Source organism: Poromitra crassiceps (genome assembly GCF_964638095.1).
Source record: "Poromitra crassiceps genome assembly, chromosome: 12".
In the NCBI taxonomy this organism is placed as follows: domain Eukaryota; kingdom Metazoa; phylum Chordata; class Actinopteri; order Beryciformes; family Melamphaidae; genus Poromitra; species Poromitra crassiceps.
This window is the reverse complement of record NC_139632.1, coordinates 24,278,460-24,422,254: the sequence shown is the minus strand read 5'-3', so window position 1 is coordinate 24,422,254 and position 143,795 is coordinate 24,278,460. Positions and strand designations below refer to the sequence as shown.

The 143,795-nt window shown below is 42.6% G+C and overlaps 6 protein-coding genes across 8 annotated transcripts; 5 read left to right on the top strand and 1 right to left on the bottom strand.

Moving 5' to 3' along the window:
* Positions 1-2,234: 2,234 nt before the first annotated feature.
* On the top strand, positions 2,235-21,378 carry sap130a (Sin3A-associated protein a). 2 transcript variants are annotated; one of them, XM_083647891.1, is made up of 21 exons: positions 2,235-2,301; positions 3,297-3,424; positions 3,519-3,817; positions 5,599-5,766; positions 5,855-5,981; positions 6,129-6,244; positions 6,339-6,463; positions 8,437-8,584; positions 8,689-8,779; positions 10,343-10,447; positions 10,569-10,710; positions 11,437-11,555; positions 13,067-13,360; positions 13,475-13,646; positions 13,857-13,955; positions 14,046-14,404; positions 14,518-14,760; positions 15,746-15,871; positions 15,983-16,086; positions 17,932-18,045; positions 19,263-21,378. In XM_083647891.1, the coding sequence occupies exons 2-21, from the start codon at positions 3,313-3,315 to the stop codon at positions 19,419-19,421; spliced, it is 3,222 nt and encodes a 1,073-aa protein (XP_083504017.1). In that variant the 5' UTR covers positions 2,235-2,301; positions 3,297-3,312; the 3' UTR covers positions 19,422-21,378. The 2 variants fall into 2 exon arrangements, with proteins under 2 accessions (XP_083504017.1, XP_083504018.1); XM_083647892.1 differs by lacking the exon at positions 13,067-13,360.
* Positions 21,379-23,709: 2,331 nt separating this feature from the next.
* On the top strand, positions 23,710-48,198 carry myo7ba (myosin VIIBa; the record flags this gene model as incomplete). Its single annotated transcript, XM_083647887.1, has 47 exons — positions 23,710-23,727; positions 23,849-23,950; positions 24,041-24,193; positions 25,290-25,474; positions 25,685-25,806; positions 25,946-26,088; positions 26,166-26,279; positions 26,404-26,557; positions 27,680-27,756; positions 27,836-27,955; positions 28,513-28,655; positions 28,919-29,129; positions 29,212-29,347; positions 29,499-29,668; positions 29,788-29,928; positions 30,044-30,202; positions 30,296-30,388; positions 30,500-30,594; positions 30,711-30,795; positions 30,879-31,097; positions 33,043-33,274; positions 33,430-33,620; positions 33,706-33,870; positions 34,118-34,420; positions 34,544-34,704; positions 35,249-35,375; positions 35,471-35,590; positions 35,703-35,876; positions 36,174-36,401; positions 36,577-36,744; positions 36,894-37,011; positions 41,399-41,525; positions 41,664-41,830; positions 42,006-42,187; positions 42,274-42,395; positions 42,485-42,659; positions 42,755-42,897; positions 43,621-43,776; positions 45,083-45,188; positions 45,425-45,538; positions 45,646-45,733; positions 45,972-46,078; positions 46,662-46,847; positions 47,313-47,429; positions 47,637-47,726; positions 47,849-47,968; positions 48,103-48,198. The coding sequence occupies 47 exons, from the start codon at positions 23,710-23,712 to the stop codon at positions 48,196-48,198; spliced, it is 6,723 nt and encodes a 2,240-aa protein (XP_083504013.1).
* A 3,726-nt stretch (positions 48,199-51,924) lies between these two features.
* On the top strand, positions 51,925-52,944 carry gpr17 (G protein-coupled receptor 17; the record flags this gene model as incomplete). The annotated part of the gene is made up of 1 exon (XM_083647907.1): positions 51,925-52,944. The coding sequence occupies one exon, from the start codon at positions 51,925-51,927 to the stop codon at positions 52,942-52,944; it is 1,020 nt and encodes a 339-aa protein (XP_083504033.1).
* A 2,432-nt stretch (positions 52,945-55,376) lies between these two features.
* On the top strand, positions 55,377-75,678 carry inpp5d (inositol polyphosphate-5-phosphatase D). Its single transcript, XM_083647890.1, has 27 exons — positions 55,377-55,671; positions 56,153-56,216; positions 60,658-60,793; positions 60,922-61,066; positions 62,055-62,195; positions 63,657-63,747; positions 64,001-64,078; positions 64,276-64,353; positions 64,460-64,583; positions 64,674-64,780; positions 65,535-65,637; positions 65,764-65,969; positions 66,058-66,175; positions 66,331-66,427; positions 67,173-67,311; positions 67,793-67,901; positions 68,068-68,156; positions 69,173-69,254; positions 69,341-69,430; positions 69,534-69,644; positions 69,758-69,837; positions 70,344-70,431; positions 71,635-71,781; positions 71,957-72,023; positions 72,111-72,320; positions 72,443-72,859; positions 74,899-75,678. The coding sequence occupies exons 1-27, from the start codon at positions 55,532-55,534 to the stop codon at positions 74,906-74,908; spliced, it is 3,267 nt and encodes a 1,088-aa protein (XP_083504016.1). The 5' UTR covers positions 55,377-55,531; the 3' UTR covers positions 74,909-75,678.
* Positions 75,679-76,414: 736 nt separating this feature from the next.
* Positions 76,415-78,982, top strand: smx5. The gene is made up of 5 exons (XM_083647913.1): positions 76,415-76,484; positions 76,766-76,833; positions 77,051-77,081; positions 77,446-77,505; positions 78,282-78,982. Exons 1-5 carry the CDS (start codon positions 76,482-76,484, stop codon positions 78,405-78,407), a joined length of 288 nt encoding a protein of 95 aa, XP_083504039.1. The 5' UTR covers positions 76,415-76,481; the 3' UTR covers positions 78,408-78,982.
* Positions 78,983-79,821: 839 nt separating this feature from the next.
* Positions 79,822-99,864, bottom strand: bcl6aa (BCL6A transcription repressor a; the record flags this gene model as incomplete). 2 transcript variants are annotated; one of them, XM_083647893.1, is made up of 10 exons in its annotated part: positions 79,822-81,127; positions 81,250-81,387; positions 81,778-81,908; positions 82,002-82,169; positions 82,514-82,695; positions 83,069-84,013; positions 84,099-84,320; positions 84,425-84,596; positions 88,848-88,940; positions 99,837-99,864. In XM_083647893.1, the coding sequence occupies 10 exons, from the start codon at positions 99,862-99,864 to the stop codon at positions 80,984-80,986; spliced, it is 2,223 nt and encodes a 740-aa protein (XP_083504019.1). In that variant the 3' UTR covers positions 79,822-80,983. The 2 variants fall into 2 exon arrangements, with proteins under 2 accessions (XP_083504019.1, XP_083504020.1); XM_083647894.1 differs by lacking the exons at positions 88,848-88,940; positions 99,837-99,864 and adding an exon at positions 86,898-86,928.
* Positions 99,865-143,795: the final 43,931 nt, after the last annotated feature.

Below are 143,795 nucleotides of genomic sequence, written 5' to 3'. Positions count from 1 at the left end.
TCCATTTTTGTATTCTCACAAATGTATGTACAATGTAACTCACCTAATCTAGATTAACTCCGCCCACCCTGTGAACAGCAGCAGCAGATTCACAGCTCCACAAATGTTTGTCTGAAATAGAAGATTTTTATTGGATTTTTAATGGACTTATAGCATTTCATCCTCCTTTTTGACATGGATTTGTACTACCAGTTGTAAAGGTATCAAAGCATCTACTTTTGCTCTACAAACGGTGGACTATTTGTCCTGTTTCTGAAACAACTCCTTGTGACTTTGTGCTCTATCTACTGCTTGCCTGCCCACCAATACCATCCTCTGCTGCAGTGTGGCTCGTCTCATAGCCTAGATCTGCAGCAGGATCCTATTTTGCTCTGTGGACTGAGAGGGTCACTCTACCTTGGCCTCCTTCATCAGCTACCCCCTGGGCTTAGCCTACCTGCTACTGCCTGCTCCACCTGGGCCTACAGCCTGCTCCACCTGGGCCTACAGCCTGCTCTACCTGGGCCTGCAGCCTGCTCCACCTGGGCCTACAGTCTTCTCCACCTGGGCCTACTGCCTGCTCCACCTGGGCCTGCAGCCTGCTCCACCTGGGCCTACAGTCTTCTCCACCTGGGCCTGCAGCCTGCTCCACCTGGGCCTACAGTCTTCTCCACCTGGGCCTGCAGCCTGCTCCACCTGGGCCTACAGTCTTCTCCACCTGGGCCTGCAGCCTGCTCCACCTGGGCCTACAGTCTTCTCCACCTGGGCCTACTGCCTGCTTCACCTGGGTCTACAGTCTTCTCCACCTGGGCCTATAGCCTGCCTCACTTGGGCCTGCATCATGCTTAAAGGGGCCCTATTATGCATTTCTTAATTTTGTATCATATATATGTTGTTACAATCTTGGATGGTCATATTAAACATGCACTAAGCTTCAAATAAATATGTGAAAGTGTTTTAATGTTACCCCCATGAACCCCCCCTTGCGCCTATGAACTCTCGTAGACGAGAGGCAGACGGAGACGCATTTCCCATTTTACACTGTGCCATTTTCACGTCTAGGTCTAAAAGCCGGCTCCTACCAGAGTCTTCACGTGAAGTGAAGAGGTTATCCGATGCAAACGTCGATGCAAATGTAACCTCGCGTCACCAGGCTCTTCTCGGCGAGAAAGAGCCTGGCTCCCGCCCACAATTGATTTTGTCACCCTACTGGTTCCCGCCTAGAGCCCGCCCTAGACCGGATGGCAGCGTTTCTAGCTCGTCAACTTTCACGTTAACTTGACAATTTGACCCAAGTATCAGAATCCTCTTTCACCGTTTTGACCGGTGTGTCAGGCGGTGGTGGCGGAGATGCCATATTGCATAAACGTTTTGTTTTATGTAACGCTAGCTTTGTTTTGATCAGACTCTAGTTTAGGTAACATCACCGCGTCAAGCTAACGGCAACAAAGACGTTGTTAGGCGCATTGCCATCCGGTGTTAATTCTGGGTCCGGGGTTTACGCCCCCATGACAAAAAGCGGGGTGGAAGGTGCCCAGACTAATGCAAATGAGTCAAACGTTGAGGTTGAGCCACTCCCCGATCTGCGTACTGCAGTCAGGGCTACTTGTTGCAAAACAGAGGCGTATCTGGAAGTGGGCGTACCTAGTAGCTTCAAGGTAAGCCCCCTTGAAGTTGTCCAAATTACACGTCGCTGCTGCTTGCTATGTGTGTATGTGGATGGACACTGGAGTAGTCTTGCAGGGTGCAGAAAGATAATCAATTTGTAAGCAGCAGGGTTGATGCTAGAATCGAATGGATCGGCGCATCGACTGGGGAGGGAAGGGACCTAACCGAGCTTATTGACTCTTAACCAATCATCACTCCCCAATGTCCCTCCGGCCGATCCAATCTAGGATGGACCCATGGACTTCAAGCAGCAGGCGGTTCTTCCCTATTTACTTATTTGCGTCGCGTATGCGGATGCGACAACGAAAAGCACGAGAGCTGAATGGCGCGAAGTTATTTTCGTAAATCGAACAAATGGACTACATCTGCGTGCCGTCGACAGGGGGATAAAAAATCGAATGTATCTAGTAATCTGTGTGGCAGAATGTTTTATGTATCCGCCCCGCGTTGGACTCTCGCTCTCTCCTGTCCTCGGTCCCGGTTGGTCAAAACATTTAATGTGGTGCGATTGGTCAGGAATCTGTGAGCCTCTTCTCTGATTAGTTGAATGAAACAGGGAGGTCCGTTCCTTCCTGAGCGTTGTTCCGGCTTCATGTTGTTGGGAAAAAGAAAAGGCGAATGGAAAAATTCTAATAACAAAACGACCATTGCTTAGTAAGTCTGCGATACCGTAACACCTGCACACTTACACACATATATTCGTTTATTTAGTCTTGTTAAGTGTCCGCAACCGAAGTCGTTAGAAAGTTCAGAATGTGTGGATGAAAAAGCACCAGCGTTAGCGATTGCTATGTTAGCTTGCTAAGAGATAGCTTGCTAACGAGCTAGCTCATTTCACTTATCGAGCCAAATATCATTGTCTACCGTGCACTTTATCTGAACAAGCCAATATCCTAGTCGATCGAGTTGGAGTAACGTTAAGGCAGCCGGGAATACTTTGCGATACTTATACATTAACTTCACATTTGATAAACTACGGTACACTTAACGTTAGGTTACTATCGAGCAGTTGTCTTGATATGTTAATTGCTGTTCACAAAATATTGCGCCCGTGTGCATATCTCTTTTTTCCTGTTAGTTAGGCGAATTGCATTTCATTTTAGTTAAATCCAGTTTATTAACACCGGCTAGCTAACGTCACGTAACGTTACCCATCCCTTGCTCCGACCTTAGCTAGCGTTAGCTGGCAACTGTAATACTCCGCAACACCCCCTATGCCAAATATAGTTTAAACTAACATTATGTCGTTCTGGCTCGTTAATATCCCGTTTACACCAGGGTTATTCCCAGGTTGATTGATTTTAGATATGAAAGGGTTAACCCGGGTTGGCTACCCAGGGTTAGACCAGGTTTATTTAAGTGTAAATTACACTGAATTGTTATGACCACTTGACCAGGGATTAACCCGTGATGACTGTTTTGGTGTGCAATGTATTCACAAAAGAGGGTTGAACATGGGTGAAGCCCTGGACCAACCTTGGTCCGGTGTTGTGAAAGTGGTATAAGAGTGATCAACTTCCAAGGTTTTAGTGTCATGGCCTTTTCTGTGTTATCAATAGTTGATCTACTGCCATAACATTTTGATCAAGTAATGTCAGCTTCAATAAATCTGGTGTTAGCGTTATCTTACTACTTTGCATTCATTTTAGGTCCTAAATTGTTATAATGAGCTCCCAGCAATTCCCAAGGCATGTGCTGCCTGTTTCCAGTGGGGGAGCACCCCAGATCCCTGCTGGAGGAAACTTGGTTCCTGTGAATCAGCCATCAAATCAACCAGGTATTTCCATTGACATGTTGAATCATAGCACATTTCACATTTGGTGAGAAATATAACTTTACATTTTAATGTTTTGTTCCCCCCCAAAACGCAGAACACAGACTTATCAGGTCATTTTTTCCATTAGCTGGTGGAGATATGGACAGCAGTCGTGATGCTGACCACGGGCCGCAGGATCATCCACCTAGTGGAGGTGGAGGAACCTTGGCATTCAGAGATGACAAGCAAGAGACTGTGGTGGTCAGACCGTACCCACAAGTCCAGACACATGGTCAGCCACAAGCCTCTCCCCAGACGGTGCCCATCCAGCCTGGCACCTCTGTGACTGTTCCTGCTCCTTCTGTCCACCTCCCTCAAGGCCAGCCTGCAGCCCTCACAGAGGGCCAGATGAAGGTGAGGAATACTTCTGTTGCATCTCTCACTGTTGAAACTTCTAGAGCCATTTCATATAAATGATAGAAAAAGAGACACATAGAGAAAATGGAGCTTGTGAACCACCTCTAATGCAAAAAGAAGTAAATCATCACGTGAGGTAGAATGTATCCACTCAAAAATAATTGCCTTAGTGTGTGTTTGTGGGGGCCGACAGTCGGCGCTGATTGTCCTGTAATGTGAAAGGGCTTGAGACTTGACTTTGGCCCGCCTGATGACCCCAGGCACGTCAGAGCTGGATGCAGCCATCATGAGTTTAGCTTAAGGGGGAAGAAAAATAGAAGGCGCTAGAGAGAGATCACCTTTTAACAACAACTTGCACTCATGAGTCATATAGACATTTAAATCAGTAGAAATCCACTGCTTATAATGCAGTTTTATTTGAAGGAATAAACCTCATAAATTAAAAGATTATATCAATTATATGATATAATCTGAGGGAAGACAGTGTGTGGTTATACTTCAAAATTTTATATTTCAGAATTGGTGGGATCCATTTTTACTGCTGGGGATACACTACCTGTAAAATTAGCAAATAATCATAAACAAGTTGGCCACTGTTGTGCAAACAAAACTTTTATGCTTTATCTTGAACAACTTAGACGTCAGACAAAGAAGTTACTTTATTTCTCCATAACAGGATCACAAATACAATTTTATTAGTAATGCAACTAATTTATATATTATCCCTTACCACTTGTTTTATGTTTGTTTATATTCCTATAAATAAAATGTCATTCGCAAAAAAGTAATGCGGCTAATTGAGGATTTATAAGCAACTTAAAAACATAAAATTATTTTTAACAAAATAAAATAAATCAGACACTTTGATCACACAGGCTGTTGAAAAGATGATCCCTACGCTATTAAAAATAGGCCAGCTCAAAGACTGCACACAGGGTAATGACAGTATCACAATATGGTGTACAGGTGTAGTAGATATGTTTTATTTAAAAAAAAGAAGAACCACCTGATCAGACAAATAATGAACAGGAAATATATCCCTGCTGACAGGATGAAAACACAACACGCTGGATCAATCCACATTCCGCAATTACAAATAAAGTGAAGTTTCATATAGAATTCTTCATCGATGTTAGCGTCATCATCACTTCAACATACATTTCTAATATAAATGTAGCCTGTAGCTTCTGCATTATTTAGTCTCAGCTGTCCTTGTTGAGCACAATTTAACTAAGTGGGCTGCCAAATCATTTGCAAAACATTACGATCTTCGTGAAAATTTTAATTATTATTATGATGTATGAGAATGTATTTCTCCATTTTTGAATGATACCGTGATTTAATTTGTAATCAATTTGTCAATTAGCCTATTGCAGACAGCCCCTCACTTTTAGTTTCTTATTTATGTGTGGTGCTGATGGACAGCTCTTTTTATTGTTAATATAAAAAGCTCTGAGAACACATTATTTGGCCTCCGTAATGTTTACCGTCGGATGTGGGCCGCCAACATTTTTTTAGATTTTCAAATGGGCCATGAGTGGGAAAAGGTTGGGAAGCGCTGGCTTAAAGTGACTGTGTGCATGTATTGTATCATCATCTTTACTGTTTCCATTGCCAATGACGCACTTTCATTTCGGCACCTAGTTTGAATAAATAGTGCTCCTTTCTACTATTTAGTACTGTAGTATTTGGGACCTTGTTGCTGTTCTCCACACCCTTCATTGGGAGCGTTATAAACAGACAGTTTATTTGTTGTTTTGTGCTCTTTTTTTTTTAAGGCTGTCTTGAAGTCACCAATGCCAAGTCGTCTTATTGCTCCAGCACCAGCTTCCAACCAGGGCCATATCCCCATACCCTCAAAGGTGCCCGGTCACATTACTGTCACCTTAGAGAGCAGTATCGCTCCAACCCCGTCCATTCCTGTGGCAACCATCAGTGGTCAGCAGGTAAATGCACTCTGCATTGACTGTTAGTGCATGTTAATATCTCTTTTTTTGCTGACTACTGACGTTCTGGGCTGTCATTGTGTTTCAGGGTCACTCCAGTAACATACACCACCTAATGCCAGCTAACATCCAGATCATTAGGAGTAGTGCCCCTGCACTGCAGATCGGGAGCCCAGCCGTGCCTCCTCAGACATTCACTTCCCATTTACCCCGAGGTACGTATGGTTAAGATAAGTATGGTGTAAGAAGTACGGCAACAATTACTATTAATAAGAAGGATTGTCCTTCAAACTGTAATCCATTAGCCTTTTTAAACATTTTACAGTGTATGTTGCCTGATTAATGTGTTATTTGTCCTGTAGGTGCTGCTGCTGCAGCTGTGATGTCAAGCTCCAAGACTGTCCTGAGGCCGGCCTCTGGAGTGGGTGCAGGCCCGGGCCAGCCCACAGTGCAGCATATCATCCACCAGACTATCCAGGTGCCCCAATGTCTTTTCATTTGACGCAACCTAATTATTGTGAAGGACATTTAGAGACATCCTTTGTAACAGTGTTCTCACCTTCTATCTGCAGTCTCGCCCTGCTGTTACCACGTCTACAGCCGTGCTCCCGACCGTGGTTGCCCCTATTTCAGCAACTAGAACCCAGTCCCCAGTTATCAGTCCAACAGTCACACACTCGGCAGAGATGATGCATGGGTAAGTGCTAGGACTGATAATAAGTCAGTCGCTATCGAATTCTGTCATAAAGACCTAAAGAAATAAAACTACCGTAAATTCCGGACTATAAGCCGCGGCTTTTTTCCCGTTTTTTGGCCTTTTTTGCCCCCTGCGGCTTATATAACGGTGCGTCTTATCTATGGATTTTTTCCAAAAAAAAAAAAAAATCTCTCTTTTTTAGCACTCTTTCTAACTATAAATCCACTTCTGTTTTAATTTCCTCTCTTGCCCTCTTTTAACAACATAACATAACATAACATAACACAACACAGGTAAGCAGAAAGAAAAAGACGAAGCAATCACGCCATGAATGAGGAAATGACTCACCTGCTGGAGGCTGGAGATACACGCTTGGGCTAAACTTTTACTCCGTGAAACACTATCGATTAAGTCCGACATCGCTCAGAGGTTTTGAGCAGCTTGAAAACAAGTTTGAAAACGTGCAGAAGTCCATCCACTCACTCACTAAAGAAACTAAGGCAACCGTGAACAGAGTTTATAATGCGGAAAAGCGCATCCGCGCACTGGAGGACAAAAACAACACAGTGAGTCCGAAAATGGATAAAATGCAAAATCGAAACCCTGCACACGCAGGTTGATGACTTAATCAGCAGGAGTAAAAGAAATAACATTCGCCTGATCAATGTAAAAGAGGAGCTGAGATTGGTGACATGGACGCTTTTGTGGCAAAATCCTGTGTTACATCCTGGACCTGAAGGAAGGCGAGAAACCACCAGAGGTGGACAGGGCACACCGGGCGCCTCGGCCACGTCCAGACCCCGGCCTGCCACCGAGGGCCATCTTCATCTGCCTACTCCGCTGGCCCGACCGTCAACTCATCCTCCAGGCTGCGGGGAAGAAGCCCCTCACCTGGGAGGGTACGCGCTTTTTCGTCCGGCAGGACCTCTCCGCGTTGGTGCAACAGAAACGCGCAACATACAACAGCATCATCGAGTCAATGGATATCGCTTTGGCGTACTGTACCCAGCGAGACTCGTCATAACCAGACCGGACTATCTTTAGCACTCTTTCTAACTATAAATCCACTTCTGTTTTAATTTCCTCTCTTGCCCTCTTTTCACCACACCGCGGACACTGTGTGCCCAGCGGCGGAACAAGAGCTCAAAGTGAAACTGCCGAATATCTTTTGAGTTGGACTGGTCAATAGTACTGTGAGTAACTAAAATAAAAAAATAAAAAACGGAATTCTCTCTTCTTTAGCACTCTTTCTAACTATAAATCCACTTCTGTTTTAATTTCCTCTCTTGCCCTCTTTTCACCACACCGCGGACACTGTGTGCACTGTAAAAAAAACAAAAAATACCACAATGTGTGATTTTGTCTGGGGATTAGTGACCTGACTTTTGTTTTGTTGAAATGTTAATAAATGGGAGCTTCCCCAAACAGCCATCTCTTTCCCGACAATCCCCTCTGTGCACGAAGCCTTACATATGGTAATTAAACATCAAAACACCCGCGGCTTATAGACCGGTGCGGCTTATAGAAGAAAAAAATAGTCACCTTTGAAGGTGCGGCTTATAGACCGGTGCGTCTTATAGTCCGGAATTTACGGTACTAAAAAGCTGCCTTTGTGTCCCTTTCTCTTAACTCCATAAATGGAAAGCCAACCCCATAGTTGCATTATAGCACTGTTAAATCACTTTTTTATACTATGAAGCTATAAAACCTATAAAAGCTATAAACCAGAGAACCACAAATTACTCTTAAAGCATAGGTATGAGATGGAATGGAATTTCTATTGTTCTTTATCTCTATTGAATATTACCATTTTGCTGCTTCAATTCTTGATAACTCCATGTTTGTTGTCTTATCTAGATCACATCCCTAAAAATGTATCTGGTGTTTTTCTTTCCCATTTCCTCCAGTCTTGAACCAGCTGTGACTGTGCTTACTGAAGGGAGTGATAATTGTCATGTTTTTGACTCTTCCAGGCGTCCGGGGCTGACCATTCACCCCCCTGCAGCAACCATCAGTATTCAGAGGCCTCAGACGAGCCGTGACACCGCCACACGTATTACACTGCCCTCCCACCCTGCAATTGGAGCTCCAAAGCCCCAGCCTCCACACACCATGACACAGGTTGGAGCTCGTAGACACACTGCCTCATCTCTGGAGGTCTATGAAATAGGTCTTTTATATCAGTGCTGAAATACTTTGAAAGCAATTGTTCTCCCCCCGCACAGAAATCCATCTTCAGCACGGTGACACCAGTAGCTGCAGCAACTGTGGCACCGATTGTTGCCACCAACACTGTGCCATCAACCACCACAATAGGTATGGCCTTTCCATGTATGAATATCCAAATACACAGTCAGTGACAGAAGTCCTGTGATAGCAGTGTGAAAGAGTTTTTTTTTTACAGTACACAAGTCCTGTGATAGCAGTGTGAAAGAGTTGTTTTTACAGTACAGAAGTCCTGTGATAGCAGTGTGAAAGAGGTCTTTTACAGTACACAAGTCCTGTGATAGCAGTGTGAAAGACATTTTTTACAGTACACAAGTCCTGTGATAGCAGTGTGAAAGACATTTTTTACAGTACACAAGTCCTGTGATAGTAGTGTGAAAGAGGTGTTTTACAGTACACAAGTCCTGTGATAGCAGTGTGAAAGTTTTTTTTACAGTACACAAGTCCTGTGATAGCAGTGTGAAAGTTTTTTTTTACAGTACACAAGTCCTGTGATAGCAGTGTGAACATTTTTTTACAATACAGAAGTCCTGTGATAGTAGTGTGAAAGAGGTGTTTTACAGTACACAAGTCCTGTGATAGCAGTTTGAAAGAGTTTTTTTTACAGTACACAAGTCCTGTGATAGCAGTGTGAAAGAGGTGTTTTACAGTACACAAGTCCTGTGATAGTAGCGTGAAATAGGTGTTTTACAGTACACAAGTCCTGTGATAGCAGTTTGAAATAGTTTTTTTACAGTACACAAGTCCTGTGATAGCAGTGTGAAAGAATTTTTTTTACAGTACACAAGTCCTGTGATAGTAGTGTGAAAGAGGTGTTTTACAGTACACAAGTCCTGTGATAGCAGTTTGAAAGAGTTTTTTTTACAGTACACAAGTCCTGTGATAGCAGTGTGAAAGACATTTTTTACAGTACACAAGTCCTGTGATAGTAGTGTGAAAGAGTTTTTTTACAGTACACAAGTCCTGTGATAGCAGTGTGAAAGAGTTTTTTTTACAGTACACAAGTCCTGTGATAGCAGTGTGAAAGATATTTTTTACAGTACACAAGTCCTGTGATAGCAGTGTGAAAAAGGTGTTTTACAGTACACAAGTCCTGTGATAGCGGTGTGAAAGACATTTTTTACAGTACACAAGTCCTGTGATAGTAGTGTGAAAGAGGTGTTTTACAGTGCAGAAGTCATGTGATAGCAGTGTGAAAGAGGTGTTTTACAGTGCAGAAGTCCTGTGATAGCAGTGTGAAAGAGGTGTTTTACAGTACACAAGTCATAGTTTTTATTTTTATTTTTTTCATTTATACACCGATGGTGGCAAGCTACCATGCAGGGGGCTAGCACAGCCATCAGGAGCATTTTGTATATCTTGCCCAAGCACACTTCAACATGCAGACTGGAGGAGGCAGGCATCGAACCACTGACCTCTTTTATCCAAGTGATTAGTGGACGAGCCGCTCTACCTCCTGAGCTAGAGCTACAGCCGCCCCTAGCCGGAAAAAAATGAATTATGAAGCATCTAGCACATATCATGTTTCTATTGGTTGTTAGTACTCTCAGGTAAAGGAACAAAAGATAATATATACAGTACATTTGAAAGGCGATCGTTGTTGCTGATAAAACGTGCTAGCTATTCATCTTTTTCTTTCTCATTCATGTTTAGGCACTGTGCCACATACCCAAATGACCAGTAACACTATTGTCACCATGACAATGGCCTCACACTCCTCTCATGCTACAGCAGTGACCACCTCTGCCATCCCTGTTGGTAAGTTCACCCTTTACACACAGGCCCATTATTCTCACTTGAACACTGTTGGTTCATGGCACAGTATTTTCTATCAGGTGTCAATGTTCTCACAGCTCTGCACCTGTGGTGTTGTTCACAGCTAAAGTGGTTCCTCAGCCCATTGCACACACCTCTCCCCGTGTCCAGCCTGACTACCCAGGAGAGAGGGCCAACCTCATCCCCATCTCAGGCCACCGCTCGTCTCCTAACCCCGTCACCATGGAAGCAAGGAGTGACAACAGGTGAGCACAGATGCCTGGTGCTGATTCTGAGTTGTAGGGCGCAAATTCACAACAAGCGTGTTTGGAATGGTGCTGCCACTGTATTATCAAACCAAGTGCTACAATTGAGATTCCTCTGCTACTGTATACAGTAAACACACTGTGACTCACTAGCCACAGCTGTCAAGAGCGCAGCATACAGCGTGTTTTTCTCTATTTACATCTGTCATTTCACACAAGTCAAGCATGCACAGGAAAAGCTGTGATAGCTGAGTTGCACATGTTGCCGGCAGGTGAAACGATCACTTGAATTTGAAGTAGTGAATAGCTGAAGCGGAGTGGATAGCTGCCATTTCATTTTTCATTTGTCTACTGTTAGAGAGGTCAACTGTCCTCTAAGTAGAAACACAACATAGATTTAGTAGCCAAACAGATTGTCAGTTATTTCAAAGCATTTTGGTGACAAACTAGGCAAAGTCAAACAAACACAGATGCTGTGTGCAAACTTAACACTAGAGCCGCTGTTAATATCACCAGTCTATTCAATCACCCGGAGAATAAATCATTACAAAATCCATTGTGATGAGTGCAAGGTTACTGCAGCGACCATCATTTTAGACATTGTTTGTGCAGCTATAGGCATCATTGTTACTGAGGTAGTCAAAATTACTTAGAAAATAAGTACAGCTACTTTGTTTAAATGGTAATAATGATTCTTGGTTTATTCCCGCATGTTTTCTTTTCAAGGCCACCTGTCCCAGTGCAGTTCCAATATTTCCTGCCCACCTACTCCTCGTCTCCATACCCTTTGACACACACCTACACCCCCATCACCAGCTCCGTATCCACCATCCGCCAGTATCCTGGTAAGCCCGTTTGTTTGTTTTGTTTTGACGTTGCCGAAATTATGTATATTTTAAGTTTATCTACTTTATGGGGAGCAACAGCTAACTATTGTAGTGAGTAGTATAGTATATAGGGAGTTATTCAAGTATGTGGACATTGACTTATTTGGCATTTTTGGTTAACTACATATTACACTGAATGCAAATAACACAGAGTAGGGATGTCACGATACCAGAAATTCAGTAGTCGATAAAAAATACCAGTGAAATTCCACGATTCTCGATAACCATTTCGATATCACGGTAAAAACAAAATTAAAACAATGAATCCCATGTAATTCAACATACACTCCTTTTATTATAAACATTTGAAAAAGTGGTGTGTAGCATATTTTCTGTGCATCTGAAAAGCTTCTGTTATGGTTGGCTGTGTGTTTGCTGCTGCTGACTTTGCTCCTGCCTCTCCTGGTCGAAATCCTCCTTTGGCTGATACTATGAGAGGGAAATTGAGATTTGAGTTATTAGGTATAGTTTATTACTGTATGAAAACGGCAACGGCTGCACACACAATGTACACACACAGAGTTAAATCTGACGTTATATTTTGATGACAAGATGACACACTGAATGGTCAGGATGGTATAGCCTACTACAACTACTAGGAGAGCTTAAAAGGAGAGACGAGCTATGGTTACATGGCAGCCTATAGCGTTTAGCAGGTACAGTCATAACATTGGCCACAGCAATGTCAGCCTACTCAAAAAAAAATAACGTTTTGTAACATTAACGTTATAGGTCATTCAGTGAATGAGCTGCCCAGCAAAGTAACGTTAGCTGGGCAGACGTCTGCGTTTAATTGGTGTAACATTAACGTCACAGTCGCACAAGACTGCGGGCTCATAGTAAAGTTATCGATAACAAGGATAGCACGTGTTAACAAGTTGTCAATTTACGTTAACGTTATGATTTGAAACTCACTCACCTAGAATTCTTTGTATACGCCAGGATGTCTCTTTGAGGTTCTTTGAAGTTGGAAATGTCTCCTCCTTTCGTCTGGAAGCTGCGTCACACGGCATCTTTTATTAATCCCTGCTGATTCGCCTCGAACGCAAAGTACCCCCATACCCGACTTTTACTATTTTTGTTTTGAGTTGAGGCGGACCTGTTGCTGCGGCTGCTCCACTTGTTGACAGAGTTTTGTCGCCATTCCCCATGATGCTGTTCTCCCGTGTTGGTAGCAGGGTTCCCAGATAACAGCATTTTCCAGCCCAAAAGATGCGACCCTGTTTGCATCCTTGGTATCTACGGTACCTTGGGTATTGTAGAAAAGTCAGTACCATCAGATTTTTTTTATATTGGCATCGAGCCATCGACTTGGTACCAAAGTATCGGTTCTCGTGACATCCCTAACAAAGAGTAGGAGATTAAAGTGCAGACTGCGTTAATTCTGGGACATTCTCAGCCTACATTTCATATGGTATTTCGACATTACACTACATTCGCCACTGACTGTATCTTCATTTTTTGATAAGTTACTCCTCAAGCTCCAAGTTCAGCGTTGCCCACCCAAACTGGAGTAGGAGTGGCCACCACTGTCCACCTAAACCCCATGCAGCTGATGGCTGTGGACCGGATTGGTCTGCAGTCTGCACAAATCAGCACCCAAGGGATCCAGCCAGCACCAATTGCTGCACAGGGCATTCAGCCTGCACCGATAGGAGTGCAGGGTCTGCACACTTCTGCATCAATCACCACACAAGGAATACAGCAGGCACCAATAGTCACTCAGCAGCAACAGCAGCAGCCACACTCGGAAACAAAACCTGGTAAATGCAAACTAGATACCAGCTCAGTGAGGACAGCGTTAATGAGAATGCTCTAGTGTTGATCACTTTTTATCCTCGGTTGTGACTTATTCATGTGAGTTTTGTTCCATGCAGGCGTTGTTTTGGCTGACGGCTTTGTAGCTAGTCCCATCAGCAGCACATACGGCACCACCCAGCCGGTAGCCACCATGGTGCAGGCACATGCCCAGGGAGGAATGGGAGGAGCTCCCACCCTGGTCTCCTCCCCCAGACCTAGCATCCTCCGCAAGAAACCCACTAATGAGGGGTGAGTATCCCACTTGAGCCTTTTATTGTAGCTTGATTGATGATAGCTGGCTGGCACTATCAAGTACACTTATTTATTTATTTATATATATATATATATATATATATATATATATATATATATATATATATATATATATATATATAAATAAATAAATTGGATGGGCGTTTCCTTAGAGCAAAATAACCTGCCTGCCTTTGTGTGTTTTAGTTGTGTCCGTAAGAATCTGATCCCTGCACAGCCCAATGAACCCAACAGTGGCAGACTGGAGAGTGGTGTTCGAGGAGCGGGATCTCCCAGACCTGCAGGGTGAGCTGTCACATCAATTGCATCCATTGGATATCATAAGATAATAGTTTTGATATGAGTCTGTGACAGGACCTTGTTGATCTCTCTCAGTGTGAAACCCAAAGCCGAGGTGCACATGGCTATGGCCCCTCCTGTCATGGCTACAGTAGAGGCATTGCCCTCTCAGGGAGGGGAGCAGCAGGCCGTGTCCTCCAACGCCCACCTCGCCCAGGCCATCCCCACCATGTTAGGCCCCCCTGGGCCTGTCCCCCCCTCCCAGCCCTCCACTGTGCTGTCTGCCTTGCCGGCAGCCATGGCTGTCACTCCCCCTGTTCCTGCCTCAATGGCCAACACTGTGGCCTCTCCCACCCAGCCTGCAGCCAGCAGCACTGCAGCATGTGCTGCCAGCTCTGCCTGTCCAGATGTGAAGATCAAGCAGGAGGTGGAGCCCATGGATACGTCCCAGCCAGGTAAGCAGCAAGTCTTCCTTCCACATGTAATCAGTGATGCAACCTGGGGAGGATTTCATTATGCAAACTGAAATAGACATGTTGTGTTTGACGTGTGTATCCCTCACCCTCAGATCCCAATGTGAGCTTGTCGTCAGCCCCAGCCCTCACCACTCATACCTCCGCCCTGAACACCCCCTCAGGAGATCTGATCCCTGGAGCCTCTCCCAGGAAGAAGCCCCGCAAGCAGCAGCATGTTATTTCTACAGAGGAGAGCGAGATGGTGGAGACCAACAGCACAGATGAGGAGAGGGCCATCGGCAGGCCCATCACTGGCAGGGCTGAGAGGAGGGAGTCTCCTCCAAGGGAATATGTTGGTGTGTAATTCCACCCCTTGCCATTCACAATGAGGATCTTACTTGAAGTCTCTGGCAAGCAAAATGCACCAAAACCTTCGAACTATGTAATTTAAGGTCTTATGTACCTAATTGTAAGCATCAAAAAGTTGTAGACAGATCCTAAATATTGCCATTTTGCTGTTTTTATGGTTTGCTGAGGTTGGAGTTGAAGTGGGCGGTACTTAGGGCTCATAATGTTCAAATTTGATCACGTCATAAAAATTCATCAATCATAAAGAAGCTCTCAGTTCTCTGTCAAAGCTGAGTTTAAAAAATGCCGCCCCCAGGCTGAGACGATACTAGCGCATGCGCTGTGGCATTCAGCATTTGCTATTGGGCTCCAGCGAACTTCCAGGGACTTTAAGGTGTATTTCATCAGCCATTCACAATGATGATGCAGTGTTTCCCCTAGAAAATCTTTCAGTCCTGGAGGGATTTCGAAACGTACCCCGACCGCAACGGTGGGGGCCCTCACTGGCAACGCTAAACTTTTAGCAAACCTGTTCGCATCTATGTTCACAATGGCATCCCAAGTATCATCATGCTATTATGGGATGCGATGCGAACAGTTGTATTATGGGATGTGCGTTTCCCAGGCAACGACACACGTTGACACGCTTTGGAACAGCGCCGCACGCTGGCAATATGCTCCTAAAAGCAAAATGCTTATTGTTTTTAATGATTTGCCATCTTCTATTACTGTCAACACCAGTATTGTTGTATTGTAATAATATGCCATAAAGGTTTATTGAAATTTTGGGGAGAGCAGGGGGGATTTTTTTTTTTTCATATTTTCTTTGCATTTCCTCTTCTGGCCTGGCGGGGGCGTCGTTGGCCTGGTGGGCCTGCCAGGCCTGTAGAATGGTAGGGGAAACACTGTGATGACAGTGACTGTGACTTACTTAACAGGTATTTGATGAGCCAGTTATCTCTTGTTCACCGTGTGGTTTGTTTTGAATTTCAGATGAGGAAGGAGTGCGTTATGTGCCAGTCAGGCCACGGCCACCTGTTACCCTTTTGCGTCACTACCGTAACCCATGGAAGGCTGCCTACCATCACTTCCAGAGGTACAGCGACATCCGTGTCAAAGGTCAGTATCTCTCTGTGCAGACACAAATGCCTGTCTGTATGAACCTGTGCACACAATGACTTTTTAAAGCCAAGTTTTTCCTTCCTGATAACAATTTGTTGCTTCTCTCAGAGGAGAAGAAGGGCTCCTTACAGGATATGGCCAATCAGAGAGGAGTGGCATGTAGAGCACAAGGCTGGAAAATCCACCTGTGTGCCGCACAGCTCAGGCAGCTGGTGAGTTCTGGCCATGGCCTGCAGACACACACATACATATCATATCTGGCCCATTCTAGGCCCATATGACTTCTGCAATTGGAATATTGCAGAATTTTCCACAATTTATCTGAAATATGTTCATTAATGTTCCTTGCTCACATGTCAACATAAATAGCATCATTTGCTAGGGAAAACAAGTTTTGTCTTTTTGTATTTTTTGTTAGGAATAATGTCTATTTTTCAGTTACCGGACACTTCAGTCCCCTCATTAGCCTACGGTATTTCACATCCCACCCAAATCATCCATTGTGTCTAAAAGGCAGGAAGTAAAACACAGGTGCAAAGAAGGTCCCGTTTGCTGTTCGTCCGCTGCAGGGACAGCTGAGCAGAGCCCTGTACTACGAAACTAGTTTAACAGATCCGCGATAAGTCCCTTTGATCTGGTTTGACTGAACAGGATCAAAGCTATCTAGTTAACTGATACTACGACGCTGGTTTTTTACTAGGTAAGTGGACCTGGGATCTGCCTGTGCACGCGCACGTTTTTCGCTCGTGCACAGGCGCGCGTCCACGCGAAAGCGGTGCGCTGGCCAATCACATTATGAACAGCTGAGTTGATCCACGCCCACACCCATTTCCACACCCATTTCCTCGTTCCATGAAAGCGCAGTGCATGATCAGAGTTTTAGCGGATATTTAATGTATCCGCGATTTAATGTCAGAATGAAAATCCGCGTTGGATAGTCTGCTGAAGGGCTGTCTAAAGCAGCAGCTTGTATTCACATCAGTCATTTGATTTAGGCTACTTTGATCAGCGATTTCTGTCTGATACAGCTGCATACATTGATACAGCAGTCTCAGTCTATACATTTCCACAATCTGTAAGCCTATTTAGACCATAGATTTAGAAACGCATGCTCAATGAATAATGATCTCTATCACTCATGTGTGTGGTTGCACTGATCGAATAATTCATATATAAAATAGCCTAGTATAAAGCCTAATAGCCTACTATAAAAGAGAAAACTGCTGAACTGAATTGAGACGATGCGGGCATATTATCATTGATAAAAACTAGCCTATTTTTGCTCATATATTGGCATACAGCCTACAGGACACAGTTCCAGCTGAAAGATGCAAGAATAGCCTGCATATTTAGTATTGGGGCTATCCATATTTATCCCATATCTATATTATATGTATAGGCTTTTCTGGCATGTAGGAGAATATCACCCTCACTCCATTTGAGGGTCCATTCATGATATGCGCCGCGGTGATTAATAGTGATCATATTTCTCCACGCATCGTTGAGCTGTTAAGACATAAAGTGGTAAGTAGGCTTAATTTAATTATGTAGCCTACAGAGCCACAAATGTTTTTCTTGTTATATTCTCAGTTGACTGCAATCTATTTTTCATATGGCGATCTTATATGAACGGTGAGTGACTCCAGAGAGCCGATTATATGGGTCTGTCATGGATTTTGATCTTATCCTCTGAAGCTAACCTGGTCGCGACCAGGTTAGCTTTGCAGCGTCAGTTGCCATGGTGATTGAAAGTTAACTTGCTTTGTAGTACGGCTAAACCAGGTTTAAACTCAAACTTACTCGGATAAGGCATTAAACTAGCTTCGTAGTACAGGCTACTGGTCCAGTCCCGGGTCTTGTGTCAATGTCTTGCTTGCACCTGCTTTTCCTCCTGCCTTTTCGACACAAAATGGCTGATTGGTGTGGGTTGTGAAATAGGCTTATTCATAAGTATTCACTGCACCTGGAGGACCTGGGGTGAAGCCATACTTGAACACCAGCCATTTTTCAATGATGGGACAAACGTGAACACGGTGTGTCTGTGGCTTTCTTCATAGTCGAGTTTGGAGCATGATGTGTACAGCCGCCTCTCCACCCTTCAAGAGGGCCTGATTCCAAAGAAGAGAGCAGGGGGTGATGATGACCTCCACCGAATCAACGAGCTTATCCAGGTCAGTTTACTACCTGGCTGCAGGTTCATCACCATAAAGAGAAATCCTCTGCTTTGTCCTTTGAAGGTGATATGTGAAAATGAACAAAGGATTATCTGAAATCATCACTGCATGTAGTGATGTTCTTCTGAGTCTATATAAATTAAATGGCTACAGTACTTTCGAATGTGTAGCAGTCAGAATATCCGGGTACGGTGGCACAGTCGGTAGCGCTGTCGCCTCACAGTTAAAAGGTCCTGAGTTCGATTCTCGCCTGGGACGCTGTGGGCGCTGGAGTTGTGACCCCCCCATATCTTCAGTGCCTACTGCCCAGGTAGGCTATCTCGTCGAAAGGGCCTTTCTGTGTGGAGTTTGCATGTTCTCCCCGTACCCCCCAGGGGGTACATCCGTACATAACCCCCGACTAAAAACATGCAGAAGATCGTCATCCGACCAGTGACGACAACATCTGAAATTGGTCCAATGATGGTCCCCGGGCGCTGGAAAGAAATAGCGACCACTGCTCCTGGCCTGCCCCCCGGAGGAAAGGACAAGCCTGGATGGGTCAAATGCAGAGGACATATTTCACCGGTCACCGTCAGCATGAGTGTGTGTTGTGGCCGCATGCATGTGTTGTAGTGTGTTCGTGTGACAATAAAGACGGGCTTCCGTCTGAAATCGTGTTTTTAATCGTGTTTTAATCCGGGTAAATGGGTGCTAACAAACCTTCCGCTACTCATATACACTGTCCATTCTACTGCTATGCAACCAAATATGGGAGGAGCATTGTCTCAGCTTTATTTTAAGCTTGGCTAATTTTAAATTCTTATCTTTCAAACATTTTTTCTTGATGCATTTTTTCTTTTGGTGTTCATTCTATTGTAGAAATTACAAATGCAGTCATAATTTCTTTCCAAAACACATTGTAGGGCATGTTTTTTGTTGTTTTTCTATTTGGCCTATCAAGTCTAATATTACATGCATTTGTTATCATTCTCAACTGTCACTCATTGAGTCTCTGGTCAAAACATTAGGTGTGAACTGCTTATAGCCTAATAGACCATAGACTTATTTTGAGGTTTAGTTTAGGCCAGAGGCTCAGTGTTGCTCAGACATCTCAAGAGCTCACCATTCCCCAATTGTTGTCTATACCGACATGTTTATTTTTCTTTCTTTTTCCCACTTCAATCAATCAAATTTGCACAGCTTAAGTGGTTTTGATTACCATTTGTCCTCAGGGTAACCTGCAGCGCTGTAAGCTGGTGATGGACCACGTGACCGAGGCCAGAGAGACCATGATGAAAGTGCTCGACCACAAGGAGAAGGTCCTGAAGCTGCTCAACAAGAACGGTGCCGTCAAGAAGTCCTCCAAACTGAAGCGTAAAGAACGGGCATAGGTGGGACCGTCTCTTCTGTCGACGCCACCGCTGTCCCCTCCGAAGGGGTGAAGGAGCTGCTCAGAATTTGGTGCTATGATTTGCTGCGCACAATCGCACGCACCCTCCCTATCTGCCTGAGAGTGGACAGAGAGAAGTGGACAGGAGGGGTTCGAAACCTCACATGCAGAAAATCCCATCAGGACTAGGTTCTCATTCAAGACACAGCGCTTGTACTGAGCGTGGAGAATCATAGGTTGTATTAGATTGGCCAACTGCCTGGCCCCTTCACTTTTCTTCCCCCCCTCGTTTTTTGTTATAAAGACCCGAGAGACCATTTTTAGTAACTTTTCCCCCCACATTTTTTCCAAGAGAATGTGTTTGAAATGGCATATTATGTTGAGTCCTGTGATATGTGGCACTCCAGGTTGCCGTGTCAGCGATAAAGTATTTAAATTAAGGATCAGAGCATTACTGTATGGGGTAAATCAAAATGATCAAAAAGGAATCCTTTAGCAAACTGTGTGTGTATGCAGACTAATCTCTATCTCGCCCTTGTGCTCTTTTCATCAATCTGTGCCTTCATTTTCTTGGTGTACCTGAGATAGACAGGGATGTGTGACAGCTGTCCAAATGCTGTCCAAATACGCATCTTAAAATAGAATTTATCATACAAAGAAAAGGGTCAGAGGTCCAATTTCTCTGCTTCCCCTTTTTCTCAGAACACCCTACATTGTTTTTATGTTAAAGGGATATGCCAATTTTGGGGGGGAATTTCGCCCATTTGCCTTATCGCCCCCATACATAACCAAGATACACAATGCCTTTACAGTCACTCCGTGCAGTATACAATGAGCTACAGTCGTCCAGTTAGTATGGAGGAAATGGTACAACCGTTCAAAGTTACCAAAAACACATTTCTAACAGCGCCAAAAAGCTCTATGTACATGTTGTGACTCGGGTCCTCACCACGAGATGAAATATTAATCCAAAATGCTGAGAAACGCATTTTTTTTTTTAAGGTAGATAGCCGGAACTTACTTTCTAAACATGGCTGCCCAGGCGTACAGCGCATGCGCTGTGTACAGGCAAACAAGGAAGTAACTTGATCTTTGTTTAGTTCTTGGTGTGTGGATTACTACAAAAATGATGTTTCACGTAACTATGGATTATTATTTCATCACGTGGTGAGTACCCGAGTCACAACATGTACATAGAGCTTTTTGGCGCTGTTAGAAAAGTGTGTTTTTGGTGACTTTGAACGGTTGTACCATTTCCTCCAATTCATTGGCGATACTAACTGGACGACTGTAGCTCACTGTATACTGTACGGAGAGTGCCGGTAAAGGCATTGTGTATCTTGGTTATGTATGGGCGATATGGCAAACTCCCAAAAAGTTGGCGTATCCCTTTAAGTTCAGGTTTGATCGTCTAGTATGGCAAAATGTATTGGCCACAACTTTAGGTTTGAATATGTTATCCTCAGTCTAAAAGATTATAAAAGACCTTAGTGGGTTTAAGAAAAATTACTACTTTTAGAAAACTTATAAAAGTGACGTGGAAATGACTGAATATACAAAAAAGATGCTCTTAAAGGATAAGTTGTGTCCTTAGATGTTTATTTGATAATGAGAACATATTGAATATCATAATGCCAGGTTACCTTTACATGTAAAACTGCTATGAATCCTCCATCAAAGTTGATGGGTTTCATGCAGTGAATTACAATGTACATTTATTTGGTTTCAAAAGGTAAATAGAATGGTGGAATGCATTGATGTAAATCACTGTAAATGTGCTTTTGGTTTTCCATTGACCTGCTTCTTTTCACGTTTTGTACTTGATGAAACATTTCGTGCTGTGTGATGTGGCGCTTCATTTGCAGAGTGCAACGATATCGTTATGAGATGAAGTGAGCCTGAACCATCCAGCTATTGTACATTGTTTTTGTCTGTGTAATTATAGTAAAGTTACTTCAACAATACAAGCTACACATCGTTTTTATACCAGTTTTGGTTAATAGTTTTTTTTTAATCCCATCACTTTAAACTCAAGAGCTGTGTTGCCTATTGTTAAAAAGTAGATACAGGTGCTCAGAGATGGTTATTGTTATTTTTTATTTTAGTGACAAGGAAATCCCTCCCAGTTTGTCAAACAGACCACACCCAAGTCTAGATAATGAGAGTGCAGAATGATCTGCTTTTATCTGCTATGGCTGAGTCAGTGGGTGAGAAGAGATGTGTGATTCTTGTAAGATTATGAGAAGTCTACAGTATAACCGAGGACGAGGCCTACTGTACCTTCCCCTTTTTTCTGTAGAGCTAAATTGATTTGACGGTGTGTTACACAATTCTATCAACTTGTGTTGGTGCCCTTTAAAAGTCTTTACGTCTGTTCTCAGTATTTGTGGCTCAGTCTGCGTATGAGGTAATGCATTTTCATACCAATATGGAAAGTACAGACTTCTGCATTACTGCTAATCCAAAAGTTTCACATCTCTAGAGTGAACCTACGAAACACAGCATTCCAGTCCTCTTCACTATCTGCTATTTACAACATAATTGCCTCTAAGCAGAGTAGAAAGTCTTGATGTTACTCAGCCTATGATGTCAATGTCTAAGGATCAGTATACGTGGGTTACAGTGCCTTTTTTTCATTGGCAGAACCATTTCACTTTTTAGCAAACATTTGACTTGACAGGTTCTAGGTACATTAGGTATCTGTTGCCACCACCTGTCTTCAGTGTTAATTTTGTTTTTCTTGAAAATGCGTACCAAGCCAGCTGATAAGGGTTTTTGATTAGTATGGCAAAATGGAAACAAACCTGAATTTTTTCAGATTTTAGTGTGACTCATGGAAGATGAGAAATGAAGGTTGAAATCCTGAAATTCAAATTAGGAAATCTTTCACTTAGTGCTTGAAAATTCGAAGTTTCATTAGTTAACTACTACCCTCAGATTGAAAAATGTTGTAGGCCAAAGGTTTTCAAAGTGGTAGGCAGGCCTCCCCAGGGGGGCTCCAGCAGTTTCAGGGGAGGCTCAGTGAATGGAAGTAAAAAAAAATATATACATAAAAGGAGATCTCATAGAATAGCCTAAATGTGGTTCAGTTTTGGGAAATTTGACAGTCTCTTTCCCAGAGTCAGAAACAAATAAATGCCTTGAGACAGACCTGGTTATCTATTTAGTGTAGTCTGAACTCTGAAGTATGTCAAACAGCAATATCAGGCGAGTGAGGGGGGCTCCTTTTTCCAAGCTTTGTCTGGGGGGAGGCCCACAGTCACAGACTTTAAAAACTCCTGGTGTAGGCAATCTGACAATGTGTAAATTACTTTCTTTGAAAAAATTTATATAGGCTATATATATATCCTCTTGCTCTTTACCCCTCCTCCAGTTTGTTGTTGACTGCCCTTAACCCTGCAGATTAACAGGTGTTAAATGCAAAATTATTGTTAGAAAGATATTTGTTGCAACTGAATAAGAACCTGATCCTTTGGACATGTACTGTATCTTGAGCTGTGTGATGATATAGTATATTGGGGCAGTTCTCTTCCTCTCCCAGCCCCACGTCTTCTGGTCAGAATTGCAGTGGGTGGCTCTGCCATTGCAGGAGCAAAGTCAAAGGGCCATAAAGGGGCTATGCTGGTAAAGCCCTTCGCTTCCTGGTTCATAGGAAGGTAATCCAGCTGGCACTTACACCAGCACAAGGACTGGGGCGACCACCAAAGGATATTCCTAGGTAAGAATTGACATCATACACACAAAACAGTGTCTTCAAATGATTAGTAATTACTTTGTATCTATAGTATGTGTTGTTTTCAAGGAGGTAAATTGATTAGGTTGTGTGCTGAGTTTTGCACCAAATGCATCCCCACCTCAAAGGGAGCACTGGAATTTGGGACAAAATGATATCTGACAAGACAACTATTCTTAGTTTTGGGCTCGAGAAACAAATTATTATCAAATGGTGGTCCGTGGCGCTAATGTGGACTCAATTATGGATCGGAAAAAGGAAAAATCTAGTTTTGAATCTGATGTTTGGGTTTAATTGCATCAAAGGCAAAACCCCAATGTAGGCTAATTGTCTTATTTAGGGATAGTGAACATCAATTGCTATCAATATCAAGTATTTTTCAGAGTCCACACTACTACACCCTTAAATCCTTCTGAAGTCTATTGAATGGACCTACCAGGCTACCAGGCTTGTCATGTGTGGTTACTGGAAGGAGATTGAAATGGCAGCCATTGTATTGACATAACATTAAGCCGACAATTTTGGCATTCTTACAGGCTGGATACAGATTTCCGCTATGCTGCATTTGAGCAAGGTAAGAATCATACATTATGAAACATACAAAAAAGATGGTATGCCATGTTGCTCATGCCACTCGGTGAAGTTCTAACAGTATCAGTTGTGGTTATTTTCATCACTTGTGTTTTCACACTCAGGGTGATTTTGTATGGGTGGACTCTGGTATCGGAGTGCCGATCGGGGCCGAGGTGAAGCTGACTGACACTGGACAGCTTCAGCTGATTGACGATGAAGGAAAGGTACATAACCCATGAGAGATTACTTTGATCTCCAGGAGAAACCCATTGTTTAGGCCTACATGGTGTTAATTATTTCATAACACAATACAGGAACACAAGATCAACAACAAGAAGAAGGATGCCATCCGACCCATGCACCCCACCTCTGTGAATGGTGTGGATGACATGATAAGGCTGGGTGACCTGAACGAGGCTGGGCTCCTCAGGAACCTCCTGGTGCGACACAAAGAAGGCGTCATCTATGTAGGTTTCTGTTCACTGGATTTTCATTGACTCTGATTTACCAATTGCAGAACCACCTAGTTTTATGATGCCCATAACCTGCTGTGAAAAACGCTGTGTCGGCCGTGTCTTTCGTTTTGCAAATTGTCTCTCCGTCTTAGACTTTGCCCTGTAGTTTATCAGTGTCGTTTGTCTCCATAGAGACACATGAGCCTCTGTTGCGAGAGAATGTCCCAGTGTTTCCCTGCCACGCCATCAAAGCACACCAGTGTGTCTTCAATTATGAATCAGGCCATTTTTTAAACATCAAAATACTACTGCTGGATGCTGGGGGCAAAATTTACTGGGGCTGATGTTCTCTTTATTGCTGCTGTCGGGCATTTGCCAATCATATTATCAACTTTGGCATTTAACAGAGCTTTTCGTGATTGTAACCCATGTGTGAAATCGTTACCCCGGGTAGTGGGGAAAATGAATGAGCGAAGATTCAAGATATATTCAGACATGTCTGGAGAAAAAACCTTAAGCACCCACATTCAAGTGAGCTGAGCTGCTGCATTATTCTCTGACAAACGGTAGAAATGTCTGTTTCTTTATACACTCCAGTATGTATAGATGCTTTGTTCATCCTTTTCTAAGAAATCAATATATGGCTAATGTAATTATGCACGTTTCAAACTAGTCAAAACCAGTTCGACAATACACGCCAATATAAGTCTATTCTTACATGATTGACTAACAATGAACACTAGTGTGAGGGCTAAACCTCTACGTCACACATATGCACTTATGACAGCTGCATGCTGTCTTCATGTGATCGGGACATGATCACATGATGAGCCTTTACTGAATACTCCACTATGATATTCAGGGCAAAAGGACACAGTGCTCTATTTTATCTCCTACACACGTGCTTATTATAATTCACCAATGAATCAGAATGCGTCTCCAGTCTGCTACTGCCTTGGCTAAACAGGGGGTCACCGGGGCTCGCTGGCTTGATGATGTGCTAACCGCAACGTCTTGTTCATGGACTCCTCTGTTTATATGCACAAGCACGCACTTGTGGACAGTGCCGCTGTGTGACAGTCAGATAACATCCCCTCTCTGTGTCCAGACATACACAGGGTCCATTCTGGTGGCAGTCAACCCTTACCAGCTGCTGCCCATCTACACCACTGAGCAGGTGCACCTGTACACCGACCGGCGGCTGGGCGAACTGCCCCCGCATGTCTTTGCCATCGCAGACAGCTGCTTTTTCAACATGCGCCGCCACCGAAAGAGCCAGTGCTGCATCATCAGGTCCTGCTCTTGTCTAGTAACAAATACAAGCATGTTTAGATGCTGGAAAAGAACATAGGCTACAACAAATACAAACTGTTTCTTTAGGCTAAGAAATAATTCTGCATAGTTTCTTAGACTGTGTTAGATATATAATAAAATGTACTTTTTTGTGGCATATATAGGATGTTGGATGCTTTACACATGCTTGCTTCATTGTTTCCCTATCAGCGGAGAGTCAGGAGCAGGGAAAACAGAGAGTACCAAGCTGATGCTGCAGTTTCTGGCTGCTGTGAGCGGACAGCACTCCTGGCTAGAGCAGCAGATTCTTGAAGCCAACCCTATCTTGGAGGGTACGGCCGTACGGCCACCTCACCAACACTACTGAGCAGTTTGAACACAGTCTTCATAATCACCTGAATTCCTTCCCCCTTTATAAAGAAGTGCTTTTCACTAGAATGTCCCTGATGTAAACGTTTGCTCTTCTCTCAGCCTTTGGTAATGCCAAAACCATTCGCAATGACAACTCCAGTCGCTTTGGGAAGTACATCGACATCAACTTCACCAAGGGCGGGGCCATTGAAGGGGCCCGCATTGAGCAGTACCTGCTGGAGAAGTCCCGCGTTTGTCGGCAGGTGGGGAAATGGATGAGCTGAATGATTCTAGGAACACGGTACAAGTCACGTGATAAGTAACGTGTTTTCTCACGCAGGCACCTGAGGAAAGAAACTACCACATCTTTTACTACATGCTGATGGGCATGCAAGCTGAGCAGAAGAAGATCCTGTCCCTAGGGAATGCTGCTCAGTACAACTACCTGACCATGGTAGTCAAACACCTTCTACAATCTTTGGAACTGAATAACAAGCTGCCCAGATCGGTGGATTCTGCAGATACCAAGATGAGAGAAGTATTAATATTTAGTTTTAACCAAGTGATGTCATTGTCAGGGAAACTGCACCAGCTGTGAAGGACGCGATGACATCAAGGAATACGCCCACTTCCGCTCAGCGCTGAAGATCCTGATGTTCACAGAGAACGACTCCTGGGAAATCTCCAAACAACTCGCCGCCATCCTTCACCTGGGCAATGTGGAATTTGAAGGTCAGGAGAATCTCTATAAAAGGGAGCATGTGGGCAATGTTTCCCTGTTTGTTTAAATGTTTGTCCCACTAATGATGTCATAGGAGGCAACTGATGATGTCATAGTGACATCACTGATGATGTAATCAGTGATGACATCAATGATGTGGGCAATGTCATAGGAGGCAACCGATGATGTCATAGTGACATCACTGATGATGTCATCAGGGCTGAAACTTTCAGGGGGTGTAAAAAGCACCCGTGCGGGTGACCTGACTGAGCTGGATTTTTTAATTAGGTCATTACCCTGATTACCTAATGATGTGGTGTCATCAGTGATGATGTCATCACTGGCTAAGGCATAAGTTCAGTGAGGATGTCATCAGTGATGATGTCATCGTGATGATGTCATCAGTGATGTCTTAGAGCAGGCGAGGCCACAGATTCTGAGCCCAGCCAAGCCTGGAGAGGCGGGATCTGAAAGTTTAGTTGTGGAGAAGAGGGACAGAATGTAGAGAAACAGTTGATCCAGAAGGAGGCGGTAATGCAACATAAAGGATGCCAATTGCCATAAAACACGACAAAAGAAGAAGAAGAAGGAGGCGAGGCCGCATAGCGGGCGAGCTGCGTATGCGACACGCAGGGGGCGAGCTGCAGGGGGGGGCGGGCTGCGAGCCCGCACAGCGGGCGAGCCTAGGAATCAAGCGCGTGTAGCCTGCAAGATTGCTAGTGCTATACAATGGAATACATTATATTACAAACTATGTAATACATTTATGTTTATATTCATGCAAATATGAAATAGGAACTGCTGAATTCTTAAAGGGACACTTTGCTGATTTTCAACCAGCTTTGTATCATTACAAAATCGGTAGTACGGTATGCAAATGAACATCTTGCCTAGACCAAGAGGTCCCTGTTCATTCACAAAATGATGTCATAATGATGTCATTTGGAGCAGTTTTGCCATGGCGTCACTGTACTGTGCAGTACTGTGAATGAACAGGGAGCTCTTGGTCCAGGCAAGAAGGAGGGAAGTTAAACATTGTTCATTTGCATATACTACTGATTTTGTAATGATACAAAGCTGGTTGAAAATCGGCAAGTCGCCCTTTAACTATACATTTTCTTGCATAATTTCAGCCTCCATAGTAAATAACCTGGAGGCTTGTGACATCCTCAAATCACCCCACTTCAGCACAGCCAGCAAACTTTTGGAGGTATGTCTTTTTCATAACAGCGATTATTAAAGGAGAGTTGAGATAAGAGGTCCTGACTGTGTTTGTCCCTTTGCCCCAGGTGGATCCCAAAATGCTGGAGAAGAGTCTGACTCAGCGCTCCTTCCTGACGGCCAGAGAGAGTGTGACCAAACCTCTCACCTCGGCCCAGGCCATGGACGGCAGGGACGCCTTTGTCAAAGTAACATAAATCACATCTGATCTTCCAAAGTAATTAGATACTCCAGGCCTCTTGCCTTGGGTCATTTTTATTAATTATAGGATAATAACTAACTGTCACCGATCTCAGTAATAAATGCACATAAGTTATATAACATATAATTAAGTAAAAATAATATAAAAAAAAACAGACAAAACAATCATATATTGCAAGCTGCCCGTGAGGACACCGAGAGAATCTGAACACCTAATCTAATCTAATTAATCTCAGATCTCAAATGAATTTCTCATGTGGCCTTAATCCTCTTCTGTGCATATGTTCATCAACATATAGTACACTAATAACCTCTAAGCTTTGCCAATATTTGAAGAATTTGCATCCAGGGAACAAATTATAAATATAAATTGCAGATTTTTGTGTGTTTATTTTTGAGTGTGTGTGTGATTTATTATGAGTCCTCTCACTTGCCCTATCTCTCTATTTTCATATTGTGTCATTTATTTCGATTGCTTTCATGGTTTTGTTTAATTAAATGAGTAGTATAAGAGTATAATGTTCCCTGTGTGATCTTTGTCCAGGCCATTTATGGAAGGCTTTTCCTCTGGGTGGTGGACAAAATCAACACTGCGGTTTTCAAGCCCCTGCCTGAGGATTCCAAAGAGGTTCGCCAATCCATAGGCCTGCTCGACATCTTTGGCTTTGAGAACTTCAACAAAAACAGGTTGGATTCAACGTTCACAGTTCAGTAGTTCACACAACATTACAGCTCTATTGCTGCTGTTGGACACATTTGTAATTTTACTGAAATCCATTTATCTTTCTTTCCTCTGTGTGTGTGTGTGTGTGTGTGTGTGTGTGTGTGTGTGTGTGTGTGTGTGTGTGTGTGTGTGTGTGTGTGTGTGTGTGTGTGTGTGCGTGTGTGCGTGTGTGCGTGTGTGTGCGTGTGTGCGTGCGTGCGTGCGTGCGTGTTTTGCACTGTTGCAGCTTTGAGCAGCTGTGCATCAACTTTGCCAATGAGCAGTTGCAGCAGTTCTTTGTTAGGCATGTTTTCAAGCTGGAGCAGGAGGAGTACGCCCGCGAAAACATTGACTGGACACACATTGACTACAACGACAACCAGCGGACACTGGATGTGTTGGCCAGCAAGCCCCTCAACATGCTGGCCCTGATTGATGAGGAGAGCCTTTTCCCCAAGGTCACTATCCTCCCTGCACCATTCTAAAACCGTATTGTTAAAGCAAACAAGGTTTTAATTCTCTTGTATTGTTCATCTGCAGGGCACAGACACCACCATGATGCAGAAGATGAATCAGGTGCATGGGAAAGGAAACATCTATATTCCCCCCAAAAACAACTATGAGACACAGTTTGGAATCCGACATTTTGCTGGAGTGGTCTACTATGATTCAAAAGGTAAAAAAAAAAACATTGACAAAGAACATTCATTGCTCTCTACAGCCTATTACGCATAGGCTGTAGAGAGCAATGAATGTTCTTTGTCAATGTTTTTTTTTTTTGCAATGTCCATTGTTTTTCTACACCTTCATCTCTCTCTTGTTTTGAGGTTTCCTCGAGAAAAACCGTGATGCTCTCAGCTCAGATTTGATCCAGCTGGTGGAGACCTCCACCAACAAGCTCCTCAAGCTGACGTTCCACAATGAGCTCTCCTCCCCTACGATCAAGAACAACGCCAATGCCAGGATGACCATCACCACCCCCAAGAACTCCCTCCGGGTCAGTGCAGCCTTGTGACACATGGAGCTGTGACTGCGTATTCACTTGCCATCTTTTGAATAAAACAAATACAGTCAGTTACTCGATCATAACTTAGTGAATTTGACATTGTCTAATAGCAAGCGGCTGATGGCAAGAAGCGTGTGCCAACTCTGACTGGCCAGTTCCGTCAGTCCCTGGACGCCCTGATGAAGACACTGAGCGCGTGCCAGCCTTACTTCATACGCTGCATCAAACCCAATGACTTCAAGAAGCCCATGGTGAGGAAAGAGATAGTATCGACCAAAATCAAACTGTTTGAAATCGATACAAAAACTGGATGTACAGTATTTTGGTGTACGTAAAACAGACAGAATATGTGTTTATGTGTCTCAGCTTTTTGACAGAGAGCTGTGCATGCGTCAGCTCCGCTACTCTGGCATGATGGAGACGATCAAGATCCGGAGGGCTGGATATCCTATACGCTACACCTTTGATGAGTTTCTACAACGTTACCGTGTCTTGCTGAAAACCTCCCTCTGTGATCCCAAAAGGGTGAGTTGGAGGTTATCAAATTACGTTTGAGTTTAGGATCCTCACTGTCTTTTCTTGGCTGTGTTTGTCATGAATATTTTCCGCCCCTCACAGGAATCCAAAGAGAAATGCTGTGAAAGCATCTGTGAGAAGCTGCTTGCTGGAGAAGGTGACTGGAAGACTGGCAAGACAAAAATATTTCTCAAGGTGCTGCCTTCCATTTATATGTACACAGTGATTTGTTGCTAATCATATTTGTCCATCCAAATTTGGAGAAAAAAAACATGTTTTGTATTTTATATTTCTGTTTACTCTTAGGACTTCCATGACACCATGCTCGAACTGGAGCGCATGAAAGAGCTGAATAAGAAAGCGCTTTTGGTCCAGAAGGTCCTGAGAGGCTACAAACACAGGTATGGGACAAGAAACTGCATTCATAATAAGCTGTTGTTTTTCTTCGTGTGACCTGAAGTCTGTATATGTCATGTGACATGTGACCTGAAGTCTGTACGTGTCATGTCTCCTATAGGAGAGAATTCCTGAGGAAAAAGGCAGCTGCACTCGTTATTCAGAAACACTGGAGAGGACACAAAGGCAGAAAGCTGTACAGAGTGGTGGGTCACCATTGTCCATTTGACTGCATACCAGTGTGAGAATATACGCACCACAAATGGAAAATTCTGAATTCTGATTCTAGGTCAAGCTGGGCTTTGCTCGGCTGCAGGCGAGGGTCCGCTCTCGCCAGCTGCACCACCAGTATCAGAAGGAGCGGAAGGCGGTGATCGTGCTGCAGGCCCAGACCAGGGGATTCCTCGCCAGGAAAGAATGGAAGCGTCAAAGAGACGCTGTGATCCTCCTGCAAGCGTACACCAGGGGCGTGCTGGCAAGAAAGACTCTTAAAAAGATGAAGAGAGATGTAAGTGCAACTAACAGATCAGTGTAGAAATAACCTATAATAATGGTGGGTAAGTGAGCTGGTGACTGGAGCATCATTGGTTTGAGTCTCTCTGGTTAGAGTGAGTGAGAAGCAGTCACCCCTCACAAACGACTACTGTCAAAGTGTCCATGAAGAAGACACAAACTAGCCCAGTGCTGCTACTCAGTGGTAGGGGTGTCACGATACACTCAGTTCACGATACGATACGTATCACGATACTGGGTTCACGATAACGATACGATACGATACGATTTTAACAATATTTTTTTAAACTTGAATAATGACAATATATGACTGGAAAAGTAGTATTTTATTTGAAATGCACAAATACAAAACATGCTGTTGTGGGAAATTGTTATTACAATAACAACTAGAAAAAACATGAGATTGGAGATAAGGCTTATCTTGAAATAGAATGAGTTACACCGTCACTTAGATTTACTTTGAACTAAAAGGTTTCTCAGCAGTATAAATTCTCATTATGCATCTTCAGTTTTTCTTCAAACTCAAACAACAAGACTTTTCTTAGTCTATTTTTTATGCATCTTCAGTTTTTCCTGTCAAGTAAACAGTTTTGCCAGAAACTCAATTGAATGGTTTCTCTCCTGTTTAACTTCTCATGTGTCTCTTCAGAGACTTGTTCAACTGAACTACTTTCCACACATTGAACTTCAACAAACAAAGACGTTTCTTTGTCTATTTTTGGAAAAAAAAAAAAAAAAAAAAAAAAAAAAAAAAAAAAAAAAAAATTTCACGATATGAGATTTCATCTCAACGATACATATCGTGACGTTTTACTATCGCGAAATTTCGTGGGACGATATATTGTGACACCCCTACTCAGTGGCCAACAGCACACAACTGTGGTTACCGTAAAATACCAATTAGAAGCCGACTTCCAAATTGCCGCGGGTCCCATATATAAGCGGGGTCTGGATACATATTTTGTACATAAAAGCAGGTCCCAATTTGACGCCCGGTTAGTTTTTTCAATGTTTTCTTTTTACCTTTGTGACATCCTGTTGAATGCATCTCCCAAACACAACGAAGAAGGAAAATCGGATGAAGAAGACGAACAACGAGGAAACGGGAACAACGAGGAAAAAAAACACATGCACGAAAAACTTGCTGATCAAAATTCGTTTTCCGTCAACATCTGATGATTCTGAAAATTGTGTAGGCATTTCCTGAAGATTTTTATACACTAAAACCGACATCTCTGGTGTAATAATTATTTTGAGAAATGTGCCTTTGAGGTATGTTTCCCTGCCAGCGGGCATAGAAGTCGGCTTCTAATTGGTATTTCACCGCACACTGCAGCGGAGGGGGCAGCGCATGCAGCCAGCGGAGGAGGCAGCGCATGCAACAAATAATCTGCTCACATGATGATCATGTTCTCTCACCTTCAGCGGAGAAAGTTTAGTGGTAAATACCGGTAGGTCACAGTTCAGCTCAAATTTTATTTGATTTCATGTACAGGCCAGAACTGGCATGCAATGTGCTCTGCTGCGCTGAGAGGGAGGCGCGGCTCTCCCCATAGACAAGCAATCGTGTGGAGGGCTGTAGCCAACTCATTAAAATAAATGGTTTAAATGAACAATTTCATACTATTTACAATCTTTTCTGAGCAATATTTTTGTACAAAAATAATTAAAGCAGGTCCCAAACTGCCGCAGGTCCCATATTGACGCGGGGTCTGGCTACATATTTTGTCAATTAACGCCCGGGCTAATAATTGGTATTTTACGGTAAGTGTATATGCATTTAGCTCTCATTCCCCCGAGCCATTGCAGTGAATAATTAACCATTTGACAGTCAGGTCGCATGGTTAATTAAATAAGGGCAAAACAAATGTGGCATTTTACAAGGTTAACACAGGTGCATTGCTGTGTTCCTGATCTTGGTGTTGTGTTGTTTCCTCCAGCTGTACCTCTCTGCCAAAGAGAAACGAGAAGAAGAGTTGGCCATTTTGGAGAAACAGAGACGCTTGCAGGAAATGCTGAGGCAGAAAAGAGAGATGGAGGCCAATGCCGAAGCAGAAACCATCACAGACCAGCAAATGGTGGACAATATCTTTGACTTCCTCCCCCCCGTGGCCGGAGGGCAGGAAGGCCAAGCACCCGTGGGATTCGAGGTTAGGGAACTGAAAGACCGATGTGCATGTTGTAACCTATACTGGAGAATGAGTAATATTGCATGAAGCTTGGAGGACTAACAAATCTAACTCCCTGGTGGCTGTTAGATTTTGTATATTCCACACCAAGATCACAGCATAACATCTGTATTTATTTTCAGCATTTCAGGGGGACAGTTCCTGAGGAGGTGGACCTAGATGAAATCCCCATGGAGGAGGACCTTCCCCAGGAGGATTACGATGATCTGGATGAGTACACCTTCTCCAAATTCGCCTCCATGTACTTCCAGGGTGCTGCCAGCCCCACCTACATCCGCCAGAGGCTTAGACAGCCTCTCCTCTACCATGAGGATGAAGGAGATGTCCAGGTACATCTCCTCATACACCACCTTCATTCATTACTCCCTCCGATATTTGGATATATCGTGAAATTTACCATTGTGTTTTCACTAGGCTTCACTGACAGTGTGGTGGATCATTCTGAGGTTCATGGGAGATCTGCCGGAGCCTAAGAAGCAGGTCCAGGCCCAGGGAAGCTCCAAGCAAGACCGCTTCCTTCCACAGGACCTGGTTTCCAGAAAGGACAGACGTCTCAGCCACATGGTCGGCCTGGATCAGGTGAATATTCTCATAAAACTCAATGAATGGCTCATACAGTATTGCATTGTATTGTAGAATGAATTAGTTTACATATTTTAGTATATATTAAACACACACACACACACACACACACACACACACACACACACACACACACACACACACACACTGTATATGGACTTTCACAGTCATTGTACTGAAGAAACACATAATTTTATCGTGAACTTAAAGAGTAATCTGATCCATTGCTACATGTCTTTTGTAGAGGGTGCTGAGGAACAAGAAAGACAGAAAAGAGTCCACAGCCCCTGAGGAGGCACCGCCAAACAGAAAGACGTCCATTTTCACAGACTTACTGACAAGAAACAGGAAGGCTTCTGCTGTGCCCAGTGAGATGGGTCCAAACCGTAAGGGCTACACCGCACCAGAGGCCAACCCTCGAACCCGGAAGCCATCCATCTTTACTGACTTAATGACCAGGAATAGAAAGGCATCCACGATTCCGGAAAATGAAATCTCAGAATCCCCCTCTCGGATCATCAGGAAGCCCTCTGTCATTCCGGAGGAGGTGCCAACAACATTTCTCAAACTTTCTGAATCCACCTTACTTTTATAGTATGCTCAGCTGTCAGACTTCCAGTCCAAACCTCATATCAATGTATTGATGGCAGTTTGCTGGTATTTCTTACAGTCAGAGGATCAGACTGAGGCACCCAAGCCTTTCACCATGCAGACTGTGAGTGAGGAGAATGAGGTCATGATTGGAGAGGGACCCACACTGGAGCGGCCAATGACGTCTCTTGAAAAACTCCACATCATTGTGGGATACGCCATTGTCAGACGTGACCTCAGGTGACAGAGGCGTGCTTCTGCATGTCATACATCTTCATTTCTGTTTTTGACCCCCCTAATCCCCCCCCCCCCCCCCCCCACACACACACACACACACACAGCACTGGCAGCAGGGCAGGCTGGGGGGGCAGAAGACACAGAGTCATGCAGGACACTCACAATCACTCACTCATGGACGTTTAGTGGAGGAGGCGGGGCTAAGGAAGAGAGGCCGTAGCTATAGATAGGTAGGTCGTATAGAGTTGGGGTTCGAGGCCTCGGTAGGGGGTGTGGGTAGGGGGATGTGGGTGGCGAGAGGGGTGGGGGGTTCAAGGAAGGGGGTGGGGCTAGACTGAGATTAGGGGCTGTAACTAGGGATAGGAAGGTTAGGGGTAGGACCATTTCCCATGTTGAATTTTTTTTGCTGTGTTGTTGAGGTAACCCCAAAACATAGTCTAAGGTGCCATAAGGCTGAATGGCCACACCACACTGCGCCATGGGCTTCAAGGTATTTGTGCTTGTCCCACAAATACGTGATATTCTAATGGGTCTGTTCTCTCCCCAGAGATGAGATTTACTGCCAGATCTGCAAGCAGCTTCAGGATAACAATAACCGAAGCAGCTTCTTCCGGGGCTGGATCCTCCTCTCCCTCTGTCTGGGCATTTTCCCTCCGACTGAGCGCTTCATAAAGGTCAGCGCAGCAGCTGCATTCACTCATTCATAAACAGTATGCCGCATTCTTTCAGGATTTTTCTCTCATCACTTGTTTATCTTTTGTCTTGGCAGTACCTCCAAAGTTTCATCCGTTCTGCCCCTGGGGGTTACGCCCCCTACTGTGCTGAAAGGCTGCGGCGCACTGTAACAAACGGAGTGCGCGGGGAGCCTCCCAGCTGGTTGGAGCTACAGGTGCTGAGATGGACACACGCTGCACCAGAATATGTGACATTAATGCTTATCACCATAGAGTGGCTCCTGTCACCATTTAACCACATGGCAATTTCTTTGTGTGTTTTGACAGGCAACCAAGACAAAGAAGCCCATGACTGTGTCTGTGACGGTGATGGATGGCCGAACTATCAGCCTGTCTGTTGACTCAGCATCTACCTCCAAAGAAATCTGTCATGTCCTCTCCAACAAAGTCAAAGTCAAGGACACCTTTGGCTTTTCTCTGTATGTGGCCTTGTATGAAAAGGTACGCAACTGCACCATCAGCCAGACATGATGATGACTAGATCACATTTCTCACACTGACTCTCTGTAGCTTTCTCCTGACGCCTTGGACCCCATTCTCTGCACTTGGGGCATTTTTTTTCTTTTTGTTTTTGCACTTGGGGCAGGGTAGACACCTTTTTAACCCTTATACACTGGGCCGTAGTTCTGGCCTATAAGGGCTAGCAAGGTACAGTAGGAACTAGGAACATCACTTTAGACAGACAATGAAAAAGTTAAATGTTTTTTTGTTTTTGTTTTGACTTTGCCTCTCCTGAAGGTGTGGGCTCTGGGCAGCGGCCGGGAGCACGTGATGGATGCCATCTCCCAGTGTGAGCAGGAGGTGAAGCGGAAAGGTGGACAGGAGCAGCACGCTCCCTGGCGCCTCTGCTTCCGCAAGGAGATCTTCACTCCCTGGCACGACAGCAAGGAGGACAGCGTCAGCACAGACCTCATCTACAAACAGATTGTCCACGGTCTGAAGTTTGGAGAGTACCAAAGCCAAAAGGTAGGGTTATGTTCAGAGTTCATTTGGCTGACACTATTACTATTACACTATTTTACACTATTTTACACTTATTTTACACTATTTTACACTATTTTTAAAACAATATTATATTATATAATGCTGTGAAAGCATGCCATCCACTGTGGTGTATTTTTCCCCTTTTCCCTTCACACAGGAGGATGATCTTGTTCAGCTTGTTGCCAAACATTTGTACATCCAGCATGGCTCAGACAGCAGTCCAGAAGATGTGAAGGAAGCTGTTCAAGACTGCATCAACAGCTCTCTGCTGGAGGCCAAGTCAGAGGCCAAATGGCTGCAGATGGTCGACACTGCACATGCTCAGGTCAGTCACATCCCGTATCAGCAGCTGCAGCATAGAGAACAATTAAATAAATATCTCTTAATATCTCTTGGGGATATAAAAATGCTCTAACAAGGCCTAGGGCGGGTTGAATCGTTTTTTGTGTGTGTTTTTCCTTTATCCCATACAAGGGCCCGTATATCAGTTCAAGGCAGAAGGCGAGTGACGTGAAGGCAGAGGTCGTGGACTACGCCCGTCAGAAGTGGCCCATGTTCTTCTCCAGGTTCTTTGAGGTTGTCAAGCTGTCAGGTAAGCATCTAGTCACAGTACATGTTTCCAGCTTCTATGTTTAGGTCATTTTTGTTTGAGATAAATTCAATAATTGCATTAATTTCAATTCATAAATCAAATATAATAACTATATAACTATTACAAAATGCCTATAACACCAGTGGTCGTGAAGAAATGTGTTTTTGGGTCAGTATTCAGGTCAGGAGAGCTGGCCGGGCAAGCAGTCTGATCACATTTAAAGGCCGGGTTTTCCGTGGGGAATATGAATATATATTAAATCTCACGCCCCTAAGGTTTTAGAATCCGTTGAAATTTTTGAAATTGGTTGTTTACAGCCTGAGATATCACCAGAAATCCACTCTGTGTGTGGGGGGGGGGGGGGGGGGTGGTGGGGGGGGGGGTGCGGGGACTCGAAATACTACATTTCCCACAATGCACTGGGCTCGCGTGGCCTTCGTTTCCATGCCCACCCCTCAGGCGTTTGGCTGATATCAAACTCCAGTAGGTGGCGGTAATGCACATATATGTTTGCCAACCGCCATAAAACTCAAAGAAGAAGAAGACATGGAGAGAAGACATGGAGAGAAGAAGAAATAAATCGAAAATAAATCGAAAATCAATTGCCTCCAAATTGCACCAAATGTAAACGGTAGTATATATGTCGGGAGATGTCTTCATAAAAAAATTTTCATGCATTTTAAGGCATTTTCGTAGGAGTTACGCGCATCTGATGTTGTAACTATTTTCTGTAAAAATGTGTAAAAACGGGTACATTGCTCAGCGTTGATTTCGTTACTTCAACCCACCTACTACTAGATGTAAAATTTGACGAGCTTTCCAATGCCGCCAGTCCCGTGTCGATTAGTGCTTCCGTTCCCGAGATAATGGTCTCTTTGCAAGGAACTATGGGAAGCTAATATTAGCTACAGCAGGCTAGGCGGTTGACAAGATGGCTGCGTTTTTGTTTTGGTCAAGGCCTCTGAAGGGGCGTGGAGGACCTCTAGAGGCGGGACCATGGCCAACAACAGTTGTAGTTCATAGGTGCACGACTTCCGCAAGGCGGACTTAGGCCAGATGACGCGAAACGCGTCGGCTGGCCCAAAAAATATGTGAGAGATGCTTGATATCTCTGGCAGTGAATATCCAATTTCAAAAATTTCAACGGATTCGAAAACCTTAGGGGCGTGAGATTTAATATATATTCATATTCCCCACGGAAAACCCATCCTTTAAGCTTGAATTCTTTCACACAAATAACAAGATAAAATTATGATTGATAGCATTAATGATCTATAATAGTCCAGGAAGTCCTTTATCTACTTAAGCTGCAATAAAACCTGTGCTTCCTGAATTGGACTATAATGTCATTATAAAGTGGAAGTCATGATTGGATTGAACCATAAATATCTGTAATTCTGCAGTAGATTACTTTTTGGGGGTAGAATGGAAAGGAAAATGAGTCTTGCAGAATTGAGCCGCATTCATAATAATAATAATAATAATAGTTTTTAGGTTGTAAATAAATTCATTAGGGGAGGAGTACCACCATGGATTGTCTCTATTCTTGATTCTAAATATTTAAAGAGAGTATGCTTGTTCAGTAAGGGGTAAACAGATAAGTAACTAAATTGTAGATTTTAATTTACATCTTAATTGTTTAATCACAGCAGAACATGAAACATACACAGAACAAGCATTTCTGCACTAAGGGCTTTCTCAGCAGAGTAAAGACCAGCGGTGAGGGAGGCCCAGTTGTTTTCAACCAGGCACTGCTCAGTGATTAGCCATTTGTTTTTTAAATCTATGTCAGACATATATAGGGCTATTTATAGATACACGACTATACCACTGGGTTTAACAGTCTAGCAAAGTAGTTGATTACGAGAGAGTAAGTGGGCCAGCCCAGGAACAACATTTTCTCTTTCTCTGGATTTCAGTATTATATTATACTAGCAATCTCGCGCGCTCGATTCCTGCAGCTCGCCCACTGCGCGTTGCATACGCATGGCCTCACCCAGGGAGGATGACATCACTGATTACATCATCACTGAACTTATAGCCTCAGGCAGTGGCCACACTGATCCGTGGTGTTTGTCCGTCTGCGTTCATTTCTCTGTTCACTTCCATTCATTTTCAAGACAGCTGTCCGTCTGTCCGTGGAGCACTGATGAAGCGTACGTATACAGCAAATTTGCATATGTTTTGATGGACAGAAAGTTCAAGAGGGCTGAACTTTTTCTGAATGGACATATATATATATGGACGGATGGACGGATAGTCGCCATCAGTTCAGCCAATCAGAGTCGAGGAGGCGCTCTCAGAGCTCAAATGGCTGAGCGGAATTCGCCTGCATCGATATAACGTAATGTTATTTTACCGTTATAAATATCAACAACTAGCCAACAGATATCAAAGCTGGTGGGCTTCATGGAAACAGCATGACCTGAACTGGCCGACCATTACTTCAATCTGGTCATTCAGTGGTGTTTTATTGCCACATAAGTAACGTAGCGCACAGAGCCAAGAGCCAACAGCTAACGCCAGATTTCTTCTGTTGGTTTATAGGTGGGTGATGACACCTTCAAGGTGCTTACCACCGCCACTTGCTGTACAAGTAGGTTACTTGTACATGCAACAGACATACATCTATCCGTTTTATAATTCTGTCTATTTTCTGATGGATCAGTGTGGCCACGGCCTCAGCCAGGAAGGATGACATCACTGATGACATCATCACTGATGACATCACTGATGACATCATCACTGATGACATCACATCATAATTAGGGCAATCACCTAATTAAAAGATCCGGCTCTGTCAGGTCACCTGCACGGGTGCTCTTTACACCCCCTGAAAGTTTCAGCCCAATCGCACGTAAAACGGCATAGCCGTGGCCGGAGAAAATTCTGTTCGCTCACTCACACACATGCACGCACACACGCACGCACACACAGACACTTCTCTTTCTTATTATAGGATATATTATGGTATGGTATGGTGTTCATTCTTAATCCCCGAGGGGAAACAGGGTTTGCCACCAGAGCGAGTACAGATACACAAACAGGAAACAGTAACATTCTGATTCTGATTCTGATTCTGATTCTGATTCTGATTCTGTTAATTAAAGAATTTTACAGCAGCAGGAACAAAGGACCTTCTAAATCGCTCAGTAGAGCACAGAGGCATCAGAAGCCGATCACTAAACGAACTACGCAGGGCATCAAATACATTAGACAAAGGATGGCCTTCAAAAGAAAGAATAGAGTTCAGTTTTCTCCTTGTTCTCTTGGCTATAGTGCTCTCCAAGGAATCAGGGGGAAGGCCAATTACTGAGCCAGCCTCTTTAATCATTTTGTTTATCCTATTTTTGTCAATATTATATTATATTATAATACAAGGTCTATCTATCAATCTACAAGGTGTTGATTTCTTACCACATATTCACACCACCATGGCTAGTCAACAGCATTACTTTTAGATACTCTTATTTCACATTGTTTACATTCCCCTACACACTGTGGCACTTGACCTTTCCAGTGCAGCGCTGTTATCTTTCCCACCCACAGCACTGCTCTGCTCTGATGTTTTAAATCATTTCCTGGAGCCTAGTTAGTACATCATTGTCAGCAGAGAGGTGCCATAGGGTTTGCATGCTCCGGACATTGAGGCCCCCTATAGTCACATCAGGACCGTTCATACCTTTCCCCTCCATGACCAAAAGTTTTCACAGACATCATTTATTTACTTTATGGCAGGGGGTCCAAACTCTTTTGAATTCCGGCCACATTGAACTCTTTCATAACAGCGAAGGTTCTCTTGGCAAATGAGACAACCGTCGCTTTTTCAGCTTTCAATGAAAAATGATTCAACTTTCCACCGCTCCTGAAAGCGCTGACCCTCGCTGTCAACTTGACGCTTCTTTGCTGTGGTCATGTCTGCCACCCAGCGGGAAACGTCTGTTGCTAGGTGACCGTTTGCCGTTTATCGTCTGAAAACATTAGTTCCGCCTGCATTGTTCCTACTTGGTGCTTGTCTACAAACTGCATGATAGTGCTGTTATCGTTAGGTGAACGGAAAAAGTCAAAGCGAACTTGCTTGATTAACCAATACTGTGTGTGGAGGGCCACATTGTATTTTGAGAGATAAGCCGAGGGCCGTTTAAAATTGGTCCATGGGCCGGACTTTGGACATGCCTGGTCTGTGGTATGAAGCCAGAGCCTCTTACCTGTGAGTTGATGATAGGGCCTTCACTAAACATTCCTGCTGTGATTAAAGCTCCGCCTCCAGCCTGGCTTATGGGACATACACAGCAGGAAGTGTGATGAGCACTTATCTCCTAACAGGAATATATATTTCCCATGAGTCATGCTTTATTGGGCTTGTTTACTCCATGAATGTTTTCAGGCCCTCCTCTGCCCAAGAGCAAGTTTATCGTGGCCATTAACTGGACTGGTATCGCCTTCCTGGATGAGAAAGAGAGGCGGCTGCTGGAGCTCTCCTTCCCTGAAGTCACCGGAGTCAACACCATAAGGTACAGAGACATACATTATTATTACAGGAATAGGACGCAGCTTATTTTTCAATGGGGACATGTACAGCTTACTGGAATGTGTTGATACTAGATATGCTTGAATGGTGTGTTATTGATTCTCCTGTGATTCTTCCTCAGGGAGGGTAAGGCTTCTGGCCAGGCGGTGTGCCTCCTCACCCTGAAAGGAGACTTCACCCTGAGCGGGGCCATGGCTGACCACATGGCCGAGCTGCTGCACATGTTCCTCAGTGGACTGACGGAGCGCTCGCAGTATGCTGTGGCCCTGAAGGAAGTCAACAGGCAAGGTCAGTACGCTGTGGCCCCTGAAGGAAGTCACCAGCAAGGTCAGAGCATGCGTTTGTTTTATTTGACCTCTGGGACTTTTTGCGCTCTCACATCTTCACACTTCTCACAGCTGAATTGATATGATCATTTTTGCTGTACTGGCAGACTCATGAGTTGTCTCGTCTTTGTCTGTAGATGATCCCACGCTCCTCAGCTTCAAGAAAGGAGAGCTCATCATCATTATCAAAGACAATGAATTGTCTCCGGAACGTGGCTGGGTGAAGGGCAACAACGAGCGCACAGGGAAAACCGGAGCCGTCCCCACCGAGGCCATCTTAGTCCTGCCCACCCTCAGTAAACCCACCAATGAGGTCATGGTAGGGAGATGTCAGTGACGCAGCTTTCTCAAATTGGTTATTGTGTGCCAGATCTGATTAATGATGGTGCATGTGTCTTTATTCAGAGCCTCCTCCAGCTGTCTCCTAACCAGAGGAAGAATATCATACAGGCGACAAAGAGAGGAACGGGCACAGTGGAGAGAGTGGCCCCTGTCACTTTGAAGGAGTTCTCCCTGGAGTATTTCAGGTACGTACTGCAGGACATCTCGTTGTCATGTCAAGCTATGTTATTTTTGGGAGAGCAAAGTTGTTCCCCGTCTTGTTTCCTGATCCCAGGCAGCCCAGTAAGGATGTGAACCATCAGGTGATTTCCAAGAACGTGGCTCCTGAGAAGCTGTGGACCAACTCCAGAGAGCCCCTCAGACAGCCGCTGCTCAAGAGGCTGGCGGGAAACCCGGAGCTCAGTCACAGAGCCTGCCTGGCCTTCACTGATATCCTCTACAGTATACTAGTGTACAGTAATTCTTACCAGGGTTTTATTTTTCAAAGCTTGTGAAGCCAGGATGATTCTTCTTCCTTGACTGTTGTTGTGTACCTATCCTGAAGTATATGGGAGATTACCCCACCAAGCAGATGCAGAGTCCTCTTGAGCTCACGGACCAGATCTTCGGCCCAGCCACGCAGAACGAGGCGCTCAGAGATGAAATCTATTGCCAGATCATGAAGCAGATGACCAGCAACAACAACCGGTATGCTGACGACAGTGTGTTACAATCAAAATGTTACCTTTTATGTTACAGCATAGGGATTTAAAGCCAAAGGGATGGACTTGTTGGTTGGAGGAAGGCCAATCAGAAAAAAAAGAGACTAGGCAAAGTCCCTGCTAGTTCAGTCAGATAAACAGCTGCTTGGCATGCGGTTGTTCACTGGTTCAAATCCCACCTGTCTCACTCTTTAGGCTTTCAAATCAGATGCCAAAGCCCAAACTGAGAAATAGATACACAGGTCCCATACAGAATCTGGATGTGTTTTCCTCATTCCGCATTTCCCTCAGAGCTTTTCAGTCTTTTGTCTGGGTGTCCACTTTCAAAACTCTGACTGACTTGAGGCTCGAACCCTCAACCTCAAAACTGTCATGCAGCTGTCAAACACTGTGAGCCACTGAGTCTCACAAGATCATATCAATTCTGTCAGAGCTTTTCAGTCTTCACTTGGGAAGTTCTTCAAAGTCCCAAGTTTTCACTGAGGCTCAAACCCTAAACGTCCAAATTGTGGTGTGTCCATAGGTGCCATTTACAATGGGGACATGCCCAGACCACTTTTCAAAACAAAGTGACACCCTTGTGTACTCAGAGGTCAAATGTGGTCTGAAAATCTACAGAGGAGTCTGGAAAACTATGGAATTTTGAAATGGAAAATGTGTAGGAACTCTGTCTGTAGCCTTGTCCATCCCATGTCTTCTGCACCACCAGGTTCAGTCTGGAGCAGGGCTGGCAGCTTCTGTGGCTGTGCTGTGGCCTGTTTGCTCCCAGCCAGACTCTTCTCAAGCACACCCAGCGCTTCCTGGAGTCCCGCCGCAGAGAGGCCCTGGCCTCCGACTGCCTGCAGCGGCTGCAGGGCTCACTCAGGTAGCCTAGCATGCCTGGATTGTAGGGGTGTCACGATACACTCAGTTTGCGAAACGATACGATACACGATATTGGGTTTACGATAACGATACGATACGATATTTTAACAATATTTTTTTGCGATCGATTTGTAAGTTGATGGGGCATCCTCCACGCTAATTTGAGTAATTTCACCATTTTCATCCTCCATGTCTGTAACGTCCCTCGTCTGTTCAAACAAAGCAATGAAAAGGAGAGCGAGCATGCAATCAGATGCAGATCAATGCCACCATGTTCAGCTTCTTTTTCTCGCGATATGAGATTTCATCTCAACGATACATATTGTCACGTTTTGATATCGCGATATATCGTGGGACGATATATTGTGACATCCCTACTGGATTGTATATCAACAACACATAGGCCTATGTTCCATTAAGAAGGGTGTGTGAGGTGAAGAGTGCACGTTGAAAAACTGACCCTCAGTTAGAGAGTTCGTGCCAACAGTGACAGGACAGAGCAGCAAATGTTGCATAATATAGTAAAGCATGTGGCAGCAACGGTTCAGGCATTCCTCCCCTGGCTAGTAGCCAGACCACAGCACTACCAGTGTGGTGGCTGTCATGGCTGTTTCAAAGCTCTCAGTGGGTAAGTGCTGTCTGATAAGTGTGGTAATTATCCTACTGAAACTCATTTAAGAGATGTATGAGACTCCTAGGTCCAGATTCGCTCAAATTGCAATCTGTACATTTTTGCGCAGTTTTTGTCTTATTCACTATATTTCTGCAAATCAAGTTGTGGCGCAAACAAGCCCTCAATAATAGCACCGCACAAGCAAATAGCCTCCTTCTTCACTAAGCACAAATTGCATGTTTCAGCTGTAAGCCTAATCCACCAAGAACGGCACTCTCTCACACCCTTGCAGCAAAAGGCTTACACCAGCTTTCCAAGGACCTTATAATATGCGCTACAATAATTTGGGGCAGTTGGTGTTGTGAGGTGTTGGTTAATTGGACACGATCTTGATTTGCATGCCCTTACATACAACATAAATATGTGTACAAAATGATCTGATTTCCATATAATATTCATAATGCACAATCATGACAGATGCTAAGAGGTATTATTTCTTGCCCACTGCCCAGTACTGAAAATGTCCACTCACTATTCATGGTTAGTAAATTGCATGGCATTCTGACTTGGCCAAGTTGGTTAGAGAGCACTGTATTTTTCACCTGTAGTGAATCTGGGCCTCAGAGTTGAAGTGAAGATTCAGAAATATGTTGTCAAAAATATATTTGACTAAGCTTCTGCTGTCCTGGTGTAGGATGGAGCCCAGGAAGCTGCCACCACACCAGGTGGAGGTGGAAGCCATCCAGCAGAACAGCACCCAGATCTTCCACAAGATTCACTTTCCCAATGACACAGAGGAGGTATGACAATGGTCTAAGAGAGCTCCCTTTCACGTATCTGACAGCAGATGTCAACTCTCTTAACTCAACTAAGTACACCACCTGCTCAACTCTTAACTCGACTAAGTGCACCACCTGGTCAAATACACCTCCCTTAATGCCCCAGCACTGTGCTGTTGAAGTTTTACTTTATATCTGTTGCATTTCTACTGAGTGTCCCATGTTGGAAGAGACACTGACCGCACCGCCCCATCCAGGTATTTGAGGTGACGACCAGCACCAGGATCAAGGACCTCATCCAGAGCATTACAAACAAGCTCGGTCTGGTTTCTGCAGATGGCTTCAGCATCGTTGTCAAAACACCTGACAAGGTTCATTTGACACTTCTGAATCATTGACATCTTTATAATATACTCTTTCATGCATTGTCCCTATGCCATTTTGATAGTAAAGAATACTGTCACTGTGTTAATTTCAGGTTCTCAGTGTGAATGACCCAGACTACTTCTTTGATAGTCTGAGACAAATCACTGACTGGTCCAAGAAAGCCAAGAGTGTCAAAGACGGTAAAAAACGATCATCTAATTGGAATGCCATTGTGGCTCTTGATGGTTCTTTGTATTTGCCTTCAACAACCCCCTGTGTGCGTGTGTGTGTGTGTGTGTGTGTGTGTGTGTGTGTGTGTGTGTGTGTGTGTGTGTGTGTGTGTGTGTGTGTGTGTGTGTGTGTGTGTGTGTGTGTGTGTGTGTGTGTGCGCGTGTGTGTGTACATGTGTATGTGCGCGTGTGTGCGTCTGTACCGCAGGCGGGCCAATAAACATGTCCTACCTTGTGTTCTTCATGAGGAAGTTGTGGTTCAATGTGATTCCTGGTAGAGACCCAGAGGCAGATCTTATCTTCCATTACCCTCAGGTACGTTTGCGGCTCAGCCAAGTATCACGTCATTCAAGCACCTATTATGACAGTATCTTCACAGTAATACTGTTGTGTATCACAAGGCTTTATGCCCATTTATAAATTATTAGTAATAACTACCAACAACACCAGATGACTGAACTGATGGTGTTGACTTTTATGACCACAATAAACCCTCAATGAAGGTGCATTGATTATGACTGGAGAGATCTATGACCTCTTTGGAAAGCGCCTTATCTTTCATTTGAGCCTACTCACAGGCAAAGTGTATAAATTACAACCATACCTTCACCTATTTTACCTCCTGTTGGGGGACATGATGATCTAAAATTGGACATCACCAAATTATTTTGCCAAGAAATAATAATAATAATAATAATAATAATAATAATAATAATAATAATAATAATACATGGCATTTATATAGCGCTTTTCTAGAACTCAAAGTCACTTAACACTATACACTAAGGGGCGGCGTTAGTGAGACAACAGAGAGACAAACAGGGGACAAACATAACACAGACGCAGAAGGATATGCTATCTATATACTGTATCTATATGCTATCTCTCTGGCTTCCAGGAGCTGCCGAAGTACCTGAGAGGATACCATGTTTGCACCAAGGAGGAGATGGTCAACATCGGGGCTCTGCTCTTCAGAGTGAAAGTCAACAATGACAAGAGCCAGTCTGTCATGATTCCCAAAATGCTGAAGGAGCTGGTGCCCAACGACCAGCTGAAGGCCATGTCAGAGAATGAGTGGAAGAAGGTACGAGGACCCTTCTCTTCACTGCCTGCCTGTAATACGCTTGACACTATTTTACATACAGGGGCGGGAACCAATTTGCATACATTCAAGATTCAAGATTCACTTAAATAGCCTCAGTAAGTGATCAGATTACAAACGAAGAATTTGTCTTAGTGCAAGTATGCAGCATGGCGATCACATCAATAGTCACAAAACAATCACAAAATTTAAAGTGCAGTCCTTTAAAGTGACATATGATGGGGGTAGAATCAAGTCAGTTGGGGGGTGGCTCAGCCCGTTACCAAGCTAGCTGAACAACATGAACATGAACAACATCACCAACATGCCCTTCCTATGATTCCTGTCTCAGTTCAATGAGCACATTGTCTTGAGGCTAGGGGGCGTAGAAGTTCATTCATGAAACAAGAGTTTTATATCACAAAAAGGATGTGTTGTAACGTTTCTTTTTTCTATATTTATTTCCAGAATATTCTTGCCACTTATAACAAACAAGCTGGTATGACTGTTGAAGAAGCCAAGGAGGCGTTCTTGAATGCGGTGTGCCGGTGGCCGACGTTTGGCTGTGCATTCTTTGAAGTGAAGGTATGGACTGGGATGAGTGCAGCGCAGATTTATCTCGATTATCGATAGTCCAGTTTAGTCTGTTTAGCTCTCTTGCTCTCTCTCTCTCTCTCTCTCTCTCTCTCTCTCTATCTCATTCCCTCACATCCTACCTCTCTGTCCAAGCCAAAATAACAGCATGCACACTTACACCAAACAAGAAAATAATGTTTTGTAATCTTTTTTCAGCAAACGTCAGAAACGGCTCCAAATTTCCCAGATATTGTGCGAATTGCCATCAGCAAGCAAGGAGTCACAATTATCCACCCTAAAACCAAGGTTAAAAAGTTAAAACCAACAATAATCAATAACAATAACTATGGTCAATTCAACAGCCTGTTCTGTACTCGAACAACAATACAGATTGCAGAAAAAGTAAACAACCCTTTTCTCTTATCAAGGATGTTCTGGCAACTCACCCGTTCAACCGCATCGCTAACTGGTGCAGTGGAAGCACCTACTTTCACATGACTGTTGGCAATTTGGTCAAGGGGAACAAATTCCTGTGTGAAACCTCACTGGTAAGAAATGTAGCATTTCTGTTTGTTAGCTAAATGTGTCAAGAGACACATGGGGGTTAAACTGATAAGTAACAAACTAGCCTCATGTTAATTTCCTTTCTTTATTCCATCCTGTGTCTCTCTCCACATGAAAGGGCTACAAGATGGACGACCTTATAACCTCCTACGTCAACATGTACCTCAAAGAGAGGAGGGCGATGCAAACCAAGAACCAGCGCTTTGAAATCTGAGCCCCAGACGAAGTAGCATGAACGTTATGCCACTTGTGTCTGGATTATGTAACTCTACCAATTAACCAACTTACTTTATATCTTATGTATGCACAGAGAGGGAGAGAGAGAGAGATGCGTAGTGCAATCGTATATATTTTTTTTTTTAGATTTTAGAAAATACTTTAACATTATATGTGTGATAATGATATACCGTGTAAAAGTTGTAGATTTCTTACATTTTCTTTAAAAGTATTGGTTCTTTGGCACTGACTCAACACTAAGTTAACTGAAGAACACTTGTGATTCAAGGTAATATTTACACGATTGTTAGGCCATTTGCTTTCGTCTTCCCGCAGAGTAGACGTTGCATCGTAAGCCTGTGCTCTACCTGCTTTAAAACCATGGAACTTAAGACAATGGGGATTTTTGAGTACCTACAGTAATACAGGGTTTCAGATGATAAAGTATTTGATGAGCCATTCATTGTCGAGAAATTATTTCTTTGCTGCCAAAATTGACAAATAAAACATTTTGCCAGCTCTGGTGCCTGTTGGTGACTTCAACTGCTTAGAATGGTGGGAGCATGTTTGTAACGTTCAGCAGTAGACAGCAAAGTATGTTTGATGTCATCCTCACAGTGGGAAGAATGATATATTTGTGATAGCAGGCAGTTACACAAGGCAATGTTTTTGCTCCGGGCCTACAAGATACACAGACACAGAAGCGTAGCAACAACAACAACACTGGGGGCCATCCCAATTAGTAGCTGGCAGTAGATTAACAGGGTGGTGATGTCAAAGCTGCTCCACAGTCCGGCCTAGATAGTGCCTTCATTCAAGTCTACAGAATTCTATTTGCATATCGATGTTTCAGGCCACTGGGAAAGAGACAGGGACGATGTGTGTGACACACAGCTGTGATCTCCATGTATGAAAGAAATATTATCCTCCCTCAGCCAGTGGGTCTTCTCTCCACATCTGTCTGATGGCTATGTGACTGATTATTTTGGGCATTCCAATTCAGGATGGCCCCAGGAGGCAAGGAACCAACAAGGGCCTCTGTTTCCTTCATGCTCCCCCCCCTCCTCCCTCTCTTGTTTTTCACTTGCTCCCCTAAGGGGGCATGGGGGCCCTCTTTACAACTTTGAAACAGACTGTCCACAAAAGGCTCATCTCTGAGACTTTAGTCATAAACTTCTCAATTAACAACAGTCTATCTTCTATCTAATGATGGGAGGGTGCTGGGGGGCGTTTCATGATAAAGGCATTTGGTATACCACTAGGCCTCGTTTCCATGGAGTCATACCCGAGGACCCATTGCCACTGAGGCACGCCATTCTTTTCTCCGCTGCTAAACTGTGCGGCTTATTCTGACTCGGGCTATTGTTGAGCGCACAAGTGGCCCTCTGAGGAGAGGGGATGGAGAAGAAAGGGTGGGGTCAAGGTTCAAACGAAAGGCTCCCGTTGGGACTCTCTTTCTGTTATCAAATTTGTTGAGACACAAAAAGAGCTACAGTCTCATTCCCAAGAACATCTTGATGGAGAGAAAGGGACGGACGGACAGCAATCCTTTTGTCCGTGCTCCGGCTCTTACACACGTCTCAGCCTCCAAACTCCCAGTCTTCATTTTGCACCACTTACGACACACTGCACAGGCTGCACAGCTCTCTGCTCCTGCACCAATTGTTGTCCACTCTCTGCCAGCAAATGAGATACTCCCTCACGGTCCGACCTTCCTTCAAGTAATTCACTCTCTCTGGATAGTTGGGTAAGTCTTTTTACTTCAACTTTTGTGATGTTATTCAACAACTTTACAAAAAGTCTGGCTCCATATAGCTAATTTACAACCTTCCTTCTATTGGTTGTATATGTACTGTAAAGTGGCACAGAACTGAATAAATGGTTGAACTTTGGGGAAAATGTGTCCTTGATCACAGAACTTTAGGTTCTGGTCAAACTTTCACTGTATGGTTAATTCAATACTAATTATTTATCCCACAACTGTCTTTTTTTATTTAAATTTGTATTAGCATGTAGCCCCCAGAACAGTTGTAGTTGTGATTTGCAGTGATGGCACTCTGCTTTTTTGAGAGAGGATGGATGATTATCAGTTGGAACAAACAAACAAACAGCTCACACACTTGGCTCCAATGTCCAATTATTTATTGCACCAATTGTACCTTGGTGCAATAAATAACTGGACATTGGAGCCCTGCAGTGTGTGAGCTGTTTGTTTGTTTGTTTCATCAAATGCTCACTTTCAGCTCAACACCTGCCCTCTTTGGTTTGGATGTGCATGCAATGTGCATACTCCTATTTGATTATCAGTTGGACTCATATTGGCAGATGCTATTTTATCCCATCACTAAATCTCACATTTACTTGATTCCATCTGGATGTTTGACCATTGGAGTCTTGCACGGAGAATTTGATCACAATGAGCTGCTTGGAGTAATCTCTGACAAGCTCAGTGCCAAGACGCTTGGTCTCCACTTTGTCTCTGCCGCCACTCTTCACATGTGAATGCCTTGCACACATTTGCTTACCCAGATCATTGTGATGAAGGCATATTTTGGGATTGTCTCTCTTTAGGATTAAGCTCCAGGGATTGGTATTTGCGGAAGCTTTTGCATTCAATTGTGCTGCCCCCGGTTTCTTATCCCTGGAGAGACAGCAACCTTTTCTTTGGGGGGACTTGAGCTCCTGAATGCAGGGAGGCAGAGCGTTGGCTGAGAATCAAATGCCCTTCCCTGTGAGTCCCACAGCTCCACTTAGTGCACATCCACACACACACCCACACATTGAAAAGTACCATGCTGCTACATCTGGCTGACTCCATTAAGGGCCAGAAGTCTCTGGACAGTGTGCTAATGACATGGAGATAAAAGGAAGTGCTACATTGTTTCCACAGCTTTGCAGGACAATCCCATTTTTGTCAAGGAGGAGGACTACACTGGTGCAGTGTTATTTATTTTAAACACAGTTCTGTTTGTTGAGGTATCTGCTTTGTATATTTTGTAACCTTCCCTGACACTCCCTTCAGCTCCAACGTGTGGGATAACTACGGTATGCACATCTTTTCATATTGTTCTTGGATCCTCTACCAACCCCCCCCCCCCCCACCCCCCACCCCCCACCCACACACACACCCTGCCCACCCCACCCACACCCTTAACGTGACAGGTGCAGCCTTTTGATTCTCATATTAATTGATGTAAGATGTTTGTGTAGTTGTTGGGTTGAGACAGAAATAGAAATGTGGAAATAAAAACAAAAAAAGAGGAATGGAGCATTGGTAGCTTGCCAGAGTTGAGGGAGGGACGATGGGGTGGGGTCGTTATTTTTTGCGGGGGCTTCTTAATTCTTATGTCAGATTGAAAAAGCATTTCCAATGCAGTGTCCAGAAATGGCATGGGGGAAGCAAATGATCATATGTGTACACTAAAGTGTTGCCTTAAGGTCTTTCACACCACATGGGGGTGGCCTTGCTGTAAGCCGATGCAATCCTATGAGGAATGCTGGAAGCTGACCTTAATATCTGGAGTGGGTTCCCTTTTGGAAACAACAGAATGTGAATGGAGAGTAGTATTATGGGGTACAATCACAATTCTTCTCTCAAAAGTCACCACAAATGAGTATAGGTAGACAGACATTTTTAAAAAATCACTCTGGATGGAAGAATCTACATATCTTGATATGCAAGACAGAATTTACTAACACCTTTTTGTTTCTTTCAGCCACCAAAATGGAGTCTCCTACAACAGTGCTTCCTTCCCTGCTGTCCAACCAGTCGTCGCTGAGCTGTGCAGCGGTGGACACCACCGTTGAGAACATGCTGTTCGGAGGCTTCTACGTCCTGATCTTCTTCCTGGCCCTGAATGGAAACAGCCTGGCCCTCTGGATCTTTTCTCACCAGCGTGGCACTTCCTCCCCAGCGAATGTCTTCCTGCTGCACCTCGCTGTGGCGGACTTGTCATATGTGATCATCCTGCCGCTGAGGGCCACCTACCACCTCACTGGAGGTCACTGGCCCTTCGGTGAGGTGCCGTGCAGATTGGCCGGCTTCCTGTTCTACGTCAACATGTACGCCAGCCTGTACTTCCTGGCGTGCGTGGCGGGTGACCGTTACCTGGCTGTGGTTCACCCTGTAAGATCGCTGAAGATTCGCCGCGCCCGCTATGCCCACATCATCAGCTTCTCTCTGTGGGCGCTGGTCACCGTCTCCATGGCGCCCCTGCTGGTCACCCGCCAGACTGCGGAGGTGGACGGCGTGACGGTGTGCCTGCAGCTGTACCGAGAGAAGGCCTCGCGCAACGCACTCATCTCACTGGCTGTGGCCTTTACTCCGCCTTTCCTCGCCACCCTGTCCTGCTACCTGCTCATCATCCACAGCCTGCGTCGAGGCTCCCGGCTGGAGCCGGCCCTCAAGCTGCGGGCCCTGCGCACCATCGGCCTGGTCATGCTCATCTATGTGGTGTGCTTCCTGCCGTATCATGCCAGCAGGGCCACCTTCATCCTGGGCTACAGCCACCCGGGCATCTCCTGCCAGACCCGGAGGGGCCTGAGCCTTGCCAACCGCCTCACCTCCTTCCTCACCTGTCTGAACGGGGCGATGGACCCGCTGGTCTACATGTTCGGGGCGGAGAAGTTCCGCGGCACGCTGACACGGCTGTTCTGCAGAGATAAGGCGGGCGTCTCAGGAGCCACCAGCGCTGAGCTAAAGGGGACACGCGAGAGCTCAGTGAGCGCAAAGTCTGAGTTCTGAGAGATCTGAACTGATCTGGAACCTTTTCCACTGAAGCTTTAGATCGGAACTCATCTGGAACCTTTTCCACTGAAGCTTTAGCGATGGGAATGGGAATGTTACATTGTACTGTATCATTGCAGATTTGCCAAAAACGCTGTATTGTAAAGCCTTGAGATTGACAAAAAAGTCAAGAATGCAAACTGAATTGAATATTTTAGTGTTGTTGCCCTCTCATGGACTGGCAACATGGTTGCCATTATATGGTCCAGGTTGTCTTCTCTGGGGACACGGACACTGTGACCCTGAAGGATGAAGTTGGTAGAGAAAATGCATCAATGAAGGACTCTTGTATGCATATTATCTGTATGCTTCGCTCTACAAACCCACTGCTTAGAAATGCTGTTTCATGTTGGACAGGTTTTTTTTTATCACACACCAAAAGATGAATAATATGTACATATTTTGTCAACTTTGTATGTGTATTTCCTATCCAAATCCAATTTGTTTTGTACGGTAATCTTATGCCAAATATGATATCGATCATTAGCTTGTAAATGCAATTCTTTATCTAAACCTGTATTTTTAAAACCACACAAAAATATTTACATATTTTCTGTGACAGTGTCAGTGACTTAACATGTCAATGTGTAATCCTTTTTTATTGGTAAACAGGTTGCTGGGACATACCAGTTTACATTTACTTTGTTTCTGCTAGACAAATCTTTTGACGTTTGTTTGTCTGATATAGTCTTTAGTACCCAGCTTCATAATTATTCTATACTATGGATTTATTGTGTTGAGTTTTGAAATATTGCACTACTGCATGAAAAACTAATCATCATCCTGTATTACTGTATGCAATGATTCAGAGTAGGGCTGGGCGATATGGACCACAAATGATATCTCTATTTTATAGGCTGAATGGCGATACACAATATATATCTCAGTATTTTCTACGAAGTGCGCTAAATGTTCAGTTGTACCCAATTTCCACCCTCAGCAATTAACAGTATTTTTGATTCTGATTAGTCAAAGCCACATGTGAGATATGTCAGAAGCACTTTTATTAAAACAAAACTTTGATGAAAATAATGAAAAGACACGGTTTCCTTCCTTGACTAATTGGTCTACTACAAAATATTTACACAGATTTTTGATAATTAATCATCAGTAATGTGGATATAATGACTAAGTCGGTAAAGGCAAATAACAGCTAGAACAGTCTGATAAGTTCCGAAAATGACACCACTTCATCGTAATGCAGCCTTTAAAACCAGAAAAAGACACACTTGTACAATATCACGATATTATGATATCCAAAATGTAAGATGATATCTAGTCTCATATCACAATGTCAATATAATATCGATATATTGCCCAGCCCGAATTCAGAGATTAGCAACCTGTAGTTTACAGCACAGTTAAATGCTCTCAACTTCAAGTTGTAAATACCAGTATTTAACATTTTAATTATTACCGAGTCACACTGTTAAGAAAACTGTACAAACTTATTACTTATGCACCAGTGACTGAATCACATTTCATTTTAATTTTTATTTATTAACAACATACTGTATGCTTTTCATGCAATATGGGACTGTAAACTTTGCTGTCATATAAAGATGCATGTTAACTCAATGGCATTACAAATGTTATAGCTGACAGGAAAAGTATGATTTCATGTGTCTGTATGATAATCTTCTGCAGGTCGTATGTGTTTTCTAAGCTGACATTACAGAGCGCATCACAGCAGGTTCTTTGATGTGCTCTGTCTATTTCAGACAGGCTACAGAAACCTCCCAGGCTGTTACTGCAGTGACTTGTCACAGCGCAGTTCTCTTTTCGTCATGTGACAGAAGTTGTGGTTTGCAAGCAGCTCGCTTTCTTCTCTTATTTGTGCAAGACTTCCTGTCCATCACATGATCATGGCAAACCATTCTATACTGGTGTTTCCTGAGTATAAACTTTATAGAGAAACCCAAGCTTTCCCCATTCATATTAGGCACTTACTGTAAGCAGTCAGCAATGCATTAAGACTTATTTTTTCTCACAGAATCTGTTTGTTTGATTTTAAGCTGAAGATGATCTTAGTAGCATTTGGGAACACGAAGAAGCTTCTAATCACTGTGAACGAATTCACTCGAGTAATAATTTCCCTCAACATATTAACCTTTTTTTCCTGTCTTCTTTAAAACAAACTGCCTATTTATTGGACAGTCCAGAATAAAACAAGTTGTAGTTTTACTCTTGGGTATGCTGGTTAATCATTAGAATGATGTGATAAAGCTTTCTACGCAGCAGTTGATTCCCCTCTCACAGCTTTGTGTGATCTGTAGTGTTACAGAGTAGTAGCTCTGAGGCCGGCCTCTCAAACTTCTCAAATGAGGAAGTTGAGAGTTGCGTTGCTGGCAGCTTCCTTTTAGAGCTTTCGCCCTGCTAACAGGAAGAGACAGAGGATGAACAAGAGAGAGAAGCGACAGAAATGCACACACAGTGAAAGATGAAAACAGCCAGAAAGAAACACTGAGGCTACTTTGCTTTGTTGTTTGACACTTTGAGAGCAGATGCAAAACCCTTGAGCTCGGCGTTTTGAGTGAGAAACAGGATGCCAACTTATCAGCCTTGGTACCATGGCATTATAACTCGATCCCAAGGGGAGGATCTCCTCTCCAAAGCAGCGAGGGATGGAAGCTTCCTTCTCCGGGGCAGCGAGTCAATACAAGGCGCATATGCCCTGTGTGTTTTGTAAGTAAACATTGCTTGTTCCTATCTACCGCACATGTAGCAGATAGTTCACCATAATACATTGGAATGATGATGGATGATTCTCAGATTTGTTGCTTGTTATTAAAGGTGCTATTGGACATTATTATGTGTGTTTAGCATTAGGTTAGATAAGGCTTTCATAATTTGTATAGAGCTAACAACATTTCTAAATGGATAATAACTACATCATACTTTGTTTGCACATCACATTGCAATGCTAGGCTAGTTCCCCTTTATTTGCATACTATGCTCCTGCAAAGCAGCAGCCATTGCCCTTTGCAACTCTTATGCCCCCCCCCCCCTCCCCCGCATCAGTCAGTTTTCATTTAAAGTGTCACCCAATCTCTGCATACTAAGTAGGAGACATTGAATTGAATTAAATACATCAGGCAGGATGTTCCTTTACTTTATATTTATATTCCAATCACATAAATTTACATGTTATTATTTTTAACAACAGATTCCAGAACTGTGTGTACACATACAGAATCCTGCCAAATGAGGAGAAGAAGCTCTCCATCCAGGTGGGTCAAACAATATGGCAGATTGCATCATGTACTGTAGGCCTAATGCTTGTGTCCCAACATAAAACACCTGTTAATTTAATCATCACCTTCAACTAAGACTAGAGGCCCATTTCTCATGTGCCACATTACCTCTGCTTTTGAATATCATCTTCTCACAAATAAAGCCTGCAGACATCTTAAATGCTGTGGTACCAGTAATAAGGATATAAACCAACCAACTGATATATGGGTCTATACATTCCATGGGCTGGTAGCAGCATTGTTCTTGAAAAATCACAATTTGTAATTAACAAATACGTGAACTATTTGCATGCATCCAAAGTATGACTTGTGTCTCTTTCGTTTTCTCACATTTGGATGACTTTTGCTCCTTTGTGTATACCTGCAGGTTAACTGCTGTAGTTGGCAACTACATGCCAGTTGCCAGTTTCTGCTACTACAAACAAAACCTGTACGCTTCACTAAATATTAACGGTTACTTTCAGTCTGAGTCTGTGAATGTGTAACACTTCCTCTACTCAGTCTATGAGGGTGGACTAACATCAGTGTTGGGGGTAACTGATTACAAAAGTAACATATTGCATGTAATATATTACTTTTAGCAGTAACTCAGTAATATAACTTATTACTAATAGGATTTCAGTAATATTATACCAGTTACTTTGTCAAGTAACAAGTTACAAATTGAGTTACTTTCTTATCAAAGTGCATATCTAAATAAAGATACAATCATTTCCTAATCAAATTGTGTGTTTATGCAAATAACCAATATAGATGACAATAACAAAGGAAAAGGATAACATTTAGAATTTTGGATGGTTTACACTGACTTCAAGACGGTTTAAAAAAAAAATTCAGGATGGTTCCGCCCGGGGTGGTGATGTCATTTTGCTAAGTGCTGTTATTTTGGTGAAAGTAATGCAAAAGTAGTGTAATAAGTAACGAGTCTACACAGACAGTAATATTGTAAAATAACATTACTTTCAAATGAAAGTAATTACGGTAGTAATATGTAGCATATTACATTTTGAAAGTAACTTGCCCAACACTATCTTTTTATCTTATCTTATTCGTATCTTATGCAAGCGTCCAGATGGCAACAGCTTTCATTTCACAGTTGCCTCCTTAAGACCCATGGCTGGTGTTGGTAGCTGGGCCACGCCAAGTGATAGAATAGAATCTAATCAAATATTTGTTTCACAGTGAAGGCGCTCTGTTGGTAGACGCCCCATCACCTATTGTTTTGAGTCTAGACTGAAGAATGGCAAGAGGAGCTTTGCCTGGAACAGCTGACTCATTGCACTGTACTGCCAGACTTCACCCGATTACAATTGGTCAATCTCTCTCAGCATACAGAGGCAAGGACGAGAGTCTGTGCTCTCTACTGTATGTTTGACACCTGTTAAAAAACTGCTAGTGGCTGCATTCTTCTGGGGTGTGAGAGGAACTTCTGACTGAGGCTGAGTCGAAGGATTGCAGTCATTTAGCCGTGAGAAGGTAAAAGCCAAAGGCATGATGAGAAGAAGGGTTGATTTGGATAGAATCGCTCCACTGATAGAAACAGGACTACATTTACGATGCAAACACACTGGAAACTGAAGTGGTGCCCCGTGTAAATCCAGCTCGAGCAGGAGCCTGGCCATTCACACCAGAAGCGGTCTATTTTGCTCCGCGGCGGTAAGCAGCACATAGGAGAAATTAGCCGAACTTGTCTTTAACTTGCTGAATTGTAAGGATGGAATCTCCTTGAACCATGTCTCCTACTACTTTGATTCCCTTGCGGCTCCATGCCCAGCCTGTAGGCCAGGTGGGAAGTCAGGGTTTCCTAACTTTCCGCCACATATTTCATATTCTTTAGAACCACTTGTCTTTAATCAGCATAGAAACCTTTCCAGAAGATATACATGTATATAATAGGTTCTGGAGAAGTATCCTTTCTAAAGAAGCTGATTCACAGGTGAGCCTGGTAGAGTTATAGGGTGCTTTCTCACTGGCGCCCCGGTACCGTTCCCGAACACACTTGTCCCCAGTTTCGGAACGTTTGATGAGTGTGAACATTGCGTTCCGTTCCGTTCCGCGCCCGGGCACGCAACAGGTAACCAGAGGATAAACTCCAGGCATAGTTGATGACGCAAGTGCACTCTGTTCCGTTTCCAAGCGCGGAAGACATTTTGTAATGTGAAAGCTGACAAATTGAAAAAAGGGGAGCTACAGTACTTGGAATTTTTAGGCAATATTTAATAAGAAGTAATATATCTGTGTACAAGCAGTTACAAAACAGAATATATCTTCAATCTCTACGGGCAAACAAAACGCAATGCGTTTCAACCACGCAGGTCTTCCTCAGGCAGTGTTAGCTGGGCGTCGGCCCAGTAATGTGAAAGCTGACCAAGAAATACAAAAAACAAAAGACGAGGGAGAATGTTTAGTTTGATCAGATGGATACATAAAAAGTAAAAATAATAATAATAATAAAGGTAAAGATAAGGGTAAACCACACCACCTGTCAAGGTCGTGTTTTATAATTTTTGTTTTGGAGGATGATGGTTGGTTGTTATGCTTAGGGTTAGACAAGTAAAAGAAATGTGGTTAAGTTTAGGGTTAGGGCTCAGGGTGTGCTTGGGCTTCTGGTTTAATGGGTAAGGTGCTTGGGCTTCTGGCTTAATGGGTAAGGTGCTTGCTTGTCTTCCGATCTGAAGACTGGGGTTCAATTCCCGGTCAAGCCACACACATTTTTAACAAGCATTTTCTTATTTGAAACATTAAATTACATTCCAAAGATTGGTTATTAGGGTTAGGCAAGTACAACAATTTTGTTAGGGTTTGTGTTTGGTCGTGGTTAAATAAGAAAACCCTAACGCATTTTTTACTTGCGTAACCCTAACCATAACAACCAACATCCTTAAAACAAAAATAAAAACTGTTGCTGCAGACCGCGAGCCACGAAAGGTGCCAGTCAGTGGTCAATGAGCTAATGAAAAGAGACAGAATAAAAGGACCGTGTCAAAAACTTTATTTTTATTTTTTGTGTGTGAAAACAATGTCTATGTGGAGGGTTTCATATAGAGACAGTCGGCATGCGGGATCACCCACAAAATGTTATACAGCTGGTACGCGAGTGGGGTAAAACCGCCCATATATCTCAATGGGCTGACTCACCAAAGGATGGTGCTGCGGCTCTGAACTACAGGGTTGGGGATTCTAGAGCAGAACACAAAGACGTCTGTTCAGATGTGCGTTTACTGCGGGGGTTAAATCCCCCATCGTGTCTGCCTGGGCTGGGCTAGCAGCTAAATTCTAACTTTGCTGAATGGATTTACCCCAGCCTGACCACGCCCCCAGCCAGGCTGAGCCAGCTAACCCGGCGTCTATGACGAGACATCGCCTCAAAACAATCTCCTCTAGGAATGATAGACTGGTGCAAAGTGGACCAAAACAGGAGAATTCTTAGGACAGGTAGATAAGTCTCTGGCAGGAGGTGAGATTTACCGTCTTCTTCTCTCAACTTTCAGAATCAGCTTTATTGGCAAAGTATGTACACAATACAGTACATACAATACAAGGAATTTGACTCCGCTTTACGTTGCTCTCAAAGTACTCACACACACACACACACACACACACACACACACACACACACACACACACACACACAGAGAGAGAAAGGTATGCACAATCAAAACAAATGAGGCACGGGTACATCATTTTTTTTACAAAATGTTGCATTAACTACTATACAATAAGTGTCTATTTTAAATATATATATATGAAACAATGTATAGAATGAAAGACACTCACATAACATGAGCACTGCTCTAATCTAAAAAGTCCCTAAAAAGCAGCAGACAGTGACAATACTTCAATGTGTTGTGCCGGGCTGAATTTGAAATGATTTTTGGTTTGACTTGACAGGCCTAGCTAGCTACACTGCTCTACATGTTAAGATTTGTAACAATTTTCATCTCTGCCAATAATTCTTTCTGCATCTTTGGACTTCAAATCACGCGCTGTGTTTTCTCCCACCAAAGGGGGGCTATGGATCGGTCTCCGTCCATCCGTTAGTCACACTGTAACACTGGCTTTGTGCTGCTATTCCCATTCATTGACAATGAATGGGACTGACCCAAGGGTGGATCTACATCACTGGTGGGAGATAAGATGTTTACTATTCCTTTTCTAGTTTCTCTATAGAGACTGTTAAACTTTCATAATCAATGGCAAGGCACACTCACACAATGCAACATTTTCCTACCCAGTTGAAGACATTTGCCCTACTTGATACCATTGGGCAATTATCACCAGTAAAAGTATGTGGTCTGGTTGGTTGACATGAGAGAAAACTCTAACCATATGACATTCCAGCTCTAATGACATCTACTGATTTAGCTTCAACAGAGAGACAGGGAGAGTTATTTCTCTGCTGTGTTCTGTTCTACAGGCATCCGAGGGAGTCCCGATCAGGTTCTTCTCCGTGTTGTCTGAGCTGGTGGATGCGTACTACAGTCCCAGTATGGGTCTTATCACACCCCTCCAGTTCCCGGTCCAGAAGGAGGAGGAGATTGAGGACGAGCCAGGTCAAACCCCTTAACGTTATCTGTACAGCGGCCACACTATAAAGCAGGAGACATCTCTCTGTTGTAGATATTGATGAGAGGATCATGATCAGATTATCAGCTAAATTGACTGTATCTTTTCTCTGCAGAACCCAACAGCCATCCGCCACAACTGCCACCCAGGAACTTCACAGGCAGTGACGGAAAAGATTGTGACTCAAAGAGCTTAGAACAGGCCTGCATGTCCTTATCAGACACCTATCTGCAGAGACTGCAACATGTGGACATGTCAGGGTATGAGCACATTTACATACAACTAAGAATTGCATTTATGCAGCACACCAGGAAGAACTACATACAGCCAGTCTATAGTGACTCATCACACAAAGCTTTTGGCTATGCATTATGCATGGTACAATAGCAGCACTGAGCGCGTAGCATATTGACGCTTTGTCCCGTCCCTTGTGCGTCACTTGTTACTAACATGGTACCCTTGAGCGACACATGAAACGACTTGGGCTTTCCGACTAAACTCAATGCAAACCCATGGAAGTCATCTTTGACGCTTATGGCAACTGCTCCCCTATTATCCTAACTGCTCCCCCATTAGTCAACTGCTCCCCCATTAGGGTCTGGAGGAGCTAACCTCTCCCAGACCCTAACCCTAAACCTAACCTCTCCCACCCCCATGCCTAAACCTAACCTCCCCCAGACCCTAACCCTAACCCTAACCTCTCCCACCCCCCATGCCTAAACCTAACCTCCCCCAGACCCTAACCCTAAACCTAACCTCTCCCACCCCCCACGCCTAAACCTAACCTCCCTCCAGGGAGCAGTTGACTAATGGGGGAGCAGTTAGGCTAATGGGGGAGCAGTTGCCATAAGCGTCAAAGATGACTTCCATGGGTTTGCATTGAGTTTAGTCGGAAAGCCCAAGTGGTTTCATGGGTTGCTCAAGGGTACCATGTTAGTAACAAGTGGCGCATAAGGGACGGGACAAAGCGTCAATATGCTACGTGCTCGGAGTGAGAACGTGTTGCATAATCACACTCAAACACTTTTTCAAGGGTATTGCAGCTTTTATACTGTAGAGTTACCACGGCATGTGTACTGTCTGGAAATGTTTCTTTAAAACAGCATACTAACAAGAAGTACTTTGTGGGAATCATGAGTATGTTTGGACCGTGTCTTTAACCTATCAGATTACTTGGCTGACACTACTTGTTGTATAAAGTGGTATCCGATAACAATGTTCAAAGTGATCCTGTGTTGTGCAATCCAGAGTACCAGAGGAGAACCAAAAGGCCATCCAGGAATACTTCAGGACCTCAATAAATTTGGACGCTGACCACGCGCAGAACGGTAATCCCAACCTCCCCTGTCTGAAGAAGCTGACAATGTCAATCTGCAAGAATCTGAACAGGTACAGTTACTACCCTAAGTGTTATATAGGCCAGTATCTCCACAACATCATTCAGCATAACACTGATATTGATCCAAAACCTGCTTTGGATTAATATATTCATATTCATATTAATAAATTGAACTTATATAGCGCTGTTCAAAAACTGCTTTACACAATATACTAAACACGGGGGGACGACATTACTGAACAAATAGCGAACAAAGATGACAGTATACACTAACACTAAATACTACGGGGGCAACTTTAGTGAAACAGACAGAGACAAACATGACAGAGACACACAAAGATGGATGGGGCGGGTGGGGGGGGGACTAAGAGGAGGCGGTGGAGACTGTAAGGGATTCTGATTTTCTGATTTCTTGGGGGAGGGAGTTCCACAGCCTGGGAGCTGCCCGAGAGAAGGCTCTGTCCCCAAGACTGTGGAGGTTGAACTTGGGGTGGAGAGAAGGTCAGCTGAGGTGGATCTGAGGAACCGGGAGGGTTGATAGGGGGAGAGGAGGTTAGTGAGGTAAGGGTGGGGGGCAGTTGGTGAAGGGCTTTGTAAGTGATGACCAGGATTTTGAACTTGATCCAGAATGAGATGGGAAGTCAGTGAAATTCTTTTAGGACTGGGATGATGTGGTGCCAGGATTTGGTGTGGGTAAGGAGTCGGGCGGCTGCGTTCTGGACCAGTTGGAGTCTGTTGATGATGAGGCTGGCGGTGATGCCGTGGAGGAGTGAGTTGCAGTAGTCAAGACGGGAGGAAATGAAAGCATGGATGAGTGTTTCAGCGGCAGGGTGTGTGAGACAGGACCAGTTCTTGGCAATCGAGGGCATGCACTGATGTAACTTTCCAACCGGAACACGCCCCCTCAATCAGGACTGAGTGGCAAAACATTCAGCAGGTGTCATTTATCTAGGCCAGTGTTTCCCAAAGTATGGGTCGGGACCCAATTTGGGTCACGGACCCGTGGGGGGTGGGTCGCCAACTGGTCGTCATGGCAACTCATTACCGTATGTTTTTTGTGAGTTTGGGGCCCAGGGAGACACCAAATTTATCTTTTGGGTCCCAAGATGAAAATGTTTGGGAACCCCTGATCTAGGCTTATTACTGCATTCAAGCCATTCAGTCTTGCTGCCATTCAGTGGGCGTTCTGCCTCTGTGACATCACGTGCATACCCTCTATATTGTGGAGGTAGAAGGAGGAGGATTTCAGGATTTGACGGATGTGGGGCTCAAGGCAAAGGGTGGGGTCGGGGATCACGCCAAGGTTGCGTGCCTGGGAGGAGACAGTGGTGCCATCAATGGTGAGTGTGGGGTTGTTGATTTTGTAGGGAGTGGTCTTGGAGCAGATGAGGATGAGTTCGGTTTTTTCCACTGTTGGAGTTCGGATCCACCTGTGTGCATTTCCTTCAATACCGAGGTCTTTCAGTCTGGAGACTAAGATCTTAACCATGCTCTCATCTTTTGTGCGGCAGTGAAATTTCCCGCACCCTGCCAACTCTGGAGGTCTTCCAGAAATTGTTCGATCAGCAACTCTCCCCAGGGATCGGACGATATAGGAGTCAAGTAGGTGGCCCTTTTGATCCATTCTTAGATCAACAGAATCATTAATCCTCTAAGAGTATTTAAGACCTTGACTTATAAGAATATTTGAGAAAAGAACACCACTAATTACCCCAATTTGTATTCATCCACACAACTGAGCAAAATACATATTCTCACCACAAAGCCTGTATACTCAATCTCTCTCTCTCTCTCTCTCTCACATACACGCATAGAAACAAATCACTTCACCATGGGTTTTTTCCTCTATTTTTAGATTTCTGCCTATTCAGGACAGTCTATGTCATTTAGGCTTGAGCAACTAACGAAACTGCTCTACTCAGTAGAAGAAAAGGTAATGTATCATATGGTTAAATCATAACTCATGTTCACTAGACAGCATTCACTGACGGTTTGTAATTACTCATTAATGATCTTGGTTATTATTGGGTTTATTGCAATGATGTAAATTACAGTTGCAAGTTCATCTGAAAATGTAGTCCTGTGAAAATTTAGTAAAAAAAACTTACACAACATGTATTATTTTTTCAGGCTAAAACTGCTGTGTTTGAGTCTGTTGGATACGATGGAGGCCACAGAAAATCTCTCATACCACCTGTTATATTTGAGGTGCTTTAACAATTAAATACACTACAGAACATGTAATAAAAATGTACGATGTCTAGCAGTTTGTTGTACATTTAACAAGGGTCAGTTTCCTCTTTCATGGTTGCAGGTCAAAACAGAATCTCTTGGTATCTCCACAAAGTCGTTCCTCAAAGTCGATGTTGAAAGTGGAAAAGTCCACTTTAAGAAGTCTAAAGACGGGCCTGAAGACAAATACGTTGTGCACAATAAAAGTAAGGAACCATATTGTGCTATAACCTAAATGCACTGTGTTTTACACACGCAACACTGCACTTTTTAACAAGTGTGCTGTAATTATCCAGTCCTGCAGCTGGTGAAATCCCAGAAGATGCATGCCAAACTTGTCATCGTGATGGAGACAGAGAAAGAGAAGGTTCAGCGTAAAGAGTTCATCTTTGATGACACAAAGGTAATGATTTGAATGGAAAGTGTACTTTGTTTTGTCTACAGACATCTGCCAGTGAGCCTGCTCCTGGTTTAGTTTAACGTTCTAGTCACATTAAGCATGCCATTTAAGAATGGTCTTTGAAAGGATTAATTATGAGAACATTGTCAGAGGCAAAGTGATTGAAGTCCATGGGAAGAATAGTGTATAGGACTAAAATCACTATCTACAAAAACTATAATTGTAAAATACATTTTAATTCAGGTGTTATTATTGCTTAATGGGCTACATGCACAACTCCACTACTTCCTGAAATTAGTACAGCTTCTTTATTTCCTGTCATCACTATAGAGGGTATGCATGTGATGTCACAGAGGCAGAAGTCACTGTGGGGTCACGCCCACTGAGTCACAGCAAGACTGAACTTGAATGCAGTAATCAGCCTAGATAACTGACACCTGCTGCTCAGGGAGGAATTTGACACTCGTTTTGACACTCGCTCCCGATTGAGGGGGCGTGTTTCAGTGGGTGTGCATACCCTCTATTGGATGAACTGATTAATGTCAGGTGTGCTGCAGTCACAACAATGATCAGGCACACCTGATTAATCAGTTCATCCAATAGTGTAGGACAGGAAATAAAGAAGCTGTACTAATTTCAGGAAGTAAAGAAGTTGTGCATGTAGCCTATTACACATGTTTAAATAGTAACACAATTTAACATGTGATCGGTTTGTTGTTTACGTTTATATATGTTTTACTCTTTTGCGTTTCACCAGAAGAGAGAGGGATTCTGCCAGCTTCTTCAACAAATGAAGAACAAACACTCTGAAAAACCTGAGCCAGACATGATCACAGTGTTTGTCGGCACCTGGAACATGGGTAACAATGTTTCCATATTAAACCTAGAGTTTTGACTAAGTGTTGTACTCATAGATGACAAATCAACATAATACTTCAGTATCAAGAGTTCATTCCAAAGTTGAGAATCGCTCCGTAAACCCACAGGGAATGCCGGTCCTCCTCCTCCCCCCCAAAACATCCATTCCTGGTTTCAGTGCAAGGGCCAAGGGAAGACGCGGGACGACACCGCTGACCATATCCCGCATGACATTTATGTCATTGGGACTCAAGAGGACACTTTGGGGGAGAAGGAGTGGGTGGACATTCTGAAAAATGTCTTGAGGGACATCACAAACATCAGCTTCAAAGCAGTGAGTGACTGTGTCTGAAACGGCAAAATACAACTGAATGTGGGTCCAGTGCCATGATGTGTAATAGACTTCTTCTTCTGACATTCAGATGGTGATGCACACTCTGTGGAACATCCGGATCGTGGTGCTAGCAAAGCCAGAGCATGAGAACAGAATCTCCCACATTTTCTCAGACAGTGTTAAGACTGGGATCGCCAATACACTGGGTGAGTTACTCCACTTCTCCCTGTTCTCCCTGTGCCATTTCAATACACTGGGTGAGTTACTCCACTTGTCCCTGTTCTCCCTGTGCCATTTCAGTGCCTTGAAAGAGTAGATGAATAAATAGCCGTTACAACTCACTACTCTGCTTGTTTTGTAGGAAACAAGGGCGCAGTGGGAGTGTCCTTCATGTTCAACGGTACATCCTTTGGCTTTGTCAACAGTCACCTGACCTCAGGGAGCGAGAAAAAGCTCAGGTGAGCAAATTATAGTGACATTATTAAATATGTATATGGAGTAGAACTCAAGGTGTATTAATCCCAAATTGAATGTGTTCCAAAATAGACTAAATTAAAAAGATATTGTGATAGGAATTCATAGGATTGACTGTTTTATTTTATTCAAAATCAGTTATTAGCGATTATTAATCACAGTCTTTTATGAATAAAGTATAACCACTAGCTTGACTATTATAAATAACGAAGTGTTAGCTCTCTCTCTCTCTCTCTCTCTCTCTCTCTCTCTCTCTCTCTCTCTCTCTCTCTCTCTCTCTCTCTCTCTCTCTCTCTCTCTCTCTCTCTCTCTCTCTCTCTCTCTCTCTCTCTGCTAAAAATCATTGGGCCACTCCTTTACTGTATCTCCAAGGCTATGAGATAAGCTCAGAGTAGCGAGTGAGAGGGACATCATTTGCTTCTAGTCAATCACTGTGGCGTGTAGGTTTAGGAAGCTTCATGTTGTACATGTGATACATTACAGTATGTTCGGGGCAGAATCATTGCAGACTTCTAGCTGAACCTCAACAGGGCTTTTTTGATCAGCGCAGATAGTACAGTACCTCTGTTATGTGATTCTGACTTGTTGCAACAATTAAATATTTTGTTAATTTAAGTTTCCTGAGTGTTCCTGTCTAAACCGCTGAATTCCCAGCTCAATAATAAAAATAGAATGCAACATTTATTCCTGAAACCAATAACCAATAACTTCTCTCGTCTCTCTCTACAGACGCAATCAGAACTTTGTCAACATTCTGCGATTCCTGAATCTGGGTGACAAGAAGATGAATCCTTTTGACATTACGCATCAATTCACCCACCTCTTCTGGCTCGGTGATTTGAACTATCGGATTGAACTTGCTTCCTCTGTAAGTTGTCAAGAATGTAGACAGATCACAGAGAATAAAGAAATGGCAGTATGATGTTATCATACTTGGAACCCAGTTAATAACACATAAAACATTTAAATTAAGCTCATGCACATGAATGAATAAAGGTTTATACCTTGTGTCAGCTTTTCTATGGTGTTTATGTTCTACTGTACCTATATCAAACAATGCTTACCTTTTATTTTGACATTCTTGACAACTGACTTGCCAGTTTTATTACGGTTACAATTTACACCGATATTATACACAAGGGATAAGGTATTCATGCAGCTCTTATTTTATGTGTATTAACCAGATTTCTATTAGTGGATTACTCAGAAATTAGAGATCATGCAAAACAATACAAACAATATGGACCACTGGTGCATCTAAGAGCATGCTGTTAGAGCAGTTATATTCAGCAGAAGCTAACATTGTCAGGCAGGAAGAGTCACTACTTGGCATTGTTTCTCCGTCACAGGAAGCAGAGCGCATTGTGACACTGATCAAACAGCAGCAGTACCAGGATCTCCTCAGAAACGACCAGCTCAACATGGAGAGGGACGAGGGAAAGGTCTTCTTGCATTTCGGTGAGCCATGGACACACGCAGAAAATCCTTCCATATCAGTGATTTCCTTTTATATGTGACTGATATTTACTCTGTGCCCTACATTCTCTGTTGCATTCATCAGTTGTCAGCATACATCATCAAAATGTTGAAAAACGCTTGCCTTGTTTATTTCCTTTGACTGCAGATGAAGAGGATATCACTTTTGCACCCACGTATCGTTTTGAAAGAGACACGCGAGAGAGATATGTCTACACAAAGGCCAAAGCCACATGGGTAGGCTTGTGTTTTGTCAGATGTCTTCTCCCTCTCTATCTGCCATAGTGACAGTGCCCCACAGTGCAGAAACAGTACAGACGTCCACAATTTAAGTATTCACTGAACTGGAGCCCATAATGTTAACTCTGAACACAGATCTCCACTTTTCTCCAGTGACCCAGAACATGTTTTTGCTTTAAGCCATCGAGGGCAGAACATCAGTGTGACGATATGATGTGGCTCATGGCAAATTCATAATATAACTCATCTACATGCACTGGGGTCATTTCAACAAGTTTCCCAGCTTTGGGCTGTGGAGAGCCTCAAGAAATGAGCTATCTGGAGCTGATCCAAACCAGCAGGTTTGATCCCATTTCAACCCAAAATGAAATGAAAGCCGCTGATAAACCGGGCTGCCGGTGGGCGATGTCTGGGCCGTTGGTGAGCGTCTGTCGCCCAGCCCGCGTCTTTGCAGTGTTTCCCGCACTGTTGGCTCTAGTCGGCCTTGTCAGCACTTTTTCTGCAGATTTTACACGTTGAACTGCCACCGGTCAGAGAAATCCCTCTGATTGGCTGGTCAGCTGGTTAAGCGAAGCAGTGCAGGAAGACAGGGCACGTAGCCACGTAGAAAACGTTCACATTTTTCTAGCACAGTATTAGTTAGTCACATGTATCTTTCTTTAGTGATCATGTCATCCTTCCTCTCACACATTGAGCTATTCACAAACAGCAACCGAAATGATAAACTAGGGATCAAATAAAATGTTAACATAGACAACTTTCCACAATTCATTCTTTATGGACCAGCTCCAGACATAAAATCCTGAATGATTTTTTTTTTGCCCTAACTATTATAGTATGAAGAACACGAGAATAGTTTGAATGAAGACTAAACATCTGACGACCTAGCAATTATAATGGCACCAACTTCATCTGCATTACTAGGCTTGGTCGCATTGCTGGGCTCTGTATGGCCTGATTTTTAAGCTTTCCTTGAAGGTTCTTCTTACTTTTCAATGAATTCTACTCTGCAGACAAAATACAATCTTCCCTCCTGGTGCGATCGCATCCTGCGGAAGTCATACCCTCTAGTTCATGTTGTCTGCCAGTCATATGGTGAGTAATCTCCAATGAACAATGTTGTTACTTGTTTTGATGACACTTAATGAAACAAACATTTTGGCAAACTTTTCAACTTGCAGGGTGCACTAATGACATCATGACAAGTGACCACTCACCAGTTTTCGCAACATTTGAAGTGGGAGTGGCCTCGCAGTTTGTCTCCAAGCACGGTACGTTGACCTTTATCTCGCTGCCGATGAGTTTATATGTTCTACAAACGTATTTGCTCCAATATCTGCAGTAGGATGTAATAATGTCTGTTTTCCCCCCCAGATCCAAACAATGCCTCTCAAGGTGGGATACAGTTCATGAACTGTGTTGCCACCTTAATGACAAAGTCGAAGACAAAATTCTTCATTGAATACCATTCCAGCTGCTTGGAGAGTATGTTGCACTCTTTCTGATTGACTATACTGCTATCACGTTGGATTCTATTACAAATGCCTTAATATGGACAGTTATAGAAAAACTTCAAACAATACTCTAATTGCCCACAGAAATAGTGAAGACCTCAGAGGGAGAGAACTCGGACCACTCAAATGGATCAATAAAAGTCCGCTTTGGCACTCAAGTTGAGGTAAAATGATGCAAGTTCATTGTTATAGCGCATGAAAATCAGCATTTATCATCTTTGCGTGTCTTTGGAGAGGTAAAATCCACTTGCTTACTACCGCCGAGACCCGGGTTCAATTCCCGGCAGCGGTACTTCCGGCTTGGTCACACATTCCTACAGACAAAATTGGCCATGTGAAGCCGGTGAGGTATGTGTCCTGGTTGCTGCACTAGCGCCTCTGCTGGTCAGTCAGGGCGCCTGTTCGCGGGGGAGGAGAACTGGGAGGAATAGCGTGATCCTCCCACGTGCTACGTCCTGCTGGTGAAACTCCTCGCTGTCAAGTGAAAATAAGCAGTTAATAGCGACTGCAGAATGATATATCGGAGGAAACAGGTGCTAGTACAACTCTCCCCAGATCAGCAGAGGGGGTGGAGCAACGACGGAGACAAGTACAATTGGGGAGAAAACTAAAAAAACTCAATCAAAAAAAGAGAAGCATTTATCATCTTTGTCTTTTATCTCTCTTCAAGCTCATTCCCATCATCTCGGACCCAGAGTACCTTTTGGATCAGCACATCCTCATCTGTGTCAAGTCAACAGACTGCGACGAGTCTTACGGTAATAAACCTACACAGTGATTAGGGTTGCAAAATTCCGGGAATATTCAAAGTTGGAAACTTTCCATGGGAATTAACAGGAATATATGGGAATTAACAGGAATAAACTGGAGATTTTGGGGCGATTTATGCTAACTGTATTTACCATGTCATATACAGACATAAATATAAATATGACATAAATATAAATATGACATAAATATAAATATTTTGTTTTGTCATAAGCAGACATGCATGCAAACATTTCTAATACAAATGTTAAAATAATAACTTTCAACTTTAATGGATCATTTCATTGAACAACAACAAAATGGTCCACGCAAAAACCAAAAGGTTGACTAAAATGCTTTCATTTTACATTTTGAATGGGACTTGAATGGCAAGATAAGATCACACGACAAATCTATCAATCTACTGGTTTCAGTGTGAACCACTAGTGGTTTGGACCATCCAGCATCCAGAAGCAGCTAGGGGCGGGATTTAGGTGTGACAGTGAGAAGTGAGTCCGTGATAGACAGATAAGAGCCATCTATTTGATTTGTGTTTAAGTGTAATATTCTTTCATACCTCTAGGGGATGTTATGTTAAAGGCCTAAGTTGGCCATAGGTCATTTAAGTTGATGCCAATCATCGTGCAGGTATTGCTAATGGGAGGAAGCGGACTGTGCTCAGACCAACATCACATCGTATGGCTGCATTTTGTTTTATCTTTGTATTACCAACTTGAAGTGATGTACACTGAAATGATATGGACAGTGTTGGTGAGAAAATAAACGCATCATTATAATTAAGGACATCGCTTTTTACTGTGTACACGTCTAAACAATTAGGCCTATTAGCAGTCAGTAGTGGCTTTCCCGAGCGAGTTCCCAGATGGTTATGTGAAACATTCTGTGAAACAAACCCTCTGGCAGCGTCCGGTTGAGGGGGGTCATAGGGAATACATTTATTTAATTCAAAATTCATGTTTTTTGTTGTTCAATGAAAGAATTCATTAATGTTCTACACACAAATAAAGTCAAAAATGTCATTTTTCACACAATTGTTCCCTCTCAAAATGTCTAAAATTCCCGAGCTCAACTTCCCATGGAAAATGTCTGGAAAGTTTCCGGAAATGTCCCGCCCCTTTGCAACCCTAACGGTGATACACACCCAGTGAGCTTGAGCGAGACTATATTGTTTTGCCGTTGTGCTGCTCCCACAGGGGAGGGCTGTGTAGCGCTGCGTGCCGCTGAGTACTGCTACACCGAGTTTCACATCACGCTGACTCACCATGGAGAGAGGACAGGCACCTTGACAGGTGGCATCCAGCTACGCACCTCAGAGGGAAAGCAGACAGAAAAGCTCTATGGTGAGTCGCAAAATCTCTTAGATCCTCAACAATACAGTATCATCTACTGTAAAAAAAAAAAATCAAATACTAACCTGTAAGTTTTCAAATCATTGTACTATTTTTCGGTTTATTCTTTCTAATAAATTCATGCTTTTATTTTAGTATCAATTGCTATTTTATTCTGTCTATTCAGATTTCATCAAAGTTGAAAAGGATGATGCCAGTGCCACCCCAAAATGCAGAAGTGACAACCTCAACAAGTAAAATATTTATTTGATCTTGTGGTCACTTCACAATATCACATGCCCTCAGTGTGTGATTTTTCTTTTTCTTCTTCTGGTTGACAGATCTGTCCGTTCCCACGCAACTGATATTACTAACCCCAATTACATGGGAGTGATCTTCAAAGCTGGGAGTGCAATAGATAAGGGCTGGAGCTACAGCACCTCACCCACGCCTGGGCAAGTGAGTAAGGACACGCACCTGGTCAACATCCCTTCCAAAAAGAGTCACGATGCGAGCACACACAGTCCCACGGGGAAAGCATCAGATCTTTTGTAAGTGCCATTTTTGGACAACATTTAATTTGAACTCTTGCATAAGATATCAGCTAATATGATTCAACAGAAAGGCCTGTGTGAAACTGAATCTTTATTACCTAACTCTGTCTCTCATATAGAGGTGAGAATGAAAAGCCATCAGAGATGTTTGACAATCCTCTGTACGGCGCAACGGGGAAATCACACAATCGGGGCAAGGAGAAAGACCCTCAGCAGAAGGAACACCTCGCACCCCCAGAAGCCATGTTTGGATGGGACGGGGATCCCGATCGCCCCCCTGTGCCCACCCCTCGCAGCCGATCCTACACCTGCTCCGACACCAAACCTCAGCCTTCAAGCCCTGCCAGCCTGCACCCTACCATGTCCACGTTCAAGAAATCAGTGGTGCCCACACGCTCAGAGGGGGGCAATGGCAACAACCGCCCCCCTCTACCTGTCAAGTTCCAGCCAGCGAAACCCCGAGACTACAGAGACAGCTCCGAACTCCCCAACAAAAACCGACAAGTAGCGAGGCCCGGCCAACCACAGTCCAAACAGTAAGGCAATTGTTTCTTTTCTTTTTTTTTATATTTCCCCCCCGATTTTTTATCCCATTTTTATGCCCCTTTAGTGCAAATTTTTATTGATTTATCCTGGTTGCTGCTCCACCCTCTGTCAATCTGGGGAGAGACGAAACTGGCTCCATGCTTCCTCCGAGACATGGGCAGTAGCCAGCCGCTTCTTTTCACCCGACAGGGGAAGCTTCACCGGTAGGACATAGCACGTGGGAGGATCACGCTATTCCAACGAGTTCCCCTCCATCCGAACAGGCGCCCCTAATGACCAGAGGAGGCACCACTTCAGCGACCAGGATATTGCATGTTTTGGTGTGGGGTTCCTATATGAAGGAAACCCCCAGGGGGCACGGGGAGAACATGCAAACTCCACACAGAAAGGCCCTTTTTTTAATATATATTTTATTTTCAATTTTTTAACACGTTCACTGCCATTGACGAGATATCTCGGCTTACAGAATCCAACGGTTGACTGCCAAAGACGAGATATCTCGGCTTTAAAAAAAAAAAAAATTTTTTGACGGTGGGACGTGGATCCAACCCTTTTACGTCTTTTATACAAATATTGGAGGTATTGAATGTGTATAATCTATTTTACCGACCCACTGAGTGGCGACATGTCTCTCCAGAGTAGGAAGAGGCGAGCCAAAACTGCAGGGAAAAGCGCGAGGAAGCCGTTCTCATACTGTAAAATGGATGGCGAAAACGCTTTCGCTTTCGCACTGACGCACAGTGGTGGCAACGGTGGGGGGTTCCAAGAATAGACTGGGTGCACACTTTGAAACACGCAGCATAAATAAGCGCAGAATCGCAAGAGCTTCATCAGAGCTCTCAACCGAAATGCCAAGAAACGAGCGAGCCCCATCCAGCGAGCCCCATCCAGACTGCCAGGCAGCAGCCAGGCAGCAGCAACTCGTTTGTGACAGACCCGCTGCAGAGCCAAGGAGGGCGGAGGAGAACGCCCACGGAGGGAGGAGTTTGAAGCAGAGAGGGGTTTCCTGCTGTTATGGAGGAAATTACTGTTCAAAACTATTGTTTAGATGTCTGACGTCTTACTGATGCCAAAAATGAATGGTTAAAGTGACTGTTCTATCGAATTTCACAAAAAGCCGTTTATCTCAGAATAAATTTTCTGACGCTGAAACCATGCTGTATTCAACTGCTAATGCTTACATAACTACTAACTCTACAAACTAACTCTTTTAGACAGAGAAAGCACACATTCTATTAGTTATTTTGAGATATTGTGTGTTCACAAAATCCTAACATAAACGAATCCTCGGCTCTTGAAAGATGAGCCAGAATCCTCAAAAAAAAAACTTGGCAGAAGCTAACTACAGTATTGAAAAATGGCTGGCAGTGAATGTGTTAATAGAACAATAAACAAACAAGACAAACAGGCTCAGACACAGGAAAACAAAAAACAAAACAAAAACATCATTGACATTTGGCATTGTTAACGTGGTGCTACCAGCCGCAAAATGTGCTTATGTGCTTGTGAGGGATATTACGCATAGGACCCCACCCAAGGGGTCCACAGGTAACCGAACGGGCAAGCTGTCCATCACCCCTAACCCTAGTCAGTAGTCACTGCTCACTAATCATTATTAACCTTGTCAAAGTATCCCAGAAACGGGTCCCAAATAGTTAAGAACTTTCTAAGCGAGCTGGTTCTCAGGAACCTGAGTCTCTCCATCTGTATAACAGAAACCATGTCCATCAGCAGAAAGGCCCTTTTGACGACCCCACCCGGGCGGTGGGCACTCAAGCACTCCTTCAGCGCCCCAGATGGGAATCCAACCCAGGACCTTCTAGCTGTGAGGCAACAGCGCTTACCACTGCACCACCGTGCCCCCCCCAGTAAGGCAAACTTGGTATAGAATAGATTAGATTAGATAGATAGATAGATAGATAGATAGATAGATAGATAGATAGATAGATAGATAGATAGATAGATAGATAGATAATTAGTCGTTATCTTTACCTAATGTTGAAAACTCTTTGACCTTGTCTTCCTGCAGTGCATCCTGAGACTCAAGCATCAAAGATGGACCGTTCTGTGAAGTGAGGTCCTGCTGTGGAGTTCAGCACCGGCTGAGCAGCTTCCTGCATTTTGAGAAATGTAAAATACATTGAAGGCTCAGCTAGTTTTTGGCCAGTAGCCCCCCCCCCCCCCCGCAAACTGATTCATTTGTATTAATATGACATGCATATTAAAGATACAAACATAATGTAGCTCTGTTAAGCACACGTGAAAAATAGGTTTGAGAATTCTGCTTGCCTTGCAAACACTTCTGTTACATTAGATGAAGGGTCTTACAGACACTATTAGCTAACTAATGAATACCACCCAGTATTTTCTTGCACAGAAGTTTGGATGTCTGCCTTGAAGATGTATATTAAATTGCTCCAATAAATGAAAAAGTCAAGGCTTAATTAGACCTTGTTATTTTATGTTTCACTCCAGCCTATATGTCATCATTAAAGCCATTAGCTTATAGGCCTGCTAAACTGTAAATACATGTTTGTGTAGGGTGTAGATCTGCAAAGGAGACTTTGGTATTATAACAAGATCATTTGCTTCCACCTGCTGTTGTATAAAAGAATTGCATGCAAATAATTAGATAGCCTACTCCTGAAATGTCTTGTCCAAAATTGTATAAATATTTAAATCAAAGCGGACATCACAAATACATGTTCTTTTACTTGATATTATTCAGTTTTACTAATCAATAATTTAATTCCCCTGCATTTTTTTGGTCAATCCAGTTGTGTGGGAGAGAGAGAGAGAGCGAGAGAGTAAGTGTGCGCATGTGTGACCTCTAAAATGAATGAACTTACCATACACTCATGTAGCCTACTTAAATAATATTAATATTAATAATATTAATAATAATAATAATAATAATAATAATAATAATAATCAGCATCATCATCAGCATCTTGTGGTGAATCTCAAGAGGCCTGCCTCAGTGGAGTTTAATGCTGGACCTGAGGACCCAGAACTGCTGATTTTCATCCCAGCCAGCTAATCAGGGACTCTTCTACACAGGTCAATCAATGCAATTAAATTAATTGCAATTAAGTACCTGGTAGAACTTACAGCCACCGGCCAGCGGTACTGCGAGAACCACGTGGTTATCAAACAGCTTGTTCATTGTACTCACCTTGAATTCCAGGTGTAATCAAGCCCTGATTAGATGACCATTCAGCTGCTACAACCACTTTAGCCAGGCAGTCAACGCAAGACTAGTGTGGGTCGTGGGAGTTGTCAGTGCCAGCTGATCTGAAACCAGATAGGCTACTCTGCCAAAATACAGTTGAAAACATGAAGAAAAAGCCTGAGCCCTTACTTACAATAACACTTACTCACTGTTTGACAGCGTCAGCCACTTTGTTTTTGCAAAATGCACTTGAGGACTAGTGGCGAACACTTTTCAGTCTCACAAACATGTTCCAAAACTGTGCAGGGTGCTCTCTGGCTCCCCTTCGTGGTGGAGCTATGCCTAACTGCACCCTGTTGTCCAGGGTCCGTCACATAAATATTACGCAGGCTGAAACGTCATCAACCTCAGACGAAGCACCATAAGGAATAGCAGCGACAATGGTGAGAAATTACCGAAATTACTTTGACTATCAATTTGTTTTTCCACATTACAACTTGTGCTGCTGTATGATGAGTTTCTTTGAATTAGCTCCTCATGTAACGTTAGGGTTTGCAGTAATTCACTAGCCTCATCGCCTCTGTTATTTTGCCAACTGTGTATCACATTTAGCTTAATTAAGCTACGTTACGATGCCCCAACGTTACCTCCAAAATGTAGCTTACCATTCCTTGATATGAAACTAAGGTTTAGCTTCTAACATCAACTTTTTTTTGTTTTCCAGCTTTTCTATTCGTTTTTCAAGTCGTTGGTGGGGAAGGATGTGGTCGTGGAGCTCAAAAATGACTTGAGGTTTGTTTTCTGATTCTGATGCTGCCGCAGTTCCCGGATGCTGGTTCTGTCTGTCTATACCTCTAGAAACTAGACTCTAGTCTCTGCATTATTTAGAGTAGCTGTGGGCAAATTTGATGTTGATGGGGATCAAATAAAAAATGCATGTTATACACATTCATGCAATAACATTTGAAACTAACATCACTGATCTTTTATCCTACAATCTATTTTTCAGCATCTGTGGGACACTTCATTCTGTTGATCAGGTAGGACAGATTTTATGTAACATTACTTTTGTGGAACAAATCCACTCAGTTTTACATTTAGTAAAAGACAGTGAGTGTGTTTACATGCACACAATAATCAGATAACTGAGAATAACCAACCAGGTAACTCCCAGTAATCTGATGAATGACATTGAGATTGGGCCATGCACTGAATAAAACTGATAATTCAGCAGAAAGCTATGGGGTGTTTATCTGATAAAGGATATCGGTTTATGCTGTTTCTATGACCACTTGAATAATCGGGTAACTCTAGAAATCAGATCATCTGTTTATTAGTGTGCATGTAAACGCACTCACTGTCATACCTTTCTCATGACTGTGTTGTTATTCTTGTGTGTTTCAGTACCTGAACATCAAACTTACAGACATCAGTGTCACAGATCCAGAGAAATATCCACATATGGTAGGTTCATCTGTCTCCTCACATTCAATAGCCTATACTGCTTATTATCAGGTATTTGGGCTCGAGCAATATATCTGGATGTTAAAGGACCACTTTGCTTATATTCGTCCAGCTTTGTATCAGTACAATGTGGGCAGTATATGCAAATGAACAATGTTTAACTTGCCTCCATCTTGCCTACACTGAGAGCTCCCCCGTTCATCTGCTGGCAAAACTCCTCCAAATCACGTACATGTGTTTTGTCATTTGGAGGAGTGGGGAGGGTAAAATGGGGTCTGTGTAGAGGACAGGCAGTATTCACCATAGCCTGCTCTATAGACACTTTTCTCTATTATTCCCAAAACACTCCTGTGCGATGCTACGCTGAGACTAAAATATCATACTGTACTACTAAATACTTTAAAATATCAGTATATATTTGGAAGAAAACTAGTTCCATCATATGAGGTAGAATATTTTCTGATCCTTTGAAAGTGGGTGTGATGTATCCTTTGTAGCGATGTTGGTGAGCGATCTTACATTCGCAAGAGCATGCATGCTCAGAGCTGGATATGGAATTCTGGATATGAAATTGACAGACCCAGCTGATAACCACCATAGGGCGAAGGTCTGGTTAAATCAATCCAGATCAAGGGAACAGATCCTGGATTTGTTTATCTCGATTCTTAGTACAGGCCCTTGGTCATTTGCATTGCAGGCTTTTGTTTGGATACTACTTAATACTGAATGATGATTGTCTTCAAAGTCTGTTGTGTTTTTGTTTAACTCTCCTCCAGCTGTCGGTGAAAAACTGTTTCATCCGGGGGTCGGTGGTCCGGTACGTTCAACTCCCTGCAGATGAAGTGGACACACAGCTGCTGCAAGATGCTGCACGCAAAGAAGCCATGCAGCAGAAGCAGTGATTCACCCACAGGATGGGACTTAGTCTTAGGGGGGGGGGGGGTGTATAGGGGTGGTGAAGTCTTGTATCTGAAGTTTTGTGTTCGGTTAATATGAACCAGATGAGCATCCAGAGTCCCAGCAAATCTTGTCATTAACCAATGTTGCTCGTTGTCCCATACTCTTTGAAAGATGAGAGATTTCAAATGCATTCCTGGCAATACTGATTTCTGTTTTGCAAAATATTAATTGCTGGGAATGTTCTAATGAATCTACCTCACAAGTCATATGGGTCCCCATAACTTGATATTTTTTGGTTTTGTAAAAAAAAAACTTTGGTAAAATTACACCACCTATTACCATTTTGAGACCACAGAGCCCTGTAAAGATCTGTTGTAATGTCAATGTTGCGTATCACAAGCAGTGTTTATGTTGGGTGATTGGATTTTTATTTGTTTAAATTTAAAAAAAAAATGGGGGGGGGGGGTCTGATCTGATTTTCTTATGGAAATGTTATTTTTTGGAGGTTTTGAAATTATGGCCATTGGAAGTTTTGGGTCTTGGCTTTGTTCCAATGACAAATTTATTAAATTTATTACTATCACCTGTGATCATGGAAGCGTCTTATTTTTTATTTTATTTTTTGCATTTATGGGAAACAAGACTAAAATCTTACACCATTTCACTAGTCATCCAGATAAGCAGAATATTCACATTTGTGGCTCTGAATGTAGTTCCTGTCTTACACCTCCAGAGGAATCAATCTAGACCTATAAACAAAGTCTTCCTGTTTACGCAATGAATATCTTTGTTGGCAAGAGCTCTTTATCAAGCCAGATAAGGAAAGCCATATTTTTCCCCTAGTGTAAATAGAGTAAAAAATTAAGTGACTGGGTAATTAATCTCCCTCACAATGCTGTATTTGATCTGTTGAGTAATTTTTCAAAACATCTACATCTGCATAGTGAGAAAGAACAAATCTTATTTCAATATATAATTTTAAAGAAGATAAGTAATGCTAGACATTTGCATTTGGTCGTATTCTAGGTTGACAGTTGCAATATTTCCAGAGTTTATATTTTGGTCAACATCAGGGGAAACCTCAAGATGCAAACATTTTTTGCTGTCCATCTCTTTCAATCATCTCTACAATCGAGTCAAGTGTGTTTTGCAAATATATTTGTTTTTACCAAAAGTAACCCTGGGGTCTGCAAAGGCTGAAATTGCACTATTCTGTATCCTATTGTTAAAAGTAAAATTTTATAAAGCTGTCTGCCAGTATGAATTGCATCCCTCATGCTACTCAGTTCCATTTGATAAGTCCATAAAAAGTCCATTCAAAAGTAAACACTTGACTCTGGTGTTAATACATAGAAATCCAATACCTTTATTTTACATTCATACATCTATAACATTGTACAATAAGTTTAATGCAGTTAAAAAAAGCCCAATCCAAAAACAAGTCCTGAAGATTTACAGCTCAAGCAATGATGAATTTGCATGTTTTAAGGTTGGAGACAAACCTTTAAAAATATATACACGCACGCACACAAACACACTCTCTCTCATGTGTGCACGTGCGCACACACACACACACACACACACACACACAGGAATCTAGGACAACTGGCGTCCTTGAGTTGTACCTTAGAGCTGGGCTGAATGGAGAGGAATTCAGACACCATAGAAAAAGGCACATTGAATACACAGTGTATGTACAAACAAAATCTTGACACTTACACAACTTTCTAGAACAATGACCAAAACTGTAAACCTTTACTTATGAAACAAATTAACCAAAAAACAAAATCACATCTATACAAATACATTTGAAGCAAAATATTTTCTTGGTCATAACAAAGCAGAAACTTGAAATGCATATTTCAACACTTAAATTGTAGATTGGCTCCGCCAGCAGAGAGCAATCCCATGGATATAATTACACAATATGTCACAATATTTATGCAGTTGCCCACTTCATGTATGCTGACAATTGGCAACGGTAGCAATGCCTCATGCACATCCTCATAGAGCAGCAATCATCTTGATATGTTTTAGACTCAATCCAATTACAATGTCAAATGTTTACTTTCCCCCCCTCCGTTCACATGAATATGGCAACTTCACATGATGTAACATGTACGTACATCTAGATAAAAATGTATAGACAAGTCTTTATACAGCCAGAAATTCCATTATCTTAAAATATATGTACCACCCGTCAATCAAAATTTCAATACTTTCAGAAAAGTAAGTTCTTTGATATAAAATACTGTATTTTCAAAAATGGATTGTTTACATTCCATCCTTCTCAACAAAATAAAGCTTTATATACGTACCTTCAAAGCTTAGAAACGCTCCCAACATAACTATATATTCATATCTATATAGAAACAATAAAGTGACTAAGATGCCATATGTGGCTCTACGTTCACATGTAGTGGAAACCCGTTTAGAATGGCGTACACTGCCAATTAATTTGTCTTATCTAATGAACACAGTGTGGCACTACAATTTTGGATGATTGTACAAGTTGGGGTCTTTAAATGCCAAGGTCAAGATTGCCCCCACAAAATTGCCCTCATTCCCTTCTTCCAGCTTAGCATGCCTTGGTCAAGTCAGTTGGCATGTCTGCAGTGGTCATACGGTACTGGATCTTTGTGTTAGTGATGGCTCCGTGCTTCTGTCGCAGATGCAATCGCAGCTGACTCTTGTGGCGGAAGTGCAAGTTGCATTTCTCACACTGAAAGGGGAAACGTTACATTATTGCCAGGTATTCCCCGCCTCGCAGTATATCAGATTCAGCAAAAGCTGGCCTGTTGGTGTGAGCTTGTTTGGAACATTTTGAAGCATGTGTCAACTTACATGGTAGGGTTTTTCTCCTGTGTGGATACGCAGGTGGCTTTTCAGCGTCTGGAGGTGACGGAAGCGTGTTCCACAGATCTCACATGGATATGGCTTCTCGCCCGTGTGGATCAACACGTGGGCACGGAGATGAGCGACCTGAAAACACACACGTGTACAAAAAACAACAACTTTTAAAATCATACAAATAATCCAATAAGTAAGCCAAACTTGGTCAAAATATTAAAAAGCGTATTTCTACTCTTCTACCAGCTGTGCGTTATTGGTTGCTACAGTAACGCTTGTAGTGTCCAGGGAGCTAATTAGCAATAATTTTATACACACCCACAACCATGGATGAAACTTTTCAGCCAGTACTCAATACATATTTGCAGCCTTTGTATAAAAGCCATAATACCCGTGAGGATGTTCTTCTCTGTGATTATGGGAGCCTATCATCACAGCTATATGTCAATGCTATTAATCCACACACACAATGGAAAAAGAAGGCTGTGACCAAAATCCGACTACTATGTAAAAGTGTCTCACCTGTACAAAACGAGCTCCACACGTCTCACATTTGTATGGCTTCTCTCCTGAGTGGATGCGAGTATGAGTCTTGAGGTTAGCTGGTCTGTTGAACTGAGCACCACAGATATTACAGCGATACGGCTTCTCTCCTGAAGAATATCAAAGAAAACGTTTCAGTATGAATCAGCAAAGCAGCACAGGGTTGGAAAACAATCAGTAATGTCTTGGCTAAGTGTTTGTACCTGTGTGGACAGTCTTGTGGCTGGCAAGGTTGCCCTTGTAGCGGAAAGCTGCCTGGCAGCGGTCACACTTGTATGGCTTGTCGCTGTGTACTTGAAGCATGTGTTGCTTTAGAGCTTCATCTTCAGCAAACTTTGAGTCACATTCGTTACAAAGGAATGTGCCGTTTTCTGTTCAGGAGAGATCAGAACATAGAATGAACTCAAATAATACATGGCAAATCAGTGTTTCCCCTAGAGTGGAGTTGCAGCAGTGGGGGTGAAGCGTGTGCGAGAATTTTTTTTTTTTTTTGCTTGCAAAGCGCTCCCTGCCTAGTACTGTCCTGTCTAGTAGGAGATACAGTCAATACAATTGTATTTGGCAATAGGGATCTACAGTATTCCTATAGTAATCCTATAATATTCCTATGTATTTTTTACAGTGTAATTCAGCAGTGGGGAAACATTGTTTGTTGCTTTGCATGAGCCACAGATTGTATTGTATATGTATATTGTATATGCAGTCAGAAACTCACCACAGCTGGAGTCTGAGTATTCAGAATGCAACTCGGCCATCTCCTCCGCTAAGCGGGTCCCGGGGGTGTTGGGACAGACTTCTGAGTGCTGCGGGGACTGGGAGCCACAGGAGGAGCAGTTCAGGCGACTCAGGTAGTGTGAAGGGTGACTGTCACCATTCCTCTGGGATCCCTCCAGTGCTCTGGAGATGGATTAAATACTTCAAGTCAGTCACATCAGTTTTTCAAAAATGATGATAAAAGTCACTGATACATGCATCCCCCTGGCAGTCCAAAACATACACCATATAACATTGGGCCGTTTTATGCATAAGGCCAGCTTTCTGAGGCCACAGTGATGCTGGTTATAAGGAAGAAAAATACAGTATAGCAAAACATGGGTTTCGGGTTCTATAATGACACAATGTGGGTAAGGATTGATACATTCCTGTTGTATTTAGTCTTAATTATTGCATCATTCTGATCATTCCATGCATCTTATACCAACAATTACATCTTGACACTTAGCTTTTGGACTACCATGTATGTGCAGCATTATTTAAGAGGTGGTCTCACCTGTTGATGATGTTGTTGAGGCGACTGGCCTGGGGCACAGGTAGGTCCTCACTGTGCTCGCTGCTCTTGGTGGTGGTCTGTGGGTCGAGGTTCTCCGAGTCGCTGGGGTGGAGGTAGGGTTGCAGGCCGAGGCGCTGCGGTGACCGCAGCCCGGCCTCGTCCTCCTTGGCACTCTGATTCAGCACAATGAACTTGTACTTCTTCCAGTTGCGAGCCTTGGGGTCCAGCGAACCTTGCGGGGCCTGTGCCCGGGCGGCCTGGGACAGGCCGGCATTCTTGCTGCTGCTCGATTCTGTCGGGGAGTTGGGCTGGCAGTCTGACTTGAGGGGGCTCTGCGGGCTGCTCATCAGGCTCTTGCGTCCGGCAGAGGAGATCCCCAGAGGGTAGTGCTGATGGATCATGTCCTCCTCTGCCTGAGGAGTGTGCTCTTTGCCTGTCTCCTTTGGCTGCTCAAGGCTCAACATGGGAAATGCGCGCTTCCTCTGACCAAGGACCATAGACTGGCCGACCCCCTCATGGCTTTCCTTCCTCATCTCGTCGTCTCTTCCTACCTCCCTGGAAGCGTAGGTGGTGGAATGAATAATGCTAGAGGCACCCACTGCCCGGGTGTATTCTGCCCTCATGGTGCTGGCGCTGTCATGCGGAGAGCAATGCTTGTGGTGGATACCACCCTTTGAGAGGTCAGCAAAAGCATTTTTGGCATCAGTCAGCTTGCAGAGAGGGAAAGGGAATCCTGGCATAGGAAACTGACCGTAGAGATGGTAGTTGCTGGGGGTACTGACCCCACTGAACATGTTTGAAGCATAGGGCCTCCCATCCCTGAATGGAGCTATGCGGCTGTGCAAACTGTCAACAACCTCATGGGGCCGGTAAGCGTGGACATCCTGAGGTAAAACCAAGGGACTGACCAAAAACTCATCTCTGGGCAGCTTGGCCGATGGATCACTGTGGACAAAATGAGAAGGTCAGAACATGGCACACGTTGATAATGGATTATACTGATTTGAAACGGAACCTACTAACTACCAACCTGGACTTGATTAACCTGTGGCAGGTGTCCACAACATGGTCCATCTGCAAATAGATGGCTGTGTTCATGATGGCCATAATCAGGCTCTCCTTCAGTGTGAGACGGGAGGTGTACATAAACTCCAGGAGAATGGCAAAGCCTTCTGGGTCCACTTTTGGGTCCAGGCTGATAGCATTAAGGTTGCACTTATGGGAGTCAGTAAAGATGGTGTAAAACAGCCCACTGCAGTCATGAAGAAAGAAGGAAAGAGAAAGATCAGTCACCTCATCTTCAAAGGAGCTTCTGTGGAAAAAAAGCTCATATAACCTGACTTAAATAACACACACCTGCAAGCCATGAGAACGGTCTTGTGCGCACGAAACTGCTGTCTGTTGACCAAGATAGTTACATCTGTGAGAATATCCCTGCTACGCAGCCGATTCAGGTTGAGCAGAACATCACTTGCATGGCGCGTGAATTGTATGCAGCTGTCTGCTGCGCAAGCCATTTTGTCAAGTTCTGGAAATAGAAAAATAGAGAGATTATTGCATATAAAAGTTTATTGAATTCATTACCTCCACAACAAATCAATGTTATGTTTAAGGCCTGAAGTAAAGGTAGCCTACTTTTGAAGAAAATTAATTGGGTTAAGATTATTTATATTCCTCAAATAGTCTTTATCACCATCACAGTCTGAGCCGCAGATGGAGCACTTCTGCCAGAAGGCGGCGCCATTTATTAAACAAACAGTGTCTAGACATTTAAAATCTATTCTTGTCATATTTTCAGCCTCAACCACTGGTTGATAGATAACAATTGCACTATAGTTTAAGTTATATTTTGTACAAATGAAAAACTAACACAGACTGCTTGCTCTGGACAGAGAAAAACATCAGAAATATCAGAGACATAAACCTGCCATAGTCTTATTCATCAGAAATTCAAATGACTGCGTTGGAAAGTGACAAAGTGATTAAAGAAATATCTTCATTCCATAAACAGACCATCATTTCGGGATGGAAATGAACGTAATTTCTAAATCCGTTGCTGTTAGTCTTACATCAAAATGAACATACAAAAGCATTTCATCCTCTTACGAAGGTACGGAGAAAAGTTCAGCCAAAGTTTGTCTCCAGCGGAGCAGTGTCCAATCTCCTATGCTATCATCTCTCTGAATGAGTCGAATGGAATCGTAATTCCGTCCAGCAAGCCATGATGATAAGCCGTTCATGAAAACGTATTATTGTAAACAAATATTATCATAACTATTAAGTTTAAATTTCCACCACAATGATGTCCTCACCATGAGTGAATTTTCAACATAACCTGGTGCCTGCCAGCACGATTATAGAACAGTTTTGACAATCATAAAGCCAGTGACGATCGACGCATCACTGCGAGGCTCCATCAGACCTCTCTCTCATACAATTTATAACTCCTCTCCAGGTCAATAATTGTATAAGTGAATAGTTAAAAAAGTAAAAGTAAATTAAAAATAGAATTGGATGCCATAACACATGGACACACTGATTTACCGCTATGTTAGTATATTCTACGTCAATGTCAAGACTGAAGTTTGTAACTGGACCCGTCCGAAAATAAAGTGCAGGAATAGAATGTTGCCTAAACAGACTCCAACATTAGCTACCGATACAAAAAAAGTGGACCTGCAGACGTGGTGATCATCATAAGACAAACCACCAATAAACAAAATGAATAAATACAAAATATAAATTGTTTAGAAAATACTTGATTTATTAGTTGTTTCCCCCTAAAATGCCATCATAACTCGGTTCACTCTGTCTTCCTACCACCTGACTGTATTAATGTGATGTAGCCTAATATTAAATTATAGGATGTATTCCCACCTAAAAAAAACGTGGGTGAGTTGAGTTGGGGCAGCTCTCCGCTACATCCCCGTTATTCCGTTATTGTATATACACACTGTCTGATTCTTACTACCCCCCCCCTCCAAACAAAAAATACATCCAAAACAACTGCTAGACCGTGAAGAAAATACAATTATAGGCAACACTTTGACGGACAGCCTCGCAAACTCGGTGTGCATGCATCGTACAGTTCATCTCAGGTTAGTTTAGAGTGGGCTAGGTTTTGCACATCGTGCAGCAGCACAGCGAGTCACAGTGGAAAGATAAAGACAGACAACTTGGTGCGAGTCGCTGTTTGTTTCTTGCACAGCGGAAAGATCAAACCCTCTCAACCCTGCGCTGCAATATTTCCGCTACAATGTAACGGCAGGCAGCGTGACGGGCTGTTTAGTGCAGCCTTTGCGCTCCATTAGAGCACATTACTGTCACGACCAAGTCAAAATAGCCTGAACCCGAAGCTACCGCTGACTGACACACGCTGCCAGCAAAGTTCACCTGACAGCGGGCAGCACACTCCGTCACATTAACCAACAAAGCAATAGGCTATAAAATCAGGTTGCAGCAACACTGACACTGTTCACTGAGCCAACAGTAGCCTATCAATCCGACCTGGACAGCGAAGCAGCGCCAACAAACCTGTCCTTTCCACTGTAGTTACACTGTATCTATCTAGCCCACTCGCTATTATTACAGCTTGCGACCCGCGAATAAGCGCAACATTGTAGCAGATGATCTGTCAAGAGACTAGAGTAGCGGGCTGTCACTAGAGAAGCCACTCCAGAGTATCAGTTCAAATCACATCGCCCTGGCTCCGACAAAACATTTTACAACACAATGGAGAAATAGCCGCGTCTAAAACATACTATAAGGCAACACTGAGTAGATAACAACTTCGCGCCAAATTAGAGAAAAAAGGAATTTAAAAAATCACCTGGTAGCGCTTTCCTAGAAACTTCTTGCATCACCACTTCTAAGAACCCCAGTTCTAAGAATCAGACGAGCTCAATTCTCGGAATTTGAGCCTGCGACCGTACCACTTTCCGAGGGCGGGGGAGACACGTTTTTTTCCTCACGGCCAGAACAACTTATTTCAGAAACAGTTGTTTCAGCGCATATTACGCATAGCGAGTATTATGACAATCATAGCACCAACCACACGTTCGATTAAGAACCGAAAACTCTATTATTTTTCAGTATAATGAGCGAAAATGTTACATTTTGATCCAGACCCCTACTTTTGGTCGCTTCCAGTCACAGGACGTCGAGCTGGCGACGTCACCGGTTCCTTAAACCCAGCCCCCCAAATTCTCAGAACTAATTTATATTCCATGACTTAAGCAATGTGTTCTTTCGTTGCTTCCCATCGCTTTTAACACACAGACATTCACATGTACAGCACACAACCGCCCGGAGATCTTAATTAGGCCCATACGGTCGATGATGTTATATTTTCTTGTTTTTCTTCTTATCGAGAACTCGTTTTTAGCCAAATTCCCCGCAGGTATGCTGACTGAATGCGGAATGCTGCGAATCACCAGCGAGGGTTTGTTGCAAAGGAAGGCTAATATCAAATGTATGATTCGTAAAGTCTGTAGCTGTCAGTGGAATGCAGTCCATTTCGAGGTGATTTCTAAAGCTGTTTTTGTTTTCCCACTCAATTTAAATGCATAATATAAGTGCCACTTGACAGGTTCAGGACGTTATTTTTAATAAGCAATTTATCTGCTGAGCCTATCTTAACGTTATTATGTATATAGTTGCCCTAGAGCTATCGTCGACAATAACCTTAATGCGCTGGAGCGATACATTGCTGTTGTTAGAGTGGCCATGCACTGGTCCAAAAGACCATGCAGAGGTGCGGTGCAGGTGCGAGTCCGACTGTGTTGTGTTGACTTCAACACAACAGGCAAACTTGTTGCATGAAAGCGAACACAGCATCTGAAGACAGTGGCTTATGTGAGGTGAATTTAATTGCTATTTTACACATATCTAGTCTGTAGCCTACATCGAGGTTATGTGAATGTAACCCCCCGGTTTAAATTCTAGTAGGCTTGGCTGTAGGCTACTGAAGAATAGTTAGTAGGCTACAGCAGCACATACATTGAGATATATTAAACATGTTGAAGTTATGAAGAAGTTTAATGTCTAGGACTAGGTCATGTGTTATAATACGTAAATACCTGGTGAACAGAGCATCCTCCTGTAGGTAGGCTATTATTCCCATATTATTGGAGTCACTATACTTCACAGTACAGTTAGGCTATATCCTCCTCAAGCACAACACCACCAACCACTGAGTCCAACTCAGTCTACTTCCAGTCTCCTATATTGCCACTTATTGCCACTTTTCAAAGGCAACCTACTGCTTTTTTGTAAGCGAATTAATTATATAACTGGTTAATTAGAGGGGGAGTGTTTGTGCTGAACTTGTCCATGTCAGATGATATGATGCACATTTCCAACAAAAAACAATTATTTTCCCTCATTGATAATTTTGATATACATAGTGAAGAATTCCTGGAAAATGTATTGAATACATTGCTGTGACCCACCCCCACTCTGTTGTGTTTCAAGCATGTGTGTACTCCCTGTTGCATCATCAAATAGTTGGGCAACAATTGTGTTTTGTAGCCTCTTCCTTGGAAACCTAATAGGCCTTCGTATAACATGATGTCATAAAAGAGAATTGGGGATTTTGTCCCACCGGCCACCACATTGGAATTGAGGACAGATATGAATAAGGATAATTTGGCTATTGATGTTTATTGCAAAACTGTCTTGATAGATGGTTTGTGCCTGATTAGAAGATTTGTATGACTGATTCTGAAAAAGTTTTATTAATTTCATAAGTTGTGAGTAAGCGGTCGACTCACTGACTCACCTTGGAAACTTTGTTTGTGGTGGCTCCAAGCCACTGAGTCCCCCTCTTCTCTCATCCCGTTGACTCCTTGGCACAGAAGGAACATTTGTTGGGCTGAGAATAAAGGGCAAATACAACAAATGTAAATAAGAATAAATCAGAAAACAAATTCTATTAAACAGTATAAGTGTGAGAACTTAACCCCCTTACAAATGTTATCTTCAGTATTTTTTAATTAAAAATAACACAGAATCCTTTTTGACTTCCAAAAATTCAATTATGCAATACCAGAAAAATGTGTTGATTTTGTTTTTAATTGATTAGTTATGCCTAATTGCTGTGATGGCACAACATATGCAACACAAATTCAATATTTTAATGATACAGTTGATTTGCACAACAGAGTACAATGGTTAAAGCATTGCCTCCATGCCTATCTGCTATGATCTTAGTTGAGATTATATCACTAAAAGTTGTGTGCACTTATCAATAGTGGTTTTGTCCTAAATATTCAAATAAAATGCTATCTTCAGCACACTGAGCATATCCCATATTCAAAAAGCAGATTCTGTCATTTGGATTTACATACCGGAATGATCTTGTGACACGTCTGTGGGATAATACATTTTACAGTTTTGAGTTTTGATTTGTTGCAAAATGCAAAATGCAGGTTCCCGTTCCATCAGAAAAGCCCTTTGCTAAAGTGAAGACAGGAGTTCTAAAGACAATTGTCCTTTGTAACGCCCAGCCAATAGGCTGATTGCACTTCCCCAGGCTCTGTCATGGTTTGAGTGCAGGCTTCACCTCTAAAACTGCATGGGGAATCCAGTAATGTATTTGGTCTGCTTTCACTGGTGTGTGTGTGTGTGTGTGTGTGTGTGTGTGTGTGTGTGTGTGTGTGTGTGTGTGTGTGTGTGTGTGTGTGTGTGTGTGTGTGTGTGTGTGTGTGTGTGTGTGTGTGTGTGTGTGTGTGTGTGTGTGTGTGTGTGTGACACATGCTGTTGCATGCTCCTACTCATCACTTACTTACCATTATATATAGTCTTGAATGTAATTTATCATTTTTGTTTTGATAATGGGAAAACAATGAAACATTTTCTTATTTTTGTTATTTGTTATTTTGTTAATTTTGGTATTTGTATAGAAAAAGTGTCAATGGACAATTGTGTCATTATTACACAAGCAAGTGTAAATTGTAATATTCCACAAACCAATATACTGTTGTTACATGACAATAATACAAAAATAATACAAAATACAAAAATAACAGTGTACAACAGAACATGTTATAGCGTCCAAATGAACAAGATGCAGTGCCATTGTTTTCCTGGGTTATTTATTTATTTATTTATTTATTTATTTGTTTTACCCTTTGTGTGACGACACACTCTGCTATAATGTAACAGACATTTCCCTCTGGATTGCCAAAGCATCCGCCCATCTGGATCCGGCATCCCACTAAAAACACTCCAGGTGTTCAGAAACCAATGGGGAAAAAAAAGTCTCCAAAATAATTAAGACACGCGCTTTTACAGCAATCTCCGATTCAGCACTGCCAAATAAAGACTATGTTGAGCTCCACACAAAGAGCAGCGTCAACTTTATTTCAATCCACTTGGGGGATGTTTAAGGCGCTCCAGCACAGTTATGCATAATGCACGGCCATAAAGCATCCAGGAGTTAGATTTACCAAGGCCCCATGCTGTGCCCAGCAATAGAAGGATGAGATAATTACTGCAAATCCTTGGCAAACTTTTCCTCAACCAATTCATAGCAAAAACAATAAATGACCCACTTACAGAGGACGGAGAAAGAGCGCGGGGTAGCTGGTCAAATACCCCTACTCCAAACTTGCAGGGATTCATTCACAGCTCATTGTCACATTATTAACTTTACCCCCCCCCCCCTTCCCGGTGCCAGGAAGGGGGGGCTGAGGTAACCCCCCCCCTTCCCCCCACTGACTTGATCCCCCCCATCAAATGTCACTTTAAGGACTGCACTTTGAATTTCCGTGATTGTTTTGTGACTGTTTTCTATATAGCTTTATATTGTACTATTATGTGATCGCCATGCTGCATATACTTGCACTAAGAGAAATCCCTCATTTGTAATCTGATTACTCGCTGTGGCTATTAAAGTGAATCTTGACTATTGAATGAATAGTCTCTATGTGAATAATCTTTGATCTCCATTCAGGCCATGTAATTAAACTGTGGGTCATGACTTCAAGTCTTGGTTCGTTTCTTTGAAACATAGCTGTTTAAAAACGATCTCCGCCAACACTGGTTATGACAGTGATTCAGGTTTGCACATCCAAGTAACAGCTGCACATGAAATAAGTGTGGTGCAGCTCTGTCACAGTGTGAAGCATGCTGAAGCTGCACCACAGCCTACACTTGGTGCATGATAGGTCATTGAATAGAAATGCCCACTGACAAATGCCTGAGGCCCGGAGGTTGCCTCACTTTTTTTTCCGTAAACTGCACACTTTTGTCTTGTTTCACAGCAAATTTCTGCCAACTTCAGTGTTCATTGTCAGCAAAGATGTGAGTGTGGAGTTTTGTTCTGAGAGGCATGATGCAACCCAGCTGTAACACCAAACAGATAATGCTGTTAGCTACAGAGCTCTTTTTAGTTCCTTTCTTTAAAAGATTTTTTTTTCATATTAAGTTTCACTTTTTTAACTCCTTGAATCCCAGAAGCCTTTTCTCTTTTTTGTCCACTATAGAGCTTTCTGATGTCAAGCAGCGTCGCAACCCAGGGTCTAAATTGTAATAGGGCTACGTAATAGGTGAATAAAATGTTTGTTTTTTTTACTTCTAGTGGTACTGTATGTATTATTTATACACTTTCCTTGATCATTCATTTGCAGACATCATTAAAAATTTAGAATGTGCATAGATTATAACGTCAATTAAATACATGTGCAATGTAGATTCAATGTAAAATCACTGATGCCTCTTCAAAAGATTGTCTGCAAGGTAATGATAAGGGCTCTTTATTTGGAGCTTTGACTCTTTTGCGTTTCTAATTAATAAGTAAACAGGCTTGTCACATTCTGACATGAATTAGTGTGAGTATCCAACAGTGCGTGTCTCTACACAGTCAGGGTGAGAAGTTTGCTCTCACCCCCCCTGACAGTGTTAGGCATACAGAGAGATCAGCAGCCCAGACTGAAAGAGATCAAAAGCTTGCTAAGGTTCACACTAATCTAAAGGGAACCCCTTAATTACAGTAGATATGTAGTACTGTCAATATTACAGTATGCCATCATTTTACCAATGCAATTCCTGCTCAGTGCATTTCAGAATCATGTTTCTTCTTCCTAAATAATTTGATACAGTACTGTATCAAATGATTACTATCACTATTATTATTAGATGCACAATTTAACAAGTGTTTCAGCTCTCGAGTAAAATTTACTCTGTGTGTGTGTGTGTGTGTGTGTGTGTGTGTGTGTGTGTGTGTGTATGTGTGAGAGAGTCATCAATAATGATACTCGATGCCTATGCAAAAGCTCTACATAAAACTATTTTCTTTCCATCCTGCTTATCAGTTATTTCAAAAGGATAAACTTTTGAGTATCCTAAGTCCCCCCTGTGTGCCTGTGTGGATAACCTTGATTTTCTAGCTACATGCTAAGGTTACAGTCGGAGCAGAGGCGTGTTAGTGGACTAGAATTCCAATTTAGTATAATCAAAGCATGTAGATTCAGGGCTTTCTCAAGGCCAGCTGACAGGAGCCAGGAATGCAGCCTGCAGAGTCAAACTTGATGGAATTTTCCATGCATACCAGAAACATTCCCTCGCCAGTATGCCATCTGGTGGATGATAGGTCAGTTGCTTCTACAAAACATGAGAACATACACTACAGTAATAGCTACCATCCTTACAGTGCATTATTGCAATGTGAGTGTTTGTTCCGTCTTCCTATGCGTTCACATGCTCAAGGCTGCACAGACAGGAGCTCGAACAGCATATGAGGAGGAGTTGTTAGATTTGGGTGAACTTCAGCACACCATAGTTTCAAAGCAGGAAAGCCTTGTTCTAGGTGTGTGCATTCAATTAACTTTTTTGACACAAGTGTCCCTTCTGAATGGGAAGTGAGGGAGCACGAGTAGAGAGATTCCAACGGTAAACAAGTGGGTCTTATTTCTTTGCACCTCCCCTCAATAATGATATCCAATAGGAATCATCTGTCTGAGTCAACCCCGTTCCTGCACTGCTGTCACAATACCTATATTAGTCAGTATCAGGTTTTTTAAATGTTGTTGTTGTATGTGTTGACTTTAGGCTCTTGCCTCATATCATAACTTTTTCACATTGTCTTTTGCATGAAGAATGCATTGTATATATAATTCACTCCTTGAAAATACAGTATACAGGTTATATTATGTATTATGCCTGCTTCCACTCAACATTTGTCCTTCAGGTTTAGAAAATGTCCCACCATGTGTTATGGTTCTGTTCAGAACTTTGGTAATGAAAGAGGCAAAAGGCAAACTTCATTTGGATAGTATGACAGCTTCCTGTTAAGTGGCTGTAATGTGTCACTAAAAAGTCTACTGAGTTTCAGGGGAGACTCATAACTGTGGGAAAATGTGCCTCTAAATATTCAGTGTCTGGGCTGCGGTTAATCTTGGAGTTAATTTGACATATCGGGCCAGGTTAGAGTTGCGGGTTTAGTTTTTTCTTTTAATAGGTCAGGGTTTGGGTTTAGGCTAAGATCAGGATTTGGGTTCAAGGAGTTCAAGTATCTTGGGGTCTTTTTCTCGAGTGAGGGGGCAATGAAGCAGGAGATGGGCCGGAGAATCGGAGCAGTGGGAGCGGTATTGCGTTCACTTTACCGCACCGTTGTGACAAAAAGAGAGTTGAGCCAGAAGGCAAAGCTCTCGATCTACCAGTCGATCTTCGTTCCTACCCTCACCTATGGTCATGAAGGATGGGTCATGACCGAAAGAACCAGATCGCGGATACAAGTGGCCAAAATGGGGTTTTCAGGAGGCTGGCATCTCCCTTAGGGATAAGGTTAGAAGCTCAGTCATCCATGAGGGACTTTGAGTAGAGCCGCTGCTCCTTCGCGTAGAAAGGAGCCAGTTCAGGTGGTTCAGGCATCTGGTATGGATGCCACCTGGGCACCTCCCTAGGGAGGTGTTCCAGGCACGTCCAGCTGGGAGGAGCGCACGGGGCAGACCGAGGGCGAGGTGGAGAGATGATATCTCCACGCTGGCCTGGGAACACCTCGGGATCGCCCAGTCAGAGCTGACTAATGTGTCCATGCAGGGAAAGGGAAGTTTGGGGTCCGCTGCTGGAACTGCTACATCCACAACCAGATCCCAGATAAGCTGTTGAAGATGGATGGATAGATGGATGAATGGTGATTCAAATAGAGGCCTCATGGGATCCGACCTTGAATTTCATAAGCAATACATAATATATTGCCATGTTTTCATTTTCAAATAAATCTCTTGTAATAATATTCTCAGTCGGTACAGAACTTTTGGTTAAAATAAAGTGTGATAATGGTAACTTTTGATTCCATTGATTTCATAGAATGTAGCTAGTTTGTAAGCCTAGATTTATAAGCCAATATTGTCTTCACAACTATTCGCCTTTTTCACTTCCAACCCAATTCACCCATTTTGTGGCTAAAAGGCAGCAAGTAACACAGGTGCAAGCAGAACATTAATGAGGGTTTCCAACTTCCAATCCATTTGGTGATCCAGTGCCGTGGCCCTCGTTAATGTTTTGCTTGCACCTGTGTTACTCCCTGCCTTTTAGACACAAAATGGTTGAATTGGGTGGGAAGTGAAAAGGGTTAATGAGTTGATGTCCTGTGAGTGAGCACCGTCCTTTGAATGAAATGTTTAACTGAGGTCTTGACTCTGTGGTCAATAAAGATCCCATCATCACTCATCATCACGAGAGCAGGGGTGCCCTGGCTAAATTCCGGCTCAGGCCTTCCTTCCATCATGGCCACTGAATCATCCCTTGTTATCGAATTGGCACTTCCAGTCCTCTAGACTTCACCATGATGGCTGCTGTGTAGTGAGCGTTCTGGCGCAAAATGGCTGCCGTGCATCACCCAGGTGGGTGCTACTACACATTGGTGGTGGATGAGTTGAGTCCCCCCGCCCCCCGTGATATGTGAAGAACATTGAAAACCACTATATAAATGTAACCTATTATTATTCTTATTATTATTGATGTTAGAAACTTCTTGTATTTGCATGCATGATATTTAAACCCCACCCCACAAAACCACTGGCTTTGCCACTTGCATGGTAGCCTATGTTTGAGACTGAAATGGCTCAAAATGTCATATGGCTTTTGACAGATAGTGACCAAACTATTAAGGATGCAGACTAAAATGTGAGTCTCATGTGAAACTGACATCACAGTGATGTGCTGTATGACTCGAATGACAAATATAAACAGGGTGCACAAACCAATGATATTTAATTTCTTAGCTTATGTCATCTGCATTGTTTTGGCAATAGAGATAACCTTTCCATTTCCACTGTCCCTGGAATGTTCCACTGTCAATAGGTATTCGGGTTTTGATGATGTAACTGACCGAGGTCTGAAGTTGCCAAACAAGTTTGGATTGTTTTGATAGTAGTGATTTCAAACACATAGTACATTGCTGATTGCCCTTCACTAACGGGATTCTGGGCCAAAATATTTGACTGGTACTCTAAAGCCTACAAAATAACCCTGCAGCCGGAGGCAGAACTCACCATCTTCGGCTGCACGGAGTCCTCTCTGTACTTCCTACAGCTGTGCAGCAATCTCTGGCACTGGGGACAACTGTCGCCAAAATACTAATTTTCTTCACCTTCTTTTCAGGTGTGGCTGATGGACATGATCTTGATCTCTGTTATACAGATGGAGAGACTCAGGTTCCTGAGAGCCAACTCGTTTAGAAAGTTCTCAACTATCTGGGACCCTTTTTTGGCCTACTTTGACGAGGTTAAGAATGACTAGTGACTGAGGTTAGGGGTGATGGATGGTTTGCCCGGCTAGTTTCCCACGGACCCCTTGAGTATGATCCCATGCACAATATCTCTTACAAGCACATAAGCACCTTATGCAGCTGGTAGCACCACGTTACAATGCTAAATGTCAAAGATGTATGTATTTTTTTTCTCTTCTTTTCCTGTCTGAGCCTGTTTGTTTGTCTTGTATGTTTATTGTTCTATAAAAAAAAAAAAAAAAAAAAGATATATATAAAAAGGCGCAATAGAAATAGGCCTACTGCAAAACAAAATAATTTTCACTTGGTGTCGGTATAGTTTGTTTTTTCTTCTTTTACCCCCAGATTTTTTCTCTCCGATTTTCTCCCCAATTGTACTTGGCCAATTCCCTGTCCCGGTCGTTGCTCCACCCCATTTACTAGCACATGCTTCCTCTGATACATGTGCAGTGGGCACGCTGCTTCTTTTCACCTGACAGCGAGGGTTTCACTGTCACCCCCCGAACATACACCCGACCGACCAGAGGAGACACTAGTGCAGCGACCAGGACACATATCCTCCTTCCCACCCGCAGACATGGCCAATTGAGTCTGTAAGAACGTCTGACCAAGCCGGAAATATTGCTAGACGTTTATGTTTTCTTGTGTTCAGACATAGGTTTATAGATGTTTTTTATTTACCTTGACAGTTTCGACGAGTCACTCTCGTCTTCTTCAGAAGCAGTCGCACTGACAGCTGTCAGCTGTCAGAAAACATCTATAAACCTATGTCTGAACACAAGAAAACATAAACGTCTAATTATAAATGAAGACATGATGAACATCATTGAACGGAAATATTGCTGCCGGGAATTGAACCTGTCTCTTCGCGGTGGTCGACGAGGCGAGTGCGTTTACCTTTAGACTACCCAGACGCATGTCCGTGTGGAGTTTGACCTCTTGGATAATTGCACTCCACACAACAACTGTCAAATCCTCTTGTGTTACGAGGGGCTCGGCTTGGCGCCTCGTCCACGCCGAAGTCATTTTCTGAATGAACTGTTGCAGCTCTCTCCCTCTTGCTCCTGCACCTCATCCAAAATGCTGTGGCCCAATTTCTCTTCCAGCTCAATTCTCCCACGTTACATTGCTCCCTCCGCCGGGTCAAAGCAGTCGCCTGCATCCCATGCTTAAGGGATAGTTCACCCCAACAAATACATATTTTATCCATCTAGATCATTTTACTGCAAGTTGATGAGTATTGGAGATGTCTGCTGTCTTCTCTTGAATACAATGGAACTGGATGGCACTCGCCTTGTGGTGCTCAAATCACACAAGAAATATAACATTACATTCATTTGAAAAACTCAACACCAATGTCTCTTTACAGAAATCATGACCCGGTTACTCAGACCTTGTTGTGTGCAGTTTGATGGAGGATCTATTTTCTTTTGCCCAAACTATACTACACGCTAGCAGCCTACAGTACACCCAGTTCCATTGTATTCGAGAGAAGGCAGACATCTCTATCGCTGATATCTCCAAAACTTGGCAACTCACACCAAAACGATCTAGCTGGATAAATAGCACTACAGGTAAGAGGAAAAATAAGTATTTTTGATTTTTGGGTGAACTGTCCCTTTAATGCTGGTGCTGGTCAGCAGAGCTGGCTAGACAGGAACTGGGCACACTTTCCTCCGCGGTTCACTGAAAAACATGCACAGCAGCAACAGTGCACTGAGCGCTTCCACCCCATCCATCTGTCTCTTACGTTATTTGTGATAGACAACTTGATGATGGAGAGATTCATACTCTGATCTTCTAAGATCAAAATCTAAATTCCTAAGCTGTAAATGGAATCCTGCATAACGTATTGGTCAGTTTCTTTCACCAAACCAAAAAGTCCATATGAATGTAGGTACTTGACTTATGCATAAGGAATCATATAGGCTAATAGACTGGATAGCAGGATAAACTGTGAACTCATTAATTTTGCATTCATAGATGTAATGTCAGGTCCACTGTGGTTACAACTCTGTTTTTATAAATGCTCAGATGCTCAAATGCTTCACTGTGTGAATACAGTATATGATTGTATAGCCACTGGGTATCATCTGGATGAGCTGCTTCATACACTGAAATCTGGCATTTGCCTTCAACATATTTTGGTATCTGGATAGAGGAAATTCCATCTGCATCAACTTTTTTGCAGCATCCATTAGTATATAGGTTACATTTCATGTTAGTTCTTTTGGTTTCCTCCAGCCAAGGCAGTAAATGGATTTAAATCCAACATGGAAACATTGGATTTGGGCAGGATGAAAGCATTCCCACCAAGCCCCAGAAATCAACTGACACAAAAGTTGCAAAACCACCTTTAGCAGCCACCATCTTGAAAATGACCCCTTTTCGAAAGTCAGATTTTCCTAGATTTTTTGTAGGCTATGTTATTAGCATGTCCGATGCATGGTACCAAAATCCATTGAAATCCATTGAAAAACCTTTTGTATCAATTATTTGTATCAATATGAAAACCAGCTCCACCACCTGAGAATTGGCAGTTGGAGTGCAAGTGCTCCATATAGAGCAGGGTGACAACTCTAATATACACAACAGGTCTTACCTATCACACTGTGACACAACCAGCAGCTGTTATACATCATGAAGACACTCCTGACTTTATCCACAAGGTTTGAAAAACTTTGTGCTTTGCTTGCATGGGACGACAAACATTTCTTCATAGCATCACCAAATATTTAATTCAGTTTTGTGTGTACATTAGTGACCCTCAATTCAAAGGTTCAGAGAAGGGTGAGGGAGGTCGCATGTTGCTGCTTAAAACTTTATGGGGGAAAAAGGTAATAACGGTAAAGGCTTTCATTCTTTTCCTGAAAGACGGAGTAAAAGGTGATAATGTGTTCCTTTGACCTATAGGTTCACTCTGCGGTTTACTTAAAGCCCCAAGCTTTGCTTTTAGTGTCTTTCTTGTGCATGTGGTAAGATTCTTGAAGGGTATTAGAAAAATACAAGAAGATGTATCCAAATGAAAATCTCTCAGATCCTATCTTAGCCCAACTCTACTTGCTTTTACATAGATAAACCTCTGACGCCATCAAAATGCATTCAGTACTCGTATTTGCTTGTCAGATGTCAGTTGTTTTATCAAGATCTTCGTCAAACAATGTCTCATATCCATATGCTATGATGTTTTTTTTGCAGGCTTACTCTTGTTAATGTTGAGACTAAGATTTTGGACTTCAAGGGCTTCAAACGTATATTGATTTAATCTCAGCAATTAGCTAAAACCATCAGAAAAATAACGGTATGAAAATATACTGTTTTTATCAGTCCATTTAAATCCGGGAGTGAGCGAGCCAACATGGCTGGCCATTGTTGTACGATTATATATAATGATGTCTTTTGCTGCCACTCATCCTGCTTAGCTCTGTAGCTCACATGCATGTATCTCATGATTCACACTGACAACTCCAAGGTCTTGGCTTTAACCTCAGCATGACTGCAAGAAGGGAACATTGATTTCACAAAATGTATTTGTGTTATTTCACAACTATTACACTTACCTGACATGTCACATAATTGCATTTCTCTCCATACAATTTGCATTGCAATACACATTATTGCTCTTGGGCAGAATGGAAAGAATTTCACGATGAAGCCTATTGTCATTTACAGATATTAATATTTACAAACTAGTATGTATTGTTGCTTAAGCTTGAATTATATTTTCTAGGAATTAATCATTCTTGGTATTTGTGGACAATTGATAATATGTGCTATAACAGCTTTGTACCAGTATATGACAATACATTGGTCTGATGGCATCCCAAAGTAAGTTATCTAAAGTGTTCAGGTATTCTTACTTTTTAAACCTGTGTCATTTTGGGGAGGGTTTGCTGAGAATGCGTTATCTTTTGCAGCAGCGCATGCTCCACGTTCATGTCTCTCTCCAGCACAGAAATGTGCTTATTTGAACTGACATGACTGCGGAGAAACCGAAAGTAAACCAAAAATTAAACCAATCAAAAAAAGTCTCACCTTTTTTCTGCTGGAAGGAGTGGGGCATGATGGGATCTGTAGTAGGAATCAGGAGGCAGTGCAGAAGCTTGAATTCAGAGCTTGGAGCCAAGTTCAGGAAGTGAGGGCCTCAGGTCGCCTTCCAAATGTCTTTTCAGAGGTGCCAGACGTACAGCTCAATTAGTTATTCTACCTTGACGATAAGATCCTGAGCACAGCGAGAAACAACCAGGCTTTCTTTCTTTTCTTCTCTACCAGTTTTTTTTCTGGCAAGCTAGAAGATCCAGAATGCAGAGTGTGACTGGAACCCAAAGCTTCCTGAGTGACAGCTAAAGCTGGAGAGATGAAGCTGTCTCCAGTGCTAAAGGGCAGCGGATGTGTGTGTGTGGCGGCGCTGGAGGGAAACCTCTGGTGTGGTTCTCCGGCAGGATGGGAACGCTTGGAGAAAAGCTGCACGGCAGCGGGCTGAAGTGAGTGGAGTCGACTGAGCACGCTTCATGTTAGTGAAACGGTCCACAGGGCATCGCGGGCTCTCTAAGCTGATAGGCCGCCTGCACTCTAGCGTTCATTGATTGTAGCACTCAGTCGTTCCACTTTCCATGAATGCTACAAGCAGGGCAGGCTCAGTTTAGGAAAATAATAAGAGATAATCCCAGTTTTTTCTATATACAGTATAATACATTTGAATGAAGAAGAATCTAAAATCCCAACACAAACCTTAGACTACCATTGGCTTTAATGTGGAGGAGCTCACGGACAACCGGCCATCTGCCAGGTCAGAGTTTTTCATGTACAGCGATGACACATTGTTTTATAAACAGAGCTTTCATACAACAAACATTTCAGTGTCTGAGAGCATTACTCTACCTAAGCTGATCTCAATCCATGGAACTATATATTGCTCTTTATAACATGTCTAGAGGGGGTGTTATTACTGTACATCACACCAGCTGTCACTTTGAACTCGCACAGCCAATAGGAGGAATGTGCTCGCTGGAGAGAAAATTATGGAGTAAAATCCTGAAAAGGAAAGTAAATGATAAAGGCTGTTAATACGTCTTCTCACATTAGTTTTCTGGATATTTACCTTTGGTAATTATCACATTATGTTCTATGTAATCTCATGTAATCAACTGGTGTTGTTTCCTTTTTGGATGCAGTGCAAAAGACTTACGGAGCACTTTAGACGTGCAAAACACTGTTTCCACATCTTAATCCTCCCTGCATGAATATGGTGTATCGGCATACAATCTTTCCTGACACCTGATGTTCAACTCAAATGAAATGAATACATATGCTGTCAGATAATCTCACTTTATTGTTTAAGAACTCCCAAAGCTCTAATAACAGTGTTTGATGCTGCTGCGTGGCAATGAGAAGAACTTGTTTGTCATTGGATATACTGTATGCTGTAATCTTTATATGAATGAATGAATGATTATTTTATTTGCGTGTCATGCCACATTGTGGCCCATCCCACATGGGATTATATGACACAGTTACACAAAATATATACATTTTCTTTTTCTTATTTTATCTATACATTTCATTCCTCCTCATCAACCAAGCCTTTTCTAAGAAAGTGGCAAATGCAAAAGTTTCATATTGGAAGAGCCGTATGAATTTTTCAGAGTCTTCCAACCACACAAATTCATTTTCTTTGTCTACCTTATTAAAAAAACTCTGCCTGATAGTATTATAGAAGGGACAATAGAATACAAAGTGTGTTTCGTTTTCAACTTCCTTAAGTTCACACAGACTGCACAGTCTATCCTCCTCAGCAGTGCCCACAAATCGGCCTGTCTCAATATGAAGGCCAAGTAATCTTTATAACAAAAAATAGGACAAATTCATCAGAATATGCATTTTTACCCTTTAAAAACTAAATTAACACATTAGCGAAAAGTTAGATATATGGTAGATTTGTCAGTTTGACAGAACAGTATGTGCAACGCAACCATGATAATCCATTGGATGAGTGGACTAATACTCAGCCAATCCTGCTAAACCCAAATGAGTCCAACACATTTCCATCATCTTCTAAAATAAAGCAGGTCCAACAATCTAGGCTCTTTGGATGCTGATGGCAAATGACCGGTGAGCCCTCAGAAGATCCCCATCATCCAGGGATGAACTTCTCATGAAGCAGATTAAACAGACAACCACAGGTCAGTCCCTATGAAGAAAACGTTGATGACTGAATTGTCTGCTCACAGTCACCATAAAGAACCTGGGCATTGCTAATAAAGACAGATAACAATGAGAGAATCAAGACCGACTTCATTCCAAGTTGTTGAACCCCCTCTCTTATTAAGAGGATGGCTTGTGTGGAGCAGTGTATGAGTGGTCTTAATCATCAGAGGGATATTTGGGTTTTATTCTGCAGCAATGCTGTGCATACTGTACGGTCATCATCACTGTGTTCAACTCATTGCTGGCAAGCATAAAAAAGGAGTGAGGCCACGGTCGCTTTGCAAAGTGTAATCCATATCATCCCGTTACCGAGGCTCTGGCGCCATCGCCCTCGGGCCAAACCGTTTTGATGTTGATGATGATGTTGGATTATGCTGTCATCTGATGTCATTTCAGCCTGCGTCAAGAGGGATCAACCAAATTCTATAAAATGTATCATTTTTGTTGCAACCTTCTAGATTCAAACTTGATTTAATGAAATGTTTATTTGGGGGTTTAAAGTCCTATAGACGTCATATTTCGTGCTTGGCCTTCCCCATGGAAATATAAGATCAACAATTCTCTACAACATGACATTGCTCTGACCACACAGTCATTCAAATTAGCAAGCAGCATCCCCCAAAAATTGCAATTGCAAAACAGACCAATGTAAGACCTACTGTCTTGACCCGTTCAATTTAAATTTTGCCATCAGGGAACTTATGATGAGAGTGATGCAGCCTGATTAGATTATTAATTTATCAAATTCAAATTAATTAAAATTATTCCAACTTTTGGATTTGACGTCTCTGATCCTCCGATTACCAACCTTCTGTTGCTGATTCCTGAAGCAATAACAGGTTGTTTATACATGATAACCTTTTTGAGGCCGTCCTGTAGGTAATTATCACATCAGTGAAGGATAATGCCTCTTTGTCATTTTGACTTACCTGCTATCATGGAAATCTGTAAGGTAGCTCACTGCTAACCTTGTTTTGTGGAGCTTCCTGTTATCCATGGCTGCTGCTATCAGCTCTAATAAAGGTCAGGAGTGCCTAATCTTGTGCTTTGCATTAGCTGGCATTTATAGAGCGAAAGGAAAAGATACTTCTGTGAGACACGGGGTACATGTGAGATCATTGGAAGTGACAGCTCTGTCTGTGCACATTCTAGGATTTTCTTTCTTTAATGCAACCACAGAAAACCTGATATGTGTTTATACCGAATGTGTGATCTGCAGTATCAGGTATAAAATATCCTCATCCTGCTGCTGCCGACTGCCTGAATCTCTCAGTGGGGTCTGATCCTTTTTATTTACTGATCATCCATTGATTGTGGATAAGCGACATAAGATAATTTACAAGGAAAATGTTGAAAGAGAAATCAAACAAAGAGGATGTTTCAAAGAGCGTTTGCATTTTTACCAGTCGTCAAAACGTGGGCTGGTATTGTTTTCACTTTGTGTGTGTGTGTGTGTGTGTGTGTGTGTGTGTGTGTGTGTGTGTGTGTGATCGTGGCAAAATGTGGTCCTGCACACCTAGCGGGAACTACCACAGAAGCCATTTTGAGTACTTTGCCAGGCGTTTATTATAGCCTACTGTAATATGATAAACTGTCTGTCTGTGGATTGATTGTTCGCGGAATAGCATCAAAACCGTGTAAGATGCATCACCAAACTTGTACACAAAGTGTGTAGTTGACGTCAAAATGAAGGCCGACTTCGAAGATGGGTGTGATCCAAATGAGAAAGGGGTCCCCCCCCCACACACACACATTGCCCCCCCCCCCCCACACACACACACACATTGCCTCCCACACACACACACACACACACACACACACACACACACACACACACACACACACTTTAGGCCCCATGCTCACATTCGTTTTAAATCGTGGTCGTTGCAGCTGGTGTGATCCCATGATGGTCTCTAGTTGATTACTACTATTACTATTAGCTTAATATTTGTATCAAGTCATCCATGAGAAACTTCTGTTCTCTCACTCAAAATGTGTGAATTGGAATTGCGTCATACATTTACTTTTGAGGGATAACACCATTGAATATTGACCACCAGTGATGAACAGTAAACACCATGGAAGCTGCTGTATCTGTCTTTTTATTGTAAAATGTATTTGTTGTCTATGTTGCCTTTTACACTGAAAGTCTATGAAATGCTGGCTTTGCTATGACTTTTAAAATATTTTAAAAATGTATGTTGACTTATTGTGTATACAATTTGATTTATTTTCCAAGGCACAATATTTACAAATATACACTCAAGACTTTTAATAACTTACAATTTGCTTTTGATTTTGTAGTCGATAGTTTCAACATAGTTCCAAATTTGTCATTCTTTTATTGTAGACTAGAAGTATGAATAATTGATCATGTTTGTTGCCGGGAAGAAACAATAAAATGTTCCAGGCATTCTAACTAAACACCGTAAACAGATAATGGTGACATGTTGTTATGAAGAATACTCGAGTATCTATTTTAACTGATGTTTGTCTTAAATGGTGAGAATCTTTTAGAAAAGTTGTCTATTTTTTATTTGGCTTATTTTTGGGATTGTTGTGCAGGAATGCATCATCTCATTGTCTTTGCATGTTCAATACAGTTTGACATGACTCGCTCTGATTTTTAAGACAGTGTCTATCTTACGCATGTATTTTTATAAGTGGAAATGTACAAAGTCAATGTAGTTTATAGTCCAAAAATGGTGCTATCCTTAAAGCTCATACAGGAAGGGAGGATAAACTCTTTAAGATCTGTGCATCCTCTGTATCCATCCAGCCTGCAGGAAAACCAAACTTCAGGAACTGATCTCTCCCACTGATTTCAAAGCCTTAGTTAGGACGAGGGAAGATGAATCTACTGGGAGTTGTTGCTTTGAACACATTGTCTCGCTCTTCCAGGCTGTGCCACTGCTCTGCTCTCCATTCTCTCTCTCTCTCTCTCTCTCTCTCTCTCTCTCTCTCTCTCTCTCTCTGCCTGTTTTTAGATGTGCATTGTTTGTGTGTCTGTTCAAAACACATATAGTTCTGGGCCAGGTCTCCTTTGCAAAAGAACGCAATACGCACTAACCTGGTTAAATAACAAACGCATGGATGAATGGATAAACAGAATAACCTACAGTACAGGCATAAATAAATAAATCCACAGGGATAGATAGATAGACAGACAGACAGACAGACAGACAGACAGACAGACAGACAGACAGTACATACATACATACATACATACATACATACATACATACATACATACATACATACAGTACATACAGTACATACATACATACATACAGTACATACACACACACACACACACACACACACACACACACACACACACACACACACACACACACACACACACACACACACACACACACACACACACACACACATACATAATAACTATAATACATAATATTATGTTCTTCCTAAGGTCAAGGACAGGCTAATCAATATTATCTAATCACTGTGAAGTGTATCCGAAAGCTCCGAACTCAGAGTCCAAATGGCCCTGCAAACACAGACCGCCAGATTATACACCACTGCATGTGGTAATTGATTTGGACAAGAAGCTCTACTGACCTCCTCTGCATCCAACACTGTATGTGAAGCCGGGCTCCTGCTGCCTGAATGCTGCATCTCAACTGGAGATGATACACTTTATAATTTGAGTGTGCAGTTAGCGTTCACCTTAAGGTTTTGGTTCAGATAAGAACAATTCAGGTTAAACCCTAATCCTGTTCTATAAAAACTCTTCAAAGGTGCATCGAGCTCATAAGTACGGATAATTTATGCTGAAATGTATAAACCTTTGCTGTAGGCAGGGATTGTCTCCGTCTGCCATTTTAATACATATTTACATGCTAAAACATAAGAATTAGAATTCATTAGTGTAATCTGAGGTCTAGATCTAGATCAGGAGTTGTTTGATTAGTAGCTTTGGGACATCGTTTTTGTAGTGAGTCTGCCTGTCTCGTACTTTTGTTTCTCCTTATTTGGCGTGACTCTCTGTAATATGGTTGTGCTTGAAGATTAATCTCTGCTATCTCAACTCTAATTAACAGAGCAGACATAGATCCAAAACACATTTGTTCTTGTTTTTGTGTGTGCAAAAAACTTTTTGTTGTTGTTTTTGTGCAAAGCACTTGCCTACTGACAACTGAAGGATTACAATGAGATTTCAAATAACATTATCTACCAATTAGCAACAACTCATCACTAACAATTCGTAATTCCGAGATCAGCACATAGCAATGCTGATCACCAATGTCATCATCAGCCATCGTTTCCTGAAAACTGGGCTCTTTGATGCCTTGAGAGTTGCAGGATCACCTTGAGAATTTGCACCAAGACTATTTTGGTGAAATTGATTTTGTCTTTTTCTTATTTGGCTCGCATGCTTTCCCCTCACTGTTTCGTAAGGAAGTACTTATTAACTGCACAGCTGCTGTCTTCTGTGTGTGTGTGTGTGTGTGTGTGTGTGTGTGTGTGTGTGTGTGTGTGTCTGTGTGTGTGTGTGTGTGTGTGTGTGTGTGAGGTTTACCTACTTCAGAGGAAGTGGTGGGGAGAAGACGGTCGTGTCACAACCAGCAAATAAAACAGGATATCCGATCCGATGCTGGAAAAATTGAAGCCCAAGCTCTTGTCAGAGAAAAACGTGTTGTTTAAATTGTGACAAATGTTTTCTGACACCTCTCTGCTATTGATGGCGTCTCCGTACCTTAGATCAGGAACATTAAGCAACATTAGTTACGTACTCAAACACTTCACCCGTTTGAATTATTGCTTTTGGTGCCCTGTGTGTATATTTCTTTTCATGTGATGCTGTGCATTGAGGTTAGATTGAAAAGCGTCATATCAATGACATGCATAACTACCATTCCCTAGCTACTGAACATCAAAGAGTCACTGATTTCCTCTCACTGAGCATGTTAATTGGTGCTTGATTGATAACTTGAGTTCACAGGCGATGGCAAGTGTCTTCGTAACCGTTCCAGAGTGTCTTTTTGAAAATCAGCTTTAAGAGTGGAAGAAGAATCACTGGCGGGCCCGTTAAAAAAATTGCCAGTACGCACACTTGCAAATAAACTGTCACACGTTACAAATGAGATTATACCTTTTCAGTTTGCCCTGGAACTTCTCGATGAGGGGATCCATGGGTGAGACACTGCAATAGCTGAAATCGTTTGGCTTATCAGCGTGCTCGATCTTCAAGTGCTGTTTATGGTTTCTTCATGCATGGTGAAAAAATAAGTTTATGCACTGCTCGCAGCACAATGTAATCAGCTCTAGTAAACTAAAAATTATTGCTGAATAGATATGGCTCATAGTGAACGATCCTGTTTTACATTAGGCCTGTAAAAAGAATGACAGAGCTTTACTCTCTTATAAATGTGCTTCATTACACTACTTCAAAGAGACTAATGTGTAAGTATATTATTTCCCAAGTGCAATTTCTGCTCTATAAGAGATAAGAGCAAGTGTTAAGTGTACTGAGATGTTTAAATGCATATTAAAGCACCGCTGCAATACAACTGTATATGCACACAATCAAAGGTGAAAGAGCGGTTATCATATTTGCATGAAATCAAGCACATGCAAACTAATAGTCTAGTATAGTTTGCATGGAAAAGATCACTTGAGATCAGGCAAAGCCAACATGATGTGGGAGCTTTGTTGGACATCTGATAGTAGCGCGCTTGCAGATCAGAGGTCAGCTGCAGCTTTTGAGCTCTGAGCAGTGAGAAGGCAACGAGCTAAAGGCTCTATCATCACAAGGTTTAATTTGTTGAGTTATATTCATGTATTTATAGTTGGCCATACTCCAAGAAAATGTATCCAAAAAACGTGAAATGCCTGTAGAAACAAAACATCGATTGATGGAGTGCTTAAGATAGCCATCACCATCTGAGTCTTTCAGCCTTGAAGCACTGTTTCAGGAGTATGAAGCTTTCAGGCTGATTGGTCTTAAGACAAATCTCTCCCTCAGCGATGCACCTTTTGTTTTGTTCGTTTGTTTAATGTAGTTTGTGTTGTCTAGTTGTTATTTTCTCTTCGTTTTAGTGAATAAATTATTGTTTCAACTTATTTAGGTGTGTTACAACCCGTCTCTAGGAAGTAGCAAATGAGGGGAGTCATATCAAAGTAAAAGTTTAAACGATAATTTATTAATTAAAAACGAAGGGAAAATAACTAGACAACTCAAATTACATTAAACAAACGATGGCACGTAAAACGGCATAGCTGTGGCCGGCCAAAATTCTTGAAACAGACAGACAGAGAAACAGAGTCCACATTGCCAAATTTATAGATAAGATAGATAGATAGATAGATAGATAGATAGATAGATAGATAGATAGATAGATAGATAGATAGATAGATAGATAGATAGATAGAGATAGGTAGATAGACAGATAGATAGATAGATAGATAGAGATAGATAGATAGATAGATAGATAGATAGATAGATAGATAGATAGAGATAGATAGATAGATAGATAGATAGATAGATAGAGATAGGTAGATAGACAGATAGATAGATAGATAGATAGATAGATAGATAGAGATAGATAGATAGATAGATAGATAGATAGATAGATAGATAGATAGATAGATAGATAGATAGATAGATAGATAGAGATAGGTAGATAGACAGATAGATAGATAGATAGATAGTTAGATAGATATAATGCCGATAAGACCCCCCCCCCCAAAAAAACATGCAAGAAGATCGTCACCTGATCAGCGATGGAGATAAATGCAGAGGAAATGTTTCATGGCATCATTGGAAATAAAGTGTGTGTGCAGGCCGCCATGCACGCATGTGTGTTAAAAAAAAAAAAGTTGCTTGTGACAATAATAGAAACAGCTTTGTCATTCATGTCTCTCAAATCAGCAACAAACAGCCTAGTTAGCATGTGTTTGCAAGTTCATGGTTTATGAAACAATTGCTTTTAAAATCCCGTTCAAGCGCTTTGAGACAGTTCTATTATCTATTATTTTTTACTATGGAAGTAATGGATTGCACGTGGTTTTATGAGTTATGGTTTTATACTCCACTGACTACTTTGGTAAATTATAATACAGTAACAGGTGGATGCTGATTTCACAGAAGCTGTATAAACTATGGGCACAATCCAAGAGGAGGCTTGATTAGTGATAGGATAGGCTCATAAAATCTCTGAACCTTCCCTTTAAATTCCATACCTCATCATATGGCTGTTAATCTTTCAAATTGATCAAGAATAAAACTAAAAGTTAATTGAGATCATAGTTAAAGCATTCACACTGCCAAGCTGAGGTAGAGATTCTAAAGATCACACTTCCTCACTATATTTCATGGTTTCAGAGAATAAAACCTGCCTGCACAGGAGCGTTGTAGCATGCAACACAGTGTTTCAAATGGAAACTGTTTCAACTTATGCACACAGCTTTGGATTCTTCTATGGAGTTTTCTATGGCATACAACTGTGAGGAAGTCTGCTTTCTAGCCAGCATCTTGCAATTTCAAAGCCCCTTGTCTGATTACCACCCGGGCCCATAGCTTCTGTTGACTTACAGCAAGCTAAAGAACAGAAAGAGAAAAAACATTCAAACACCACTGTGAAATGAACTGTCATCATATGAGTCAAACAAAAAGCAGAGAAGGAAAGAAACTGTACCTGCCACTATTAGAAACAGCAGCCCAACTAATCTGCTTTAGGTTTTCATTTGCTACTTTAATATGGGAGTTATTCAGGAGTGAGAACCTTTTTCAGTATGAGAGTTCTTTGGGAGTGAACACCTTTTCCAGTACAGTGGTACATAGTCTAGCAGAAAGGGCCCTCAGATTTTGAGATACCCCTACCCGAGGTAGAACAAAACACAACAATTACTTTTCTTATCTTTAGGGTCTCCCATGAATTAAATTGATTTTGTCAAATTTTATTTTTGGGGATTTTGTTTTTTTGGGTTGTTCTTTAGAACTACCCCAAACCATGAAAAAGAGCCAAATTAGGCCAGTCCGAATAGGGGAAAGGTGACAAAAAAGCCCATAACTTGAGAATGCTCACTCTTTTCCTCGTCAGATTTGCTGAGGTATGAACCAGGTGGCTGCCCTACATCACCAAATAGTCAGAAAATGATTTACCTAAAAAAAATAGTGAATTATAGTCCTGTAAACATAGCTTTTAGAATGTATGTCTATTTTGGTCATGGGCTTCATACACGTTCTGTAATAAAACATCTAAAAGTGTGACGACCTTCCCACCCTGTCCCGCAGAAGCCTGGTGTTGGGGTCATTAGGCTGATTGGGTGCACTCATTGGGCTTAAGAAGACCTTCAGACCATAGTGATTTAAACAGAGCGTGGCGCCAACATAACTCAGGTAAGCTATTCACCTTATGTTCCAACACAGGGCTCAGCCAGTTACTTCCTATTGTGTTTACACTTCCTGTGACAGTACAGTACTAGTGACCAGGTAAAACAGACAGTGTTTTGAACAGGAAGTCATAACACGACTGGGTCAAGTGGGCGGAGCTACATAAGGTGAATAGTGTGTGCGGGGGAATAGTTCCAGGTGAGCCATTTGAATGCATAAAATAAAGCTGTAAATATACAATTTGATTCTTTAAACATCTTACCCTTTCAAAGTACATCACATACTGTAGCCTACATTCTGCTGCAACTCTACAGCGCTGCTTATGCTGCATTCAAGTCGGCTCGTGTTTACCGTGAATACGACATAAATCACTTGAACGGCACCCTCACGTGGTATTCACGAGTTGAGAACCTTACTTCTGGGAACTATTGCGAGGTAAACTGGTCCATTAAAGTGAATGAAGATGACACAACTCTTATATTAAATGGCTCTGCTTCAGACCATTCAGTCTCTCTCCCTCCTCACAATGCACATTTTGTTCTGTTTGTTTGTTTAATGTAGTTATTTTCCATTAATTTGAGTTAATACATTGTTTTAACTTGTAGCCTATAGTGTGACTCCCAACCTGGCTCAAGGAAGTAACAAATGAGGGGTCATACACCACACCAAAGTAAAAGTTAAAACAATAATTTAACTAAAGCGAAAATAACTTGACAACTACAATAAACAAACTAACAGAACAAAAGGTGCATCGGTGAGGAGGGAGAGAGACTGAGGCCATGTTCAGACTAGAAGGCCAAATCTGATTTGTGAACTTAAATGACCTATTAATGATTCTATCCAGATTGGTTTTATGAGTCTGGACGCTCAAAGTCTGATTTGTGTCACTTGTCCCAAACCACATATGGAGGTCTGGACACACAGATCCGACTTGAACACTTGCCAAAATCAGATTTGTGGCAGTGCGGACACACTCCCAAATCAAAATTTGGGAAACCAATCAAGATAATGATGATTAACTTTATCAGCAAATCGGATTTGCCTGTAGGCCTAATGTGAACATGGCCTGAAAGGTCTGAAGGTCTTCTCCCAATGAGTGCACTGGGCCCAGGTTCAACCAATCAGCCTAACGACCCCAACATGGCTCCTGCAAGACAGGTCCAGTGTGTGTGTGTGTGTGTGTGTGTGTGTGTGTGTGTGTGTGTGTGTGTGTGTGTGTGTGTGTGTGTGTGTGTGTGTGTGTGTGTGTGTGTGTGTGTGTGTGTGTGTGTGTGTGTGTGTGTGTGTGTGTGTGTGTGCGTGCGTGCGTGCGTGCGTGTGTGGGGTTGGGTGGGGTTGGGTGGGGGGTCGTCACAAAAGCTAAAATCATATTAGGATAGTATTTCTATATCACTTGTCATTGGACAATATCAAAGATGAATGAAAGGTGATAACTTTAAAAATAAAAAAGAATATTGCATTGTCACAATACTTGCTTGCATGGTTAGTGTGTGTGTGTGTGTGTGTGTGTGTGTGTGTGTGTGTGTGTGTGTGTGTGTGTGTGTGTGTGTGTGTGTGTGTGTGTGTGTGTGTGTTTGTTTAAGAGAGAGAACATGCAGCTTTTTGTAAGCTCTCTGGAGTTGCCCTGGACAGTCATTGTTTACATTATTGTTCTTGTTAGCATTACAATCTAAACGCACCGAGGGAAGACTGTGTGATCCCGCTGGCCTACTGCCTTACATGGGCAAACATCTGAACTGACTGTGAGACGGCTGGAATTTCAGACCGTGACGTCACTGCCTACTACTCTCCCAGAATTTGGATCAAGAAGTTTCACTTTTTTGTGGGATTTGGAATCTCTCCTATTCCTAGAAAGCGAGGTAAGGGAAACCATCGAACTCTTCTCTAACACTTAACATGTCTGCGCTTCTGTGGCGCTGTGATTTAATTAGGTTAACTCCTGCTAACCTTGATAACCTACTGTTGGAGTCGCTCGGCTTCAATTTGTTCAGCCTTGTTAGGGTATAATATGAATTTTACTGTAGCTCGGACGGAGTTCAGAATGAGGGCGTGGACTTGCACCGTAGCCTTGCCTGGTGCTAAATAAGGCTAACGAACTTATTGCTCGCTGGTACTTCATATCAGCCACATTCATGTATGCGCTGAAGAGGCAAAACATTGTGAACCGTCAAGTTTTGCGAATAATGGTAGACTCGGTATGCTTCCCTGCCCATACCCTGCTGTGTCTGTTTTTAGCCGAGCGGTCTGCCGCTGAGCAATGCGGAAGACGGGCTGTCTGTCACCATGGGACAAACATGAGAGCGACTTCTATCTATCTATCTGCAGCGAATTGTTTTAAGCAGTCTCATACGCGTCCTGTTTCGGAAATAGCTGCCATGTGCTGATACAACGGTCATCTTTGCTCTGTCACTAAAAGAAAAAAAGCACCATAAACTGTCAAGAATGACGCGCCTGTTTACGGTAGCACAGTTAGGCTACATTGCTTTATCTAACGCTAGCTAGTATCGGTCCTAGTACTGACAGCCTACCTAGTAGGCTAACCTACACGATAACGTGTTATTTTAGTTATGGTAAGTGACTGTGGCTATCCATGATACTTCAGTAGACTTGCACATTACACGTTAAAGCAGTACTGATAAACCATAGGCTAACTCACGTTAAAATGCAGGCCTGATTTGTTTGTCATTTAGCTAAGTTACAGACCATAGAAGAGAAGGGGAAACAGCAAACCACTGCATAGCCGGGGCAGCACCTTAACGTGTGACACATCATCTATCCCTGACAAATGCAAAGCGCTGGATAGGCCCGCCTTACCAGAGTTTCAGGTGACTTTTCCTCAACAATTCTTTGTTTTTCATTTGCATTGACTTACATCTTGAGTCGGAACACACCCTTGTAAATCTCTGATGAAATCTTGACAAAAACTGTGTGACAAGAAGTGTCTGGTCGAAGATGGGTTCTATAACATTGCAATGGCTTATCTTTGAGTGTATCCAGAACATTGACTGTATATACAGTAGGTCAGTGATCCAGAACAGGTGTAAGGTGAAAAATAGACACGTTAAAGTTTGACCATCCACTTTGAATGTCGCTGAAATAGAAAACTCCATGTCCAAATCCACGAGTTTACTGCATTCTATGTGTCCCTATAACCCTAATAGAAAGAGGAATCCGCTGATTAGAAAAACCCAATAATAAGGATTGTATGAGAGATAGGCTACATCATTGTGGCCTTGTGTATTAGGATTTGTCCAGGATGTCCAGGTATCACTCTTATTATTTCTAAATCTGGTCTGTGCGTGCTAGAGACACATGTGCCACATCATGGAGCAAGCAATAGTGCTTCTGAATGGTGGACATACATATGGCGTGTTACATTTCAGAGGTACATTAGTGGACTTTAACCACAAAATTTAACTTTTGAGTGTGTATTTTTCACATAATTTATATCTGTATAGTCAAGGAGCAAGTCTTTGGCCAGCTGCTTCTTGCCCCAAGATATTCTCCAAGGGGTCACATAGGTCACATTCTGAGTTCAGACTCAAGAATGCAGGTAAATGCAAATGAATGATTCTAACATCTTGAGGCTATTCTGTTGGGCTAACTAAATGCATAGTAGCTTACCGTATGGCCGTATTGTCCACTGTCTCATTCTTCATGAGCGAATTGCTGTGGAAAAGTAGTCAAAATGTTCTCTGCACTTTTCCCCCCAAGAATACATTCTACCTACTGGATGTAACTGAAGCACTGATTTCTTAAACTCTAGGTCAGGACCCAACGTGGTTTGTGAGTCTCAACACACCAAGTGGGGAAATATGTTTTAATGAGCTTTTGTCCCAATAGTGGAGTCTGAATTTAGTATTTAGTTCCCTGGCTAAAAAAGCTAAATAACCCCTGGTCCAGAGACTCCAGTCCAGACTATAGACATTGTTCTGCCAAAAAAAGTAAACGGGTTAAAACATCATCTTCTGTTAAAAAGATTGAATTTTCACTACTTTAATATGAATTTCAAATCAATAACATCAAAGTCCGCTCCATCATCAAACTAAATAGATCTGTGTCGGTCCCACACATTTTTGACTCAGGCAACATTAAACGGAACTGTCGTTAAAATCTCTGGCTAAAAAAGATACAGTTGACAGCCTTGATGATGTTCAAGTTAAAAGCTGAGCCCCTCAACTACGTTTAAACCTACCCCCCGGTAGGTTTAGTCTGTTGTACTGTAGGTGTTCCATGGCATATTATAATGAGCATGCTCCTTCCTAACTGTAGCTGCAAGGAACAGCAATGGTTTCCCAGACTTAAAAACATGATGTTTTAGAGGAGAGCACTAGAGATGATGTCAGAACATTGTTATGGTATGGACATTTTTCACACGGTCACCTCCTTGATTTTACATTGTCATTCAGTACCAAAGTACTCTGGTAATATTATCCTATTATAAAAGTGAGCAAGTGGGCCATGTTAAAGAACAACATATATCACACTTACCTGTTTGGTGAGAGATGTTGGAGTGACATAGCCTAAGTTTTGGGGTGTATCAGGCATTCAGTCAGGAATGGATGATGATGTCATGTCATCAGTGCCAAACTTGGGCTGTTGAAACGGTGATGATGTCAACAGTGATGTGATGTCATCAGTGATGTCATCAGTGCCAAACTTGGGCTGTTGAAAGATGTAGTTTGCTCGAATGGGCTTGAGTTGCATGTCATTCTTCTCAGTGGTTCTACTGGGAGATATTGTGTCAAAACTGCAATAGCAATAGTATGGCAATAGTAATTGTTCCTTCCACTTTTCTCTGTTATTACTATTTTCAGTGTTAAGCTAACTTTCTTTTCTCTACATTTTGATGATCTACTCTTAAAAATGGAGCCTGCAGGGCAGGCAGACTGACACCGTTACCCATCTTAGGTCAGACTAAACCCAAATTGTGAAAAGTTCTCTGCAATCATCATTATTATTCCTAGTGAAAGGTATGCACCACAGAACTGGCTCTGTTGAGTGACTCTGGCTCACAAACTAAACTATGGCATTCCAAGCTAAAAGCAAACCCAATTGATATTGCCCTCAATACTCTCTTCATATTTTCTCCATATTTGGAAATGTTTACCTCCTCATGATGGTTGACAGAGGTTGGAAGAGGGGATGTGAGTCATTTTAGCAGCATAAGGCTTTCTGGGGGTGAGAGGAGCCTTCCAAGTGGCTGCCATAGAGAAGTTAGCAGTTTTCTGTGCTTCACTAATCTAAAGAGAACCTGTGAGTATCATTCTGTGCTCATTTTTTCGGTCTTAATGTATTAGTACTGTGGTAGCCACTATGCGGTTGGTCAGGGTAGCATATTATTATTATTGTGAAGATTAATGTTCACCAAGTCTCACAGAGACATAGCATTAATGCTAACTTTAAATGATTGTCTTTAGACACTGTTATACGTTTACTTATTTTTGTGTCAAGCTTTATTCAGAATATGTTCACCCCAATATACTGCAACAAATTATGTTTTTTTAGTCTAAGTTTGTGAGGTTCATTCATTTTCTTCCGATGCCTTTGTTCTTTCATTGATTCTTGGTGGATGTCAACTCAACAGCATAACTTTGATTAGCTCTTAGCATTTAGCTCATGTGTTGTGATGCTGCACTGTTGGTCTGATCTGGAAACACCTAGAGGGTGGGGTTTATCACGTGGTTCGGCTGTGTGAGAGATCATCCCACTGATCCAGTAGAATTATAAACATACTTTACATCAGAGTGAAAGATATTAACTGACAATATTGCACCATATGGCAGATCTGTATGCCTGCCCACCTGGTATTGTTTGTTGGTTCATGCTACTTATTACGAATTGAAAAGTCTTGGGACAATGTTTTTTCCCCTCGTCCTGATTTTTCTCCTTGCAGACTAGCACATGCTTCCTCCGATACATGTAAGCCAGCCGCTTCTTTTCACCTGACAGCAAGGAGTTTCAACAGTGGGACGTAGCATGTGGAAGGATCACGCTATTACCCTTCCATACATACATACAGTACATACGTACGTACGTACGTACGTACACACCTACATACCCATATTCACATATATATACGCACATACCTATATGCTAGGCTATAGCACAATGTTTGTACGATGCCTCAGGCTCAACACCTTCAGGTTATCTATCATATAGATACTAGAAATATCGCGTGCTTTGCACACTCATACCTAGCATACCTACCTTGCATACCTCACTGCCTCGCACGCTTGGCGTGCTCGTAGCTCCCACTCTGCGCGTGCTCGCGCACACAGCTCGCACACTTCGCTATAACTTGCAACAGTCCAAAAACAATGTCTGTGTTCTCTGTTCCCAGCAGGCTATGCTTGACTGAAACCTGTATCTCTGTTTGTATTAATCTTTGAGAGATCTAAAGAATCTCATTGCTCACAGCTAATAGAGTTCTAGAATGGAATAAGTGTGACATTTTAGAATGGGAAATGTGTACAAACCCTGAATCCAGTATAGGACTAGTAGAGGACTTGAACTCAGTAGTATAGGACTTAGTAGAGGTAGAAGACTTGTTAGTGTGCGTGCGTGCGTGTGTGTTTGGGGGGGGGGCAGCTAGGGTCATTGTACTATTTTGGTTTTCTAAACATTCAGTGTAACTGATAGCTGCACCTTAACGGCTCTGACCTTACTCTTACACTTCAAACATTTACAGGCAGGTGCCTGGCAGGATTTTTTTTAGCGCACTGTGACTTCACAAGTCGAGGGAAGAGGCAAACGATTGTACTTAGCTTTAAGGGCTGATGATGCTGCTGACTGTAATGGTGTGATGTGATAATCTAATTACCTTTATCTTAAAATTACACAGGGACTGTATCAGCTTTCAGGCATAGATAGATAGTCATCCTATCACCTTCCCAGTCTCAATCTTCTTTCTTCTTCTCTTTTGCAATTTCTTTGGACACTGAAACATTGAAAGCCTGCATGCATCCTCCAGCCTCCATGGCATACAGGTGCTGTTTGTGTGTGTTCTTCGTCGTCGTCTTCTTTTTCTTCTGCTTCTGTTTTGATTGGCGGTTGGCAACCAGCTTGCAGGTGCAGTCTGTGTTCCTACACTGATCATGCTATTACATCAGTCTCTTGGCGGCATCTCCAAAACCTAATATGACTTAATCTGGTCTCATTCTACTTTGCTGTCCTTAAAGTTGTTGGTGTCCCCAGATTGGGAGAGATCTGATGTTTTGAACACAAGTCTTCCAAATGAATCTCGTCAACAAATTCAGGCATGATTAACAAGAGCAATTGCACTGAGGACCTCCCTGAGCTAAGGAGACTCACGCTAAAGCGAAGGAGATTATCTTCGTTATTGAGGAGATTCACTTTAAGGGTTTGATTACTTTTGTTTTTCTGTTTCACTCATGATTACTGTATAGCTAATGATGCCTTCTAAACAGTTTCACTCTAGCACATTTTAGAGTGAAGATTGGTCATTCTATGTCATTTAACATGGACAGCGAGGGGACTTTTATTCTGTTGTCTCTCAAGAAAACACTGCCAAGATAAAAAAAAATATGACCCGCTGTGTGTCGGAAAATAAGCGATTTACAAGACATAAATACATTTCACATGCCCTGTTTCCCTCGTTATATACCTGTTATTAGGTCGCAGTTCAAGCTGATTATCGTTTCTGTTGATGCTAATCAAACCGAAGTTGTCAGGGTGACTTAAACATATTTAAAGCTGGAAATAAGGTCTGGGGTGTAAAACCCCCCCCGGAATTCTCCTTTTAAGAGTTAAATTTTTGTTTAATCAGATCAGGTTTTTGGGTTTTAACCAAATGTCGATAGAAGTGCTATAATGTGGACAGTGGCATTCTCTGATACATAAACAATAAAATGGCTAGAAAAAGAATTCTAATGACTTTACCGTCATTATTCTGACATTTACAATACTCGATATATACCTATTGCTTAACTGTTAGATGTTCATGGATCTCAACACACCTACATTCTACATTTTGATTGGAGCATTGGTGATTGATTGATTGATTGACTTTATTTGGTGAATGTCAACAGACAATCACCGAGGATAAAAACACAATAAAGCCATAGGCTTGTTTCCATTGCGGTCCTCAGTGATAGTTGTTGTAGTAGATGACTAGATGTTATTGTTGGCATTTAGCAACCCTTTCTGTAATAATTATATCATTAGGGATCAGATGCCACTAACAGAAGCTTGAGGCTAATGGGACACTGCATGAAATGTGACTGGCACACTTGTCTAGCATGCAGTACAATGACAGATGCCAGCCTCCAAAGCCTGCTCATTTATTGAAGCATGTTGTTGGCAAAACACAGAGCCATTATTGACGTGCCAAAACATATAAAGTGCAAACCACACAAGTCAGATGAGGATGAAACAATGCCTATGGAAATGATTAGTCTTGAAACCATGTTTGACTTTTGAAATTAAGAAAAGCAGTGCGAGTGCAACGGATCAAAGAACAAGTGTTTCATAGTGTGAGCAAAGGTCAACCCAATCACAATGCACCAAATATGATTGAAAACATCATCATGCATATTACGAAATATGGAAGAAGCTTCTTAAATTGAATTTACAAAACAGAATGTGATAAATCCTTTTGTGGTGTTTTGGTACAGCTGTTGTAAATGACAACATCAAATCATTAATTTGTTGAGCAGTTCTCTACAAATTGTATTATTTTAATAATCTGTGTTGTCAAGGAAGTTAGATCACCATGCATATCTTGTGTAATTAGATTATCAAGAAAGCCTCATTTGCATGCAGGCTTTCAGGGTAAATCAATGGTTGTTCCTTCCTACTGTGCCCATTTGTGCTTCTTGATCAGATGCTGTTTAAATCCAGACTGATTTAGGCCGTGTAAACCTCCTTGTGAGAAATCAGAATTTAACCATTTTGTTACCACTGCTTCCACAGTGCATTCTAAATCACTCTTTTCAGTATATTGAGAGAGTGTAGTGAGAACATACCTATACATTCTTGTCTAAATTGGGATGGGTTTACCTTTGGTGAAAGCCAAGAGATGCCTTCAAACCTCATTATCTGTTGCCAACTGTTAAACATGGTGCTGGATCTGCAATGATATGGACATCCATCTCGTCTGCATGTTTGTTTAACCGCCAAGGAATATGAGCCCATTTTGAAGGACCTGGAGCATCCCTCGTGAAAGTTCCTATCCCAAGATGATAATGCTCGTACACACTTCTAAACAAGTTAGGGTAGTTTCATGAATGCAAGGCCAAAGTCAATTGTCTTCCATTACCCCTCTAATCGCCAGATCAAAACATCATTGAAACTTTATGGGGAGATCAGAAGCACAGAGTATTTCCATCTCCTCCATCCAAGGTGCTGCTCTGAAGCTGCTTTGAAGGCAAAGTGTAGCCCTACACCTTTTGATGTACTTGATATTCATATATTGTTCATATAGATATTCATATGTTGTTCATATAGATATTCATGTTGTTCATATAGATATTCATAGTGTTTCAATTATTTATCTACCTGGTGTAAGACTAATACTGAGGGAAAGTTGTCTGGAGCAACAAAATACCATGAATGCAAGTATCAGAGGGAATGTTGAAAGTGATTTTGCTTTCAGCTCACAGAGATGAGGCACATAAAGTATTAAATCAATCCTATAATAAGAATGCCAAGTGTCTTTGTGTGAGCAGAATTGTTCGGCCACAGCTATTACATTTTACGTGGGATCGTGCCCCCCCGTTTGGGCACTAGGAAATATCTGGAGTAAAAACCAGTTTTGCTCTGGCTCGGAGGCACTATGGTGATGGCACCTTTGTTTAACAGAGTGAATTTCCTCCTGTAAAATCTGGCCTGCCTCCCCCCGAGCCGTTGTTTGCACAACGTGAGTGAATCTGGGTGGAAGGACTGCGAATTGAAGCCTGTAGCCTTTCGTTATCGTTCTGAAAACCCAATCCGTTAGGTCACTAACGGAACCAGATTTTCTAATTAGGTAATTAGGGCAGATTAATTGTCCTAATTACCTAATGATGATTGCCCTAATTAGCTAATGATGTGATGTCACTCGAGCAATGATGACATCTGGTGACATCATCACTGATGACGTAATTTAATTAATTAATTTTTTAATCAAAGAACATTATGGCACAGCAATGATGTATATTTCATCAGTGCAAACAACTATTGTGCAACTCAACAATTATAGATTATACACTATTGTGACTTGTATTACTTAATCAATTACTTAACAGCCACTACAGCAGTTGACAATTGCACTTCCCCTTGGGGAAGCAACACTACTTCCTTCAATACTGTTAGATTGAGATTATAATCTACATACACTGAAACATGCAGGTGTATTTGACCAGATAAAGCTCTCCATTGATGATAATGTATAGGACTAGAGTGTTTAAGATATCGAACAGCAGCAGCAAGGAGAGAATCTAATGCACAAAGCACAAATGCACAAAAATGATAAATGTACAAAAAGCATGTAAATCACCTGTACAGTTAGTTTAGTATGGTGCACTGCAGACAGTATCACTGGCTCCAAATATGTGGCTATAATGTAATTTAAATCCATACCAAACCTGGCACTTAAGTCACATAACATTAAATAATCGAGTTAAATGTGTATATATATATATATATATATATATGGTGACACATAATATATATATATATATATATTTTTTTTCTGATTCCCCCCCCCATTTTCTCCCCAATGGTACTTACCGTAGACTTTTCACCTCACAGCAGGGAGCTTCACCGGCAGGCCGTAGCACGTGGGAGGCTCACACTATTCCCACCAGTTCCCTTCCGCCCCGAACAGGTGCCCCGACCGACCAGAGGAGGCGCTAGTGCAGCGACCAGGGCACATACCCTCAATCCGGCTTCCCACCTGCAGACACAGCCAATCGTGCCTGTATGGACGCCGACAAAGCCGGAGGTAACACAGGGGCACGAACCTGCGACCCTCATGTTGGTAGGCAGGGAATCTGTAATTAGGGTTGAATAATTGCCCTAATTACCTAATCATGTGATGTCACTCCAGCCATGATGACATGTGGTGACATAAGATTCAAGATTTTTATTGTCACTCCGTAGTACAAGTATCACGTGTGAAATTCTTGTGCTGTAGACTCCGTTACAACATAGTGCAAAAAATAAATAAAAACAAGAGGCAACAAGCAATAAAGCAGTAAGACATTGCACATATGTGCAAATGGCATGAACATACTTTAAACATCAGGTGCAAATAGCATATACCTAATTAAACATACTATTGAACATTAGTCATACGTGATGGTAGCAGCTGCAGTGCGGTACAGTACGGCTACTACACTATTTGTATATGTTAAGGAGTCTCGTGGCCTGTGAGAAGAAACTGTCCCTCAAGCGATTTGTGCGTGTTCTTGGGACCCTGTATCTCCTCCCTGAGGGTAGCAGGGAGAACAGACTGTTGTGGGGGTGGTTTGTGTCTTTGATGATCTTCAGGGACCTCCTGAGGCACCGCTGGTTGTACAGATCTTGCAGTTCTGGCAGCTCACATCCTGTTACGTGCTGGGCCGCGCGCCTCACCCTTCTTAGCGCCCTGCGGTCCATGGTGGTGCAGTTCCCGTACCAGGTGGTGAAGCAGCCAGTCAGCAGGCTTTCAATGGTGCCTCTGTAGAAGTCCCTGAGGATTTTTGGCCTTAGCCCGAATTTCTTCAGGCGCCTGAGTCCGTGTAGTCGCTGTTGGGCCTTTTTGACAACAGTGGCGGTGTGGTTGGCCCATGTCAGGTCCTGGTGGATATTGACTCCCAGGTACTTAAAACTGTCCACCCTTTCCACCACTGTGCCGTTGATGGTGATTGGGGGGTGTGCGCCCCCCCCCCTCTTCTGTAGTCTACAATGATCTCCTTTGTCTTGGAGACGTTCAGAGAGAGGTGGTTGTCCTGGCACCATTGTTCCAGGGCCTCCCCCTCCTTTCTGTAGGCCGTCTCGTCGCTCCTGGAGATCAGCCCCACGACCGCTGTGTCGTCTGCAAACTTCACGATGGTGTTCGAAGTTTGAGTCGCCACGCAGTCGTGGGTGTAGAGGTCATACCAGAAGGGGCTGGAGACGCACCCCTGTGGCGCTCCTATGCTGATGGTCAGTGGGGAGGAGGTGAGGTAATCACTGATGACATCATCATTGAGGGCTCGAGTGACACTGGTGACATCGCCAATTCTATACATACTGTAAGTGATATCATTGATACATTTTTGCGCTGAGTTGTGGTATGTGCATACCCAGGTATATGGACTAGTGTAAGCTTAATTGAAAAATGTAATACAGGTACTAGTCTGTACCTGTTGACAATTTATATGTCAATGCAGATACACTGCATTTAAATGTTACTGTATCTCAAATAGAGTTCAAGAAGAGTTGTTTTCCCCCCTCTAATATATTTTAAGTTCTGATACTGTATTTAAAAAAGTTACCTTTAGTCTTTAAAAGTCTCAGATCTATGAATTGATTTAAAAGCCTCTTAAAAAGACACAGGAAGTGTTCACATTACAAAGCACAATGGAGAGTAAAGTGAGCTAGTAATGACTATAGGAGGGTTATAATGGGATGTTAAATATACCAGCAAAGTGTTATGGGTTGAAAAGAGAATGTAAATGACCCTTTAAAGCGGGCGTTATTTGCCTGCTGGAGTCATTCTGCAGCCATTGTGAATTTCCCTTTTAACTTAGCAGGGGTTTCGCTCTTGAACTTAATTATGAGGAGGAAAGATAGACATGGGTATGCTTATGGCAGAAAAACATAATCGTGCTGAATGTTAGCATCTTATTTAGTGCCGAACTTTGAGGTGTTATACTGTAAGGTAAAATATGCTCAAGGATATCAGTTTTGAAAAATATGATAATGTAAGGTTTTTGGAGCATTTGTCAATGTCAGAATCTTTATTTAGGTAATGTTCTCGTGATTATGCAGAACAATTCAATTTCCATTCTGAGGATTACTTACTATTTTCAAGTATATTCCAGTACACTTTTCTCATTGTCTTGCCATTAACTGAGTACAAAGCATCAGCAGTAGCAACTTTGACACAGCTATGTTAACAGAGCTGCATTTATCAGTCTACTGGCACACTGAACGTGTGCATATCTCACGTGCCTCACTGGCACGATTAATTGCCAACAAGTCCCCTGTGGTCCAGGAATGCAATTACCTACTGACCCAAATCATTCTCTTGGCTGGAAGTCACTGTCCCTGTTCTGGCATGGTTACACCTGGGACTCCGTCTCTTCACATAACCCATAGTAGCCCCTCTTGGAGAATCCAGTCATCACGGTTGCCTATGTTTGTATGTTTCTGCCTGATTCTCTGGTGAGCGCTTGATGTCTGTTCTTTCTTTCTTTCTTTCTTTCTTTCTTTCTTTCTTTCTTTCTTTCTTTCTTTCTTTCTTTCTTTCCTTCTAACCAAATGGTAACCAAAGAATGATGGTGTTGTTATGGGCACGAATGCAGTAAGATTTAGACTTTTAATGCACAGCCAATGCTATTAAAAAGGAATGGGAGGAGGCAGAGGGAGAGGTGGAAGGGTCTGCTACTGTCAGTTTGTCACAGGCTAAGGAGAGAAAAGCTCCTTTATCACTCCACATTTGCCCTATTCTTGTGTCAGAGCTAAGTACATAGAAGGTTCAAGGCTATGGTCTGGGTTGACCCAGAAGTAGGTTCATGAATAGATTATCCAATTGTATATGACCCTGTGTGCATATGCCCCTGCGTGTGTTGTGGATCAACTATCATGGGTTGAGGTTGAGAGGGGCCTCACACCGTGGGCCATCAGAAATCAGACGGATCTAGTACATGTTGAAATTCATGAGAGCATTACAGAATCTCTAAAATCCCGCCTCCACCCAAATTTAATTTGTAGTAGAATCAAGTTAGCAAGTCAAACAAAACCAAGCTGTACATCTGTCTCGCTACCTTCCAGGGATTGTTGGACCATAGGAACAGGTCTCCTCGCAAATTACACCTCAATGATTACTCATTGACAAGTAAGCGCCAAGCATATATATATCCGATGTTGTAGTAGGTTCACGTTCAGTTGATATATTGATGGTTTTAGAACAATGATGTGAATTTATTCCTCTCAGTTGTGGTTATTACTGATTCACTGGTTTAATTGGCATGTGACTTCACACTTGATTGGCTGAATTAGTAGGGACTGGGAGGGATGTAGTGATATATTCAGCTAACAGTTCAGTTCGATACACAGTACTACCACACAACCTACCAACCATAGTAGGCTACAGTGGACCAAAACAGTTAACAATTCTCAGCAAAGGGGGGCATGGTGGCTCAGTGGTAGAGCTGTCACCTCACAGCTAGAAGGTCCTGGGTTCGATTCCCACCTGGGACGCTGTGAGCGCTGAAGGAGTGCGTGCCCGTCCCCATGTCCTCGAGTGCCCACCGCCCGTGTGGGGTCGTCAAAAAGGGCCTTTCTGTGTGGAGTTTGCATGTTCTCCCCGTGCCCCCTCGGGGTTTCCTTCATATAGGAACCCCTCACCAAAACATGCAATATCCTGGTTGCTGAATTGGTGCCTCCTCTGGTCGTTCGGGGCACCTGTTCGGAGGGAGGGGAACTCGTTGGAATAGCGTGATCCTCCCACGTGCTATGTCCTACCGGTGAAGCTTCCCCTGTCAGGTGAAAAGAAGCGGCTGGCTAACTGCCCATGTCTCGGAGGAAACAATTCTTAGCAAATACTTACCTTTCAAACAGACTTGTGCACCAACACACGGTCTGTACATGAGACAGTATATGAGACAGACAGCCATGACAGCCATGAGTGGTCTATTCAAAGTAAGCAACCTACTGTAAGTATTTATACGTTTCTTTAATAGAAAATAAATAAAAGTATCAATGCCATGTCCACAAAGATGCATCGCACAGAGTGAACTGAGTGAGTAAATGGAACTGTCTGTGATTGCAACATAATTGAAATAACATGGATCACTATTTCTAGAGCAGGAAACACTAGATTATATCATTCCAAAGCCTCTCATTGGAAAACTTAAAAAGGATTTAATACAATTTCTTGATCAGGAAGAAAGTTAAGAAGCAGGGTAATCTTCCTTCAGATGGCATATTCAGCCCTTCCACCATACTTCTTTGTAGTCATGAATACCATACTGTACTTATTTATGAGAGCGAGAGGCAGTAAGCAGAATAAAAGTGGATGGAAAAAAAGAGAAGACATCGTGGGCGGGGCTTGTGGTTTTCTGTAGATACAGGAGAGGAAGTGAGAAGACCACTCTGACCAAATTGCAGACATACTAAGCATTCCTTTTAACAGAAGGGAAAAGTGGAGCTTTGAGAGAGTAATTTTCTTTGGAGGGAGGAAATGCTCAGAATTCGTGTTTTTTGTTAAGCATAAGCAATCACAGGATATAGTCATCTGATTTCATGAGTTGTGTTTATTTAAAGATATTCTGTCTTTTTGATGGTAATTACTAATAGAAACTTGTAATCGATTTTTGTGTGTGTTGATGTGGTGCCTTCAAGGGCTGTTGAAAGTCTGTCGAGTGTTTTTTTTTTGGACAAACTATTCACACTGTGCGAGATTGGCCGTGTCCCTGTCAATTCAGTTTGTCTTGATCGAGGTAGATCACACTAGTGCTTGGCTGGAGTCAGCCTGAAGTCTGCCTTGACTTACTTGAGTCAGATTTGCTTCATGGAACTCATGCACTGACAAGCACAAGCATACTGTAAGTGTAAGCACTAAGCAGGACCTGTCAGACAAAACAATATGACTATTAAGTGAAGAACTTGCATGTCAGCAGGGTGTATTGCAGGATTGGCCATAAATCCATAACATTACCTATTGAAAACCAAAATATTAAGCAGAAATATACAGTAAACATTATTATTTTGAGTATTTTAATGTCTGAATTACACAATATTTTGGTAATTCCAGTGCATTTTCATGTAAATAAATATTAAATGTAAATAAAGTTTTGCTACTCTCTAGCACTGGTTGATATAACTCTGTAGTGATGCAACTAGGCCTAGGGCTATCGGTACTCAATACGTCCTGCATTCAAGGTTCCATGTTGCTGTTCCGACCTCTCGCTGTTCCGTCCTCCCCTCTCCCAGCCCCCATGCCTAAACCTAACCTCCCCCAGACCCTAACCCAAAACCTAACCTCTCCCACCCCCACGCCTAAACCTAACCTCCCCCAGACCCTAACCCAAAACCTAACCTCTCCCACCCCCACGCCTAAACCTAAGGTCGGCATTGCGAGTGGTCGGCATAGCGGGTGGACACCGCATTCAATCCCTTTTGTACACAGATCTAGAAAAAAATGACTATACGGTTTTACTCGCAACAAATCAGTGCAGGTGCTCTTTGATTTAATGCGCAGTGTGATTGTCGCACCCCAGCAGCTATACAGTCTGTGGTGGTGAAGTCGAGCGCGGTGTAGCCTATGTGAGTTGGCAGTTCAGCGTGCCGAGATGCCACCAAAATGTTCAAAAGTATGGCAAAAAAAAAGGATATCGAATGAAATACTCTATTGGTATCGATATCACTTTAAGGGTAGTGGTGTCATCACTTTTTAAACTATAGAGAGGCAAAGTGAACGTCACTTCCTGCTTCAGTTGGGAGAGACCATAGAACATTTCACTCGGACCAAAATAAAAAAAAACAATATCGAAAAAACATTCTCTTTAAACCCGCATTTCTTTACGTTTTGGTTCGAGTGAAATGTTATGTGGTCTCTCCGGATTCTAAATATATCTGAACCGTTTGGTTTGAACAAGTAAAACTATTTTTATACGCATTTTACGAAATGTATATGGGAAAATAAATGTCGGATGAAAATCTCTGGTACAGTGCTGAAGCAGGAAGTAGGCGGTCACTTTGGCTCTCTATACCCAGCCCTAGGTGCAACCTGTACCTAGTTCTTGAAAGCTTTTACATTTGCTGCTGTAAACACCTGAAGACAGGTAGGTCTTTCCCTGGAAAAGTGCTCTGGTTGAGGCAGCAGCAGCACAGTAATGAGTGCTTATCAGCAAAGAGCTTGCCTAAATAAATGCACAAATAATCTGGCACTGATCATTTCCAGTGTTCCCAAAATAATGTGAGATTAGACCTGCCTTGTTCCAATATCCCTGCAAATGATACTGCATTTTAAATTGAATTCTAAATATTCCTAACGTTTTCTTGACTTCGCAGCTGTCAGATTAAAAGGTCACTTCAATATTATCTATAAATATTTTAAGCTTCCCCTGCAAGCCCTTAGTATTCAATGGATCATCAATCTTTCAAAACTATCAAACATACCTGTATGTTTGCTATATGTAGTCGTGTGTATGCTTACAGTAAATGTGACCCGGTTACATCTGTTGAAACATTCCAGGAAAAAAACGGTATGCAAGAACTGGCACCCTGCATGATCCTATACAATATATATATACTGTATACCGGTATATATAACTAACCATGGCATCCCTCATGGATGAGGCCATCTGAAATCAGATGACATCCCCCGTCGTTGCACTGCTTTCACCTCATTGCTGGATTTGTATGCTTATTTCATTGGATTGTGTTGGAGATCGTTTTCACTTTCCACTCTCAAATATACGGACTTACATCTTAATACAAGGATTCAACGTAAGGCATATTGTAACTGGTATTTTGAATTATGGTGGAATTCAAAGATTATTCTCCGTCAGCAAATGCTGCCCTTCAACAATCTGTGTATTTGCTGTACATCCATAATTGATATCCTAAAATCTTTTTGTGAATTGGTGCTTTGAAGGTCACTTTTCTGCATCCTACCTGCTACAGTCTAGCCTCCTTGCCTCTACAGTAAGTGAGTGCCAGCCTGTGTTTTTGCTCCAGCTGAACCTCTTATGAATGGGTAGCCAGGTCCGCTTTACGAGCCCCTTGTTTCCTGACTTGGGGTATTCCCTGCACTTGAGTTTGCCCTCCGGCAGATCCCTGTAAGCCCATTAGTACCGTACCTAGTTTTGGAAAAAGGTAACGTGCACTAATTTAATGTGAACATGAACATCACTTTGCTGTGATGCTGTATAGAAGTGGTTATAAATAGACCATAAAGCCCGGAGAGGAGGCCAAGGTGTTTTCAGGGATATGTATTTTTCATTGGTTGAGTCTTACCTTTTCAGGCTGTAAACATTAAGGCCTGTTGGAGGAGCACTTAGAAAGCTGTGTCCGCAGAGAAAATGGACCCACTGCTCCTCAGCTTCGGAGGGTCCATACGAGAAGAATGTTTGGCTCAACGTTTCTTAAGATGTAAAAAGGCATCATGACACACAGAAACACATTGTGTATAGTCCATAAAAACCACAGATTGATCCACAGTGCAGCAGCACGACAGCTCACTGTGGCGAGGGCCAGTACGATACATGCACACTTGTTTTGAATGTAAAGCCCCCCTCCCCCCCACCCACTTTGTGCATACAGGTATGATGGTATTTATTTTAATTGGATTAAAAACGATCCTCTTGGAAAAGCCTCCATCACAGCCTAAAGCATAAAGACCTTTTCAGCGCCTAAATTACATTTCTTTGACAGATTGTGAGTCTTTTGAAATGTGTTAATGGTCGAATGTACTTCCATGATCACTTGTGTTTGATAGCACATGGTTCTGTATCTGAACGTTTAATGGCTTAGATAATTTGAGTATTTATCTCTTTGTCTTTTTTCATTGGTCTACGGGATTGAAAATAGTTCAAACTAAGTTATCTTAATGGTTTTGACACTGAATGAAATTGGCTCATTTTATTTGAATGTCAAAAAGAAAAAAGACTGAAAAATTCTGTAGGCCTGCAGATCTTTATGAGTCTAGTTGTCCTTATCTAATCGTGTCCTCTTTGCATGGTTAGATGCAGTTGTGTTTAGGTTATACCCAACATAGAAAAGGATGCCCAGATCAGATTCAGTTATAGAGAGTTTCAGGATGGCTGCGTGCTGTAAGAGACTGTGCTGTAGTTGAAGTCACTGCAATGAACTCATTTTCAGTTATGGATTTTGGCTATGGCTTAAGGCCGTGACTAATTTATCGGAGTCTCCTTAATTTATTAGGGCAGTCATATTACTGCTCTACAAACTTGGCCGAGGCTCTGGCTCCTCCCAGGCTAGATTAGTTTGAGCTGTATTTCACCAGCAGCGCAGTTTGCCTCCGATTTTAAAAACCTGCTTACTGACTTTGATATTTTACTCGGAAAGTAATCAGTGTGGAAAGGTATCATGGGTGGATTCAATTTCCTACGTGTTCATGCTCTGAACCGATACTGATATTAGGGAGTAAAAAATTCTGATATTGATATTCGATATATTCGCGTTTGGGGGTGTGGCTTGGAGGAGACTGCAGAGGGACGCTGGATAGGGACAAATCCAACTGTGGCAGTTCTGAGCGTGTGACCACTCATTACAGGGAGGGCTGACAGCAGTATATATGCATTTACAAGTAAAAACAGCTTTTGCACGGAATGGGACCTTTAAAGTATACTGCTTCTACCAAAAACTATCCACCAATCGTTCAAAGCTTAACATCACAAATCGTAATTAAAAGCGGAACGTTAAACTGAGGTAGAGAGGAAAAAACATAAAAAATGCTCAATAATTGAGACGTGTATTTATTTCCTCTTCTTCTCCTGTGTGACTGGCTACTCTGTGTGCTCCTCTTCTTCTCCTGTGTGACTGGCTACTCTGTGTGCTCCTCTTCTTCTCCTGTGTAGCTGGCTACTCTGTGTGCTCCTCTTCTTCTCCTGTGTGGCTGGCTACTCTGTGTGCTCCTCTTCTTCTCATGTGTAGCTGGCTACTCTGTGTGCTCCTCTTCTTCTCCTGTGTGGCTGGCTACTCTGTGTGCTCCTCTTCTTCTCCTGTGTGGCTGGCTACTCTGTGTGCTCCTCTTCTTCTCCTGTGTGGCTGGCTACTCTGTGTGCTCCTCTTCTTCTCCTGTGTGGCTGGATACTCCATGTGCTCCTCTTCTTCTCCTGTGTGGCTGGCTACTCCATGTGCTCCTCTTCTTCTCCTGTGTGGCTGGATACTCTGTGTGCTCCTCTTCTTCTCCTGTGTGACTGGATACTCCATGTGCTCCTCTTCTTCTCCTGTGTAGCTGGCTACTCCATGTGCTCCTCTTCTTCTCCTGTGTGGCTGGCTACTCCATGTGCTCCTCTTCTTCTCCTGTGTAGCTGGCTACTCCATGTGCTCCTCTTCTTCTCCTGTGTGGCTGGCTACTCCATGTGCTCCTCTTCTTCTCCTGTGTAGCTGGCTACTCCATGTGCTCCTCTTCTTCTCCTGTGTGGCTGGCTACTCTGTGTGCTCCTCTTCTTCTCCTGTGTAGCTGGCTACTCTGTGTGCTCCTCTTCTTCTCCTGTGTGGCTGGCTACTCCATGTGCTCCTCTTCTTCTCCTGTGTAGCTGGCTACTCCATGTGCTCCTCTTCTTCTCCTGTGTGGCTGGCTACTCCATGTGCTCCTCTTCTTCTCCTGTGTAGCTGGCTACTCCATGTGCTCCTCTTCTTCTCCTGTGTAGCTGGCTACTCTGTGTGCTCCTCTTCTTCTCCTGTGTGGCTGGATACTCCATGTGCTCCTCTTCTTCTCCTGTGTGGCTGGATACTCCATGTGCTCCTCTTCTTCTCCTGTGTGGCTGGCTACTCTGTGTGCTCCTCTTCTTCTCCTGTGTGGCTGGCTACTCTGTGTGTGGCTGGCTACTCTGTGTGCTCCTCTTCTTCTCCTGTGTGGCTGGATTCTCCATGTGCTCCTCTTCTTCTCCTGTGTGGCTGGATACTCCATGTGCTCCTCTTCTTCTCCTGTGTGGCTGGCTACTCTGTGTGCTCCTCTTCTTCTCCTGTGTGACTGGCTACTCCGTGTGCTTCTCTTCTTCTCCTGTGTAGGTGGCTACTCTGTATGCTCCTCTTCTTCTCCTGTGTAGCTGGCTACTCTGTGTGCTCCTCTTCTTCTCCTGTGTAGCTGGCTACTCTGTGTGCTCCTCCTCTTCTCCTGTGTGACTGGCTACTCTGTGTGCTCCTCCTCTTCTCCTGTGTGACTGGCTACTCTGTGTGCTCCTCCTCTTCTCCTGTGTGACTGGCTACTCTGTATGCTCCTCTTCTTCTCCTGTGTGACTGGCTACTCTGTGTGCTCCTCCTCTTCTCCTGTGTGACTGGCTACTCTGTATGCTCCTCTTCTTCTCCTGTGTGACTGGCTACTCTGTGTGCTCCTCCTCTTCTCCTGTGTGACTGGCTACTCTGTGTGCTCCTCTTCTTCTCCTGTGTGGCTGGTTACTCTGTGTGCTCCTCTTCTTCTCCTGAGTGACTGGCTACTCTGTGTGCTCCTCTTCTTCTCCTGAGTGACTGGCTACTCTGTGTGCTCCTCTTCTTCTCCTGTGTGACTGGCTGCTCCATGTGCTCCTCTTCTTCTCCTGTGTGGCTGGCTACTCCGTGTGCTTGTGGAAAACTCTTAAAGATAAAAAACATATTTTTTTATTTCGGGGGAGCAAGCTAGACCAAGAAATGTCACTTCAAGCAATACTTGCTCCTTAACATTGGCACAGAGTGGAGAAACTGATGGGAAGTTGGGCGGGAAAAATACTAACTTGTCAGTTGCATGTTCTCAAAACATTGTGTTTGCACACAAAAGTATGAAGCAGGCATGGATAAGAATATTGGCGCCCAGCCCAGCAGTAATGATGATGTGAGTCTCTGAGGGGAGAAGGGGAGTGCAGGTGTATTACTTCCTGCTTCCTAGACTTGGAAGTTCAAAATAGACCCCTCCCCCCCCATCCTCAAAAGAAAAGAAAAAAGAAACTGTCACAGTTGACTGATGCCAATCGTATCATGTGTGTTCCCACTACTGTTCCCTATAGTATATGCCACTCTGTGGCAATGTGGGAAACTGACAGTGTCAATTTATCAGAACAAAAGTATTTCTCAGCAAGAGGAAGATGCATCTTTGGGCCCTGGAGACAAACATCATTCCACCCCCACCCTTACCTGTATCTAAACAGAATGTAGGACATTCACAACAACACCACAAATAGACTTTTCACTCACAATTATCATTTTTGAATGTATCCCCTGCAGTCAAAAGTTAGTGTTTCACTTGAAAAGTTAGTGTTTAACTTTAAAAGTGAGTGTGCCACTTTAACTTTCTTTAGGTAAACAGCTGGATTAATTGATTACCGCAACAACTGGAAAAACTTCCATCACACGACTGCCGATTCAAATTAATTCATTAATTCACAAATAATTATCTCTGTGATGATAACCTTCTTTTATTTGCTGGAATTATATTTTGGAGCTAAGTACTAAAAAAAAATTCTTTGCAGGTGATCTGATCCTGTCGTCCCTGGCTTCCTTTGTGCTGATAAGCTGGGTAAGTCCTACAGTAGTCCTCCTTTCTCTCTGCTTTGACACTGTTGTTTTTCTAGATACACTTGAACTTACTGGTTTCTTTCATTGCTCTATATTATAGATTACATAAATTATATACATTCTACACTCGTATAAAAACACCTTGGCGTGGGATCTGTGGGAGGTCAAGGGGTTGTGGTAGCAGTAGGGTTGGGCCGACAGGCATAGTCCAGCACCCCCCCACCCCCACCCCCATCCATGGCAATTTGGTAGATATCGCCCATCCCTAAGGATGGACTGAGGAATGTTGTATGATTTTGCCACATACTTGATGAGGGTATTATTATGCTATATTTCAGAACGTTTGATTCGTTTGTCACTTTATGTAAGTGCAGCATGGGTGCTTTGGAATGCGTCAGAAGAGAATAATAAATGCTCCTGGATATGTGTGTATAGCTGTGATTTTGAGAATTTTGTAACAAGCTTTTTCCCCACCTACTGTTGGTGTGATTGCAATGCAGACAGCCATTATCTGCTGACCCAATTGTAGAAACAAACCAAAACTTAGAACATATGTTCAAATTAAAAATATGTTCACTCCAGAACCCTATGTTACTTTACCCCTGGATAGATCCAGAAGATCTTTATGTGCCCAGTTGAGAACGGGTACCCTCCCTTTGGCTATTGAGGTTGGCAGGTTCAATTCTATTGCTGAGACTTTGTTCTGTATGTGAATTAGGTGTTGTGGAAGATGAATTTCATTTTTTGTTTCATTGTACGCTATATGAGGAACCAAGATTATCTCTATTTCAGTTAATGCAAAATAAGAAACCGGAACTATTTTGGTCAGGAGATGATGCGAAGTTGGAATGGTTGTTCAGAGATGAAGTCTTCAGTTTGGCCAGGTTTATTGGGAGGGCTTGGAAACTCAGAATGGAGAAGCTGTTCATCTGACTATATAACTCTGTCTTGTTTATGTTTGAGCGTTTTGTAGCTTGTTTGTTGATTTGTTTGTATTGTTGAACTTGAATGACTTGTGTCTTGTAAGCCCAGACGGGCTGGGCACCTTGAATATGGTGCATGACACAGAAATAAAAATATCTATCTATCTATCTGTAGCCTCTTGCAGAAAAAGAAATACAGGCAAATGCCCCTTCTGCTTAAACTGATGATACCAGATGGTTTATTTCACAGAACCATCTGGTTAAAAAGGGCAGGCACTTAAAAAAAACTTGGCAGGTGATTGGATGAACCAGTGTCTATCACATTCTAACTTCAACCACTTGGTACTTCCTCCTCCTTCCTCGCACACTGATTGGTCTAAACCACCGGTGATTCTGATTCAAACCAATAGATTGGAATGTGGCAAGATGGATTTGTCGCGTGATCTCGTTCTCGCGTGAATCCAGCTGCCCCCAATGCAACAAGGCAGGTTACCTTCTGCTCCTATCCATATTTGTGTTAGAAGATTTTGATTCCCCCCTCCCAACATATTGAATAATTGGGTGAAATTGCCGTGCCTGGTCAGTGCATCTGGGTCGTAGAGAGTTAGTCAAAGGGCAGACGGTTCCCTTTCTGATAAACAGTAAGTGCTTCCATGATGCATTCTCAATTTGTTCAGTTAGCCATGGTTATGAAGAAAGCAAGTCACCATGTGTTCGGATACATCATGTCGTAAAACGCTTTCCCTCTCTAATCAAATGAAACGTTGTCCAATTTGCTCATATAGAGAGTCTTCAGATAGACTTAATGTGAACAACATGATCTTGCACTGAAGGGACACTAATATCTTGAAATTAATATTAGATTCACTGCAAAACAGCAGTAAATTAAGAGTGAATCAAATGCGTGGCGTCTTGGGCATGCTGCAGGGTGCTTAGATAGTCAGGCAGGCAATCAAGTCATCCTGTGGACAGTTACCACCTGGGTTGTTGTTAGCTTGCATAACGTCTTTCCTCTGTAAGCAACTGCAATATTTGAGAAATTACTCAAATTATTCAGGGGGGTTGAAAACAGGAAGAATTTCATAAATTAATAAAAGCGTAAGACCATGTTGGTGTTACTGTATATTAGATAAACAGTAATCTTGTATTTGTACATTTAAGTGCAGTAGTTAAGCCTATCCATTAATTCTTTGTCCGTCTCTCCCCATCAGCTGTCTCTTTGTTGGTGTCATTTCTGATACGCTGCAGAGAACTCCTTAACATCCACATCCAAATAGTGTTTTGCATGTTCTGATAACACTAAATGTTCCTCGGTCTAATTGATTTAAGAGATTATTTCAGGAGTGGTTTAGTCATGCTTACTTTTCTGGGCCAACATGTTTTAAACGATCATGGAACGGCTCAGGCTGCATTTCTGTTATTTGGGCCCGTAACAAAAAATAAAGTATGCCATCAGATATGCCACACTTATCATTCATCTGTATCCTCATTCTGGTCGCTCTTTCAAATAGTTTTTTTCTCCCTCCCCTCAATCCACCATAGATCCTTGTCTAAGATTTGCCCTAAAGTTAACGTACGTGTGTGTGTGTGTGTGTGTGTGTGTGTGTGTGTGTGTGTGTGTGTGTGTGTGTGTGTCTGCACGTGTGTGTGTGTGTGATAATGCGGTGAAGCAGCAGTATAGCACATGCTTATTAATCTGTAGATGGAAACATTGAAATGAGCTCAAACTCTGAGGTGTAGGTTTGTGTTTGCCAAAGTGTGCGCTGCTGTTGTCGAATAGAGAAATCTTTCTTATTTTCCTGAAACAGATGGTGAGGTGCTCATATGGGAACCTGAGCACTTATTGAGTGAATATGAAAATGTTGAACAGGTGGTCCAAGAAGCTTCACTCCCTGCTATGGCTTTCATTAACACACTTTTATTCCTCTAGTAACAATAAGCTTACGTCTGCCCTCTGAGATAGAACAGAAAAGCACCTCTGGTGCCGCTCCTTCTAGTTCTTTTATGCACAAACTGGCATACCGTGGCCTTATTATGTATTATTAGTAGGGATGGGTATCGTATCGTTTCATATTTTTCGATACCGGTGCTAAAACAATACTTCTAAAACTGTACCGGTGCCTGAAACGGTACTTTAAAAAAAAGTTAAAGCATATTTAAACCTATTTTTTATTTAAAGAGGCTTTTAAGAGGATTTCAAACAATAATTGTATGTGTTACGCTCCTAGAATGTTAGTGAAGGTGCGTGCAGCGCCCGTTTCGGAGCACCGGAGGGCGGATATTTCACTCAGCAGCTCGTGCATGGCACCTAAATGAGGCACCTAAATCTGGGTTGCAATTCGGTACCGGTAGTATTGGTTTGGAAAAGTACCGGTACCATATTGGTACCTTGTTTCTGTACCCAAGCCTAAATATTAGACACAAGCCCCTCCTCCACCTCTGCAAAAACAACAACAAAAATCACACGCACGCACGCGCACACACACACACACACACACACACACACACACACACACACACACACACACACACACACACACACACATGCGCACGCACTATTATACTATCAATGGCATGCATGCACACACAGTCTGAGCCAGTGTGAGTTTGCTGTTTCACTGGTCATCTGAAAGTGCCCTTCAGGCCCTCAGTCACGTTGGGATGTGTGCAGATATCTCAGTATGAGGTTTGTTTGCGGTTTGTTAACTCGGATGTCGCTTTCGTTGAAAATTATGAATAAAAATGATTTTTTAAGAGCAATGTTGGATAATGTCAGTTTAATTCAACTGTTATACAGACTAATACTGTACTCAGCATCTGCTAATGGATGGTAGCGATCATCTTTTCACAGTTCGATGGATGTATTGTTCCAAAGAGTCAGGCCCATGGCTTTTATTTTTTGCCATCCGTGATTCTTGTAGAGTAGAATATTGCCATGGAAACTATGGGCTTGCAATTTCAGTTAGAGTTAAGTTTCAGGGGCATCAGCGACGGCAAAGTCACTTAAATCTTTACATACTGAAAGAGTTTAATTTACACTGCAGTGAATTTTACAAATGAAGAGAAGAAATTGCAGATGGCCAGGACTGGTAACAATCTGTTAACCCGACATGTTTACCCATTTAAATGCAACTACAACCTCGGAAAATCTATACTACAGATTTATAATTCCAATAACTTATTTATTGGGTTGTTGGGCTTTGAAATAAAGAGAGTAAAGTATGTCATATAATAAGAAGAGCAATATGTCTATTGATTCCATTTGACTTTCTCTCCTCCTGTCGCCTTCAAAAAATAAATCATTTACTACAAGGTGTCGGACATTGCAGGGTTTTTTCAAGATGATTTACAAGAGTGCTTCCTTTAAGTGGATATGAAGAGAAACCTGTTATATATTCAGCCAGGTTCATTCACTCATCGGTTCATTCAGTAAAACCGCGGCTCTTAAGGCACATCTTGAGCTTTTGAGCACCACGCTGGATTAGGTACGCAGAGAAAATCCACTCGCTCTGAGCTGAGAGCAGGGATGTAGTGTCGCCTCAACTCAGTTTACACAACTTTTTTATTTGCAGGTAGAGTCTACCTGCCTTTTATGGTCTGGCATGAATCTTTATGACCTACATTTATAGTAGGCATCGTATTAAGCAGCATCAAAGTTAAGTTATATGAGGATATAGGGTCGTTAAAGGAAAAATAAAGCATAAATTAATTTGAATATCTAATAATGGGGGGGGGAGGGTTAAATGGTTTTCCTTATGATGATCACTGACTGAAAGAATTGGTTTACCCACCTTTATATTTACCACTACATCACTGGGTGAGACTGCATTCACTACCACAACATTGACACATAGATCCATAAATACACTGTCTATGCACACATTTACATACGTGCTTGATCGGCGAGAGAAACACACGTGCACGCAGGAAATCTTTCGTTGTGCACCCATAGAAAACCGGGTCAACCCAACCCAGCAATGTTTTGTGTGGTGGTTCAGATGCGATGTGTTATGTGCAGTAGCCATCCCACAGCTTGTGCAGAGCGGTGTAACCATACCAATGTCTTTTCTGGCACACTCTGAAACCACTGAGAACAATGGGGATATCTGTGCTCTTTGCACTTCAGCCAAGTCAGTCTGATCACCACCTAAAAGGTCACTGATGAGGGCGCCGTGCACGCAGTGTAGCAGTAGATTCCCTGCCTACTGTACCAACATGGGGGACACAGTGGCACTGTCAACTTTGCTGCCCATGCAGGGTTCTTGTTGTAAACCAGGGGCACTCAATTAAAATTCAAAGAGGTCCAGTTAGAGAAAATGTCCTCAAGCAAAGGTCCGGACCATTGTAACGTAGCTTACGCTATGATTTCAGTGCCATTGAACTCAATGATTGAAGTAGCCTAATGGTACGTCTGTATGTAGTCAACAACTGACTGTTAAATACAAATAAACATCAATAATGCTTATTTACAGTTTTCATATTTAACTGGATTAATTATACATAACTACCCTACTATAATAAATAAATTATCTTTTCTCATTTCAAGTAAAATTATGCATTTAAAAATAACATACAACAGAGTGCTTTGGAAAAATGTGCATCTTAAAATGAAGTGCTTTAATTTAAGAGAAATAAGTTTCCCCTTTTCTTCACTCCATTTCACATTTAACACTCTCAGCCAACAAACAACCTTTTCTCTTGAGAGAAGTGAGCTCCCTATCTATCTATCTATCTATCTATCTGTCTGTCTGTCTGTCTGTCGATCAACCTCGCATGCCGTTGCGTTGGGCAGTGAGTGTGCCCTGGTGTGTGTGTGTGTGTGTGTTTGCTCATGTGTGGCGCTTCCATAGACAGGTCAGGATCGCACCGCACTTCACACGAGACATACTGGTTTTGATCTGCCCGTAAGAACAATGAATGGACATGTAAGAGTGGTTTCTTTTGAGCACACCATGTGAAATTACTATCTCTCGCCTCGCGTCACCTCCCCTCCGTCCGTGTGCTCTCGCAGCACCACTCGAAGCAACAGAGAGAAACGATTCGCTTATTTGATTGGCCGAGTAGCATCACGTGTGATGATTTACAGCGCATTCATTGGTCTGTGAGCTTCCTGGCAGATAAACCAGTAGTACCGTAAATACTGTAAAAGCACGTGCCGGTTAAAATAGAAACGCTCCGTGAAAATGTAAGTTATCAATGATTTGTAGGTTATAGTTCTCGGTCCGGATAGGACGGCGTCTCGGTCCGGATGCGGACCGGAGTCCGGACTTTGAGGATCGCCGTTGTAAACTTTGCTTCCCATGCAGGGTTCTTGTTGTAAACTTTGCTTCCCATGCAGGCTTCTTGTTGTAAACTTTGCTTGCCATGCAGGGTTCTTGTTGTAAACTTGGCTTCCCATGCAGGGTTCTTGTTGTAAACTTTGCTTCCCATGCAGGGTTCTTGTTGTAAACTTGGCTTCCCATGCAGGGTTCTTGTTGTAAACTTTGCTTGCCATGCAGGGTTCTTGTTGTAAACTTGGCTTCCCATGCAGGGTTCTTGTTGTAAACTTTGCTTCCCATGCAGGGTTCTTGTTGTAAACTTGGCTTCCCATGCAGGGTTCTTGTTGTAAACTTTGCTTGCCCATGCAGGGTTCCTGTTGTAAATTTTTTTTTGCCATGCAGGGTTCTTGTTGTAAACTTTGCTGCCCATGCAGGGTTCTTGTTGTAAACTTTGCTGCCCATGCAGGGTTCTTGTTGTAAACTTTGCTGCCCATGCAGGGTTCTTGTTGTAAACTTTTTTTGCCATGCAGGGTTCTTGTTGTAAACTTTGCTGCCCATGCAGGGTTCTTGTTGTAAACTTTGCTGCCCATGCAGGGTTCTTGTAAACTTTGCTGCCCATGCAGGGTTCTTGTTGTAAACTTTGCTTGCCATGCAGGGTTCTTGTAAACTTTGCTTGCCATGCAGCGTTCTTGTTTTCTCTGATGGTTTGTTTGGAGTCCTGGCACACAGTCAGTCTGTTCCGGCCAGATTCTTGAAGCACACATCAAGTGGAAGGAGGACTAGCGTGGCTGGCTGCCAGCTGAATTTGAAGAACAGTTTTGCTTCACTGTGGAATTTAGAAAGCTTAACTCTTTCTTGGTCCTGACTGGAGCTGCCAAAGGGCTTTCTTGACTCCGTTTTGAATATAGGGGCTTTATGTGAATGGACAGATCCTACCTTTTTTACTGGACTCAGCCCCAGGGAAATTATGTTATGGCCTCATTTTTAGGACATTTCATTGTCTCTCTGTGTTTCATCTCTTTCATTGAACAGTCATTCATTTACAGTAAATCCAATGTAATAATATCAACATATGTATTGAGGTAAATACAGTACCTCAGTAGAAGCATCATTTAGGAGAAATATAAGGCCCTTACTCGGATTCATGTTGTTCCTCACATTTTCCTTGGTGAGGTTTTCCAGCAATCTTAGCAAGATGCAAGCATTTGGCGGAGGAGGAAATGCCACATCCGATTTAGTTAATATTTGCTTACTTTGTGTAATACCGTTTCCTATTATCACTTTCATGAATTTATCAAGATAATAATTTTAAACTGTATTGTTAATGTATAATCTGTCACATCTTAGAGCATCTTGCCATAATTGTTCAATACAAATTGCTTGCTTGCTGTCTTTCTGTCTTCCTTCCTACCTACCTTAACCTACCCGACACATCCACTATATTCTTCCTGGTCTATAGCATGGAGGTTGAAAGTCTGTCTGTCTTCTCCAGCTGTGGTGGATAAGTGTCAGTGAGGTGTGGCAGTTGAGTCAGACATGCCCACACGGTCAGAGCTACACTGCAGCCCACAGTGTCTGTAATTAATCATTTGCATGTGATATCTATCCGACAGATGCTATCTCAAACAGATGTACCAAGGGGAGATGATCTGCCACAGATAGTGTTATTTCAGCGGATGGCTGTACTGTACGGTATGCGTGACACTGTCACCTCATTGGATGGATGCACACATATTGGGGAAATATTCTCGCTGCTGCCTTCAACTGCAACACTACAAATGTAATCTGCATTGTTGGCAGCTAAGTTCATTTACAGCAGCTGCCATTCCTTCATTCCTTTAGAATTCATTTAGAAGGATTTGGTAATGTAATTAATTTGGTTAACTTTATTTCTTACACAGGAAAACCCTCACTACTAGAGTGCACATTTAGCAGACATAAATCCCATATTTCATTGAATCAATGGCTGCTCTGTTGGCTGGGAGAAAACAATGCTGTATGGAACTGGTATATGATGCACTTTGTACGCAGGGGCAGCACACATGTTTGACAGTTACCATCAAATCATGTGCTGGCACCTTCATGGTGATGGGCTATTGTCAAACAATTAGTTCTGTTAGGATGATATACAGTTAGGTTGTGATTACTCCCCACAAGGGAAGTGTCATGCAGAAAACCTGTAAATAAGACATGCTTAGGATCTCGATTAGATGAAGACAACCCCAGAGTGATTATGAGACTGGCATACCGCTATAGATATACTGGTTTTCTATTTGCTTCAAGTATCAGGAACAGATACACAGCAGTAGCCATCAGTCAGTTTAAGGATGAAGCATTCCACAAACAAACTCCAGGTTGAACTTGACTTTTCAATGAATCCACTTCAGGTGTGTCACCAGGGGCCATAGTGCTGCAGAGTGAGCAGTGGGTGTGTCACCAGGGGCCATAGTGCTGCAGAGTGAGCAGTGGGTGTGTCACCAGGGGCCATAGTGCTGCAGAGTGAGCAGTGGGTGTGTCACCAGGGGCCATAGTGCTGCAGAGTGAGCAGTGGGTGTGTCACCAGGGGCCATAGTGCTGCAGAGTGAGCAGTGGGTGTGTCACCAGGGGCCATAGTGCTGCAGAGTGAGCAGTTGGTGTGTGACCAGGGGCCATAGTGCTGCAGAGTGAGCAGAGGGTGTGTCACCAGGGGCCATAGTGCTGCAGAGTGAGCAGTGGGTGTGTGACCAGGGGCCATAGTGCTGCAGAGTGAGCAGAGGGTGTGTGTGACCAGGGGCCATAGTGCTGCAGAGTGAGCTGTGTGTGTGTGTGTGTGTGTGTGTGTGTGTGTGTGTGTGTGTGTGTGTGAGACCAGGGGCCATAGTGCTGCAGAGTGAGCAGTGGGTGTGTCACCAGGGGCCATAGTGCTGCAGAGTGAGCAGAGGGTGTGTCACCAGGGGCCATAGTGCTGCAGAGTGAGCAGTGGGTGTGTGACCAGGGGCCATAGTGCTGCAGAGTGAGGAGTGTGTGTGTGACCAGGGGCCATAGTGCTGCAGAGTGAGCTGTGTGTGTGTGTGTGTGTGTGTGTGTGTGTGTGTGTGTGTGTGTGTGTGTGAGAGAGACCAGGGACCATAGTACTGCAGAGTGAGCAGTGGGTGTGTCACCAGGGGCCATAGTGCTGCAGAGTGAGCAGTGGAGAAGAGAAAGATTTGATAGTGTCCTAACAACTGGGCTATAGGCCTAAAGCCCCGGCGTTTAAGCCAACCCTTCGGATGCTATTGAATAGACGTGCGTGCACACACACACACACACACACACACACCTACACACACACACACGCACACACACCTACACACACACACACACACACACACACACACACACACACACACACACACACACACACACACACACACACACACACACACACACACACACACACACATCCATGAAGTAATATGCAGCATTTGTCAAATCTGTAGAAAATCCCTGCACTATAGTCCTCGTCTGCTGTGGGGGAAATCTCAGACTCTCACAGTGATTTACTAAATCATTCCAGTATGTACTATACAGAAGAGGGGAAACATGATTCTTCTCACAATGACATATTTGTGAGAATGCAGCTGTTTCATATGCCAGTGAAATGTCTATTATCAAACTGTGATGAATCTGGCGCTCCGTGCTGCTGATGGTGTTTGGAGTGAGCATCACTCTGCCACAGAGGCTGAGGGCCGAGCTCAGCCACTGCTATTGTGCGCCTTAAAGAGGGTATGAGGAAACCCTGGCTCTGTGTGACATGATAAAGTTATGGGCCTAAAGCTCCTCATTGTTATGTATCTGTGGTCCTGCAGTCCAGTGCTGTGGAATGCCAGCCTATAGAGAAAAGAGTGTCGAATTTAAGACAAAGGACTAATGCAACCTGGCTGTTTCTCAGCCTCTGGCACGGGGCCAACCCCAAATCAAGACGATTTGTACACAATTGCAATGCAAAATCTCTGTCTGCCGCAATTCCTTAAATTGTAGCTCAAGTATTTAGAGAAGCTCAGTTGAAATGGTCATGAGCTTAGTTTTACCGTATATTCATTCATGTCTCTTTTTTTGTATCCTATGCTGTACTAATGCTGTACTAAGGGGATTCTTGAGCAAAGTAATCTGTATTCTGTAAACAGTGTGTTATTGATGAGTTGATTTCTATGTGGCTTTACCAGTGAGGGAGCTGGGGAAGGGATTATGTACCCAAGCCAAAACCAATAAAAGTTTGAAAAAGGGGATAGACGTGTACTGCTCATTGTGGCAATAGAGAATAAGATGTGTTGAACAGTAAAATAACAGCTCATACTGTACCTGTGATATGAAAAAGATTTGGGTATCTCAGGCTTATACTTAAGGGAGAAATATCTCAATTTACCATCATAAATTCAGAATGATCAAGTATTTATGACTGATTTAAGAATACTAAAGACACCATAAATGCAAAAATTCACTGTGTTTTGGAACCACGTTCACTTGATGTTTGTGCTTGATAACAGCTTACCAAGGGCCACTAATTGAAGGAGCTTTTCTCGAGATCTTTGTTGAGGTTTCATTTACTTAAGGACTTAGGCATCTCTGGCCAGTGAGACTGGAAAGGTGTAACTACAGTATCGCATATGGCAAAGCCTGTGAGAAATCCAGCAATCCGCTTACCGCATGCTTAGTGAGGGATAATAATACCTTCTGTGTTTTTATTTATTTATTTATTATTATTTTTTACTTCTTGCTTTCCATTCCTCTGTCTACAATTTGGTTTCAATCACTGTTGCCACTCAGCTGCAACTGATGTTATTTCGTGCTTAAAGGAACACTGCCTCTGGTCTGGCCTAATCTATTTATTTATTTTTTAGCTTAGCTTCTAGAT

Excerpts from the sequence above, each read along its gene's own strand:
- sap130a (XM_083647891.1), top strand. The coding sequence starts at position 3,313 with ATGAGCTCCCAGCAATTCCCAAGGCATGTGCTGCCTGTTTCCAGTGGG. Across the intron at positions 13,361-13,474 it reads ACACTCGGAAACAAAACCTG|GCGTTGTTTTGGCTGACGGC; the intron begins GTAAATGCAAAC and ends TGTTCCATGCAG. Across the intron at positions 13,647-13,856 it reads AAGAAACCCACTAATGAGGG|TTGTGTCCGTAAGAATCTGA; the intron begins GTGAGTATCCCA and ends TGTGTGTTTTAG.
- smx5 (XM_083647913.1), top strand. Across the intron at positions 77,082-77,445 it reads CACTTCATTCTGTTGATCAG|TACCTGAACATCAAACTTAC; the intron begins GTAGGACAGATT and ends TGTGTGTTTCAG. Across the intron at positions 77,506-78,281 it reads CAGAGAAATATCCACATATG|CTGTCGGTGAAAAACTGTTT; the intron begins GTAGGTTCATCT and ends ACTCTCCTCCAG.
- inpp5d (XM_083647890.1), top strand. The coding sequence starts at position 55,532 with ATGCCAACTTATCAGCCTTGGTACCATGGCATTATAACTCGATCCCAA. Across the intron at positions 65,638-65,763 it reads TGTCGGCACCTGGAACATGG|GGAATGCCGGTCCTCCTCCT; the intron begins GTAACAATGTTT and ends GTAAACCCACAG. Across the intron at positions 66,176-66,330 it reads TGGGATCGCCAATACACTGG|GAAACAAGGGCGCAGTGGGA; the intron begins GTGAGTTACTCC and ends CTTGTTTTGTAG.